This window comes from Diadema antillarum, unplaced genomic scaffold, assembly GCF_040938485.1.
Source record: "Diadema antillarum isolate AM-2024a unplaced genomic scaffold, OU_Dant_1.0 seq00000471_RagTag, whole genome shotgun sequence".
Lineage (NCBI taxonomy): Eukaryota > Metazoa > Echinodermata > Echinoidea > Diadematoida > Diadematidae > Diadema > Diadema antillarum.
Genome location: NW_027271439.1, coordinates 237,243 through 381,421, shown reverse-complemented (window position 1 = coordinate 381,421; position 144,179 = coordinate 237,243). Strand labels below are relative to the sequence as shown.

The 144,179-nt window shown below is 38.6% G+C and overlaps 3 protein-coding genes across 3 annotated transcripts in view; 2 read left to right on the top strand and 1 right to left on the bottom strand.

Moving 5' to 3' along the window:
- The window catches only part of LOC139733325 (putative ferric-chelate reductase 1), a 45,329-nt gene extending 1,164 nt beyond the window's left edge, over positions 1-44,165 (top strand). The window contains exons 2-14 of the mRNA XM_071644163.1: positions 851-1,033; positions 2,552-2,653; positions 3,980-4,139; positions 5,724-5,834; positions 7,096-7,211; positions 8,616-8,711; positions 10,410-10,513; positions 13,963-14,021; positions 15,239-15,394; positions 16,376-16,452; positions 30,554-30,595; positions 35,337-35,396; positions 41,242-44,165. Of these exons, the coding sequence (XP_071500264.1) occupies positions 851-1,033; positions 2,552-2,653; positions 3,980-4,139; positions 5,724-5,834; positions 7,096-7,211; positions 8,616-8,711; positions 10,410-10,513; positions 13,963-14,021; positions 15,239-15,394; positions 16,376-16,452; positions 30,554-30,595; positions 35,337-35,396; positions 41,242-41,334 (1,359 nt within the window). The 3' untranslated portion in view covers positions 41,335-44,165. The remainder of the gene's footprint in view (positions 1-850; positions 1,034-2,551; positions 2,654-3,979; positions 4,140-5,723; positions 5,835-7,095; positions 7,212-8,615; positions 8,712-10,409; positions 10,514-13,962; positions 14,022-15,238; positions 15,395-16,375; positions 16,453-30,553; positions 30,596-35,336; positions 35,397-41,241) is intronic.
- A 13,076-nt stretch (positions 44,166-57,241) lies between these two features.
- LOC139733324 (oxysterol-binding protein-related protein 9-like) lies at positions 57,242-113,429 on the bottom strand. Its single transcript, XM_071644162.1, has 18 exons — positions 113,293-113,429; positions 106,022-106,072; positions 98,893-98,971; positions 96,535-96,611; positions 84,248-84,427; positions 83,704-83,754; positions 70,560-70,659; positions 69,442-69,673; positions 68,313-68,407; positions 67,654-67,816; positions 66,513-66,690; positions 65,573-65,657; positions 64,278-64,388; positions 62,842-63,046; positions 61,828-61,906; positions 61,237-61,328; positions 59,355-59,490; positions 57,242-57,523 (listed from the first exon to the last, which is right to left on the bottom strand). Exons 1-18 carry the CDS (start codon positions 113,419-113,421, stop codon positions 57,242-57,244), a joined length of 2,325 nt encoding a protein of 774 aa, XP_071500263.1. The 5' UTR covers positions 113,422-113,429.
- Positions 113,430-118,986: 5,557 nt separating this feature from the next.
- LOC139733323 (leucine-rich repeat-containing protein 42-like) lies at positions 118,987-125,625 on the top strand. The gene is made up of 6 exons (XM_071644161.1): positions 118,987-119,382; positions 120,488-120,642; positions 122,018-122,136; positions 123,061-123,149; positions 124,051-124,261; positions 125,033-125,625. Exons 1-6 carry the CDS (start codon positions 118,987-118,989, stop codon positions 125,623-125,625), a joined length of 1,563 nt encoding a protein of 520 aa, XP_071500262.1.
- The last annotated feature ends 18,554 nt before the right edge of the window (positions 125,626-144,179 follow it).

Genomic DNA, 144,179 nt, shown 5'->3' with positions numbered 1-144,179 from the left:
ATGGGGGAGGCTGCCAGGTTCCCATAGAGAATGGGTTAACTTCTTTACAAGACTGTGAAATAATAGCAATTTTTTTATAACAGTGAGACAATGACCCTGTTTACATGAGCGAAAAGGCCGGCCCTTATTTCAGTATAAACGCGCAAAAGGCCAAATGCGGGGCCAAAATTGGGAGGTGGTCTTGGCCGCAGCCGAGCTGCGGCCGAGCCCGACCTTTACTCAGTGTAAACACAAACTGGGCCAAATACGGTGCCAAATTTAGTCTGGCTAAATGTCGAAAACTAGTATAGTTTAAGGTGGTTTTGTCCTGCAAAGGATTTTTCCTTTGGCGAAGGCCTTTGCCGAACGGCGACTTCGTCGCCACGGAATCCACTTGGCAAAGGGTCTGGAAACCAGACTATGCCAAATTGTGTTTGTTTACAAGCAGAGTGCCACTACAACAAAATATTGGGAGGTTTGAATTAAAAGCCTGGGCCGAGCCCGGCACTGTAAATGGACAGAATGGCGGGGCATGGCCCCGCAATTGAGGCCGGGCTCGGCCGCTGCTCGGCCCAGCCCCGCACTGTAAACGGGGTCAATGTCACTATACAACGTTCCTCTAGTTTCACACAATGTTTTTCTTTGAAATCTTTGGCTGAGATGTGCAGAAGCTGATTATTAACCCGTTTCAGACTAGTCTGGAGTGTATACTCAGGTTGGTGTTTATAATGGGAAATGCAGTTTGTAGCAAAATCAGTCCGTCCTCTACGGGTTATTAGAATCTGTGTAGAGTAAATTTGATGCATGTGAGTGTGAACTGTCTCTTTATGTCACTGTTTCTCTCAGCCCTTTGTTTTATCTCTTGTGATAGGATCCATTCAGTGATGAAGGCTGCAATGAAGTACGGGGCTGCTTCTTCTGTGACGGAGCAGCTGGAACGAGGGTATCCTGGATCCCCAATCCGGAAGAGAATGCCATCAATTTTACCCTTTGGGGGAGCGTGGAGGGCAATTCTGCTTATGTGGCCGTTGGCATCACTACTACTCAAAATATGGTGAGTATATTTGTACACCGTAGAGGTTTATTACTGTGCTTAAAGGGGATGGATAGTAACTGATCAGTGGGAATCAGTGGAAATGCCGGGGGATGATTGTTCCAGTTCTTGTGGGATTCATTTAAGAGAACATTATATATCTATTCTTGTGTGGTTATTGTATTTGCTTCAGAATGGTCTCATATTCAAGTAATGGGCAGTTTAATGGTTCCAGGCTGGCATGCCTGTACAGTGACGGGGCATTAAACTGCACATTACTTGAATATGAGACCGTTCTGAAGCAAATAATTTTCACACAATAGACATACAATGTACTCTTAAATGAATCCCACAAGAATTTGAACAATCATCCCCCAGCATTTCCACTGATTCCCACTGATCAGTTACTAGCCATCCCCTTTAAAGTGGTATTTTTCAGTGACAACTTCAGGCCAGGGATGTCCTGCCACTGTGTTGTTATTTGGTGATTAGGTTTGAAATGCACAAACAGATATACTGCATTCTTACCACATGCTGTCATGTCTATGCTCTGAAAAGGTCTCTGAAGCCCCATTTTAATGGGATCGTACAGTTTTGGTTGAGACCTAATTTCAGGTTTCTAACATTTTTTTGGTGAGATAATGAGAAACCTCTTATGAAATATGAAAGAGCATAATGATTCCATGAGGAATTCAACATTTATTTGATGAAAATTGGTTTTGAAATGGCTGAGATATCCAAAACAGAGCGATTCTAACAAGTGTGGGACCCACACTTTATTACGATCGCTTTGTTTTACTTTTTTTTTGGATGTTTCAGTCATTCCAAACCTGATTTTCATCAAATAAACTTTGAATTCCTCTTAAAATGGTATGCTCTGTACTATTTCATAAGTGTTTTCTTGGTATCTCGCAAAAAGTTAAACGCCCAATTCTCATCTCCACCAATACTGTACCATCCCTTTAACAGAGTCTGTCAAACTAGAGTTAGTGCGGCAACTTGAATTTTTGGTTTGATTTAAGACTTATCGATTCTCTTCATTATTATGTGCTAGTAATTCATGTCTTTATCATTTGGTGTATCACAACATTGTTATTTCTAGGACCCCTCTGGAAAACAGCTGTGTTATGACAAACATAGCTTAGTAGGGCTATCTTTCTGTTCATTTTATGTACTATTTTGTTTATGCAATGATTATATGTAATGTGACTTTTTAACTGAAAATAAATTCAAATCAAATCAAATCAAACGTCCGGGTAGCATCAGGGTAATCTTTTTTCACCCTGCCTGTTAAAACTGTCCCCTCAAATGTGGCTCTGACGTTGTCGCTGTAACTTTTGCCAAATTCTGCCCTAGCATTACCCGGACATTACCCCGTCACTACCCTGTCAACCTTGGCCAGTAATAAGTCCAGTAAAGCATCAACAGCTCTAGCAGAGAGATTGTGTTCACTCAGCTTTGATGGGGAGTTATTGATTCGTTTCTTTGGAATGGAAGGGTTCTCTTACTGTCTCTGTTCCCCTTTGTGACTTCATGTAGATGAGTGGCGACGTCTATGCATGCACCTTGGATGCAGGGACCGCATCCTTTGGGCGATACTGGACACCTGCTGTGGGAAGGGGTGCAGAACCACGTACATTGGTAAGACATATCTAGCATATGAGCAGCATTTCTGGCAGTATGCCGTTACCCGCCCTATTTTTGCCATCTTTTGTGAGACCAGACTTATTTTGCTAGGACTGGGCGTATCCAGTTCACATGGGCACGCCCTCTTTCTGAACCGAGTTGCTAAACCCTTGTTTACTAGCCTATGTACTTTGCAGCTCTGTCTGTGCTAGACCTCCACAGGTAGCCCTCTTCAGCCGTAAGTTGTGCTTAACCAGATCCACACTCAATTTTGAAATCCAAACTGAGAACCATTCTTTTCCAGATCTAGGAGTAGTACAAAAAAAGTCATATTTCGAAATGAATTTAAGTGTTGTTTTTTTTCTGAAGTTCAAGTTTTTGTGCTCTTTTGAAGCTTGAACTACAGCTGTAGTGTGCATAGGATTTGCACTTGTCAAGTTTTTAAATAAATTTCTGATTTTGCCATTTGATTTTATGTTCCTTTGTTTTTATGCTGAATGGCCCAGGGGAGGTATTGCAATCACTCACTCTCATCTTGTGTAAACTTTTGCATGTTTTCATCATCTTCTTGAAAACAGGGCCCTGTCTTATAAAACTTGTGATAGAAATCAATCAGTCACAAATCTTTAGAAAGCTGCAATCAGTCGCAACCTGTGATTGATTGATTGCAGTTCTCCGTCTTAATTTCAATCATAACTTTTTTTATAAGATGGATTTGCATTCAATTGTAAAGTTGTGATTGATTTGAATCAATCACAGGTCTTTATAAGACGGGGCCCTGGTCCCCTGGATTTTGATCAAACTTGACAGGAATCGTCAAAGGGAGAGAAAATGATAATGTGGGCAAATTGTGGTGGTGCCCAATTAGTTTGCAGGCGTAAACCCTTGTTGGTTGTAAAGGAGTCTGTGCCAAGACTACTATGTGCACCACTGGCACTGTCCCATACATAGGCCCTGTATTGTAGCTTCTTCCTGGGAAAGGCTACATTGCCAGTGCAGTGGTGCATGTAGTAGTCTTTGCACAGACTCCTTTATGACCAACAAGGGTTTGTGCCTGGATACTAGAGCCCAATAGAGAGTGCTGTAAAATGGGTCCCGTGGAGACCAAAATAAGCCAAATAAGCTGTTTAGAAATTGCTTTCAGTGTTCTTAGGTCTGTGCTGTAGATGTATTGTGATAATAACTTGGTGTGACTTGCAACTGAGATAAGAGGTATGAAATCCTTTGTAGCATCATTTTCATTTGGAAAATATAAAAGGTACTGTATGCTCTATTTTCTTACCATCTATTAAGATAATTCTTGAACCTCTTCCATGTTCCATCTCTTCTTTTGCCCGACAGAAAGGAGTTCCCGACTTTCAGGCAGAGGTCGTTGATGGGGAACTGAGATGCCAGTTTCGCCGCGTCATGTCTCTGAATGATGGGGATGCAGAATTTTACGATGTTAGCGGAAACGAAACCATATCCTATCTCATCATGGCTAAAGACGACGGGTTTGACGGTACGTCTGATCTTTGTAACTTTTGACCAACTTCAGAAACTGTGCGCCACATTCTTTCAGTGTACAGTGACTCTGCATGCTCCAATGTTAATAATGATGATGATGATGATATTGATTATGATAATGATAATGATAATAATAATAATAATAATATTAATAGTAATAGTAATAATAATAATAATAATAATAATGATAATGATAATGATAATGATAATGATAATAATAATAATAATGATAATAATAATAATGATAATAATAATAATGATAATAATAATAATGATAACAATAATAATAATAATAATAATAACGATAATGATAATGATTAAAAAAATAAATGATAATACATATTTATATGATGCCATCTGTCTAATCTCGTGCAAATTCACTAAAGGCTGTGTCACACCTTTCCGGGCAAGCCTTGCGTGCGACTTGTGAAGAACAATTTTTACTACGCAGAGGTCCCTGCAGATGACCCGCACATGACAGTACCTAGCACGTATCTCACCTGTAGTTGCCCGGAGGTGCACACGCAAATCTTTTTACCCGCAGCCTTGTTTAGGCCCTGTCACACCTTTCCAGGCAAGCTACGTGGGCTTGTTGTGTGTGGGGATACTCCAGCATACCGGACAATTTCTGAGGGCGAACAAGGATTTGGGCGAGTCAGTGCATGTGTCTTACTTGCTGGACGCGTCTACTTAAATTCTACTTGCGGGTATACTGTGTGACCTGTGTGCCAGGCACGTGGGGTTGACAACTCAGTGAAGGAATTCCTCTGAAGGAATGGCACAATTAAGTCCCTCAGAATGTCATTATCTTAGCCGCATACAGGGACCGCGAAGTACCTGCGTGGGAGTTGCCTGCAAGGTGCTGCCGCTAAGTAAGGGCCTCCTACTGGCGTTCTGCGTGGACCTCTGCGTGCAATCCCCGCACCTCACCTGGAAAAAGTTTTGGTCATGCTCAAAACTTGGCTGCAGGTAAATCGGACTTGCATGCGCACCTCCGGACAACTACGGGCGAGATACGCGCTTGGTACTGTCAGGTTTGGACCAGCTGCAGAGAGCTCCGGGTAGCAAATTTGTTTCCCCACAAGTCAAGCTGCAAAACTTCCCCAGATACGGTATGACAAGGCCTTGAGCATGCTCAAAACTTGTTCCGAGTGAACCTTGGGGGTTCGCTCGCAGAGTTACCCGCAGAACACCAGTAGGAGACCCTTACCGGCAGCACCTTGCAGGCAACTCCAACACAGGTACTTTGCAGTACCTGTAAGTCCCTTGTAACCGAAAAGTGGATCGGTTTCAAAGCTCTCACGCAGGTCACACGGAATACACGCAAGTAGAAGGTAAGTAGCATGCGTCTAGCAGGTAAGACAAAAGTGCGAAATTAGCAAGCATTCTTGTCCATCCGTGGAAAATTCTCCTGTGTGCTGGAAAATCCCTACTCACAACAAGCCTGCGTAGCTTGCCCGGAAAGTTGTGACACGGCCTTAAGTTTCACTTTATTGTGTGATATCCAGTATTGTATGACAGAACTTACATAATATTTTGGAGTAAAATTTCGTGTTATATTTTCCTTCTTGATGCACAGGGGGCCTTGGGTTCCATGGAAGTATGTTTTGTACTTCAGGAGAACTTGTCTTAGCCCAGACCTTCTCCGCCGAATCAGAGGAGGAAAGTCCAGTTCTGATGCAAGTCCACGGTAAGCAAGCTCCGTCAGGGGTCAAAGGTCAGAAGGAAACAGTTATGAGTTGCCAATCTATCCCCCATTCAGATGGTAGAGAAATCTCTCTTGTAGTCTTTATCATAATCCGTAGTACAGGTAATCATGATTGTAATCAAGATATTTCTTGCTTCTGAAAGCAAATTATTGTAGTCACGATATTAGAATGCTGATTCACAGATCGAGGTCCGGAGATGTTTTCATATTGAACCTGTCGTAAAGGACAACCTCCAAATCATGATTTTAGGAGATGGAGCTTATTGTGACCTTATTTTTATTTACGCCCGCAGAGCTCATGGAACATAATGCAATATGTCTGCCCTGCATGAGCTAGTGAGCGCTTTGTGAGTGTGATTGACAGGTCATGAAGCTTGTTCCTCCGAAGCGTAAATCAAGATAACAATCATGATTCATAAACATGATTACAACAGAGATATTTCTATCATTGGAAAGAGCTTTTTCTTTTTGCGTCCGAGCGTCTGAACATTCCATAACTCAAATCAAGAGTACAATCATGGTTTATAATATATGATTACAAGAGAGATGTTTCTAGTGTCTGAAAGAGCTCTCTTTCATTTGAACCCTATTCTGGTCACATACTATAGTGTAATTCTCTTGGAAAATTATAAATAACAGCTGATGTATGGCTGATCCTCAAAATGGCAACATAGATTAATAGATTTGGTATAGTGTTTCTGTCTCAAATTGGCAATGTAATTTTTCCCTGTTTTTGTGCACACTAAAATCTAATAAATTCCATCTAATCTTTCCCCAACAAAAATTATACAATGTAAATTTTAGAGTTACCAATTTGATATTAAAGGACAAAACAATCAATTAGGCAGCAAAAGTACCCCAGAAATTGATAGGTTGAATTTTTAATGGTGCTCAAACCAGTGCAGTACATGTATATAAAGAGAGTTTGGATGACTGCTAAATTGTGTAGTTAGTATATTACGTGTTAGAGGGTTAGCATGTAAGGTCAGACGTCATAAGGAAAGCAAGCCAAATTAAGGATAGTTAACAATGGGTACTGCGTGTGAGTGCACTTTGGTAATAACATGGCTCCCCGAAGATCACGGGACCAGTTTTGACCAATCACAGCCTTCAAAACTCATGAGCCGAAAACGAGTTGGCCAGACTCTCTTTATATACGGTACTGGCCCAGACCATCTGATGGTCGTAGAAGGACAAGTGTGTTATCTGAATTCTCATCTTGTTGAAACAATGTACAATGTAGGTTGCCTCATGATCATTGCCTGGATGGGGTTTGCCAGCATCGGCATCACGGTAGCTCGCTTCTTCAAGCCGATGTGGCCCAACAGCACACTCTGTGGAGAGAAGGTCTGGTTTTCGGTAAGATCCATGGACCCACTAGCCATAATTCCTTTGTACAGACATACACTGCATTGTCCTTGTTCTTGTTTTTGTTTGTTTGTTTTTTCCTTGTTAGAGTATCCTAATGCAATCTCAGTGTAAATGTTGTTGTACTATAGCAGCTTCTGTTATCATAAGACAGGCCCATTGAATAAGGCAGTGACTGTCCAGTGTGTTACCCGGCAACATGACATTGGCTCCTGCAGCAGTTGCTCCTGACTTATCATCTCCTTGGACTTAGGGTTAGGGTTGGGGTTGTGATAGGGTTTTAGGTTTAGTTTGATGTGATGATTAGGATTAGGGTCAGGGTTTTGTTCGTGGGTGGAATTCATGCTTGGCTTAATAGCATGCAGATCGATACTTCATGGGAGCAATTGTTGTGGGAGCAAATTTCATGGAACCAATTACCCCAAAGAGGTTACTGTAAAAGTGGATATTTGTGTGCTGCTAATATTTTGTGCTCGTTGAAGAAGAGTTTCATGTGCTTTTAATTCTGTGGAAGCAAGACATCTAGTCGTGGAACATAGGGCAAGCAAAAATGTTTGTGTGCTTTCATTTTTACGTTAGTTCCTGGTTGCGCGAAATGTGCAAAAATTACAACACCGGGAAAATTTCCCCTTTTACAGTGTAGGCAAGTTAAGTTCTAGACTGCTTACTTGCATACCCTGTACAATTGCTCTGGGAGTGCACATAATGAGCACTAGGTTTGCTCCTCGTGGCAAACAGCACTCCTTGCTAGCTTTACTAGCAGTCAAGGAGCAATCAAAGAGTGCAGACATCCAGTACTCCCTGTACAATTGTTTTGGGAGCGTGCAGAGCAAAGTCCGTCAGTGATTACTGTGTTGATATATGTATGTTTGTAAAGTCTTTGCTCTGATGAGTCTTGAGCATCATAGACACTCTCACAGCTTACATCGTCTCAACGATGTCTCCTCATTACCAAGCATTCTCACTCCTAATTAAAGGCATATTAATGCCAAGACAATTACAAGGGCACTTCTATGTCTCCTTATGATTACAGAAGTTGTACATAGTCCGCCCTCTATAGGTAGTGAGTATGTAACTTGCTCAGACAGCATCCTGTGGTTGTTTGTGCACTGCTGCCTGCATGGGGGATGTGGTTATCTTATGGTTAATTTGAAGATTAATGGAGATTAAAGAAGATTAAAAAGCTGCTGTCATATTACAGTTACCTAGAATGCACTGCAAACTAGCATAGTCAACCTGTGGCCTTGATGATAGTAGTGAGTGAGAGTTTAATTGTAGCATGAGTTTCACATTTACCTTCCTTGTCATTAACCCAATTTTGAGATGACTCTTTCAGAGGTTTGGGCGAGCTTGACTCTTTCCATTTCACAAATCTCAAAATATTTCTCATGACAGATACATCGGACCTGTATGGTGTCTGCATTTGTACTCTTCATTGCTGGCTTCATCATCATTTTTGTCCACGTGGGGGGTATCATAGGTCCAGATGAGGTGGGTAGACTCTATTCTTTTCTTCTTTTTCTTTTTTTATCATCAGTGCCGCAAGTTTTGTAAAATAAAATTCAGAGCAAGAAAATTGTTTAGTTTTTGGTAATCGTTCGTTTCCCCCAATATATTCCAATTAAAAATGCAATGCACCAATGGACTTAAATATGGATGTCTCCATATCCATGCCTGCTTTATTTCAAGTCCTCATACAGTTTGAAAGCAATCAGAAAAGAATTCTCTTGATAAAAGTTGAGTTGCAGTTATTGTTCGTAAATATTTATTAGTAGATTTTTAGCTCACCTTAAGTGAGCTATTGCGATCGCTCTTCGTCCGGCGTTCAGCGTCCGTCATCCGTCGTGCGTAAGCTTGTTACATTTCCATCTTCTTCTTGAGAACCCCATGACCGATTTTCACCAAATTTTGAAGGTAGTATCCCTAGGGCATAGGACCTCAGTTTGTTCAAATAGGCACCATGCCCCACCTGGGGGCCCCCAAGGGGTCCCAAACCCCCCAAAATTAAGGAATCTTAAAAAATCTTCTTTTCTAGAACCAGAAGTGATAGAGCTATATTAAAACTATGAGTTAGTACAGTGATGACTGTAGTTTTGAGCTTGTTAATGTCGGAATCAGGGGTGCCCCCCTTGGGACCCAGGGGAGGGGGTGGGGAGGGGTCCTAATGGGGCCTAAATTGTACATTTTCATCTTCTTCTTGAGATCCCCATTACCGATTTTTACCAAACTTGGCAGGTAGTAGCATCTCTAGGGGGATAGTATCTCAATTTGTTCAAATGGGCACCATGCCCTACCTGGGGGCCCCCAGCTCCCTCCCCCCCCCCCCCCCCCAAAAAAAAAAAAAAAAAAAACGAATCTTTAAAAATCTTCTTCTCTAGAACCAGAAGTGGTTCATCTTCATCTTCTTTCATCTTCTTGCTGAAAACAACATAATGGATTTTCACCAAACTTGGCAAGTAGCATTCCTTGAGGCATAGGATCTCAAAGTGTTTGAATGGGCAGCATGCTTTCCTTTGGGGCTTCAGGGGGCCCAAACCTCCTAAATTCAGGAATATTCAATAATGTTCTTCTCTAGAATCAGAAATGATTATGGAGCTTTAAGTATATATTTTTTTCAAACTACATAGTCCAACCTTCTATAAAGTACAATGTACTTGGCAGGTATCTTTACCAGAGTGATGGAATATGTAAATGGACACCATGCCTCCAGCTCTCAAAGCTGCCCCGGCCCCAAAGTTTCATACATTGTTCTCAGGTAATTTAGAGTCTGCAAGAATATCTGGAAGGTGAACTTGCGATACTCAGGTGAGCATGAGGCCCCTGGGTCTCTTGTTCTGTCATGTGATCATTAAAATGCAGACAAAAGAAGCCATTTCCATTACGTGATCGAATTTGTCAGACGCAGGGAAAACTATTTCCGTCTTGAAGTTGAATTGTAATTCTGAAGACAACTATTTATTTATTTTGGTCTTTTACTCCACAAATAATGGCAAAACGTACATTAAATGACTTATACTGAACATCAAATTGTATGTTTTGATCTAAATACAATGTATGCAGCATAAGGATTGATATGTATTGAATTGAATTGAAGTATTGTTATCATCTCAGCAAAGACTGTCTTTGGGGTCGTGCAATTCAACAACTTCTTGTCTTACCAATGTCTAATGCTTTCCATCTTGTCTTCAGCCCCCACGGAGATTCGCCCACACTATCTGCGGTATTCTGGCCACTGCCTTTGGTGTAATCAACCCCATCATGGCCATATTCAGACCCCACCCTGGCACTGAATAGTAAGTCAATCTCACAAGCACATAGTCATGCTTTAGAACATATTTAGGATGCCTGAATATTTGTGTTTTCATCTAGAGCACACTCTCCATGTACATGTACTTAGTATCAAGTATAGTCAGTAATAGCACAAACTGATTGAATGGTACTGCCAGGCAAGCCCTTATTCATAACCCTATTCTTACTGGGAGGGGGTCAAATTGACCCCCCCCCCCTCGACATTTCGCGCCATGATTCCGCAACGTGCAAAGATTTTGCTGTGTCATTTCATGACTTTTTTCTTTGAAGTCTCCTGCATTTTTTGAGACCAATTTTGCGATGTCCAGGTACACCGTTCTGAAGTTACGTAATGTTTTGCCTATGCATGTCAACCCGAAAACAGCTCAAATTTGTGATATCGTGTGCAAATCCAATGCAAATTGTGTTTTTTGTTAAATTGACATTAATTATATTATTTCAACTTAAAATCATTGAAATTAATCAATTCTAATGTTAGATAAACTTGAAAGAGTGCCTGCAACAAATTTTGGAAAAAAAAAACCCAATAGAAAACAAAAGGTGAAAAAGTTGTCAGTAAAATACATAAGAAATCAACAAACAATAAAAAATAAAAGAAATTGATTTTGATTGTGCTACATTTATCTTTTTACAAGAAATTTGTTTAATTTGTCTTGAGGACTTCTGACACAAAAATTCAGCAATCCTTCAGTCTTTTCAATGGAGTTACAGGTGAAAATATTATTTCATGCCTAAATTTGCTGAATTAATTTTCTAAAAATAGAAAATCAATATTTTTGTGTTTTATGATCGTGTAATTTTTTAGTTGACATCTGGCTCTATGTTCAGGCAAAATTTTGCAGCAATCGCGCCATCAGAAGCCGCGATCTGAAGGGGGGATCAAATTGACTCCCCCTCAGTAAAAACTTGGTCTCAAATAGCCCAGTTAAAATAGGGTTAATGTTTGGTATATATGACAGATAGACCATAAACAAACATCACAGTTACTTTCATCTCTAAAGTTCCTACTGCCTTTAACATTTGTACAGTCTTTTTACCTCCTTGATGCTCTGTAGTGATACATTACTCAATGAGTATCATTAAAACACAAGCACAGATGAAAGTCACACAAAAATGCATATCCTTGATAAATTCTGTGAACGCCATTAATCATTTCTTGGTTTTCTCTTCATAAAAATCATAGCCATGCTATAGATATTTCATTAACATGTGTGTTTAAAGTAGAAAGAGATGAATGAAAGCCTTCCATAGCTTACTCAAAAATGACAGTATCTTTGCCATGGCAGTTGACTGTAGTGTAAAGAATTTACATAGTGAGAACATTGGATTTTACATTCAAGTTCATATCATTCTGTCTTGCAATTTATGCGATTGATTAAAGTACATTGTAGACGAGTACACAAGAGCACTTGAGAGTACTTTGTATGAATGAAGATATCATGGAGATGCTTGGTGGTACAAAACTTCAAAATTGCGTTAAACAAATACATACTGCTACTGAACGTTTTCGACGTGCACTCTTCGGAGTAGAAACCGCACGTATGAAACAGGAAGCGCGAACATAACAATATAAGCAAAACGAGCAAACCATTCAAGTGAAACAGTGCGTACGCTGATTGGCTAAAGTAAACATGAGTCAGAATCAAAAGAGTGCCAATGTGCGTACAAACTCCTTTTGCCTGCATAGAATAGGACTGGTCAGCTGAATGAATGTAGCCTCAAGCATACGCAGGTGAGCGTCGCTCCGGGCTCTACTGTCTATGCGAAACTGTGACGAGGTGAAATGCTCAGCGCATGCGCGACTAGTCAGTAAGTGCTGAGCAATAGCAGATGAAGGGTTACCAGCGGTGACTGCACTGTCAGCGGGGCGTTTACACTGGCGCGAGGGCTGTGCGCGATCAACTAGCTGCTTGTTACGTATGTGTGCTGGCACATGTTGTTTGATGCGGTCCGCAAGTCGCTGTGATGTGCGCCCTATGTACCGTGCTTCACAACGGCACTTAAATTCATAAACAACGTTATTCATTTGTGTGACAGGGATAGCATCCTTGCGTACTGCGGAGAGCATGCGTCGAGTTGTAAAGACCACTCGTGGTTCAACAGCATAGTAAGTTGAACAAACAGCCTGCTTGAGTTGCTGCTCAAACTTTTGAGAGAGTTTACCTTTCCACGGAAGTTTAAGGTACACGGGACGTTTGTGGGGTCCAAATTGCTTGGGCGGAGCGTTGAGCTTGCGCAATATGTTTACCTCGATGACGTTATCAGGGTAACCATTCTCATGTAGGATCTGGCGTATGCGGTCAATTTCAGTAGAAAAATGACAAGGCGAGCAGATTCGCTTCGCATGGTCAACTAGCACGTTAATTAGACCAATCTTATACCGGGTGGGACTGAATGAATCCCAGCGCATGTATTGACCAGTGAACGTGGGTTTACGATAGATGGTAGTGGTAAAACAACTAGCACACATACGTAACAAGCAGCTAGTTGATCGCGCACAGCCCTCGCGCCAGTGGCGCCAGTGTAAATGCCCCGCTGACAGTGCAGTCACCGCTGGTAACCCTTCATCTGCTATCGCTCAGCACTTACTGACTAGTCGCGCATGCGCTGAGCATTTCACCTCGTCACAGTTTCGCATAGTCAGTAGCGCCCGGAGCGACGCTCACCTGCGTATGCTTGAGGCTACATTCATTCAGCTGACCAGTCCTATTCTATGCAGGCAAAAGGAGTTTGTATGCACATTGGCACTCTTTTGATTCTGACTCATGTTTACTTTAGCCAATCAGCGTACGCACTGTTTCGCTTGAATGGTTTGCTCGTTTTGCTATATTGTTATGTTCGCGCTTCCTGTTTCATACGTTCGGTTTCTACTCCGAAGAGCGTACGTCGAAAACGTTCAGTAGCAGTATGTATTTGTTTAACGCAATTTTGAAGATATCATGGTTACATTTACACAGCCAATGTATAGACTAGAAGTAGTTTCAACAGTCCTGTACCGAGTTTGGTCAGAGTTCGGATCAAGCAAGCAAGAAATCTAGAGCATTAGAGCAAATTGCAGATGATTAATGTCACCCAGAATATTGTATTGTCATTTGAACATTTTTTGTTGTTAAAGGTTTAGTGGCATCTTACGTCTCAAAATGATTACTTTTCCATTTGTCAATTTTCCAAGGTTTGCCTTCCTAATACCTCTTCTTGTGATCTCCAGAGATAGAGAGACAGACAGAGACAGACAGACAGACAGACTGACAGACAGACAGACAGACAGACAGACAGACAGACAGACAGACCGAAAGAAAGAAAGAAAGAAAGAGGTGTGAGAGAGAAAGAAAATGATAGAGGATAGGACAGAGAGGGGGAGAGAAATGAGAGAGAAATGCAGCAAAGTTTGATTGCTTTTAACATGAATAATTTGTGTTGTCTGCCCATACAGTCGACCAATCTTCAACTGGGCCCATTGGGCAGTAGGTCTACTGGGATACAGCCTTGCAAGTAAGTATGATTTACAAGTTTGAAAGGGATCCACTCTCTTGATACTAAAGATTAACAAACAAGCACACAATCTGGTAAAACTGTTTTCATAGGTTTTCTTTCTGTTTTCGTAACATTAAACAGAAAAATATTTTGATGTCTTAAATCCTTGTATTTCAATGATCATTCAATGTGACTTGGTAAGCCCAGGACACAAGTTTCATTGGCCGCAAAAGTGAGCAAAGTACTAATGACAAAACAACACACAGTTGACTTGAAGGTCAAAGGGCTATTGGTACAGTAATAGTTATTGAAATTAAAGTATCATATTTGAGCCCGTGCCCATTACTTTCGCTCTCAAAGTCTAATAGCAATAAAATGTTGTACAACGGATTGAAAAAAAAAAGAATATGCCAGACAATTATTTGAATAAAATGACAAGAGTGAGAGTGGAAAGTGAGGATCATCAAACGTCACTGAACTTTAGACCAAAACTTTGTTTTGCACCGTAAAGTCAGCTCGCAAAGTTCAATAGGAATATGATTTCATGTGCTGTAAAGAAAGATAGAAAAAAAAGGAGCAAAAACATACTCCCTGTCGTGAATGCAGTCTCCTAGCAACATTGATTGTAGTAAAGGACCTTTTGATTCTGGTTTGTTTGGTTGCTGGAGTGGGGAATCAACAGTGATCAAGTTTAGTTAAGTTATGCCCACGTGACATTACTTAACGAAAAGATAGGCTGAAAGTTTCAATCCTCTATGAATAGCCCATACAATGTAGTTTAACTCTGTGTAGGTGCTCTTGAAAGTTAGCACTCTAACAAGACATCTTAGGGTCTATGCTCTATTCACAAGGGGACGTCGCCACTTGTAGTGTAGCATCGTGTGGACATGATAATCAACAAACTAAAAGACAGCTTGATGCAACTGCATGGACTGTATCGCAGCACGTCATCGGGTTTATTGCTAGAGCTGCATGTATATATTTCTTCTAGTTCTGTGGTTTAATCATCGAGTGGGACGCTCTCTTGAAAATTCAGTCTTCAGGAGTCGTTCAAAACTACAAAATAATCAGCGAAAATTAACACTTCAAAGATTACAAATGTCTTGTGAATGTGATTATAGATAGCATTTTGAGAGCACTCTCTTCTATCACATCCCACAACACATGTGAAGAAAGAGATCACGGTGATCTTCCCCTGAAAACTTTATCATCCATCTATTGTTTGCCTTTTTCAGTCACAACGATTGGTCTGGCCTTGGCTCCTGTTGATGATTCGACCATCCTCCTGGGGCTGGAGACTTACACCTTCTGGATCCTCATTGGCTATATCGGCTTCTACACTCTCCTCTGGATCTTGTTTGAGATCCTTCGCTGTGTCTCTGACAGTGCAGGTATGTTCCTATTCTCTCTCTCTCACTTGATTACCCAGTTCATACTGGCAAAAGTTTTCTGTCTTCCTTGGCCTTAAAGGGATCGTACAGTTTTGGTTGAGACCTAATTTCAGGTTTCTAACACTTTTTTGTAAAATAATGAGAAACCTCTTATGAAATATGAAAGGGCACGTAATTCTATGAGGAATTCAACGTTTATTTGATGAAAATTGGCTTTGAAATGGCTGAGATATTCAAAAAAGAGCGATTCTAATAAAGTGTGGGACCCACAGTTCATTGCGATCACTTTGTTTTACTTTGTTTTTGGATGTCTCAGTCATTCCAAACCCGATTTTTATCAAATAAACTTTGAATTCCTCTTAAAATGGTATGCTCTGTACTATATCATAAGTGTTTTCTTGGTATTTCGCAAAAAGTTAAAAGCCCAATTCTCATCTCCACCAATACTGTACCATCCCTTTGAACTGTTTCAAGATTGTCTCATACTAATTGTGACTGAACTTAATTAGCAAAATAAGGCAGTCTGATTTGATTCTCATTGAAGGTGATTGGTTGTTTAGGTGATTCATGCTGTGTAAGGCTCAGTATAAAACATACTGCACATTCAAAGCTGATAAAAAGGGATATCCAAGGTCATGCTTTACGATGTAGTGCAGTTGCCCCATCATACACTGTGTGAACATCACATACAGTGCGTAGGTGAATTTCATTCATATGAAATGGTGTTTACGTGCTTCTGCTACAAGTGCAAAGACAGAATTTGTGGCTACAACATAGGCAGTATGAATGAACTAGCAGCCGTTAGTCTTTTCAGAATTGGTTGAAATAGTTCAAAGCAGGTTTAAATCAGTGTCCATTCATTATTTCTTTTTTTTTTTTTTAAGTTACACATTATGGTACATTGTATATAGTATCTAAAGAGTTGTGTTGTCATTGGTAATAAAAATGATTGTTATTACGCATTGTCTTCTGACCCTAAAGGTCGTTCAGATGACATTCCCCTGAGCGGTAAGGATGCTGGCCCCCCAGAGCCTGCCGACGCCTCTGAGAATCCTTCTGTAAGTGACCAGCTCTCTGTCCAACTCTTCTTTCAATTCTTACCTATGGCTACTGTGTCTTGGTGAATGATGGCTCTGTAGGGGAGTAGTTAGTCAATTGCATCACATTTTACCATTTGTGGGACTCTATGGGTGCAAGTAGTGGTAGAGTGGTTGTAGTCACTATGGCCCGAATTCATGAAGGTAGTACAATCTTTATTTGTCCGTGGTTTAAACCGTGGACAAAGACCGTAGTTTTGTATGGGGCGCCAAGTGTTGCATGGCCTATTTTGTCACGAAATCTGCCATTTCGTCGACGACATGGTCATGTCGATTGTACCATATTCGTGAATTCAGGCCTTTAGCTTGAATTGCTTTGATGTCATGTATTAAGGACTCCCTCTATAGTTGAAATGGAGGAAATAGTGTTAAAAGACACTAATCTGATGTTACACTGATTCATACATACTTCAACATGTTAATGGCTTTGGTGTCACTGGTATGTGCACTGTGGGTCTGTCTGGTTGATTAGTGCATGAGACATTAATTTTTACTGTTGTACCAGTGGAATATTGGGAATAAATTTCAGTCAGGATTTTTTTTTTCACACAAACATACAATGTACGTTAGCCTCTTTGTGCTAGTTCTCATTTTTGTGCATGTATGTGTAGCTTCCTGGTGATTGGTGGACATTAGTATATCTACAGTGTATGTATATCAATACAGGTTATGCATGTTTAGATTTTTAACAATTGTATAGCATCTTTCATTTCACGATAAGTTCCGTATCCCGTAGTGTGTACAGTATCTAGTAACACCACATGTCACCAGTATGATTTACACTGGATCTCTATCATAAACAAATTTCGGGGTACTTTTTGTCTGATACTTAGTTTCAGCTTTTCAGGTTCATTTCAGGCGACTTCTATCTGGTTATGTGTTCCTTATCTTATCTTCTCACGCATGATATCAGGGTCTGAATGATAGTCTAATTTCATGGTCTTAATGTATGGATTACATGTAATGTTTGATATTTTTTTCTACAGTTTTGTGAAATCCATTTATGTCACTTATGTCTCACAATATTTGGTTGATCATTTTCCGTGGGAATAAATTTCAACACTTCTTCATACTGTGGGATACATTACAGAAACAGTATCCCAAAACTCACATACATGTGAGAGTATAATATGAACGATGATGTTACACCAGCATACATCATTCCAATATATACAATGCACAATTCTAAATGTGGTCATGTCTGTTTTAACTTTCTTAATTCACCTAAACTCACCATTGACATTCTCTGCTAATAATAGCTTTTAAACACACATGCGTTGCATCACAGCAATAATATTTTTCTCCCTCCTCTTTCAGCCTGTGTGTAAGTCTTTTATGCCTAGGATTGCTGACTAATGCGCACATATGCACAATTATTAACCAGTCTACACGCCACATCCATCCAAGACTGATTTCAAACCGTGACTGATCAAAGGGAGTATATACATTTTGTAGTTGTTTTTGGTCTCAAGCCCCCACTCCCAATTTTTCAAACAGCAGTAGCCATGATGTAAATTTGTGATAAAGTTTTACATTTTTGTGATATGAAATAACGTATTGATAGAAATGCAAGCAAGTACATTGTGTACTGAGTAGGTTGTCTATGGGTAGATAGAAATTGTCAGTGTGTGGCATGACATGAAAAATCTTAAGTGTCATTCTTTATTCTTAGCTAGTATGTTAAAACATTGTGTGTTCGTGTGTGTGTGTGTGTGTGTGTGTGTTTGTGTGTGTGTGTGTGTAAATTATATAGTAGTAGTTCATAGTGGATATGTCAAAACTATAATCTCATGTCTCTAGTTGTTTGCCATGGCTAAAATCGTGTGTTTTGTTGAACTTGCAGATACCCTCCTCCCTATGATTGCTTGCAAATTCATTTTCAATGAACAACAGATGAGTGTCACATAAGAGGTTACTGCTATCAGAAACTGTAGTGTTCCATAGTCTGTGTTTTATGTTGTAACTCTCCTTACCTTGTGCACCCATTTTACTGCACAATCATTTGCTTGGCACTGAGCAGGAGAACAAGAATATGAATGCAGCCGTCCGACATTAGCTGTGTTCCAACTCATTGATATTCTATTTAGTCATAACTATCACAATATGTGTATGATGAATTGTTATCAATTTGTTATGTGCTACATGTTTCTTTTTTTCTTTTTTTTTAAAGATTTGGCTGCCTCAAGTGAAAATTTACCTCAGAGTAAAAATTGGCCACTAGAATTAAAGAATTGTAACATTGAAGTGGAAGTGCAGGGAAGCTTTGAATACATTTAGGATGACTGCGTAGCCAAACTACAAATACAGCCTATTTCCAGTTACGTAATGATGTACATCTAGTATGACAACATGAACTAAAACAAACAGTGACAACAAGAAAGAATGGCACAAACATCCAGATATACAAAGTCTTATTTTCCTATGAATGTCTGGACCAGGGGTGGTATTCTGAGACCGTTTTATCTCTGTTGTAAGTCTGTTGTAACAAATCGGTATTCTGAACACCGTTTTATCTCTGTTGTAACTTCTGTTGTAACTTCTGTAGTAACTTGTGTTTTATCTCGCACTCTCTTTGCCTGCGCATACCATTGTCTTTTGGTATGCGCACGCGCGTAACTTTGGGCGCAAACCTATGCACCCATTACAATACACGGTATTCTGAAAACTGTTTTATCTTCTGTTGTAACTCACACCACGCGCAAATTTAGGCTTCTGAGATAAAACAGGGTGGAAAGTGTTTTAACTCTGTTGTAACTTTCGTTTTAACTTCTGTTAGATAATTTATCAAGTAAATATTGTGGTATGCGAGTTCAAAATAAAAAGAAATACAAATATAAAAACAATGTATGTATGATGGCAAAAGATAAAGCAGTTTTCCAAATGTAAACTCATTCCACAATACAAAATTTAACAATAACCTTGGAAGTATACGCGTAGCAATTATGCACATGGGTAAAAACACAAACACATGAACAGAAAGGTTACCAGCACCGCCGGCAGTTTGTGTTAAGCAGTAAAACACAAACTCATAAATACAGAATTTCTTATACCCCCCTACCATGCCAACGATCTTTTTTAGAAAGTTTCCTCTGAATTATACTTAATTGTTATACATGTATAAAAGTAAAAGTCATTCTCTATTTTGGTACTGCATGTCTATATTATTCATCTTTCAAAATATTAAACTTTTTTTTACATGATTTCACTATCTTCACCAATATGCATTCATTTTCAGACCTTTGGGTGTTTCATAAATATTTCTAAAATGCTTGCTTTTCGAGAAATTTCAAAAATCAGACATTCGATACTATTTTTCCCAAATATCAAGAAGTCAATTAATCTTCTGAATACCGTGAGTGCCGTTAACAAACAATGAATAATTAACAAACACAATAAGTGTAATAATTTCTCATCCCTGTAATAGACAATCCCGTATAAATGGTAACAATATAAATAATGATAATGATAACAATGATAACATATATGGCATTGCAATGCCCTAGTTTGACAAAATAAAAACAAAAAGACTCAATTTAAGATAGCTTTTCGATTCCCCCTACTGCACCAACTATACGTCAAAACCGGTAAGGGCAATTCCGCGGTTAGTAACGTTACATTTGAACAAATTTAGATATTTGTTTTTACTACTAAATTACCATTTATTCATTTCAAGCCAAAATTATGTCAAAAACATGTTCATCATTCCCAGGTTTATGATACAGAAAAGAATGAATACAATCCAAGAAATAATAGCATTGCTATGGCAACTTAAAGGGCTGGTTAGTAACGTTACGAAAAAAGGACATGACAAAAAAAATCAATGTCTTGTAACAAAAAGTGTGCAAAAATTCAAGTTACTTCAAACAAAGTGTTGCATTAATTTCAATTATTGCATCATGACAAATGTTCACACAATGTTTTTTAGCAGTTCGACCAATAATTTTTTAGCTAGACCCCCAAAAGCATGGTTAGTAACGTTACGGTTAGTAACGTTACATTTGTCCGGAGTAATTCCGCAGGTCATTTCACCCTTTTGTAATTGACAAAATGTCACATGACTTCCGGAGTATTTAAATGTATTTATCTTTTACCCTTTAGCAAAACTTTGAGGAAAAAATTTCGAAGGAACCCACTGTAATTTGCATTTAAGTGAATTTCAGCATCCCCAGTCCCACATGTACATTTTAAATGATGGTTTTAGATCTTGCGAAATCAATCAATACGAAAGATAAAATCTACTGAATTTGAAAGACCTTAATGATTGGTGAACATCCATGGCATTAGTTGATACCTAGATTAAAGAGTAAGATAAAGAGGCACATTTCTTTTATCCATGTCATGTCCACCTAACTGCGGAATTGCCCGTAAGAAGGCATAATGATCAAGCTTCTGTTGTAACTTTATTTTATCTCTGGCTCTCTTTACCTGCGCATGCCATTGTCCTATTTGTACGCACGCCAGAGAGTGAGCGCTTGTTAAAACGCGCAAAGTTAAGCAAGGTGCATTTGCCCAAGGGAGCAATCTTATTGGTTAAAATGTCTTAGATGCTACTTCTAACAATATTTCCTATTGGATATGATTATTTGGGTGGGCGTGGCTTTCACGACTTACAACACCGCTAAAACAGTTCTCAGAATACCGATTTACAACTGTTTTAGCGGTGTTGTAAGTCACGGACTTACAACAGAAGTTACAACACAAGTTACAACAGAGATAAAACGGTGTTCAGAATACCACCCCAGTATATCACATGCACGGCACGTATGGCATGCATGCCGGTAGAATGGCTGGTGTTGCATGAGGAAAGGGAAGGTCTCCGGATTATCTCATCTACCTTGTATGAGAAATAAGATGATGCCCTGGTAGAGCACGTTCAAATTTCTTTCGTTTTAATCTAGAATGCGAGTACTTGGGCATAGCCGTAGAAGAACTGAAGTTAATGTTTGTTTGTTTTTTTCCCACTGTAATGTAGATGGGCTTGACTAAATTTATGTCATATTTTACCACATGCTCACAGTATTCCAGCTCAGTGCCTGTTAATTTTTAATGGATACACAAATTAACTGATATATTACTTTCCTGTGTATAACTTTATATTTTCTTATCTCCTCAAACTCTAATGTACAAATGGTATAGTTCGAAATAATCATGGAGAATCTACACTCTGATTTTAATTGTGATTAATTTAGTATTTAATGAAAAGAGTGATTGCAAATTTGTTAGTGTTCAAGTCATTCCACCGATAGCGCTATACTCATTTTTCTGCTTAAATATGTAGAAGGTCAAACAGCATAGAAAGGTGTACAGATGTGGTTTGTGCTCTGAAACCAAAATGAAAGTTGCAGTACAATTGCTGATTGTGTGGCATGGAATTTGTTCCCTCAAATTGATTTTAGCTATTTGTGAGTCCCCACCCCCCCCCCCCCCCATGAGTATGTGTGCGAGATATTATAGATAGAATGTTGCACTCTGCAGGGCCGGCGCAGCGTTTTCAAAAGTGTGGTGGTCCACTTCCGGGTTTCATGAGCTAACAAGCAAAAAAAAACAAACAAACAAACCACGTCGGCTCATCTCTTCTCCCCGTCCACTTCCGGGTTTCTTCAGCTGACAAGCAAAAAAAAAAAAGAAAAAAAAGGTCCTCAGCTCATCTCTCCCCGTCCACTTCCGGGTTTCTTCAGCTGACAAGCAAAAAAAAAAAAAAAGGTCCTCAGCTCATTCTCTCCCCTCCCATTTCCGGGTGTTACAAAAAAAAAAAAAGGTCTTCAGAAAAAAAAACACGTAACCTTACCGCCGCCATACTTCAAGATCTCTATCTATTTCTATTTTAGTGCCACTTACGTACTTCCAGGTTGCAAAAAGTGTGGGGGCCCAAAGTGATGACACCTTATGTATTCCTTTGTATGGTGCACAAAAAGTGTGGGGGCCCAAGCCCCCACTGCCCCCATGGCTGCGCCGGCCATGCTCTGGGATATTTTGTATATTGTGCCTAACTGTAATGTTCAGTGTACTTTAAATTCCCCAGGCATTCTGCAGGCTTTTGATTATCTTTGTTCTTTTTGTTTTGTGCTTTCTCTTGCTTTGCTTATTTTCCCTTCACCCCTCGTTCTTGTTCCTGTAGAGAAGTTTCTGCCACCCTGAATCACCCTTCCAGACCACACAAGAGGTGCAGTACCAACTCCAGCTCGAGTTCAGAATGGATCAAAACTCTCGGGCCGCTCTCAGTCAATTAAAATGATTCTTTCTGTCTTCGTCTAATCTGATATTTAACCACTTTTTGCACTTTGACCAGATACATTCTATTGGTACATTCTAATAATCATGTTGTCAACCATCTTGACATGAATTCTGGGGCTGAATGCACTTCTGTGGCTTGTTTTTTTTTTTCCTTCTTCTTCTTCTTCTTCCTTTTTCCCACCTTTTGTGCATTTGTTTCATTCTTTCTTGAAGCATTTTGCAAACTTGTTGTAAAGTTTCTGTTCACATTTTTTTTTTTTTTTTGGCGCATTGGCTCACAAATGTGTGATGTCTTAAATCTCAAAGTATTAAAGATCTGATTTTTTCTATCCACTAAGGCAGCATTACGGGTGTGAGATTTCAAAGTGCCCTTAGAAACCTAGTGTTGACCCATTCATTATGAATGCATATCTGTACCAATTTAGGTGCTATTGTTTGGTGAAATTTAAGGTCATACGTTGTGTCTCTGCACCAACATTAGGAGAACAGGATTTATTAAAATGAATATAAAGAAAGAAAAAAAAAAGACTGCAATTTCTGTTCAGGATTTAAAAAAAAACCAACAACAACATAGAGGAGATTTCATGATAGATTACAGCAAAGTTGATATATTCCAAAGTACAAGGGAGACCAAAGGGAAACACAAACTAAACTTTCATCGTTGTGTATTTTTTTTCTCTCACAGCACTATATCCTTGTTAATATTTTGTCAACATAATAGGATGCCTTCACTTAACGCAATGAACATTTGTATCTTGATATTAGAACAAAGAACTCGTGCCGTTTGCCTCTCTTTATCAAGAAGATACTTTGGGCCACAGATACACATCAAGCACTATGTATTCTCATATTTTAAAATACATATCTGTATAGTCATATAGACAAAAAATGAAAATAAAATTGCTCACTAGATAAACACTGATTTTATGAGATCAGGGCCCTGTTTTATCAAAAGATAAAATCGATTCTAAATTTCCTTACCACACAGGCTGCCATAGACTTACAGTTGAAATCGACCATATAATCAATTTTAACTCTTCATAAAACAGGGCCATGGTCAACCGGTCAGAAGTCATTGGGCATTGCTTTCCTCAATCTCTCGAGTGCAGGACTTTGGACTTTGTATTTATTCACAATCCATCATGATGCATTCACAGGTACTCATGCCATGAAAAAAGTGTGCTTGTTGAGCCTACTTGGGGGCAACTTTGCTTTGAGTACTTCCAGTGCTCAGTGAAGTACATGCCATGCAACTGCTGCTGAAGAAAACCGAGATGCCAACTCATATATATCACATCTTTCCATCAAACATTTTTTACCTGCAGTGGTGGGAGCTGATTATTGATTGATAATAAAATCATCCTCTCTATCTCTTCCGCATTGGAGTACCCAACCTGTCTTTCTATTACTTAATTCAAGCCAGGAATATTCAGTCTGTTCTAAACCCTTGTACCATTATTTATGTCAGAGACCATTTCTTTTGGCTGTGTGCACTATGTCTATCAAATAGGTGTTAATCAGGGATGGATGGATGTAATCGCAGGGATTTAGGTGCAACCATTTGATTGTATTTTTTCCCTTTATTTTATATTTTTAAACATTTGAATTTTTATTGTCTCTTCTTCCCCTGCGCTGCCCTCTTGCTGACCTCTAGATAAATTTTTTATTCCCCGATGTCCGGCAACACCAAACGACGAGAGAGGTGCAGTAACCCAGAACTCACTCTTACTATCAATATCCATGCAATGCTAACCCCATTTTACATGACTCCACTGTTTTTGTGACATTGGAAATGTTGAACATTTAACCCACCCTCTGCCGTTACTGCATCTGTCCGTTCTTTCTTTCTCCCTGTTTGGGGTCATTAAAGTGCTGTAGCTTTGCTCTCACTCTTTTTCGGCATCGTGAGATCGAGGCTATCGCCAAAATGTTACTGACCAAATGACCAGTACTGATGGTTGGTGTTAATTTCTACAGGGGTGTTTACAGGTTTTGATTTAATGGGGAAATTGTAGACCATATGTGAACGTGAACTTGGTCACATGCACATGCAAAAGAGAGCGCTGCATTACAAAAGAAAAGAAAAGACAAATTCATTCACCTCTTTTTGTGTTACCTGCTCAATTGAATAAAACACCCAACTTAGCATTGATTTACAAAGAAAAAAATGTATTACATGCTTCATTGTGTTTGAGTCGAAAAATTTGGGCATTTTAATTTTTCTTTTCTCACATGATTATGCACAAATCTTCACTTTAATTGTGTTCATGATATTTGCAAAAATAAGAAATGCATGTGTTCTTTATACAATGTACTGATTTTCATCTTTTGCACTTCACCAAAAGTTCAAAGCAGAGAAACACAAAACTTTGCAAAAAATAATTCATTTTGAACAAGTCACAAAATTAAGGATGCTCTTTTTTTTTTTGGCAGTAAATGCATTGCATAATTAGATAGTCAACAACAGCAGAGCATTTTGTAAAAAAAAAGAAAAGAAGCAATATTCAGTTTTATCATCTTATGTCAAATTTTGTTTGCCAGAGAGATAAATTGGGAGGCTAAAGCAGCACCATTCATTAGAATTTGTAACATCCAACTGCGTTTGATGAAGGCAAAAGGACTTGGCAGCTACAATATTTTGTAAATATTTGCAGCAATAGTATTAAATGCCATTTTGTATTTCCCACATTTCCATAGGTTTTCACAAGTCGCACAAGGCATTATGCAATCTGCATGCAAATGATCATGAAAACAGGAAACAACAGAAGCTTTTATTTTATGATTCTTATTAGTCGTATCCAGGATTTGGGAGTTCATGAAGTGAAAGAAGGCCTACGTGAAATATGCATGATATTGCAGCAGCATTTTGATTACAAACCTAATTTTGATTGAAGTGGATTCTACTTCCAAATTGAGATTTCCGCAATGGAGAGATGTGTGCATACCTCTAGATACAGCACCTAGAGAAAGAGAGAGTGTCAGAGATTAAGATCTGCGTACTTCATAGTATTAAGCTTTGATAGAAATACAAAGCGAACAAGATCACAAGAAATTACAGGTGCTGATTTGATTTGCTCTTCAAAAGCTGTTCCACTAGATACAGGGTTGCATAGAAACTTATTATGAGTGATCTTGTGTTCAATGTTTGAAAAAAAGGAGGATACTTCAAGCATTTTTGCTGTGCTTATTTAATGATATTCCTAAAGTATCTCACCTGCCTAAAGGGATTTTTTTTTTTTTTTGCAAAACATGCACTGTATATTTGAAAATCAGTGGTGCCACACATTTGTAGTACACATCATTAAATATTATTGTAAAGTGTTGATCATTCCCTTTAGAAACTGATATTTTGTAAGGGTTAGGTTACTTCCTTGTGCTGACCTGTTGAGAAAGGAATTCTAGATTATTTTGTGATGACACACCATAGTGTAAAACTATTAGGAAAGTACAGTGTGTGAAAAGAATTTCACAAAATTTCATTTTTTGAAAAGGCATTTGAAGAACATTTGACCTAGTTCTTTGTGAAACCCTGGTTAATGTTATTAGCCTTAAGTTTATATCTCAGTGATGAGTCAACAAAATGTGTACTTCTCACGGAATATTCAATTTTTCATTCTCTGAACTGCATCAATGTCTAGGAAATGGTATAAATTCTAAGTGTGAACGTTTTGCATTGTGCATTATAGCTTGGCCATGTTGCATAAAAGTCCAGATCAAATATATCAAAATAAAAAGATAAATCGTAAGTATATGAATACTCAATTCAGTTCTGATTGTCTGATACCAGACATATGTTAGGTTTTTCCTGACTTCCATTTGATCGCAAACATACACTGGGTATCAAAAGCATTCTCTACAGTGAGACTGCAGAGTTACAGCACTTATTTTGCCTGCATTTTACCATTCTGATTCCCCCTTTTTTAATCTCTTTTCTTGAATGCCTGGCTTTTCTCGTTGAACCCCCCTGTTGCCTTGAAGACCTTTGAGCAATTTTCAGAAACAGCAGTTACCATGGCAACCGGGAGAAACCTGTTGTTGTTGCTATGGTAGTTGTCATTTATATCAAGTTCCACAATCACAGTAGATCTGCATTGCCATTGGGTCATGGTTTAATGTTTGTTTTCTAGAGGACACCCAATGGCTCACTGTGTGTTGCTTACTGTAAGACAAGGAATTTTCGCATGCATGAAACTTTCATGAATTTCTTGAGGAGCCGAGATTTGCGAAATTACAGTGCACACGAAAATTTTAGTCTACCCAATGCATTCATCAGGTATGATGCTGTACACTGTACAAGTAAATTAATTTGTGATGCTGTTGTACTACATGTGTTTAGTAAAGTGCACATCCAGTATTGTATGTTTTCATCGACCAGCAGTGTGTGTTCAGCAAATCCCGTTTTACAAGTACATGAGGTATACTTGTAATTTTTTCGTGGTCGACAATTCACAGAAGTTTCATGCCGCAAAAAAGGCTGTCAGCTCCAAGTTTCATACTGTGAATGTTTCTGGTTTAACAGTACATTTGATTCTTTCCTTTCATTCAGTTCAAACATTTCACTCTTCGTCTTATTTTTCCCCTTTCTATCTCTCCGTAACCCATCATATTTTAACTGTATGTTCTCATGGATTGTGTGGGAGACAGGCTTGTAAACTCATAGCCCAGGCAGTGTGCCGAGGGCTAGCTTTTTGTCCAAATCCTGCCCCCCCCCCACCCCCTTTGTCCACCTTCAGCACGTGTGTCACAATGATGGGACAAATTTTTATTCTGTTCTAGGAAAGCTTTCTTGTGTTGCACGCGTGTTTGTCTGTACACACTCATACCCACATGAATAACTCAATAACTTTACTACAAATATTCTTTCATACATTTGTACAGATTCTGCACATGGATACACATATCATATACATGTACATACACACAAGTGTGCATATTCACATGATATGTGTGCATACAACTATAGACCTACACATGTACATTAACACATGCATATATACAACGTGTATGTTAAATTTTACAAACATTCACCCAACAAAATACATTTACTCCTACATACATATTACATACATTCATTGCTTCTCACATCCTGTAAGTATCTATCTAACTTAACTTTTTATTTGCTAGCCTGACTGACTTCTTACACATTCAAAATACTGTGACTGCATCCTGAATAAGCCATTATGTAGTATTTGCATGGTATTTAATCTACAGAATTACAGGAGGTTTTTGTGTACATTCCAGGGCATGCAACCACAAGAATTTTGTTTGTTGGGGTTATGTATTTCCTCCTTGATATTTGCTGTATTTTTTAGACACATTTTTTGTGAAGCAATAATAGTGTGTGGTGTTTCATGTTTGTCTGTGGAGGAGGAGGAAGAGGAGGAAGAGAATTATATTTTTTAGCCAGCTTCATTTCCTGTTCACTGAAGTGCTAATTCCCCAGTCACATCTAAAACACGGAAGCTCAAGGATTTACCAGGTGATCCAGGGAGATCCGGGGAGATCCGGGATAGTTTCGAACTCGATGGAGTGTCAGCGAGCATTGGCATGACTGTACACACGGTATCAACACGGCAGCTACACGGATAAGGCCGGAAGAGCATGGCATCTACAGGAACAAACACGGCATGTGCACGGATTAACACGGCAGCCACACGGACCACCCCGGATTGCTCTGCCAACACGGCAATCCCCGGATGACGCCGGATGTTTTTGACTTCCAAAAGTTGTGTTGGCCTCCCGGTTGTCCCCAGATCTACACCGATGTCCAAGGATGCCTAAGGCATCCACACGGATCTCTCCGCGGATCACCCTGGATCAGATCCGGGGTGGTCCGGGGTGATCCGGGATGTCTATTTGACTGGGGCATTAAAAGAGATTTGCTGGTGTGTTTACAGAATGGAGATAGTCACATATGCTGAAACATTGACACAATGTTTAGGCTGCAGAAAGATTTCTTTGTATTGTAGGCATTGAGGAATGGACTAGTCCTGATCTTATGCTCAATTCACAGAGTTACACTCAATAAATCAGCCATTAGATCAATTGTAACTCTTGATGAAAGTGGCCTCTATTCATCAGTGCCCATCAGCAGCAAAAGCTCACATACAAATACCACACTATAGTTGGTTAACCCTTTCTGTGCAGGGACCTCAGATAATGTCTATAATGCTAGGGTTTTTTTTTTGTTTTTTTTTTTGCTAAACGGCACTCAAAGCACAATGGCCCGATTTCAGGAAGGTAATACAAATGAAACCATGGTTTAAACCGTGGACAAAAACCATGGAGCGCCGAGTGTCGCACGGAATATTTTGATACAAAATTGGTCATTTCGTCGACAAAATGACCGTTTCGGTAATGAAATTATCATTTCGTGGACGAAATGTTCATTAGTTGCAAAATGTTGTCATTTCGTTACAAAATAATCATTTCATCGACGAAATGACTGATTTCATATCAAAATATTCCATGCGACACTTGACGCTCCGTGGTTTTTGTCCATGGTTTAAACCATGGTTTCATTTATACCACCTTCGTGGTATAAATGAGGATTAACAAGGTGTGACAGTGTGCGATCGGGGCCAATTGCAGTGACACCATGATCTTGGGATGTCACTGTTGCATTTGTGCAAGTTTCAGGTTTATTTCACAGCATAGGATACGTTTTAGAGGTGTTTGTGTGTGAATACGTAGTTTTTCCTTGAGAGTAGAACAAGCTCATAGAGTTATCATCCCAGGCTCTGTGTGTCATCAAACTAGAGTGCTTGATCAGGAAGAAATTGTCAGTATTTCTTGTTTTCTATGTATTTGAGGAATTATTTGTCAGTTAATTGTATGTGGTATAACTAAAGTCACTGTCACTGGGCCTCATTGCTTTCAGGAATGACAAAAAGTTCAGATTATGTTCTGGGTGATACAAGCGGTATCTTTTCGAGAAATATGAGGATCAGTTTGTGCATTTGATGTGCTCCATGTGCTTGACAACAATGGTCAAAGGGTGTGGTCAAATGCTGATGTTACTTCGAGATCAAGAAACACCTGAGCTGTACAATGATACAAGGTGATGCATAATTTATTCCATTGGATCTTAGGCTTGCTATCAAGGGAGGAATGAGGAATCTTGGGAATAAAAGGTCTATTACTGGGAGATTTCAGACAAAACATCAGTGGCTGGATGGGGAAAATGAAAACAGCAAATGAGACACAGGTTGAAAAGGAACAGGCTTTAGCATTGCTGTACCTTCAGACTTTCTGTTGATGTATTTTGACTGTTTCCCAGTTGAATGCATATCTTCTTTGATGTGTTGTATTAAAAGAATTCTGCAAATGTATACTCAAGATTCATGTTTAACATTGACTGAAGAATGTGCACTCATACTTCTCAATGTTTTATACTATGGACTTGTGTCAGGAGAAACTCTCTTGGACCAGTACAGTGACATCACTTGGTTACGTAAACATTTTTGATGCCAGGGTTTAAGAGACGATTGGATTCAAAGAAACTTTGAACTCGGGGGCAAGAGATGAAAATATAGTAAACTCCATGTTAAGTCGATCAGGCATTCATATTTGTGTGTCAAATAATTGCAAAGTCGTCAAAAGTAAAAGGGTCCCAATTTACATTCACAGACCTAAATGTGTTATTCCTCCATTCACTCAGAAATTAAATATTTCCTGAAAGTCATTTTTCCCCTCAGTCCTTTCACAATCAACTTCCACAGAGATGACTTTACTCTGTTAAATGTCAGTCTTCTTTCTACGGAGTCTGTTGTGTTTCAGTCTGTCAGTATGTTTGTCTGTCTGTCTCTCTTTCTCCTACATCTTGCAGGAATTCAATTATGATACCATTCCACACCAGATCACAAGACAGGTCTGAGAATTTGATTTCAATTCAGTGTCAAACTCCCCAAACTTCCCACATTGTGCTCAACTTGTCTACCCTCACAGGTTATAAAGGCTGACCCTGCCCACCGCTGGATTAACTCATTTCACCTCCTAATTCTTGTAGTCTTAATTGCTTGAATAGTAGTTGTAGCTTTCTCTGAAATTCTTCAAAAGTATCTCCTGTTTCTCACTCACTGTCCATCTCCATGTTGTCCTTTTTGTCTTATTTATGTATCTGTCTTTGTTTCTTTGCCCGTGACTCTTATTGTGATATTGAGGGGTTTCACACTCACAAAAAATCTTTATTGTGGTCATGTTTCTGAAACAGTGTTTCTAGACTTTAAAAAGGGATTACTTAGAAATGAGACTCTTCGCCGAATGCAAACAACATTCCATTCAATAAGGGTGCCACAAACACTATGGCTTGTCTAATCAAATGAGCAACTATCAAAATGCTTACATGCAGGAGTATGTACATGTACACAGTCACATACCATGGCAGATTTGAATGTAAAGCTAATCCAGGAACTTTACAATCCTGTCTCTGGCACCAGAGCATTCAGAATTAATTTTGAACCAGAATCTGCTTAATCTGACCACAATTGACGCCAAAGATTTGAGAGACCTGAGTCCAGGTTTACATTCCGGACCACCGTTGATTTCTTCCTAGACATGACACGTATCTAGGAATATGCTAACAAATACATTTTTGTTTAAGTGTGAAAGCCCCCATTGCCACATCTATCTCCCTCTTCACACGAGGATTCTATCATGGCCGTGTGTTTAGCTGATCCCTCGCCTATGCATCTTTAGCAAAGTTTGTTTAACTTGCAACTCTCAACATAAAGGAACCTCCTAGTGGTGAAATATTCTGTACACTTGGTCCCTGAAAGAAATAGAATGAATTTGAATTGCGTTTATCTAATACGCAATTACATAATTATACAGAACAGGTTCAATGAGGTTAAAAAAGGGGCAAAGCTTGTATGAAACGGGCAAGTATTCAATTTACAGGTGTAATATCAGCTCCTTTCTAAGATGATAGAGAAACATACAGAACTCTGTAGCAGTTTGGAAAAAAAGGTACCATGTTTCTTACAGCCAAACCCTTTTTGAGCCAGAGAGGATTATATTTTGTCATATTTTTAAAAGAACAGCAAGAGAAAAATTCAGTGAAGGCTGGGAGAGTTTGCAAAGAACATGGAGTAGTCCCATTCCCACTCTAGGTTGCTCTTTCTAGTATCAGTCCTGCATACCAGCACTCCCTTTAGCTGACATGAACCACTGACTTCCCAACCCTTCTCTGATTCTCTCTCTTTATACTGCTATCTCTTTCTTCCCCCACTCCTTTCTGTGTGTCAAAGTTTCCCTCCTCTGCTTCTATGTTGCCATGGAAACGAACCCAGCAGTCCCCAAACTGCAAGGAAAGTGACAGCGTAGGCCTATGATAAAAGTGCTCTAACCTTGCATGATTCAAACGTGATATGCGAAATTTTACTCTCTTTGCAATTTGATGTATGAGTATCTAGATGTTAACACACAATATGAAATGTATTTGCTTGAATATATCCCAAAGTACATGTACCCAATTTTCATGATTAACTTTATACTTTCATCAAGTTCTTGAAAACTTTTGACCAAACTTAGCAGGAATCATCAAGGGGAAGGGAATCATAGTTTGTCCAAAAGGTGGGGGGGGGGGGGGAGGGGCAAGATCCCAAATTAGGAGGGCGTCTCCCCCCTCCCCCCCCCCCCCCCCCCCCACAAAAAACCCCAAAACAAACAAACAAAAACTGAGAGTTTTGGAATAGTTTGCCTCAGTTTACATGAGGGTTAAGTCAAGTAGGGCCTATACTGCTCAATTGAGTGCTAGGCCATAATTCAGTCATTTGAATGACTGTATGATTATACAACTGTGAACATCGTGGAATTGGGCATCCTTTGGGAGAGCTCCCTAGCAGGCCAGTCAGATAAGATTACTGTTGCCTAGGAAATTAACATCTAGATGAATGACTTCTGAGTGGGAGATATGAAAATATTTTGTGAAAGAAACAGCCCACACAGAATGATGTCAAACGTTGCGACACCTCTTGGTACATTGTACATGTGTCTCCAAAAGCGCACATCTTGTTTCAAATATCTGACCAGGCAAACACGATTTGTGCAATTAATACCAAGTAAACCATCTTTCAACATGTCCGGAGTCTCTGATTAGTTTTATTAAAGATTAGGAGGCATAAAATGGAGAAGTTGTCACATAACTGATAAAGAATCTCATGCATGTCCCGTGTAGTAACTTTTTGCAGATGCATTTGATGTTTTATCTTTCCTGTAGCTAGTTCTCCTGCATGGAGTGAATGTGATGATTTGCTATGCAAATGGTGTTCAATCCTTCTGTCATGTGTTATATGCTATTGTCATAGAGAGATATCCCTAGCTGTGGTTTTATTTGTATGTATGCTTGCTATTTGTAGATATAATTTGGAGCATGATAGTATGAGAGAATTATGTATTGTGATGTTGCTGTCAGTCATGTCGAGCATTATTTGTGGGATTTCAGACACGATGTGATGTAAAGTCTACACAAATGAGTAACAGATATGAATTGCTAGAATGGGCAACTAGGGTATTAGGTGATTCTTACTTCAGTGATTCCTTTCAAACCAGCCTGATACAACCCTTGCAGTACATTCAGTATGAATAACAATGTAAAATGTGCTGTATTACTAGGAATCAAGTTATGTTTTAGCTTACCAGAGTCGAAGGCTCAAGGTAAAGAATAGAAATTATTCATGGCAGTGTTACTGGTGGCCCAGTTTGGCACTCACAGCAGTTTCAAGTTAGGACGGAACCAAAGATTAAAATTGACATTGCTAACTCATGCCGTCAAACCCCCGTTTGAGGCGAGACCCCATCGCCAAACGAAGCTGATGGGGTGCTATACCACCCTAACGATTCCTCGTTTGAGAGTGGGAGTAGATGTATTTGCCCACTGCAAAATAGCTTTCTACTCAGGCGTGGCAAACCTGGAGGCCAAGCCAGGGTTTAATGACTGCAACAGCTGTCATATAACGTAAGAGCATGATAAGGATATCTGCCTGTGGCAAACCATTCAAAGTGCACTCAATTTTCTGTATTCTTTCTAAAGTTTTAGATTTTATATTCTATTGAGAAATTCTATAGTCATCCGTTTTGAATTTCGAACGAAAAAATTTGACGCATAAATAACGAAAATACAGGAATAAGAAGGAGAGCATTGTAGAAGTTTGTCGACACACACACGCACCATGGAGCTACATAGCCCATGCCAAAACCAAAACAATCTCCTCCTCTCGCGGGTGCCCCCCTGTGGCGGTGACTGATGCTTAGATTAGGCCAGGGTCAAGAAACAGGTGTTTTATATCTTTGGTTTTTAAGTCCTTGATTGCCAAGATATACACTGGCATTGTCTACAGGGGTGTAGCTTCTTCAAACGAGAGATTTGCCTCATGTTGTACATGTGTCTCATATGTTGACCCTAAAGTGGGGCCGTCATCATAGATTTAAATCACTGATGGTAGATTTAACATATCAAGGTGAAGTAAGATACTCATTTGTTTGTGCTTACTGGTAGATGCATTCATTTAGAAGAGAAGCAACAATTAGATTGACAGTTCTGGGGATGAAATTTGATGAAATCAACCTTGATTATATTTCTTCAAAAACATTCTAATCAGACTTTGAAGGAATCATCCTCAGTAGGGAAAACAGAAGATATGCAAAAGGTTTTTTTTATATCCTTTTGTCTGCTTTTGGGCATTGCTACCTAATGCTGAAACACTCTTGATTTCAGTCATTGTTATCTTTTTATTCTACTCAGTAAAAAAATATAAAAAATGGGTAAAATTGTATGGGTAGTGACTTGTAACATGTTGTGTTATGCCCCTGAAGAGGTAGTTATACAGTGTAGTAAAGATACCGTACCAACCTACCATCACATGTCACCACAGGGTAGTTGTGTGAAGGTTGAAGTTGATTTGAAGGTAAGGTGAGTATAACCCCACCCAAAGCTCTTGGTCATTGAAAAAAGGAGAAAGCATTCAAGAATACAAAAACATACAATAGCAGAGCTACAAAGTCTCACGCATTGTGAGTGAGACTCAAGCATTTAGGGTCTGTCTCACGATCTCACGCATGGAACCCATTTTTCTCACGCATTGGGAGCATAGCTTGACGGATTAAAGTGAGAGTTGCAATTGAAGGCACATTTCCCTTTTGTCTTTCAAAATATGTAAAAGATAGTCACTTCTGCAAAGTACACACCACCTTGCACCATTAAGAGCTAAAAACTGAAAGAGCTCCCTAACTAAAGCTCCACACCCTCCCCTCGCTCACGCACATTATGCGCGCGTGCAGAGATGCTGAGTCATGAAAATCTCACTCATAAAATCTTTTTGAACTTGGCATCTATGCAATAGCCAAGGTGATCGTTTGCCAGTGATGCATGCAAAAGACTGCTGTGATGCACTGATCTGTATCTTTAGTCCCATGTATAAAAAGTTGAGCAGTGTCATGAAACTTGATATATCCCAAAGTGTGGTTTTTCCATTGCTTTTTATCATACTGTCATTTTCATAAGTGTTGATGACAGCCTGGTAGAGTTCTTGGTGTTCTTGACAAGCATGCAAACAGTGTCTTTCTTGCCCTCTCTGTGTCTATATTAATCCACTTTGTCCCCTTTTTTCCAGCTGAGTGTGGCTGTGGCCCGTTTCTTCCAAGAGAGGCACATCTTTTTGATGGAGAAGGAGGTTGGGAAACTGAGATTGTGACCATAGCTATCAAAACATCCCCTGCACATACCCATGCTGCATGTCAATTTTATGCTCAAGCAGAGGCTGCAATGGTCATATGGGTTTGATCATTTGGATACATATGTATATTTTTTTTCAGCACTTCTTTTTAAATTTTGTCTTTATTGCATTTTTTTTTTCATGGTACCCTCAACACCCTCACAACAAAGTGCATTCTGCAGCATCTCCTGATATCAGAGTCTTGTGACATATGCCATCATTGTCCCTTATTGGTCACATCTCATGTAAGCATCAACTGAAGAAGTTACTGGCTGTGCTGCAGTGGACTTTTAGGATTGATATCACTATAAGGAAGGCTGGACATTAGCAGTGTCCTAGGGCCGCCAGAAACAGATGTTGGGCCAACACTTCTTGAGAAATGGTCTGTTTTGATGGCCTGGTCTGGTCACCACAAACATATCTCATTTTGAAACATCATATTGGTCACAATATATTTGTAGTGACCACTTGGGGAAAATTGATGGGAAATGTTTCACACAGAGAGACAGAATTTTGAAACTTTGTATGGTCAAACATTATTTGGGAAAACATGGTGCCAATTGGGGGAAATAACTTCAATAGCAGAAAAAAAAAAGATAATTGGAATGCTTTCAAAACAAGCTGCAAACATAAATCCTAACCAAGCTGATTGTGTCAGAACTTTCCAATACAAATGCAATGCACTGAATGCAAAGCATGTTTTTTGCTATGAAATTAAAAGTCATTCCCCTGCTTATAGAGCATGCTTGTTTGATTGTGATTTCTTACTTTTTTCCATATCTGTTTGAAATATGAAAAGGCTTGTTTACTGCATATGCAGCTCTTCAAAATCCCATCAATGCTTGGAGCATTTGACTTTTTAACCATTGATATGAACATCGAGTAAAAACTCATTATATCTTAAAGGTCAGTCATAAGTTCTTGGTAACAAGGTGGAAAAGAAGCATGCTAATTTCCATACTGCAGGTCAAATGTGCACAAAAGAATATGTGTACATGTATGTAATTTCATATTCCATGCAGTATTTTCTTTTGAACAGATGCAAAGATATCTACAGTTATTGACTTCATTAAGTGCCTGCAAAAAATAAAATGATATGCTGGCATGAAATTGCAACCTAATTTTCTTACAAATACAGTGACATGAATGAAATTTATTCCATATAATTATATTGCATTGCTAATAATTTTGTATAGTATATAGAGCAATCACTGTATCAAGGGTCTACTAGCATTGCATTTATACTGCATGTTTGGGTGAATAAGATGCAACATCATGTGAATATTGCCAAATGAAAGTATAAAAATGTTTTACTTTTTAATCTATTTTTTTCAGCTTTATGCAACTAACAGATAGTGATCACTGGTGATTTACAACCAAACAAAAGTCACTGAGAGAATGTTTGTTGAAGAAAAAAAAGTATAGATGCTTTAATATGTATGCATGCATGTAATCCATACCAATACAAGTAATCCAAGTATGTGCATTTCACATGATTTTGTGTGTAAAGAAAAATGCAATTATGTTAAACAGCTTGTGATACAATTGTATAAAACTGCTTGATTGCTTGATTTTAAAGAGCAACACAAAGGGATGACATGACACAACCTCTTCACGCATTCACAATAATCACAAAGTCAGCACAGTTTCTTTCTCACATATTATTGGGTCTAGAGACATTATCTGTCATGACTCCATTTTTTTGTCTGCATCACTAGTGTGTACAGTAGGCTGGAACAGATGAATTTCCTCCAATTATCATCTCAGTTTTGTTATTGTTTTAAAAATGAACCTCGCAATCTGTATTGTGTGTTTTCATCTTCACTGATGTTGTCAAAAGTTGCAAGTATAATGTGGGGACTTCTGTTCGGGTCATTTTTGGGAATAGTGTTACACAAAACAGAGAGAATTTGTTTGCTGCATTGTCGACTACAGATGGGGACAGCATTGATCATGGCATCTTCCAACCCCCTTTGACACCCTCTGATGCTCTGTGATACCGTGTGATGGCATTTGACATCCGCTGAAGTCCTCTGATGGCATTTGATGACATTTTAGCCCTTTGGTACCATTTGACATCCTATGGGACTTTTCAAACCATCCGATGCTGTTTGATACTATTTGACACCATTGATGCCCTTTGATGCTTTTTGATGGATGACCTTTAATGCCCTTCAATACTTTTGATGGACTTTAATGCCATTTGATACCCTTTGATTCCCTTGGATGTCCTTTGATGGCATTTGATACCCTTTGATACCTTTGATGTCCTTAAATGCCCTTTGATGCCTTTTGATGCCATTTGGTGCCCTTGGATGCCCTTTGATACCATTTGATGCCCTTGGCTCTCTTTGATACTATTTGATGGCCTGTGATGTCCTTTGATACCCTTCAATGCCCCTTGATACCTTTGATGCCCTTTGAAGCTCTTTGACATAGACTGAAGTGCGTTGATGCCCTTTGATGCTGTATGATACTCACTGAAGTGCTTTGATTCCCTTCGATGCTATTTGATGCCTTGTGATACCTCTTGTTGCCCTTCATGCCATTTAATGCCCTTTGGTGCCCTCTGACACCCTCCGATACCTACTGAAGTCCCCTGATACCTTTTGAGGCCCTTTGGATGCCCTTTGATGCTCTTGAACACATTTGATGCAGCCATTTATCGCAATTTGATTCTCTTTGGCTGAGGCTCTCATGATTTGCTACTCACTTTGAAACAATCTTCTTCCAGAATGAGCAGTAGTCCATCAACGGACCTCTATTTGTACTCGTTTAATGTTACTGTCAGTATGTTCTGATTGTTGTCAGAATGAGTGAGCCCTTTTTAGGACTATTCACCCCAGAAAGGTTTTCAATAGGTCGTAAACTGCAAATAATCAATTCATAAACATACAATCTTCTATCACACAGTGTACCGAGGCCATTCATTGAAGTCAAGCATCAAAGCATCATCTATGCTGGTACCCTCTGAAAGCCAGTTAACATCTATACTCGGTGTACCCGAGAATTCTTTGGGAATCTTACATGTGTACTTGCCGCTAGAACTGTGGGGATAGATCATTCCAACATCCATTCTTACCTCAGACAGATCAAACCGAGTCAACATCATGTCATTTCAATTGATGAAGCCAATCATAGTGTGGAATCTCATCTTGACCACGTCATTCTGCTGGCACTCAAAGTTTGATGTCACACATTTTAGCATGGATTGAGAAGACATGCAAGATTGGCATCAAGCTGATACGAATTTCTTCTGTGGTTTTTTTTATTTTTTTTTGCGCATTTTTTCTTTTGCTCCTTCAGTCATTTTATGTCTTGAAATGTAAAGACAAAAGTTTGATCCATGTCGCACTCTGGTAAACTGCTCTTCATGATACCACATGGTAAATATTTGCATGTTGCTTGGGTAGTTTTTCATTGAAGCGTTGATTTCTTTTTTTTTCTTTTACAAGAATGTTGGGTTAATGCCCTCATTTTGCTTGGTGTTATAAAACCTTTTGATTTTCATCATATGCAATTATCCATTATCTTTCCTTTGATGTGGGAGACTTTTCAAGTTATTTTAGATTTTGTGTGATTCGTTTCAATCAGTTTCATTCTAGGCTGCATTTCTGGTTTACCATCCCGAAGACATTTTTATTTTTTTATTGGAATCAACATGATTCATTTTCGTGATTGAAATCATCTTTTTTTTTTTTGGGGGGGGGGGGGACAGAAATCCCTTGTAATGAAGCTGTGATGTCATCTAGTACTACAGCTTTACCTTTTTTCTGTTACCTTTTTTTTGTCTCCTTTTAAATTTCACATTTATCTTTCATCAAATTAGATTGTCATTCGTCTTTAATACAGATGAATTTATTTTGGCAAACATGTGTTAGCTCGCAATCTGTTAGCTTCTTTTCCAATTCATGCCTTTTCTTATTGTGTTGCAGTGAATGAATACTCGTCTTCATTTTTTTTTTTCATTTGGTATTCATATTTGTCTTGAATCCTTATTCAAGTTGATGTATAGCTATCTTTCAATAAGTTGTGAGCATTTGCAGAATCAATAATCGTGTGAAAGTTCTGAGTCAACAGCAGCTGCAATTTTCATGGAGCAAAGAATGCACACTTAAACAACAGCAGCTGATTAATATTAGCTCGGTATGCATTCAGAAACAGACAGCCATAGATCAGATTGATTCAAATCTTACAATTACCTGCAACTCTCTACAAATAGAATGAGGGCATTTCTCACCCCTGTTCTTGAAATTCTGGATGAATGGCTTTCTCTTTTAAGAATTTGATAAAATGAGATGATGGTTGTACCTCCTTTAATTCATCTCTCACCATCTCTTCCTCCCATTTCAGTTTGCTTTATCATCATCATCATCATCATCATCATTATCATCATCTTTCTTTTTCATCTCATATCTTTCATTGACTCAAAGGAGAATAAACCCCAGAGATACATTGGATTGAGTGAATGCAGCGATATTACTTACATTGTAGTAGTGCACACCAGTGAAAGCTTAAGGACAATCAGACAATCCGTTCAGATGATATTAATTGTTAAAGTTTTGTTGCAGCTATCCCTGGATTAGATGACTTCCACAGTTTGTGACATCACTTGTAAAGGCTGATATAAAGACAATAAATAAAAAGAAAATTTAATATGTTTTTTTACTTTTCTAGTATAATGAAAGAGCACTTGTCTTACCCTTTGAGAAAGCAGGGGAAATGATATTACCCTTAACATTACATCAGTAACAAGTCAAAGGAATGTGTACATAAAAAAAAATTCAGTCAATCCACATGTATATCTAGGTTTCACTCCCCTTTAAATCTTCACTTTTGTGGGGCTTTCATGCACGGCAATCTTTTTATTATTACCTCAGCTCTTAATTAAAGTTATTAAAATCCTTGGTTGATTTATTTTTGTCATGTTAAGATTGCTCTAGAGGAAATTTATTGAAAATATGTGAATTTGACCAGGGTGAAATTAGATACTTAAAACAAAGTGACATTAACCTAAAGTGGATTTATATGCTATCTGTTCCAAGATGGCAATCCAACAATTCATTTTACTACTAATCTCTCTGTTATTAAGCAAAATAGCGATTGAATTTAACACAACCCTTGTTACCAAACTTTTAATGGTTCACTGTATGTTGAAGAAGTGTGAAGTGAAGTCAAGTTAAACTCTTCCTCCCATCCAGCCTCTCCTTGCCTGACATCATGCACTTCATTTTCATGTTGTACAACAAATTAACCATCATGACATTACATCAGCACATTTTGTATTTGAATTTTTTTTCTTGTTTGTGTTTGTTATTTTGTTCATTTTGCTTTTGATGAATTAGTTAAGCTTTTATGCAATTTACTCAGTGAAGGCAAAACCTTGTATCTTTTTCTGTCTATTTGATATTGGAAACCCCTATTCAATCGCAGTCATTAAACCAACTTACTTTAACAACAAAAGTATAAATGCTTGCCTGCTTGCTTGAGAACACAAACACTTTGATAAAAAAAGAGTAATATTCATATGACATTGTCATACAAATATTATGCATGTAGTCTTTATTTAATTTTTTTTTTTTTGCAGTAACAGAAGGTCTGTGTGCAAATTCTGCATTATTTTTTTGACCAGTCACTGTAAACTTAACAAGGATGTTACCATTGCACCATGCTCAATAAATACCAACTGCTGATATAAGAACTATTAATAATAATGAAAGTAGCCACTACGTTTGCATTGTGGGTTGACCTGCCAATGCTCATACCCACGTTTTTCATTTTGATCTTTATCTGTGTTCCTCAGGGCGCCGCCATTAAATCCATCCTCCTCTTCATCTACACTTTTGGCACCATTTTCGTGGTCGCCTTCCTCATCATCGTCATAGCGATCCTCTGAGCAGCCACTGATGATGCCCAGGAGGAACGAGACAGGCATAGAGTCCCAACCAACAGTGAGCAGTACTCTAACAGTCATCCGTTTTTCACTATTTGGAGCAGTCTAATGTTACTTTGATTGCTTTTTCCTCTTAGCCCGGTCTGACTCCAAGTAATATAGCAAAGCAAGAAGTACAGATGCATGAAATAAAACTGGAAGTCACTTTTGTTTTTTGTTTTTATCTTAGAAAACAGACAGCAAGTTTGAAATCTCAGATGCAGATATTTTTTACAGGTTTATGTGTCATTTCATAGCATATTAAGTAAGGTAAGGTCATCAAGGTACTATACATAGCTCTTCCAGTTGCAAAAGCCAAGTGAAGACTTGCTTGCCAACTCCACAGGGAAATAAAAATCTCTCCATTCTGTGTTTGTTAACATTGATTAAGTCACATCAGTGAATGATATTAAGCATTTCTCTGGTTTTCGTAGAAATATCAAATGATGATGTAAGTCATTCCTCAGTATTTCAGAAGGAAAACAAACATGATCTGAGAGAAAATAGACCAGTGATGAAATCTTCTGTAAAATGATACAAATTTGTCTCCATCTTTTGGGAGAAATACCCAAACTGCCTTCTTCGTGTGCCTTACTTCTACATTCTGTCTAGATGCTCACATCCATTGCCTGTCTTTTTTTTCTTGATCATTACTGTCTCGAGCTTGTATTTCTTGGGGCTATTAACATTAGCATCAAAGAGGATTTAAAAACTCTGTAATGGAAACAAACGGTGATAGATATGAACAACAAATTGATCATATAAGATTTTAACTCTTATCTATTAGACGATGCTAACAATGAATGATTAAACCATCACCAAATGATACAAATTATACCAAACCACACTCCTTTGGTACAGCTATACGTAATGGATTAATGTGAAACAGAATGGAAAGATGCGTGTAAAAATGATACATTTTTCTACACGTTTATTCAAGTTACTTGTTTGAAGTTAAATAGGTCACAGCAAGGCATCTATATTTCATACGGTTTTGTGCATCGAAAGAGTACACTGTATCTGTTATGCACATAGTGCATAGTAATTGCTTGCATTTACACATGGTGCACATAATGGGGAAAAAAATTATAGAGAGCTATAGTGCTTTCAGTATTCTGAAATAAATATAAGGGTTTATTACAAAGTTAGTAAAAAGTTAAGTTAGGATGCAAGTAGAGATTTTTGAGGAGAATACTGATTCCATTGTAGGACTTCAAATCTTTTGTTGTGATTTAACATTAGTTTTGTTCATGTCATGGTAAAGTTGTCAAGTTTTCCTTTTTCTTAAACTGTTTATCATATGTATCTTACATACAAAGTCTGATATTCAAGATACGTCAATGATTACTTTGCATTTGTTCTACAAATATCAAATCGGATGTTCTCTTTTGTTCATGTCTTTGCATTGACTCCGTTGTTAAAGTATCTGTTTACTAATGGGTTTATACTTGTTTCCTCTTTACTTTTGGGATCAAATTTCTGGCCCTTTTTTCAAATTCGTTAAAATGAAAGACTGATTTATATAGATAAATGAATCATATTTTGCATGTGGTTACTTCTTTGTTGAAATTATTCTTGTTGTCATGATATGAGTAGAAAACATATAATAGAGTATTATAGTAGATACATGTATTTGTTATACATTTTAGTATGAGAATAATATACATGTACGTTGTATGCTGCCATTTTGTAGTGAAATGCTAGTTATATATCCAGATATATACAGAGTTTAAAACATGAATAGAATCTAAGTAAAGAGAATGTAATTTGGAATGCAAGGACTCAGTCTTTCTTGCATCCCTCAATTCATAATGAAAGTTGATGTACTATAGCTGCGTTCAGACGAAGGCAGTTTTGGTCGGAGTAACTTCGGAGGAGGGGTCGGAGGAAGCTTGGTCGGAGTAACTTCGGAGGATGGGTCGGAGTAGTGCCCGTCTGAACAAGGTCGTGGAAACTTCCTCCTGAGTTTTTTCAGGAGTATCTCGCTACCACGACTAGCCGGTCGGAGTAAATTGCCCTTGCGGACAAGCCCTCAGAGTATATATGACCTTACAAACCTTATACGACCTAGGTAAAACTTCCGGAGTCAAATGCAAGTACACGTGCACGTGCAGTACAATTCTAACCTAGTCGATCGCGACGGAGAAGCTAGCGCTCAGAAATTCTCATCAACAAGAATGGAGAAGATAAATGCTGCTGGAAAAAAAAATACCACAATGGTATGGTCGACGTGCGCGGCGCTACCACTTCCGGAAGTTACACCGACCCTTCGTGGTGATCCCCACGAAGGTTGTGGTAAATTGGTCGGAGTTTCTTCCCACAACCGTCGTGTGGACACAGGGTCGTGGCAAGATAAGCATAAATTTAAATTCTAATCGCTGCGCCATAACATTTTACTCCGACTAGAAATACGTCTGAACATGGCTACTCTCTCTCTCTCTGCACTAGACTTCATGAATATTCTCATGTAAATGTGTTTATATTTTTTCAATTCTTGCATGATATCATTGTGGAGTGGTGTTGAATGAACAGTGTTCTAATAGGTGCAGTCAGATTTCTAATGGTAACCAAAGTTCTTTCATTGTAACAACCAGAGATTAGTAGAAAAAACAAAGTTTCCTCGTATTTTTTCTTTTCTTTTCATTCTTCCACCAGATGATAGAGAAATATCGTAGATTTCAGATGTGAGTTCGAGCAAAGTAGTATATTTCCAAATTTCTGTCTTTTGCAGATTGTTAGAAGTAGAATTTATATGATTATATCACAAGTCTGGAATGAACATTTATGTGCAAGTAGTAATGATGGTATCACAGTGTTTTCACAATCATGTGATCCAAAGTGAATTCACAGTCGGAATTGTGAGTTGTAATCTGCTCGATGATTTAAACATGCCATTTCAGGGTTGTTGTTATGGGGGGGGGGGGTATATCAGTATTGATAAGAAATGTAGTTTACTATTTTGGACAAGGAAAATTATCCTCCATTCATATACACAAATTGAAAAGTATGTTTACTTGAATGATGACATGAATTTGTTTTCACCTATGAGTTTTGTTATGTATGTACAAGGAGAAAGTGAGTGGATCTCTGTACAGTCTTTTGCACAGAATGTTATGCACCTGGTAGGTAGAACTGCAGTCTCATTAGTATTGAACTGTTTGTGAAGCCTGAAATATATCATTTTCTTGTGGTTTGGGTATTTTTTTTTATTTTGTCAGTTGCTTTCTTAGCATAGTGTAATGCTTTTTAATTTCTTTTTTTTTTCCAATCACCCATGTGATTTGCCAAAAAATTGGCATTTGATCATTGCGTAAGACGGTGGAACTTGATCACAAGAAAAAAAAAGAATTTGTCTATGGACAGGGAAATGTATTTTTTTTTCTAATCTTCCAGATGGAATATTTTGATTACAAAATTACTACAACTGTAAAAGTGGATATTTTCTCATGACTAATTTTTCATGCTCGGTCGGATAAGAAGAGTTTCGCATGTTTTTAATTACGCGGAATCAAGACATCAACTAACAACATATGGCAAGCAAAAAGATTTGCGAGCTTTTATGTTAGTGCTAGCTTCTGGTTGCACAAAATGTGCAAAAATGTCAACAATGCAAAAATTTCCACTTTTACAGTATGTTACTGAAGTTTTTACCGATTGTGTTTGAAAGTATAAATATATAATGATTCCACGTTTTGTTCACCAATGTATTATGTCCTATGTAGTGCAATGCATGTTCATATTGTCTTTCTGTTTTCTACTCCTGAAGAGTTTGGCTGAAAACCTGTACATGCTGGAATATTTCCACGTAGGTGTAGAAGCTTTACTGTGACTTCGAATGATTGAATTTTGCATTCAAAATGTAGAAGTTTTTTTTTTTCTCTCCAACACTGAAGAGCTGTAGAAATGTCATCAACTGTAAAACATTGATAGGTGATACTCTAATAAAAGTAATGTGCTAATGGAATATGAAAAAGGTTTGAAACCTACAAAATGGACAGACAAGGTCCCAAGAACTTTTTTAGTAAGTTCTGTCCCAATAAAGATATGGTGCCATACTAGAGTGACTCTATAGCAGTTTGTTGAAAAAATATTAAATCACTAATTCATCAATATGCAGAAATACATAACCATCCCCTCAACCCCCTCCCACCCAGGTGGTCATCTTTACCACATGCGGGTTCTTGATTTGGAACAAACATATTATTTATGTGTGTATGGTTTATAACCTGAGTTGGGGGGGGGGGGGGGGGGGGGCTCCTCGACAATTCACTCAACTTATCCAAATGATTTCTAAAGATCTGTTAGTGAATTGCTGCTGCTATGCTGTAGCTGATGAGAAAGACTTGCACTGCCAGATATTCTATACTTGAACATTAGGATCGAAATTAAAAGTTGTGTACCTACACGATGGTCACATTCTGTTCAAATTTTTCCTTTGCAAAAACAATCTAACTTGATGTCAAAGGTATCGTTTACCATTTGCAGACGAAACAAAAACCCAGCTTTAGTGCTTCAAAATAGTTCCAAAATGTGAGTAAGGGATAGAAGCAATCAGTGTAAAAAAGTTGATCAATATGATCGATTTTACGTTTTGTAAAATATACAGAATGTGAACAATAGTTATATAAATAACATTATTTCTAGACTAAACTGTCAACAGTTATGGTTTAGTGAGAAAAATGGTGATATCTCCTTATATTTTAGGCTTTATTGCAAAAAAAACAACAACTAGTATATGGTAGGATGTTTTGTGACACAACTGACCTACACATACGTATGCATCAAATGTGATAACTCAAACATTTTTCAAATCACGGCACCCAAAGGTAAACAATACCTTTAATTTTGATGCTGCCCTATTAAGAGAAGAGATGAAATTTCATTCATATATATGCAAACTACTGTACATGCATTCATATGTGTGCTTAGTAGTGTAGAGTGTGTATTACAAAAGTTATGATACAAGAGAAAGAAATGTTTCAACTGAAATTCAAACATAACTGGGGATTGTGGAAGTATAGACATAGCAAAATCAATGTCCAGAATTTGGCATGTCATCGTAGCAACAGGGTTTTTTTTTTCTTTCTTGCTTTCTTCTGAACTGCGCAAATGAAATGCTGTGCTGCAATTATATGCTTCCTGGAATACCTGTGCTTGATTTATCTCAAAGCTTTTGGCAGAAAAGATTTGTTTTCTTACTCAGAAATGTGAATAACATTAGCAAACAATGTGGCAAAAGTCAGTTTATGCAGTTATTTTTGTTGTTATTTGCACAAATCAAAACATTTTTCCCTATTTGCAAGTTTGATCACAGTTGAAATATGCAGCAAGATACATTACTGTTTATGGTAGAAGCTTACATAAATGGCGAGTTTGGGAGTCATTCAACTTTTATACGTTGTATCACTTAATATACATAATTTACGTTTCGTAAAAAGAAAAAAAAAAGATTGTATCTTTACTGATGCAGATAGTTTAATCTTTATGAAATTTACATGATGAAACATGACTTGTCATGTTGTTTCATTGGGCATTATGTTAGCTTTCCTTGCAACTCATAGTTAGATTGTTTTGTTTTTGAGTGCATTTCAGTGTGTAGATTTGTTGTGTGACAAGTTTACTGGTACACTTCATGTTGTGAAGGTAGACTGTAGAGTATGAGTTGTCCTATTGGAGCAAGAAACTCTCAGAGTCAGTTGTAACCTTTTACCTCTTCTCACTCTACTGATGGAGATAGGATCGAGCGTGGTAATGTTTACACGTCTTGAAGGTCAGCTTAGCGTCATATGGGTCACAAATAAGCAAATTATTAACACCAGGTAGTAACACCTGGTAGTTTCGATCAAAAAAAAAAAACCCAAAAAACTAAATATTGCAACCAGCTGGGGATAGATACACCAACAACTCTCCACTTTGAAACATTTTTTTTTTGCTTAATTTTGTGTAATTTCCCCTTTATACTTGATCCTTGCATACGGGTTATCTCCACTATGAGCCAAGAGATATCAAAGGGATAAGAGATACGAGATAGAGACAAGGGGAGGACAATTATTCTAGACAAGGGTGGTACTTTACCCCTTGCAAACGTGTCATGCCTGTATGACATGTTTCTGTATGTGGTACAAGTTGGGTCACCATGGCCCCCTAACAACACGTCTGTGCCTACTGGGAGCCCTCTTGCATTTTGTTGTGTAGAATTTCCTCCTTTTTTTCGTCTTCTTGTAGTCTGTATAAAATTTTGGTTTTGTTATTCTTTGAAATGCAATGGGGCATGCAGCTCTGATTCATTTTATATTGAAAATGTGTTTACATTTAATTTGATCAAATCCCAGCTCAAGCAGAGTGAATGCATTTTTTGTAATAATGATCAGAAGCATGGCATGACCATTGTTTTTGAATGTATTAAAAAAAAGAAATGAATTTAAACAAAGAAGAAGAAATGAACATGTTTTGTATTCACTGGTACAATGTAGTCATAATTTCTCATATGGAATAAACTTTTCTCTGATACAAGATCTTTTTACCATGCGTGATGTGTTATTTCTGTGCAAGTCTCAGCTTCTATGTATGTTATGACTTATTATCAACATGGCATGTGGTTAGTGCAATGGAGTTTTTGAAAATTACCAAATGAAATAACCATGAAGTTACCCAGAAATAAATAATATCCAATTGAATACATTGAATTAAATTGAATCAAATTGAATTGAATTGAATTGAATTGTATTGAATAAAAAAAGACAGGAAAAGTGACAGATCAAGAGAAATCTATCAAGGAGCTTGTATTAAGAGATTCTCTGTGTAGTTGGTGGAAAATTACCTTCTATTTGTCAGTGGTTTAAGTGCCCTGAGATAATCATTACATGATAACCATTACACAATCGATTTTCTAACACGTACTGGTATATGCAAAATTTCAGTAAATATTGACAGGGTTTTGTAACTTTACCCTCCTTTTCTCATATACGTGTATTATGTCCCCATGATTAGCAATGATATGAATTTGAAAATTGAATCAGTCAGTAAAATATCTGGTCACTGTCGAAGCACATGTTTTGTTAATTCCACACTCAGAGTGTAAGGATAAACATTGTTTTTTAGTTTTAAGACACTAACCCTTTGTGAAATAGTCAAAATGGCTACATCATGCCCATTAGACCAAGACTAGAGGATACTGGTATGCATGAAGGAGTTTGTACAGTTTTGGTTGAGATGGGGGATTGAGATTTTAAAGTTATGTGTGATAATTAAAAAATACTTTGGAAATATCAATGAGCATATAATTCTTATAGAAATTCAAAGTTTAATTGATGAAAATTGGTTTTGAAGTAGCCGAGATATTCAACAACAAAGTAAAACAAAGTGGTCTTTATGAGATGTAGGTCCCACCGTTTTTTAGGATCTCTCTGTTTTGGGATATCTCGGCCATTTCAAAGCCAATTTTCATCTAACTTTTAATTCCTCTTAGAATTGTATGCTCTTTTATATTTCAGAAGTGGTTTCTCATTATCTTGCAAAAAAATTGAAACTTGAAGCCCCATCTCCACCAAAAGTATACCATCCCTTTAAGTCTTAGGTTTTTAGATTCTGGCATAGTTCTTGTCATTCTCTCCTACTACCCTCACTGTATCGATTCTGTTAATGAGAAAGAAGAAGCATGAATGTCCAGACATTATCATAAATTTCCTTTGAACTACACTAAACTCAAAGTTTATGCTAGTGTATCTCTATGATGTAGCAAGATGTTATGAAAAGTACAGTAAGTATGACAGACAAAATAGGGCACATTAAAACCATCAGTGTTGCTTTTACATGTAAATTCACATTTATTCATATATCTTTGATATCACTATTTGTAATATTTTGAATAGTCTTTTTTTTTCTGTCACATACAGTGTACACTCAGCCTGCTTGACATGAACTGACCACACACCTGAGTTGTCATTTATTTTCTCAGATTTCTGTCAGAATCCTCTCAAATTGTGATATTTTTCCATGTTTTTTGTCTTTACATGGATGAATCACTTCACTTAGCATAAAACACCATTGTTTGAAACATTGTACAATGCTTTATGAAACATACAAAATACATACATGGCTAGATCATTAGTATATAAAAGGACTCGGTGAATTGAGGAATAGATAAGAAATGTGAGTTCTATTTGCAGCTGGGAAAAACCACTTTCTGGGGTTAGGTCACTAGAGAGGTACAATGTATTACCATCAAAAAAACCAAAATGATTCCAGATACTTTTCTAAGCTCTGGAGTTATCTACTGTGGAAAGATACACTGTCTTAAAGCAAAAGATGGAACAAGATCTAGGATATCTCTTCTGAATGGGTTCCTTAAATAAGGTTAAATTGATTTGCCAAATAATTTGATGACCACATCCAAAAATTTGACACGTCCAAATAGTGCCATGTACAAGCCCAACTTGATAATCTATGTTTCCTTACATACTGCATACCTATAACAATACAGCATTCTTAAAATTTCATACGTGATTCCGATGACGAAGCGAAATGCCATACCTTAGTCCCATACTCCACAAAATATGTTGGGTCTTAAAAGTATCAGGTGGCTTGACAATGTATGCTACATTCCAGCAGGTCACAATTCAGGTATTAACAATGTATCCATTGTAGGAATGACAAATTTTGCAAGGACAGAATACATGGACATTCATTCTTAAAGACACAAGAAATGTTTGATTCAAATGGACTGACCAATCCTATGTTTTACAATCAACCTTCTAACAGAGCAATCCGACAGAAAACATCACTTACAATTAATACACCCTGTGGCGAAGGTATGCACATCGACAAATTCCATAGATCCAAATGACCCACTGCATGATACAAATGACCGCTGGGTGGAAAATTGCAAAATGAGGATGGTAACTCAAGCTTTTGATGAATGTTTTCATAGCAGCATATCTCCGTAAACCAACCCACCCTCATAATCATCAAACAAGTTATAATCTTTAATAGACTTTAATCGCTGTGAACATGCTCCCTGGCAAATTTCATCCACTGCCTATTTCCCTTCACAGCCTACCAGGTACACTCAACTTGGTGCCACCACTAGACACAGTTGCCCGGGCAACTAAAGCTACCTGTTTGACAAGGAAAGTGGATGGACATTTGTCTGTTCAAAGCATGGGGCAGTTGCCCAACACCTACATTATGTATTTCAGCAAGTGAGAGACATAAATTATGTAGGGATGCCAACCTAGCTTACAAACACCACTGCAGTATTCCCAGGCCTGAAAATGTGTATTTTTGGTGAAAAACAAAACAAAACAACAGTATTATTACCTTTCCTGCAATAGACATGTAGCATTACAATTTGCGAAAAACAGTATTTTCTATGAACCTGTAGTATTTTTGGCAACCCCCCCAAAAAAAAAAAAAACCAACCAAAATAACCGTACAAACAAATAGAACCAAAACAATACAAAATACTGCAGAAAAGTAAAAGTTGGCATCACTGTGTATAATTTGTAATGCCCTGCAGGGTGTATGCCATGTTACTTTGTTCATACACAGGAAATACCATTTTGCTGGTTGGTTCATTTGTCCTAATAAAAGTCCATTGACACTATCCATGATTCTGAAATGCTATTATCATATCATATTTATCAGCCTCACTATCAATCTGGCATTAAAAATATCTTTGAGATCTAAGGCCTGCCATGATACATCCTTCATGAATTAATTGCATTCATGTAACGCAGTGATGATTAATTGAATGTCGAGCATAACCTCCCAGGCCAGTTATCATTTCAAGCTAAAGACATGCTCATACCTCCCCGTTGACCCCTATAACATTTTGTATTTGAAGTGAGCCACCTTTATCGACAACACCCATTTTTTCTAAATAAAAGCACAAAGCACTTAAAAGTAAAATCCAGACAGAAGAATGGATATGATTGAAAAAGAAGTGAGGATAGCGCTGAAAATCGACTCACACTTAGAAAACTCAAGTTTGTATATTTCCCATCAATTCACAAAGGAACAAGCACGCTTGGCTTCTACTCGGTGATGAAGTCAGGCCAACCAAATATACACAAAAAAATATGTTTGTATACCATCTGTACTGTTTTAGGTCTTAGCCAATTAAACAAACACAACAATGGCACAAATCTTTGGTTATACATTTTCAATTCAAGTACACTAATTGCAGATTCATATAAAAGTAAGCAAATCCTATGCTATGCTTGACAAATAGCCCAATGTAGTTCAGATCTTATGAAATAAACAGCATATGACACAGATAATGGTATTGCTACCTCAGTCTTCTTTCTGCAATGTGAAGTTTGTACTCGATTATTGTAAACTTTCATCGGACACTCCAGTCTTCACCTTAGGATAACAAAAAAATAAAATGATAGAAATATAACACTGTTCATTGCTAAGCATGTGATTCTGCAATTGACTATTAAATGTTTATGGTAAGATGTTAATTGTAAGCACCAGTGCGCTTAGAAACACCAGTATCAACCACCATATAAATATAATCATTATTATTATTTGGAATATAAAATGTTAATTATGTGCATCCAATAGCAAGCATGATGTGTAATTGATAGCAGCCAGTTGCTGTTTCATCCTAGATGTATTTTCAGCTCTCTACCCATCTGTTTGATCATGAGCTATTAAGAATTTTCTAGTAACTGAACACACTCCAAAAGCTGAAATTTTATTCTAGATTGACTTCAAATCCAATGCACAAAAAGAACACAAAAATACTACTAATACTGCATCTGTGCTTATCCTGTTTGCTCATTATCTCTACCAGTCATAAAAGCTAGTCCAGACAGCCCAGGCCCATTGTCCAACTCCCTTGTCTGATAGCTGGACATTGGGTGTTCACAAGCCTAAACCCCCACACTTGCTTCTACAAATACTAGCATGTACTGTTTATCATACCAACATAAAAGACTCCCCCCAGAACACAATTTTGCTTTTGAAGGTTAGATGGGACACCTACTAAAATTTGTGAGAACGGATCACGGATGTCGTCTCTATTGATCACAGGATACCATCAGGCATGGATCATGTTGAAAGTTTTGAAACATCACGTAAAATATTTCTTCTACCACTTATGATATTGTGGATGATTTTCATGATTGCATTAGGAAAATAACATCACAACGCAAACAATTTTAGTAAGACTCCCTCTGAAGCCTACTTTGAATGGAGACGAAGAACTATGACAATACCAAGATGGGGCTCGAAAATTTGTTTGTTTGGAAAAACACACCATTAAACATCCAACTGCTTTCTTATACATATCAACCTGAGTACACCTCGGTCAAAGCATGCCTCAAACTATTTGAAAGTACTTCTAGCATCTATTGTCCATCAGCTCTGCAAAAAAGAGATTATTATAAAATCATTCTGCTATCTCAACAATGCCAACATACCTGCAACTGGAGTAAGATGGGGAAAACTGAGAAAATAAGCTCACTTTCTAATTGTTGGGCGATAACAAATGAGTATAGCCGAGTGAGTAAGCACCCGGTGATAGAGATGTACCCAAGCCACAAATTGTATCCTTCTCCTACTACTAATATTCCTACAGCATTCAAAGAAACAGCATGCTGAATAGATATCTCCTCAAGGATCCAGTGCAGACAAGTGGTAGAAAAAATGCAGCAAGAGGGTCTCACACCACCAAAGTATTCTTGCCAAACTTCTCTCTTCATGCGGTTTCATCTTCAGATGCATGCCTCTCTCTGAATGAATGGGTGAGAGGCAGTGATCGTCATGGAAACCAGCAAACGGCAAACTTTCCTGATACACAGCATAGAGGGCGCTATATGTCAGAGCTTCATTGTACCAAGTGTAACAATCAGATACCATTTGCAGCCAATTGTCATACAAGTGATTCTTGGGCCTGGTTTTCATCAGGGAGAAATTTCTGTAAAAAGTTTTCCTAGAAAGTTCATATGGTCAAGCTACAGCAATGTACTACGCTGCATGTTCATTTTGTTTACAGTGGTCTGCATGGTCAACCATAATTCTGTGTCTGCTCAGAGTGGGTTGGCATACACAGAGCTCACAGATATTGAAATGTCAGAACATGTGTTCTGTTAACGACACTGTCTGACAATATTTTCACTTTGAAAAATCAGGTAGGTGTCGGTCCCTCACGCACCCTGCATCTCTGATAGTATAAATGATGATGCTCTAAAAAAATTGCGTTTAGAAAATACTAATAGTGGCTTCTTATAGTGTGCATGTTCAGTCAAACAAAGATGCTCATGGCGTTACAGAGGAGATTGAACAATGACAGAGTGAAAGAGGACAATAATAATTACAGTCACAAACATTAACAGGCACAAACAAACTAATCATGAATAGAAAAGAAAATAATACATGTACATTGTAGTCAAAGGTCTTAAGGAAAAAAAAAAGTGAAAATTTAACTGCTAGTGACAGGACATTCTATACATATTTTGAAGAATAGGGACCACATCACTGTCTTTCCTTTCTTAACCACAGATATGAGAATTACATGTATGTAAATCAAATTAGGCTATGTTAAGTCTATTATATGCTTGAGTACCATATAAATAGGTGGAAGTAACATACAGCACGAATCAACTTATAATATCAAAGTATACAAATGAAATACCGTAGAATACATTTAGATATTAGAGTATAACACATAGCTAGGATAATTTGAGATTCATTCAAAAAATATCAGCTACAGTTCAAAATATCATGCCTACAGTTCAACTACAACACATCTGGAAGGAAAATAGGAAAAGGCTTCTCAAATTAACATGTCAGTGTTGCCCCTTATGAAAACACACAATGAAGGAAATGGTAAAAATGTTCATAAAAGCATGAGAGAATCACCAGGATATTCAGGATTGCACAATTGATTGGATGCTTCATCAAAAATCCTACAAAGAGAGTTTACTACACAGGAATCTCCCTATCCACCTCCCATGCCCCCCAAAACAAACAAACAAACAAACAAACAAACAAACAAACAAACAAACAAACAAACTATGAAACACATATAGGATTGTATCATGTGATTAATCCTCAGAAAACATCCAAGAATCCTATACCAAGTTTAATCCTCTGACATGCAGGTATTTCTACATTTCTAAAACCAAATATGGACATCATCTTTACAGGACACTACCAGCTTTGGGTGTACAATTATTGAGGTATTGTGAATTCTCTTCCCTTGCAAGCCACTCTTTCAACAAGTCTCCTGTTACTTTTCAAGCACACCAGACGAGAGAGAGAAAAATATACCAATGTGCGCTGTATACGGCATATATTTAGCGAGTCTAATTTTTCACGAATCGGGACTTCCCGACAAAGTCATGGCGTAGGACTATAATGAATGGAGAAATGTATGTTTGCATGTCACATTCATGCCTGGATGAGAGTCAACATTTTTGCGTATTGTTAAATTCGGGAATAGCATCCAACACACAAAATTCACGAAAGCAAAAACCTCGCTAAATATATGATGTATAGAGTAAGGTATTGTTTACGGAATAAAATCTCTGCGAGTCCGACCATACTGAATGCCCGCATTTCTGATATCAAACCACACTCTTCTCCACCACAACTTGTGTGTGCGTGATTCAAATGGCACGTCCTTTATGACTTAATAAATTAAGTTGACAAACTAAGAAAAAGAAGAAAATTATTCGACTGGAGGCCGAGCACATTGCTATTTTTTACAAATGAAATGCCGGCCCTGGCACGAATTTTTCCACATTATCTAATAACATTGTACATAGTACAATGTCAATCACATGCCTAAATATCAGATTTCTTCTTGAGATTTTTTGTGCACATTTGGATGTTATACATATTGAGGGCATTGATGAATCACAACAGTCCAAAAGTTTATCTAAATAATAATGATAATGGTTTTTGTCAAGTGAAGACTCGACAGAGTTCCTCCTTTTGGGGGCTAAACAAAATAGAAATACAGAAGTCCTGCAAATGGTCTGGGATATAATGGAATGAACTCCATTCTGACATCTACGTACATGTATGCCATGCAAATACTGGCCAGATAAATTTTCATCACTCATAGCTATCCACCATACACAATGCTGACATACATGATCAGTGGACTGCACTCAAACTGGGTCACTGTTCACCACACTCTCATCATCCTATTTCCAGAATGATTTATATGGACACGGTGGCTACTGAATTCATAATCAGCAGATGTGACATACTCAGAGAGAATTGTGATTACACTATCTGCATTGCTTCACTGACATTTCAAATATATATCTTTATTAAAAAAATTTGTACAGCTAAGTTATGATGAAAGATGGGGAAAGGAACTTCATGAGTATATGGGACATCATAAATTTGACAGATTTTTTTTCTTTTTGTTTGTGCATTTCTTGAATTACAGGAAAGAGTGATTATGCAAAAAGAGAATAATAATGCAGAGGTGTCTGTATGTATGGGTATGGGAGTGGGATTGGGACTGGGATTGGGAGTGGGGTGGGGAAAGGTTACAATATGGTGCTCCACTGGGGCTGTGAAAACCTTGCACTTAACATCAACTTACAGTCACTCTTGTCTTATTGTTGAAGGTATAGTGATAGCTGAAGCATAGAAGTCTGTGTTACTACCCATGTAGGTTTGGCTTTCCTTGTAACACAATCAATGAGAGTTGCATTAGAGTGATTTCTGGTCAAGCCTATATCTTGTACACAGACAATCTGCATACACCATCTGTTACCTCTCATCTAAACACACAATGTTTTGCTTAACTACCAAAATCAATACACTGTGTATAAGTCAATATGCGAGGTGTATCATGTTGGTACACACACAGTGTATCATGCCAAGATACACACTGTATCTTTTACAGTATGCAGTGTATCGTGTCTTCAAACACTGTGCATCATATCAACACATAATGTGTATCACATCCATAAACACAGCATATCATGTCAAATTACACAGTGTACCGAGTAAATTTGCCCAGCTGACACAGAAGCCAATACATTCTGGCTGCTCTAAACACCCTTGACAGTTAACTAAACTTGGCTCTAACACAAGACACATCTGTTTTTCTCTCACCCCACTACCTATTGCAACCTTTTCTTCATCCAATAGCCGGTCTGTGCATGCTAGGAATAAGTCATTGACATACATTTTATCATTATTTTTTACATGATTTGACTATCCATAATTATCTTGGGTATATCAAGGGAGCACATACAGGGACAATTTCTACCACTTGTAAAATTTTTTTCCTTGTGCAAACTCGAAGTGATCCATGATGGACGAACATATTCTTGGCTGTGGGATCCTTCATAAATGTGAATTCCTTGGAGACAGCAAGAGGTGTCATATGATTCCTGGGATAATACAATGTGCATCATCTCCTGCAGTACGCTGTGAAGGTCAATTCATTCTTTGAGGAGAACTGATACGTCAACTGCTCTAAACCCACGATACCTCCGTCGACGATTTCAGTCACGCTCAGTGGTGCAGCTGCGATCCGGAGTGACACGTTCACTTTACTGTCATTAGGAATGATCCATTATTGTCACAGGGGTGAAGCTGATATGATTAAACATACTAAACACATCACTGGGCAATATCACAGTTTATGTAGAATAAATCTCTGTTTCAAAGTCCATGCCACCTGACGTGATTTCATCTAACACACATACAGCTCTGGTGTGAATTATGCTCAATGTTGCAAACAGTCCATATATTCAAGTTTCTTCAATTTTTTTCATAATTATATTCTGGCAGGTTCCCACTCCAAGTGAAGATACAAAAAAAAAAAGCAATGACATCTAAAAAATGGTTTCTCAGATTCAAACAGTATGTTCCATTCTCTTCCATGATCTCACTGTAATAAGTCACTGAGCTCCTGAGCAGCTGTTCTCTGGGGGACGGAAGCGGGAGGTTGCGAGACGGGCGGGAGCTCCTGCCCCTGGCTGGTCTCCACCCCGTTCACGTGGGTCGGTCTGGATCCCGCTGCCTTCCCCTGGGGTGTGGGGATCTCCTGGAGGGGCGGGGTAGACCTGTGCTGGTTGGAGGAGGCTTTAACACTGGCCTCCTGGGCTTGCCTCTGCCTCTGTAGGAGGGGGCAGTCATAGATCCAACACTCCCCATCTTCATGGAACAACTGTATGAAGGCAAGATAAAGACATGGATGATAGCTACTTATCATGTCTACTATCTAAAACTACAAATTAAAGTACTCAGAGAGCACAGACCTCCACCAAGCCAGCAACTCATTTCCACCCTTGTTACACGCATGCAATTTCCCAAAATAGAAGCATTTTGTTTATGTCATTGCACGGCGCCTTGCCCGAAGAGAGCATTAAGCATAAAACACTCACTTTAGTGCTCGGATATAAACCTCCAGTACGCATAGCTTGAACTGCAAGTTTGTTTACCTTATATGCCAAGAGATTTTAAAAAACTTCAAAAATCCATAAAAATTCCGGGATCACTACCAAAATTGAATGAGGTGTTCCTTGTGTCAACATCGACTTTTTATGCAAGTTTCATTTTAATCCGTAAACAACTTTTTGATTATTTTGCAAGCAGACAAACCAACGCCGATGATCACTTAGCCTCCTCCTTCCTTGGCGGAGGTAACAATGAATACTCGGTGCTTATTAATGTCTATGAAGGACAATTTGTCATTCAGTTGCAATGGAGAAGATGGGTTTTAATATACTATAAAACATGATATATTCGCGGCATTAATTTTTCGCGAATTGGAGCCGATGGCCTTTTTTGCGGCATGAAATTTTCGCGAACTGCCACTGGCATTCAATGCATATAGTGTAGACAAGAACTTTCGCGTGCATTTTAATTTCGCGAATCTTGGCGCTCGCGAAATTCGCGAAATTAAAATGCACGGGAAAATTCCTCGTTTTACAGTACCTAGAGGCCAGGTAACAACTTTGACTGCCTGTTGACTAAAGATATAAACCTTCATTGAGGGTCTTAATGTGTAAGTGTGAAAACAGCTCTTATCTCACGTTATTTCACGCTTCATTTGGCGAAGCATTCATATATCATTATAACTCTGGTCTACTCTTTGACCAACACTCCATCTTCCCTATTCAATCCTGAATGGATGTAAAAATGAAATGGGCTACAAGTATAAACAAAGGGATATCAAGAAGACATGATAAGAGTTACAATAAACTGTTACATTTCTAACACTGAAGTGGATTTTTTTTCTTTAAAGCCCATATACTTGTTCAGTTCAACTACTTCCAAAGAACAATTAGGATGTAAATAATTCCCTACCAAGGTGAGTATCCTGCCTGACCTGTACAGCCCTCTACAAGACCTTTTTGACCTCTTACAGACCAAATATTACCCAAACTATGCACTAGATCCCTTTGGTAAACAGTAGCATACTTTATAAAATCATATAAAGTGAACTGGCAATTGAAATCACAGCCCACTCATTAGAAAGGGGAGAAATAGAGAGAGGGGTGGGTTACAGGGTCAGTTTCCCCCAAAACACACATGTATATTCACTGAATGCAAACAAACAGTGCTCCTTTGGTGTCCTAGAAAAGAAATGTTTGTCTATTCCTTCCAAGATTTTCTTATATTGATCTACCAAATTGAATACGATATCACAATTTGCTGGACAGCTGTCCCCTTAAAGAGGGTGGCACATGGACTTCACAAGAACTTTGAAGATTTCACAACCATTGCACAATCACTGCCATTTCAATAATTGTTCTACATTTCCCCACCTCCCGTCTAATGCAAAAGTGAATAAGAAGATGAACGGTGGGGGGGGGGGGGGGGGGGGCATTTCAAGAAGCGTGTTGTCTGATATTTTTTTCTGACAAACTGTTATAAGCTACTAAAATCATTGCATTTGATTGGCTGAAAGCAAATATGTCCAACAAATTTGTCGGACAAAACACTTCATGAAATGCTCCCAGGACTAGGAGATTACAAGGTTTCCTCCTCCCTACCTTAGTGTCCCACTTCCGGCCCTCTGCCAGCCTCTCCTTGGCCTCCCTCCTCTGCCTCTCCTCAAGGAAATGCTTGGCGTCTGTCGCTGCCTCAATGTCTTGGGTCTTGAGACTCTGGGTTACCTTGTGCCATAACCTGGAGAGAAGGGGTAGCAAGGGTAGGGATGTTGAGAAACGGAATGCAATGTTCAGTATGCAGTGGCATACACTTGACTGCATACTTACCATTCAACTATAAATCTCGTAGAACATATAACTGCAATGACTCAAGGCAATAAATTACAAATAAAGTGCCAAATATACACTTTGATTTGTTTGTCGCTCAAGTATATATCTGCACTACTCTTCAAGAGCCCTGTCATTTCATCACATAGTTTGAAATATGAACAGCTTTTTGATAGCAAATAACAGCATTGCCTTTCAACAAGGAACATTTAGCCAAGAAATAACTGCTTCTTCAAATATTTCCATCTTGAACTTTGGGTAAATTTGTGTGTAAAAATATTTGGCATGAATCAGCATGAAACAAGAATGGAAGGGATGGAGCATTCCATTTCATACTGAAATTACTACAGAATGTGCCTGTCCCATCTTGAGATACAGACATAAGAATTGCACAGAAGATGGAACAGAAATTCTCTTCTCACAGCACGAGACACATCATTGTTCTATTTCTTGTCTCAAATATCTAATGTCATTCAGTTAACAGCTCAAAATAATGTGGCTCAGTCAGAAGCACATCTGCCTCACAGTCCAAATGGCTCAGGTTCAATTTACACTGAATCTAGCTGAGAAATGTGACATCTTGCCATCCCCTCTATTAAAGGTGCATAGTCCCGGTAGTGTAGAGGGCGCTATTGATGATACTGCCGATCACCTTTAGCACTGATACAAAGATTACCAAAGTTGAGCTGTAATCAAGAGTAAAGTGCGTAGGTGTTGCTAAGTAACGTTGCCTTCGTTGTCTTCTCTGCACATCGCGCAGTCTGTAGTAATGCCAGGGTGCGTGGATATGTGCTAGTTATTATGACATCACAAAAGAAGTTTGCTAAAGCTGTCATCCCCCTCAGCCGAATCAAGAGCCAAACTGTGATCGGACCACTGGCTACAGTGAATCAGACTTCTTCGGACTCTGGGAGGTGGGCCACAGCGTAAGCGCTAAAGAGGAGTCGATAGCGTAGGTCTCTATAGGAAACTTGCGCCGTGCGCCCGCGTACGCATTTGACTAAAACACCGGGACCATGCACCTTTAAGAGGTAGAACACTCTGTCCCTCAAAGAGGGTATAAAATGGACGTCCTGTGTGAGTTAGCCATGACTAACACATGTAAAAGATTCCCCTTCATTCATTCATTGCAGAGAGCAGGGTGCAAACCCAGTGAAAGTAGTCCCCCTACCTACTCACACAAGAAAATGGGCAAATGATTCCGATCCCTCAAGGTTTGCCCATGTGACTAGCGACGGTCAGCAAACGGTATCAACCAGGCACATTGTGCCATATGAAGAAGAAGAAGAAGAAGAAGAAGAAGAAGAAGAAGAGGGGGAGGAGGAGGGGGAGGAGGAGGAGGAAGAAGAGGAAGAAGAGAAAGAGGAGGAGGAGGAGGGGGAGGAGGAGGGGGAGGAGGAGGAGGAAGAAGAAGAGGAAGAAGAAGAAGAAGAGAAAGAGGAGGAGCAGGAGGGGGAGGAGGAGGGGAGGAGGAGCAGGAAGAAGAAGAGGAAGAAGAAGAAGAAGAGAAAGAGGAGGAGGAGGAGGGGGAGGAGGAGGGGAGGAGGAGGAGGAAGAAGAAGAGGAAGAAGAAGAAGAAGAAGAAGAAGAGGAGGTGGAGGAGAGGGAGAGGGGGAGGGGGAGGAGATGGAGGAGGAAGAGACGTAGAAAGACTCACCTTCTTGACTCGTACTCATCCTGGCTCTCAATGGGACGCACTCTCTTCCGGTTCACCTTCATCTCCTTGGTATCTACAAACACTTCCGTCTCCTACAGGACAAAAGATGCATTCAGGCATCAAGTAACATCCAGTCTCAGTTCGCCATGAGAGGGTGCCAAAAGACTACAAAACACTCAGCCATGGTCAAATATGACAGATCAAAGAAACTTGTTCCAATAAGTGAGTAAAATCTGCACTTCTGCTTAAATTTTTGATGATAATAACACAATGGGGATGATGACATAACTGACAATAAATCAATAATGGAAAATGACATAAACAGCCATAAGAATCAAAGTTATGATCACTTCTTACATTGTAGCTAAACTCTTGCACATTTAGGTCTCATGTAGTGTAGGAACTTAAAAAGGAGGCATTCCATTCAACGAAAACAATATGCAGATGCTGCAATTGTCTACTTGTGTTAATGTTTGGTGGAATACAATTGCAGAACATTTATTCCTTCTGAAGAGAAACTGCAGCATGATGGTACAACAGGTACTTATTGAGACATTGTATGGAGGGAATGAAAAAATATTGGAATCTTACCCCAGAGGGCGTCCTTGAGGTCATGACCCCATTCCACTCTCCCTCAACTGTTACGAACGGCTTCCTGTCTGATACATGTCTACATGAGATGAAAGGGAAAGAAAGAGAAAGAAAGAGAGAGGGGAGATGTCAACACATCCACTGCAAACTGAATGACAGACAGCTCAGATAGAACACACTTTTGTCAGTATGACCAATTCTCAACTCTTTAGTTGCTTGTGCACAGCTATACTGTAAAACATGATATATTTGCGGCATGAATTTTTCGCAAACTGAAGCCGACGGCTTTTCTTGCGGCATGAAATTTTCGTGAACTGCCACTGGCATTCAGTGCATACAGTGTAGACAAGAACTTTCGCGTGCATTTTAATTTCGCGAATCTTGGCGCTCGCGAAATTCAAGAAATTAAAATGCACGCGAATATTCCTCGTTTTACAGTAATCATTTTATTAGCAGCGTGCTATAACTGCTACCATTCCCCTCAACTCAAAACAACAACAAATGAACAAACTATCAAAACAAAAACCTGAAACTTATCATAGCCAGAAAACCCACACATGTGCCACATTCTAGCAGCCCCATAGGAAGGTTATCATCCATGCTACAGGGACTGCAAAGATTACCGACTCCCTATTCATTGCTGGTAAATTCTAGGATGCCTCTCATATTTTGCAAAAAAGTGAAATCGAAGTAGTGGACATGACATTCAGAGAATGAAGCTTTCGCACTAGGGTTCATGTGAATACCATCGTGTCCGATGATTTCTTCCACTTAGCAGGAACATCAAAAGGTAATTTCTTGAAAAGCCACAGGTACAGCACAATCACAAATTTAATTTAGGGATCAGTACAAACTATCAAAATATATAGAATTTAGCACATGCCACAGCAGCAAAAAACTGCATAGGTGAGCCTGAATGATAGTTCTCACAAATCAACGAGGCTAAGTCAGGTTATGATTCTGGTCACTGTTATCTGAACACAGCAGAAAAAAAAGGAGGGTGCTGATACTCACTGCACTTCAGCAACGATGCGGTGCTTCTTGCCGCCGTAGAACGGCTTTGTCTGGAAAGTGACGAGGGCCGAGAAGCCCGTCTTGGCACACGTGATGGAGCACTTGCCGCCCAGCTCAAACCAGGGTATCGTCAGGATGGATCGGCCGTAGCCGTTGGGAAAGGTCATAATGTACTCCTCTTCATGCTTGAGATCAGAGCAGCAGGCTGGAGGCAGGGGGAAAGGAAAGATCAACTAACTCGATAGACTTATATAGTCAAACCTGTCTATAGCGGCCACCCAAGGGAGACGACAGTAGTGGCCATTATGGACAGGTGGCCGCTACAGACAGGTTCTTTAGCATGCTTTTTCTCTCGGAGGTAATTGTTTTTAGTGGTCGTATTCAGCAGGTGGCCTCTACAGACAGGTGGTCGCTAAGACAGGTTTGAATGTACAAACATTTAGGGCAGACTAAAGCATAAAGTTACAGAATGCAATTATGAGTCGCATATCAACAGTGAGGCTACCATTCACTGTAGAATTATTTGACATGCCTTGCAAGAAATACAAGTGGCTTCCATTATAACCAACTCCTCACGACTGGCAGTTTTCTTTTGTTATGTCAAAGTTGCGATACAGCTGAACAATATTCAAAAAGTATATAAAGATATACAGACAATAATTTGGGGACTGGAATTTTCACTTTGTTGTAACGAGAGTTTTGTTATAACTGGAGTGCAGTGTACTTGCTAATGAAGAGTCTGAAGGTACTACCACGCACTGTGTCATTACTAGTTAGTTGTGGAGTTGAATTGTGCAGTCAAACAGAAGGTAACCCAATATTGGTAAATGTATAGGTAAACATAGGAATGGTGGGAAAAGTCCATGTGTGCTAGAAAATGTAAGAAAAGATAGGCAAGATTGAAAGCCTGCAGATACGCTATTATGAGCCAAAGAATTTAGCGTTACTGATAGAAGGTCAAATTGCAGGTGAAGACTGCCAACATAAAACACACTGAAATCAAGGAGGTTCCAGATAGCTGATCAGATACATATGTTACATGTATTTCAAAAGGCAAAATTAAAACCAGAAGCAGGGAAGCTCTTAGCCTTCTATAGAGTACTGAAGTGATGACGTCACTTGTGTGCCTTTTGCTATAGTTTGGATTGGCACCAGGGGTGAGCGTGGTTAGCCACAATTGTGTTCACAAATATTCGGGCCAGGTGAGGTTGTTTAGAAGCAGTTTCCATGGCAAAGAATGGCTATGCCATCACACTTTGGTACTCTATCACATCACAGAGAAAGCTTTTTTTTTTTCCTTTTCTTTTTTTTCCAGGAAGCCTCCTGTAAGAATCATGGTGATATGGCAGCTCCATTCATAGTTTGAGTCACCACATGACACAGAGGCAGACCAGACTCAGCTGATGGCATTGCTGTCAGCCCTACCGGTCACTCACCTTGACCAACCATCTCCACACCTATTGACAGGCCCAGGAACTTGGACTTGGTCCAGATATGACCATTGATGGACATCTGTTTGTCCAGACACTCAGCATAGAAGGCAGAAACTGTGAACACAAAGAAAATAGCAAGTAGTGTAAACGCAGAAATTTTTGCAGTACATGTACATTAATTCTCGCATATTTTGTGCTACTTCTGGCTAGTGCAAATTCTAAAATCATGCAAATATCTTCACAATCTTTTTTTCACATTTTGAATGGGTGCACAATTGCATAGTGCAAATTCAAGAACCCGCAAATGTTTTGGAGCCACTCAGCGCGAAAAATCAATTGCGCAAAAATAATGTCTACAGCAACAGAATGGAGAGATATGTCACTATGTCACCAATGAAATCATAGATATGCAATAGATCAAGGTTTTCATCAATAGTGTGGGTATCAGCCTCACAGACCACTAAATCATACACGTATATGACTAGGATTAGAGTTAAAATGACATTTACAGCATCTGAATATGTTTCCATTATTTTTTCAAAGGTTTGTTTGAGGGATATGAAATAAAAATACATCCTGCACTGATTGCAGCCATGAGTGAAATCATAAATTCCTTGAAGACAGAAAACAGTGTTACTACAACCACCTCAGAATCCGTGTAGTTTACCAGAGCCTCCCAGTGCTTGGAATATTTATTTACTATACCATGCACAGTACCCATAGCACTCACAACTAGAGAAGCACTCTGAGAGCGCAGACCTCCGCCAAGCATGCAGCTCATTTCCACCACTGATCTTGTTCTTCCATAGAGATATCAGTGATTTCTACCCATACGTATAGCATTGTGTGTTGAAAGTCGCCCGATTTCCCAATATAGAAGCTTTTGTTATGTCATAAACCCTCAGCTGCACGGCGCGCCTCACCCTTGCAGAAACTAGAGCACGCACTTTAGTGCGCGCATGCAAACCTCAAAATAGGCGCAGCCTGAACTCCCAAATTCATTGACCCTACCTGCCAAAATATCAAAAATCCTTCATAAATTCCCCCCAAAATTCTGGGATCACTACCAAAAGTTAATCGTTTGTTACTTGTGTCATTCTCAACCTTTCCTGCAAGTTTCATCCCAATCCGTTAACTACTTTTTGAGTTATTTTGCACACGGACAAACTAACAAACTAACTAACAAACAAACAAACAGTAACGAAAACATATTAACCTCCTCCCTTGGCGGAGGTAACAAAGACTTCATATCACTTTCACTAGAGAGTGAATATGAGCGAGGAATACGAGAGACTCACTTGGCGGATGATGTGACACCTGCTCTGCTATGAAGGAGACCTGGTCAGACCCCGCCCAAGGCACTGGACCATCCCGCACTTCATTCTGAGGGACAGACACCAAACAGGGTGTGGAAATGAGACTAGTTACTACTATCAAGTGATGATTTAAGCTCCAAGCTTACTAAAAACAGAAAACAACTCATACCTTGAGCCACTGAACCAAGACGCCACACCTCTGGTGAATGATAGATATATCATTGAGAAAGAGAAGGGTGTGAACTGCTCATACTTTGCACAGCTACCACTTAGCTACACTTCTATTGAAGTATTATTTAGATAGCAGACTGCTGAAGAAAATTAGCAATTTTTTTCATTCTATAATTTATTCACAATGTTTTTTTTTTTTGGGGGGGGGGGCTGAGTGTTGCAAACAAATGAAATACAGTCTGAGGAGCCTTGAAACATTTCAAAAATGAGAGTAACTAGTGTGAACAAGAACCAAATATTAAAATAAAAACAAGGTGTAAGTAAACAAGGGACTGTTTAACCAAACATTACATTGCAAAACCATATGACCTTTGAACAGCAGGATATACAATGTAGTTGTCATGTGTGTCATGATTTCCGAAGTTGACGAACTTCCTTTGTAAATGACATGTCATCAGGCATTTATAAACGTGTTGCATAAAAGATAAAATCAGATGAGTTTGAAGTTAAAGGTACAAAGCATACATTTTCTACATTTACATTAGAGTAGATTGAACCTCAGGCAGATTTCGTTGTGTATTATGTTTTTACTGCTGCAACACAGCACAGCAATTCATTCATACCACTGACATGATCATGTCTACTAAAATACTGAAATACTGACAAACAAAGAGTCAGAGAAAGACACATGACAATATGAAGGAATCCCAATATGAGGCAGGGATGTCCTGTTGCCATGGAGATACCATACCTTGACAGCATCCTCCGCCCTCTCTCCCTTGATGTCCCAGTAACACTGGAAGGTCTCACCCAGGATGGGGTTATAAGGTTTCTTAGCCACGGAGCCCTTGCGACCAGCATGGAATGCTGAGAGATACCACCGTACTACCTGTACCATCCTCTCCTTGGGACTCTCAATGTCTGAGATACTGGTGGAAAAAGCACACAATGAGATTCAGAGATAACAGCACATCAGTATTACAGAAATATATCACAGAAATACACTTAATGTCGGCGATTTTGTAATATTACCAGTTTTGTGTTTTTGTGCATGCACAAGTATTTCATCTCCTTTAATATCATAGTGAGCATGCGAAATGACAACCCAAGATGAAATTAATCCCTGCTATCAAACTGAGCATATTTCGTGGTCTGCTTTTCCTCACAGAAAACACCAACTTGGTACAGCCTCATCCAGAGTACAAGCTACATGTAGATATTCCACTAATGAAAATCTTACTACATTGCACCAGCACACCACTGCTATATAACTTCGCATGAATGGAATGTCATTGCTTCCACTAATGAAAATCTTACTACATTGTACCAGCACACCACTGCTATATAACTTTGCATGAATGGAATGTCATTGCTAAATTTACTGCAGCACAAATTATAAACTTTTACTCACTGCTGGTACATTTTTAACTACTCACCAAAATCTTCTAATATGTGACCAATATATTGTTATTCAATCTCCCATCTAGCAGAATTTAGAAAGTTTTGTCACCATAAAAAAAAAATTACGTATCAATTTCTATACTTATATTTATATATATATATATATATATATTTTTTTTTTTTTTTTTTTTTGGGGGGGGGGGGAGGGAGGGGGGGCAGAGGGGAGGGGGAGGGGAGGAATGGAGCAGCCAGATCCAATTTAGCGAAGAACATTCTTTGACTGACATATGACCTGGTGTCACAGAAATGGAAGACCTCAATTTACTTCTCCATTGATCAGCATTAAAAATGTTATCATCTTGGCATTGTCCCATGTGATTCTCCATCACTAAATTTGGTTTCAGACTTGTCGTTTGTGTCTGATGGTTGTAAGATCAAACTCACTAAGTTGCTGATGTGAGTTCACCCACATGCTGAAGCATGATACTTACTTTGCGAAAAGTTCAGGATGAGCGAAGAAGTCGGCGTACATCTCCAGCAGCGAGCGCGTCTCTAGGATGAAAGTGGGAAGGACGACTTTGGTGAGGTCCATCCCCAGCCGCACTTGGGATAGTAGATGGGTGATGACGCTTCCATGCTTTTGACAATCCACAGCTGTGTGGGAAAATTCAACAGATGGGAGACAAAGTGTGAGTGAGGGCTGTGATAGACTTCTAAAAGAGTCATTATCTAAATTTCATTATGCAGGGTCTATTTTTGTACTGAATGACGTGTTATCATCATCAGTAACCATAGAATCAGCTTAAACAGGTACGGTACTCACAATAATATATGATTACCATCCATCTACCACAATCAACACAAGCAACATCACAACCACTACCATTACCACCACCACCACCACTATCAAACATTCACTTGAATTTCATCAGGGGCAATCTCAATTTTGCTTAGCAGCTAAATCAAAGCTACACTCTGTATGATCATATCTGGCAGCCTGCAATACAGTATAGTGAGTTACTAGATTCAGCATTGTTTGCTGGTAGTAAGACGCCCCTGTATTCAACAAATAGACATCTTAGTTCTCCGTCAATCATGAGTAGATATGAACTGAATCTCTCATCAGATAACCATGATATCATCTTCTTACCGTCCTCATCCACATCCTCCGGGCAGCTGTCTTGTCTTGGTCTGGACTCTTGGGTCAGTCTGTCCGCAACTCGCTCTGGATTTCTTTGGAATACTCTGATATAGTGTCAGAGAGAGATTGAGAGACAAGAAATGAAGATGAGTGATGGAAATTATGAAGAAAATGAACATTCAATATGCTGAAAAAGCCTTACTTTGAATGCAAGATCGATAAAAGGGTCAAACTATCATTTACTTTCTGTTACGAAAAATGTGCAATTTGTCTCCATGGTAGTAATCTGACTATACATTGACAACATATTCACTCTTTTATTTGACTTCTGAATAAAAATAAAAATCTGAGTAGTGGGATCCACATCGTCATCATTGCTTGGTCACATTTAGTCCTTTGCAACAATAAGAGTCCAAGGATCGAATACTGTCAACAACAGAGGAATCTTATCATCATTGCTATCGTGCCGTGGCAGGTGTCTCAGGATTAAGCTTAAGTGCCTTCACAACGTGATGACAAGGATACTAATGATGGTGAACAGCATCTCTATAGCGGCATTATTCTATAAAGAACATTTAAAGGCACCCAGTTTCCACAATGTGTCAAACATTACTCACAAAGTTGCTTGAAAACATGTTTTTAGTTCAAATTTGAAGGTATCAAGGATGCGTTACCCTACGTATTTCTAACTTCCTTACAAGTTACTGTAAAACATGATATATTCGCGGCATGAAATTTTCGCGAATTAGAGCTGACAGCCTTTTTTGTGGTGTGAAATTTTCGAAAATTGCTACTGGCATTCAGTGCATATAGTGTAGACAAGAACTTTCACATGTATTTTAATTTCGCGAAATTAAAATGCATGCGAACATTCCTCGTTTTACAGTAGTGGAAAAATGAGCAAAGAAAATGGGACGGGAACCCGAGACTTCCGGAATGCTAGCCAGGTGCTCTACCGACTGAGCTATAGAAAGCCCTAGTAAAGGATTTGTCTCAGAAACCCTTAATTCTCAATCATACATTTCAATTGGAATCTCCCTAATGCCCACTTTTACTGAAATTGTAGCCTGCTGGGCTTTAAAAAGAAGGGATGGGCTATCTGCTTTATACAAATATGGATGAATAGGCCCCTTTGTACTTGTCATTATCTGAGTCTTCCTGGTACTCGTCAGCATCAAAGAAGTCGTCCTCATCTGAGCTGGAGTAAGAGAGGGCGGGAATGTCCTGCCGAGGGCTCCTGGTCACCGCCATGGGGTCGGAAGACAGGGCGGAGCCCGGAGGAGCGGCCGCGGTGGGGCCCTGGAGGACGGGCTGGGGGACTGCCCCTTCTATCACCTCCTCGGCAGAGTCCAAGCTGGTGTTGGATGATCCTGGTTAGTACCGACAAAGGTTTGAAAAACGAAGAAAACAAAATATGTGATTGTTTAACGTACTTGTGATTGGGTATAAATTGATATAAGTCTTACAGTAAAGAGCAGAGTCCAAGCTGGTGTTGGATGATCCTGGTACATACCGACGGAGGTTTGAAAAATAAAGAAAACAAAATCTGTGACTGTTTATACTTGTGATAGGGTATAAATTGATATAAGTCTTACAGTACAGAGCAGAGTCCAAGCTGGTACTGTAAAAGTGGATATTTTCGCGCGACTAATTTTTCGCGCTCGGCGGGGTTAGAAGAGTTTCGCGTGTTTTTAATTCCACAGAATGAAGACACCAACTACTGGAATATATGGCAAGCAAAAATATTTGCGTAATTTTACTTTCGCGCTAGGTTCTGGTTGCGCGAAATACGTGAAAATTTCAACACCGCGAAAATTTCCACTTTTACAGTATTTGATGATCCTGATACCAACAAAGGTTTGAAAAATGAAGAAAATAAATGATGTGATTTACTTTACTTGTGATAAGGTATAAATTGATACAGTTCCTACAGGTTTGCATGCTACAGAGTGATATTTTCATTACAAATCAAAGAAATATGTAAGGTGGAAAAATGTTGTTATTCTCGCCAGATGTTTTGTCTGTCTTCAGACTTTGAGGTCTATGCTATCCTACACTGCTGAATTTCACTGATGGCATATAGTATTGTATAAATAATTGAGAATAAAACAGAAACAAGACCTACTATAAGATGTAGATTCTTCAGATCAGAAATACCTCACAAATAGCAATGTTTTCCCATCATAATAACCACATAAGACATGAAATGAATGTCTCTAGCATGAGGTCACAAAGCATGTGGACTTATCGAATCACCTTTCTTGTGTGGGGAAGGCACTGCGGCAGCGGTTGGGTCGTCTTCATCGTCTAGTAGCATCTCTGGCTGTAGGAAGCCGTTGACGGGATTCAATGTATTCTGTAGGACGAGGGAACGATAGTAGACACAAGATGGTAGGATTTTAAATAGAATGATCATCACTTCAAAATAAAATGTTGCGTATTTCTCATATATTCCTGTGTCATATGCGGCACTCGCATGTTCATACTCGGCATGCATGTATATAGTATAAAAAGTGAATACTACAGCTGTACACCAAAGAAGTCCAAAAACATGTACCGGTAGTCTGTATGGGCATGTGGTCCTTACAGACAGATTCATTCCCACTGCAAAATGCTGTGAAGGGAAATGATTACACTCGTTGGTCTTTATGGAAAGGCAGTTGTTATAGACAGGTAGACACTAAAGAAGGTTGTACTGTGCTAATGATATTTGTTTCGTGATGACAGTAATGCTACAGGTTTGCCAATATACTTCTGGAGTACAGCATGGCTCCAGCAATTTAGTGATAACCACATCTTTCCAGCAGATGCCAGAGGGTTATGTCATATTTGAGGCATGAATAGTGGTTTCACATGCAGCGAAGCAAACAACAAGCTTTAATTTACCTAAATATCTATTAATTAGAAGCATATCTCACTATTGTAAAAAAAAAAAAAAAAAAAAAAAAATATATATATATATATATATATATATACACATAATTATTATTATTATTGGTATTATCATTATTACTAATATTATTCACATTATTATTCATTATTACAATCATCATAAGCAGCAGCACTATTTCATCTGGTTTTGTACAATGTTAGTGATATAAATCATAATATTTCTAACCATATTTATATGCTTTTTCGACTGTCTGTATATGCAGGATTTGCTTGTGTCAACCATGACCTTTGAAAGGCCTCCATGCCCAGATATTCACGGCTATTCAAGTGAAAGTATGCAGAACAATGAGCGCAAATTGCTGATAGCAATAATGTCCTTCTCCTTCTTAAATTGATATCTATCTACCTGGTATTGAATATGCTTGTTGAGTTACACACACATAGGAAACATCCTGGGTATTATGTATCTACTAGACAGTTATGGGGAAAGATCATGCACAATCTACATACATTGTACTCTTAACAGCATTCCTTGTGCAATGCCACCATGTAGAAATACACTGTGAATAATTGTACAATATATGCTCGTAGGTAAAACTGTGTCCTGACAAAATATGCATGCCAGAAGGAAACTCTCCTTTCCAAGTCCTCTTAACATTGTAAACAGTGGAGCTGTGTCTTGACTGGTAAGAAAATTCTGTGCAGAGCTTTGAAGCAATACTATGCCCTTTAACTCCCTGGTTGTACTAATATATTGCAATATACAGAATTATGTTATGTATCATTAGTTTTAAACTGAACCACCCCAATCCAAGTGTGAAATGCAATAGCCAGTGAAAGATATCATATATTACCAAAATATTTTGCCTAGTTTCACTTGCAACATACAAACCATGCTACATAATGCATAATGTGTACATGGATTCAGCCTTGAAACCAGGCTTTACATAAAAATTCCCTTAAATGTTTGTTGTCATAGCTATATAACGTAAAGTCAGTCCATACCTGGGCAAGAACTGGAGTTAAATGCAGTATACTTGGCACGCAATCAGCTGCAATAATTATTATTTGAACTTTGCTCATAAAGAGTCAATAGAGCTTGGGCAGTATAGGAAAATTCTGACCATACATGGAAGGCCTGATGACTGAAAATCTTGTTTCCTTTTTGCATGTACAACAAATTCATTCATGAGTAATTCGCAATGACTTTTGTCATCTAAGCAGGGTGCCTTTGCAGAGCTCAGTTGATAATGGGGCTAAATTTCATGTACATCTTTATTCTTTGTATCTAAGTCATGTGCAGGAAATCTGACATCTCTGTATGATTCCTTTCATATTCATACAGCATAATAAAGTTTTTAAAAAGTCAACTTTGCAATATAATTATATTTGTACATAAAAAACAGAGACTATTACAAAGAGTTTGGGATTATCTCAAAAGAAGTAGTATTTTAAGGAGAATATTTATGCACAAGGTTTTACTTTCAACACATATGACCATATATATACTGCACTGAAAAAATGATTCTGTACCTATTAGGTTAAAATCAACATACAATGTACCTCTAATACTGAAAAATATCATGTTATTACAAAGTCAAAATAAACTGCCATGCAAACACGAAAAAGTGCAAATGCACAATATTTACAGAAACACTTTATAGCACAAAACCCCCAACCTTTACTCAATTATCATTTCAAACTTCCATTTTTAGTGATCATGAAAAGCATATGTCATCAACTGTCAAATGTGCACAGCTAACCGAGTGAACAGATACACTGTATTTTGAATGAAAATGATCAGAACACTGACTAAAACTGAGAGTGTGTGCACATAGCAGTGAAGGCTCCTGAAAGTGACTTTGTGATTTCATCTCCGTTCAATAAAACAGCAAAATGACAAAAGTGTTTTTTCTGCAAACATTCTCTTCTTTTGCCACAAAAATGATACACAAAAAAATCAACAAAAATACACCAATTGTTTATATGCAAATTTGCAACGAAATAATTGGCTATACAGTAGGTAAACTCTGATACAAAATACATTTAAAAGATTAATATGAAGTCCATGCGATTAAATATTTACAGCCAAAATAAATACACACAGCAAGAGAAGACAATGGATAAGTGTATATCGGATACATCATGCAAAAACTCAAGGAGAAAGGGACATTTAAATGCTCATATATTTTACTGTGGTTAATTTCAAGACATTGTCAATTTTTGTTTGCTTGCTTTAATTTTATATTTGATATTTAACTTTACCCAAAGAAGTTTTACAAAAAAAAAAACAAAAAAACATTTCTTCCATTTTTAATAATGACAGCCAACCCACAATCAAGATCATGGCATGATATACTATATAAAACAAATATTTTCAGGGTATTTTTATATATTATATATAATGTAAGACAATTTTGCACGTGATTAGATTTGTAATTTAGAGCATCAGTGATAAAACGAGAAAAAAATATTAGTCTTTTTCAAAAGGAAAACTAGTGATTTCCTGCCTTGCATTACGATATACAGTGCATTTGTGTTACAGGAGGCAATATTTTTGCAAGTTGATAATCTCATATATATTCTATCTGTCAGTTTAGAAATTTCATGAAAAATAAAAACATAATAAAATACACCTCATTTACAGTACCAATATAATGCCTCTTTAGGATCAGTAGACACAGAATTTCATGAAACATTTGTAGCTATTGTCATCCACAAAATGTTGCTGATGCTGCTGGATAAGGCGATACAACCCTTTTACAAGATATCCTGAGATACAACTTTATGTTATGTATAATCACGGAAGTATGCAGCACTTTCCAAGAAATACACCTCAATGATTACAATTGTACATAAGCATCTTGCAATATATATGCATTATGTTCCCTTTTTGTAGGGGGTGCTGCTTCAATCCATATACACACATACACAAACACATACACAAACAAACACGCACACACACAAATATATATATGTTGTATGTGTTTAATATACAAGGTTCACCATTAACTTTCCTTTTGATGGCCAAATATATGTTAAAATATATGTGATTTACAGAGAAGGAGGAGGGGCATTAAAACATTAGTTATACCAATGTTGCATTTTTCTATAAAAAGAGTGCAAAAGAGCACCTGTATGACAGCTAAGTGGAAGTTGCCCTCACCTGGTATGAATTACATCATAAGTTGCCAATTTGCCAGTAAAGATTACTTCCTATACTATAAAGCAACAACAGCATTAGATTTCTTGCCAGGCAGGATTAGAAGTAAAATGATAGCCTTATAAAATGTAGTGTGGGTATAATAAGAGGAATGCAATAGTCATCTCAATATGTGGTTGGGGGTCTTTGGGTTTTCTCCCACTATACACTATCAATAATAATAAGGCTATGTCATTCTATCATATACTGTAAAAGTGGTTATTTTCGTGCAAGTAATTATTCGCGCTCAGCTGGGTAATATGAATTATGCATGTTTTTAACTCCTTGGAATCAAAACATTTATTAGTGGAACATATGACATGCAAAAATATTTGTGTATTTTTATTTTGCACTGGTTTCTGGTTGCATGAAATGTGGGCAAATTTCCACATCGCAAAAATTTCCACTTTTACAGTAGATCAATCTAATTTGGCAGCACGATCCGCCATTACTGCGGTGTCCCATGCGTTAGGGTAAAAACATGATGGATATCCTAAGATGCAGCCAGCATGCAGGACACCGCAGTAATGATACACAAACAAATCCTTAGATCGGTATATTACAATGCAATCTGTCAAGTGCATTAAAGCAGAAGAAATTTTTGTAAACCATGGACTTAACTTTAATAAACCACTTTTGTGAATATGGGCCCGTATGTTCATACGTGTGTGTGTGTGTGTGTGTGTGTGTGTGTGTGTGTATGACCTACAAGGATATTTATGTACGTAAGGATACTTAAATGATTTGTTGTAGAGTTGAGAATGATTTCCTCATTGTCAGTCAAAGATACTGTAAAACACGCTATTTTTGCGGCATGAAATTTTCGCGAATTGGAGCCGACAGCCTTTTTCGCAGCATGAAATTTTCTCCAGTTGCCTTTGATATTCAATGCATATAGTGCAGACAAGAACTTTCAAGTGCATTTTACTTTCGCGAACTTTGGCTCTCGCGAACATTCCTCATTTTACAGTTTTCTCTACACCTGTCTCTGCATCATGACATGTTTGCATACCCTACATGTGTCTAGATAATTATACAGTACTCTAACTCCCAGCATCATGCCCCACAAAATCAAACCTAAAATCTTCGACAGAAAATGTCCACTCTACTGTGAAAGTGGCAATTTTCATGGTGTGGAAATTTTTGCACATCATGCGAGACCAGAAACCAGAGCGAAAATAAAAACACGAGAATATTTATGCAAGCCATATGTTCCAACTAATAAATGTCTTGATTCCGCGGAATTAAAAACACGCAAAATTCATCTCACCTAGCTGAGAGGGCCACTTTACAGTATATACACACTTTCCACATACCATGCATGCATATTTGAATGTTATCCCCAACTTTACCATAAAAACACTGCTTTATGATTGTAAAAGGTCAAAAGTAACAGTGGCTTTATATGCAGATTACACTATGTCTCTCCTAAAGGCTGCGGGTACATGCCAGCAACACTAATTCTCTTGCAAACATTCCTAACTCTCTCACTCACAGGCAAGATATATGATATTTCATATATCTTTGCAAGCAGTTTCTTCAAATGAGGGTACTTTATCATGTCCAAGGACGATGCAGCTGTATTATGGTTTATTATAATTGCCTTCACATTGTGTGCAGACATCAGTCATCAATCAATGGGACGGATGAAAATCCACTAGCATCTCAAAGGGAAAGTAACCTTAACCCGTTAAGGACCAGCTGATTTGCTATAACACACGTTTCCTGTAGGTAACTGTCCAAGTATACTCAGGACTGGTCTACAATGGGTTAATGCAGAAAGAGGTTTGTATAATACAAAGCATATAGCCAATATCAAGAAGCAAATGTAAAACAGTGGCCAAACTCAGACGAATGTTTGGACAGTGGTGACCACTTGTGAGTCACATTTTACTCTGAAGTGATTCATTTTGGCTGCATCAGTAATGAACAATTTCCAAGATAAGTCATAAAGGGCTGGTATAGTACTGGTTGAGGTGAGGATTCATCCATTAACTTTTCGCAAGATACTTAGAAACCACTTCATGAAATATCAAAGAGCATACAATTCTACGGGGAATTCAAAATTCATTTGATGAAAATCAGTTTTGAAATGGCCAAGATATCCAAAACAAAGTAAAACAAAGCAATTCTGATAAAAGGTGGGCCCCACCGGGTTTTATTAGGATTGCTCTGTTTTGGATGTCTCAGCCAATTTTCATCAAATAAACTTTGAACTCCTTTAAGAATTATATCCTTTTTCATATTTCACAAGAGGTTCCTCATTATCTCAAAGAATCGAAATAAAAAAATGTTGTAAACCTGCAGCCCCATCTCAGTGAAATTGTACCATAACTTTAACCCACGACAAAATGTGTCAATACAGTGTACTTACTACGCCCTTGAGCCTTGAGGGCCCCCCACTACCAGCTTTTTTGGTGAAAGTTGTTAATTGTCAAGGTAGTGTTACACCTCCAGAAGGAAGACAAAAATTGGGTCATTACAGCTTACCTCCTATACACCGTAACACTTATACCCCATATTCAGACGTATGCCATTTTATACCAAAACTCGATAACGAAACGACGTATAAAGAATCATCGTATAGCCAACAGACCGTTCAGACACTAATTTGACCGTTCTGGGAAATGTTGTATAGATGTGCAGTTTCCCACTGCGCATACTTATGTTACTTAAAGTCATGAGTGACAGCTGTGTGGTCACCTTTCATGCGCGCTCCCATTAAGCCCCGCCCATTTATACTGTTCTATATGGTCACTATACGTTCAGACGCACACGGAATGCTGATTCATTATCGAGTTCTAGTTTGAAACGATGCTCTGACCGTCGTTTCGCTATACCTTGTTTTGTTATACATTGTTTCATTAGTCAGCGTTCAGACGTATAAATTCATTGTACAGTTATACCATTTTGGTATAGCTACACCGTTTTAGTATAAATTTTTTGCATCTGAATGCCCTGATAGATACAGGGAGGTGTAAGCTCACACCTCCCTGGTAGATTGTATAGTCTTTTTGTATAGTAAAGTCTGATGAAACAGAATTTTGAGAATATGATCCTACCAAGTGGTAAGCAACTATTCTATAGGAGTAGTTTGAGATGAAACTTTCATGCTTCTATGACGGCAAATACCATCCTAAAATGACATAGAAAGAGTGTTCAAAAAGGGTTTGGTATAGTGAATGCCTTCAACTTTTAAACACTGCAGTTAACATTTGCTTGAGATTTCATGCAATGCAGTTTGTATGCCATTTATCTTCATTTGATTCACCAACATGCACATTATGCATATAAACACACATAAAACAAAAAAAAAGGTACCAGTATATTCAATATCCATAACTACTCTCTGTCATAGCAACAGGGTAGGCTTCATTAGCTTGCAAGAGAATAATGTTGCGATACAAAATCTCAAAGACTTGCCAGCATAGACCAATCTTGAGATATTGTCTCATATATCACAATTGAGATATCTTTAAAATGATCAGGATTAGATCAGGATAATTTGCCAGTGTAGAGTAACTTGTGATGATTCTATTGGGATAATACATCACATTGTGTTTTGCCCGCCCTGCAATGCAGCCGCAGTCACACGACACTACCATATGGTACATTTAGTACAACTAGTAGACATGCAATTTTTGTGTGGGCATATCAGTTGATGAGTGAGCAAGATCAAAATGTTCAGGATAATGTTGTGATAGACTAATTTGAGCGAGTGGAGAGCAGTGACGGTACCTGCTCTATCCTCCTATAAAGATATTCCCCGCGTTCACATTGTCCCCCGCGCCGCGGGGACAGCCTCAAGAGATCTTATCTTTTTTACGACTGACCGTTCACATTGGTATCTCATCTGTCCCCGAGCTGTGGGGGCAATTGGGGCTTGGGGCGAGCTCTGCCAGGCATAGCGCATGCGCACATTTGATGACCACAGCTGGACGCTATCAATTTCGCCCCAAGGTCACTCTCCCCTCCAAATCTTGTCCCCGTACCCGACTTGATTCGCGGGGACGAGGGGACAAGTCCCAGCGAGCGTTCACATTATGGTTTTGGAGGAGAAAGTCCCACAGCTCGGGACTTTCCCCGCGGCGCGGGGGACAATGTGAACGCAGTGATTGTCTCAAGCTAGGTCAACCTAAACCTAAAGTTTATATACACTCATGAATAAACAGGGCTCGACACTAACTTTTTTTTTCTCTGGTGGTCTGTACAGGCCACTAAAATCTTTAAATCTAAAACCAAAGTACGGTGGCCAAAAGAAGAAATGTAGTGGCCCAACATAAGCAGAAACATAACCATCCAATTTGAATTGTAAGTGTCCAATTGGGGCACCAAAAGATAGCCTTTTTGGAAATTTGGTGGCCCGACATCAACTTTTAGTGGCCCCGGGCCATCGGGCCACCGTTAATGTTGAGCCCTGATAAACCACACGGAACATGCGATAGACAGCAAACCACTGCAGTGTTCTAATGCATTCTATAGATGCTTGGATGATTAGGGGTATGTGAGCAAAGCTAACATTCATCTCATTCACTGAAGCCGAGAGTGGTTAAGTCCACCTGGCATAATTCCTCATTTTCTGGCACAGTTCCACATGTTCTCATGAAACGATAAAATTAGAGCTACAAATCATATAGGCTGATGACATCACTGACTCACAAACTTCCTATTGTTCTACAATCAAATCTTAAATGACGGTCATATTTGACTTAGAATAAGAAAGAACAATTTGTATGATTTACAGTGCTTTTTTTTTTTTTTGAGGGGGGGGCATTGTGAGAAATTTACAAAAGATGGGTCCTATGGGGAAGGGTTTTGCTAACTCAATCTATTACCTTAAAAATCTTGATTTCAATGAACTTTGTGCCCCAAAACCAATGGGAAAATGTGAGGTGAAAGCATTCAATTGAGATAATCTGCTTACATGTTTACAACCCCCCTTACTATTTTATGAACACCACATACTTCGCAAAAGTAGCATGTTTGTGAATTGTGACTTGCTCGACAATTTTCAGAGTGGACCTAAGAGACAATGGGATATATACATATTACACGTATTCAGGAGAAAAGTTAGTGACATCTCACCTTTATACAATGCATTTAATCTGTAGCAGAAATAACTTGGACAATGACGTCATTTAGAGAGCACTTTATAGCTTGTGAACTCTGACCTTATATCCCACAGACCCTTGCCTTGCTTCCTGTCACTATTATTTGGATTGGCATTCACTTTTGAAGTTTACAGCTAACCAACTAGGTCTATATCTAAGTGAGATCAAGCAATACCATATGTGTACCTACTTTACTGTAGTCCCATCCATAGGTTTACAAGTTAGAGAATACTAATACTATTCCACAGCTATATCAGTTTTCATTCAATAGTTTCTTACACTTGTAAGCATTATACCCTTTGAGTTATAAGTATCGTTAGAAAGTTTACATTCAAGGATTTCAAAATGAGGGGTTGTCTTACTGTATGAAGACTACACTTTTCATACACGTAAGTGGTTTCTTTTAAATAGCGATATGATATTCATAAATGCATATTTCATATGCAGATATTTGTATTGTGTCATGTCACATTATTCACATAAAGAGGACTTTGATTTACATCTTACATCAAATACCATTACTTTCTTTCTCAAATGGTATATAGTTTTTCATATTTTGTTCATATAAGTGTCAGTGACATCAATTTGAAGTTGAGAGAGCACAGTGGCATGAAAGTATGTGAAATAGCCTCCAGCACTAACAGCTCGTAAACTGCATCATAGGTGACTATGAGACCAGCGGATATGGGTTAATATCACGACTATCAGTTGACTACTGCAGTGTTAGAAGTATGTGACATATACTGTATGCATCTTCATGTAACTCGGATCTAGGAGAGATTTTAACATCACAATTGCAGAGGTCTACACTCAGTTAGTCTTGCGACTGTTTTGACTACAGGTATTTGTGAAAGCCACATGCTAATGCGAGGGGAAATTCAAATTGAAGAGGCAATAATATCTAGAAAAAGAAAATGGAAATCAAATCATTCACCAATCGATTCCAAGATCTTCGCACTCAGTCATCATCATACTTTAAAGAATGTTGCTTTCAAGAACGTTCTTTAAGGGACACTTGCAATAGCCATACTGCAGGCTCTCATAATAAAGATGAATGAGTAAAATCTAAATCTTATGGCAGTGTCAGGTGCTAAATGTAGCTCCAGGATTTACACCTAATATACTCTGGGAAAGTAAATAGGTTGATGGTAATCACTAACATTAACAATATTTTTATTTTCCATTTTTGTTATTTTCTACTGAAATCCCCAGCTGCAGATCAAGTGATCTGATAAAAACAGTGAAACACTTGGAAACTTTGTATCAGATGTGATGACATTAATGAGTATTGTGACATTTTAACCTAACAATTTACCTACTCCCATGGTGGAGTATTGTTTGTTCAGGCTCTCCCAACCCAATAAAAAGAAAAAGAAGACAAGCTTGTTTTATAGTTGGGGTGGGGTGGGGGATACTGCAATTGTAACTCAAGTACTTGATACCGAAACCTCCTGCCCCCCTTAAACACACACTCATCCTAGATTCCAATCTGTCAACACTGATGCAATACAGGAGTAGTACATGACATTGCTTGTATTAAATATAAAGTGCTTGCTAACACTCAGTACAGTGAAACATAAATAACTTATAATGTACGCAAAGAACTTGCTGGGAGAAAAAAAAAATGCCAAAGTTGAATCAAAGCAGCACAAGTCATGTTCATTCACTAGCCAGGTCAGGAATTTTTGAAAGTATAAAGACAGATACGTGTACATGCCGTTTGGAAAGGGATTGCATTAGTGGTTGGTAATGATGTCTGAGTTATTGACAACACGCCTTGATAGCAATCATCCCATATTAACTGTAAAAGCTGTTGTTTTCGCGAGGATTTAATTTTTGCAAATTTTGCAAGGGATTGATTTTTGCAAATTTTGTGAATCACTGTTGGGTCACAAATTTAACAACACACGAAAATACTGCCACATGCTAGGGTTGTGCATTTGCGATAGCCTCGGTGTCAAATCGCAAAAACAGCATCTCGCGAAAATGTCAGTGACCTCCTCATTCACGAAAATATCTGTATGGAAATATAACAGCTTTTAGAGTAATATAGAACTTTTTGCATTAGCACAGCACATTGCGTGTGTGCTACATAAATCTCTCCCTTTTCAGTCTACCACTTATACAGTAACGGGTATGTGAAATATACTTAATGGGATCGTACAGTTTTGGTTGAGACCTAATTTCAGGTTTCTAACATTTTTTTGGTGAGATAATGAGAAACCTCTTATGAAATATGAAAGAGCATGTAATTTTATGAGGAATTCAATGTTTATTTGATGAAAATTGGTTTTGAAATGGCTGAGATATCTAAAAAAGAACAATTCTAATAAAGTGTGGGACCCACACTTTATTACAATCGCTTTATTTTACTTTGTTTTTGGATGTTACAGCTATTCCAAACCCGATTTTCATCAAATAAATTTTGAATTCCTCTTAAAATGGTATGCTCTGTACTATATCATAAGTTAAAAGCCCAATTCTCATCTCCACCAATACTGTACTATCCCTTTAATTTCAGAGGCAATCATATAGAGAGTATTACACCAGAGATTAACAAATATTCCTCCTCATTCTTCAGAGGAAAGTACAAAGAGTATGCAGCAAAATCAGCAACGATGAAAGTAAAATCATTTCTCAAATCCAAGTCACCACACACACATAGTCACAAGCCATCACAGGTAAACAGTATTAATTAAATGTCATTCACTATTGAAAGGGAATGTAAAAACGAAGAGCATTCTTCTGTACTTACTTCAGTTTTAACTGGAAGAATTGTATACTGCACGAGTGAAACAGAAAAACCAAGACATGGCCGAAAAACTCTTGGCTTGTAATAAATTGAGACAAAAGAGCAGGTTTTTGTATGCTTATAAATACATATATCTGCACCTGCTTGAGTGAGCATGTTTAATGTGGAGCCTGTATTGCAGAGGCATTTTGTGATTGATGCCACTCCCAATACTGAAATGGACCTGTTACGTGTATGAAACATTGATGGACAAAGAGTAGCTGTGGGGGAAGTGGATTTATTGAGACAATTGAGACTGGGCAGGTTTAACTGCAATGGCAAAAATGCAAGAATAAATTTATTTCTCTCTTTTTATATAAATAAAAATCTGATTATTCTGATAATTTTTTTTTTTTACTTTTGTCAATTAGCATTTACAAACTACATAATGCAGTTAGGAATAATCTAAAAATGACATAATAGTTTATCTGTCTCACAATATATTATGTGAGCTTTCAATCCTGGACTACATCGATACTTTTGTTTGGTGGTTGCTCCTTTGTTGGGGTCTGTTTGTTGCTTTAAGCTCTATCTACTAGAAAATTGATAGATTGAATTTATCTTTTCATGTACAGGTATGTAGTAGGGACTAAGCTTATTAAAAATACACACACAAACAAAAAACATACACACATCTACAGGTTGTGAACTTACAACTGTATCCTTACTTTAATAATGCTATCACAACATTTGATAGCTGGGGCAAACATGCTGAAACTTTACTTCCTATAACATTCTCCACTTTCTTAGCCTTACCCAATGTCAGCAAATGCAAGTTAATATACAATTATTCAGTACAGTCAAGAGAGCAATTTGCATCATAATGAGCATGTCTAGTATAACAGTAGGCTCGCTGAAAATTTGTTTTGTGGCTTTCCGTCTGGAAGAAGGGTTTTCTATAAAAAAATTGCTGGCATTGAATATCCGCGCTCTGATGAGCATCCATAGCATATATACAATGGGACAGACATAAAGTCATCAAAAGAGTTCTGATTCACACTAAATTTCAAGGTTACATCATACACTCAAAAGGCTGTCTACTTTTATGTACAGCATGAATATGCTCCAGCATCAGGAAGGGCTAATAATGGAATAGAACATATTCAGTCACAGATGATGTGAACTGGAATCCCTTCACTGCTTGCACGCTAATATTCATTCTCATTTTGCATATATCTCATAATCTTAGTGACCCAAAACCATTTTGTGAGCATTATTACTACTCCTAACCACGTCAATGAACAGCCGCTATATGCTCCGGAAGAAATCTTTCAAAAATTTCGAGGTACACATAAAAAGAGAGGAAAACGAAACGAACAAAGCTTCATCTGGTTCGAATTCAAGCAGAACACAAACAAACAAACAAACAAACAAACAAACAGACAGACAGTTGACATCTCTTACCTTGGCAACTTGGAGGAGTACAATGGCCTGCTTGACAGACTCAATCATAGCCTAGAGGGGGAAATAAGAGGAGGTGGCAATATACTACAACAGCTGCATTTTACGCTGATGGTAAAGTACAGCAGTATTTCATGCAGTGTTTCACACAGTGAATGTAAACACACCTCATACAGTGAATGTAAACACACCATGAAATACAGTCAGCCTTGCTTTTAAAGTCAACTTAACATATTAAGTCAAATTCGCAAAGGTACAACGTAGCTTAAAATCCATGGTTTAAATTTTGCACATGGACTGAAACATGTAGAATATAGGCCTTACAAATTCATCTGTCACAGCTGCGTTAACGATTGGAATTAACTTATTGTTGGCTTACATAACATAACACCAGCAGTTAATATGTTGAGGGAGAATTTTCCTTTGTGGACAAGTTCTGAACTACCTTAGTGAGTTTGGATCTTTGCATAAATCTGTATTTTAGACTCCAGTCACTTCTTTAGCCCCATCTACCCTATCCCATCAGATCGGAATCTCCGGGACGTACCTTGGAATTCTCCCGCAGTGCTTCATGTCGCGCCTGCTCTTCCGGGCTCTCCAGCTTGCCGATGCGTTCGCCAAGATCGTCCACCTGTTCGATCAGGATCTGGAGGTAGGCGTCGGCCTCGTGGAGCTTGCGCTCAAAGTCGCGGACCGACGGGACGCCTTGAGGTGTGGCAAGACCATACTGTAATTTATATAAAAGACAGAAAAGCCCCACGATTACTCTCCCAGGGTGTCAGCAAACGTAACGAACACATCAACAGAGAACAATAAGCTACATAACGTCGCTGGGGTGATAAGACCTTGTATCTGCAATTTTGGTGAAAATGAGTTGTTTGGATTAATGGTCAAATAATGGGTTAAGTGATGTCCTGTCCAAATTCCAACTGTCTTACTCCAAAAATGAAGCCACCACAGCATGTCAAAGGAAAGGCTATCCCATTCGCCACAGTGCTTTGGCCGCCATGTTTTTTGGCTCTCCTGAACATTTGACATTTTGTAGATACGAGGTCTTATCGCCCCAGCGACGATAATGTATCCTCTACTTTGAGGGTATCTTCATCCTGTTGGCTTTCTTCTTCTTGTTTTGTTTGCTTTGCTTTTCTCTGAGCATCACTGCATATATAACAACAGACTAAACTGTGTGAAAAATACCACGAAAGGAATGACAAAATACCTTCAAATGTAATTATTTGATAATTGACTTCATAATTCTGTAAATGTGCAACAGCATTTACATGGAGATTAAACTTACACAAATTCTCAATTTTAGCATAGAACTTGATATTTCGAATGGATGGCATTGTGGCTCATGAAAAAGAAATAGAAATTCACAGAATAGAAGATAATATCAGAGGCTACTTCACATTGTTGAATACATGTATGTACATATAGCAGAGACCTAAATATTGCTGAAAAACTCCTCCCCTTATTCATTGTGCCAAGCTTGCAGTTGCTTATGCCAATTTAAGTCAAAAAGTTGTCAGTTTTCTCAATGTTTTGCCTCTTTGACACGTAATAGAATTTTGGAATACAGTCTATTGGGTGTAATGCACCATATCTTCATTTCTTTACAATGTTTGCAAAACACAACAAACAAATGGACAAACAAACAAATACACAAGCATGGCTTTATAGTACAGTAGGATACTTGTGCCATAGCCATGATTGTTATTTTCACCGAAGAGTACAAGCAGTTGGCTAAAACGACTCCACAGAATGGCCCTGATGTCAATCTCCCTTTATGCACACAGACATATGCTATAATCTCCTACTTCCACAAAGCCATGGACTGGCCATGTATCAAATCTCACTTGGTCTTTCTTTCTGGATATAATCCATTATATGACGCCATAACAGTGCTTGGCAACAGGGGCAGATGGCATATGACATTAGTACAGCACATTTCAAGGCTAATAGGGAGGAGCCCCTTTATACAGTCTCCCTAGTCTTTCACAGCTTTCACTACTGGCATCAGGATAACAATCATTCTAAATTTTCCCTTTAAATTCTGTGATTGTGAAAAATACCCAAATTCCTTAAATTTCTATCAGAGGGGAAGTTGTCTTTATCATACAAATTTGAACATTAAAAATATATGGGGTTGTCATGAAGGATTAAATAAACAGATATGCATGACCTTCCTTGAAGCAACCTCATACTCTTGAAAGAATTACCAATATGGACAAGGATACATGGGGCTATTAGCTCTGAGTACTGTAAAACACGATATTTCAAGGCATGAAATTTTCGCAAATTGGAGCCGACGGCCTTTATCATGGCATGAAATTTTCGCGAGTTGCCTCTAACATTCAATGCATTCAGCATTGACAAGAACTTTCACGTGCATTTTAATTTTGCGAATCTTGGCTCCAGCGAAATTTGCGAAATTAGAATACATGCGAACATTCCTCGTTTTACCGTATCCTCAATATTTCTGCTAGTTCATTTATCAATAGTTTGAATTACAAAACTTCATTCATAAGCAGAGCAGTGGCTCTATTATGTTTGGCTTGCTATCAAATGGCTCAGGTTCAAATCCTAGTTAGTCTTGCTGAATAGTGTTGCATCGTATCATGCTGCCCCCTTAACCCGCTGAGGGCGGTTTGATTTTGCTACAACATGCATTTCCCAGCATAGATGCTTGCCCGAGCATACTCGGGACTCATCCTCAATGGGTTAATAAGAGGCAAAATAATCTGCCTCTATGATAAAACATGAAGTGAATGACCTGTGTGTGAGAGTCACAACCCACATATTAAAGTAAAATATGCTATTTCCTTCCTCAAAAAGAGCAGCTAGTAACCTAGTTAAATGCCCCCCCCCCCCAAGAAAATGGATGAATAATGCAAGCTCCATGTGGTTTGCCCAGAATGACAAGCACTAGTACGCAAACAGCATCAACAAAGCATAATGGGCCACATTTAAGAAGAGGACCTGACATCGATCACAAAACTGCTTGCTTTTGATATGACCAACACAGCAGACTCTATTTTTATGCCATCCTTTTTGTGATTGTAATCAAAATGCAAAACTTTGCTACAAAGATAACAATCAGAAATCATACACTGTATATTTTCTCCAGGCTTCCCAATATCTACAAAAAATTCAAATGCTAATGTCGTTTCATGTTGCACAAAGATTGATCGATGGATTGTACTGTACGCCACAAATGGACATGACCTATTAAAGGAACTAATAGACCTTTAATTCAGGGAATCACAAAACTCTCAAGAAACCAAACAATCAGGCCACCTCTGTCGACCGCTCTCCCCTCCCAACAACTGTCCCAAGACAATGATGGCACTCTGTCATCCGCGTCATCTTACGCACATGGTTGCCGGGGGCAACAGCTGAATCATCTGAGGATTCGGCAGTGTGTATTATAGGGGGTAAAGGTGTTATGAACTGACCACATACTAAATGGGAGTAAATTGCATTCATGATGCCTTACCCCCACTTCCTGCCAAGTGTGCCTGCTGGCATTTTTTCCTCTCTCTCTCTCTTTTTTTTCATTTGGCTGCAAGACACAGCATCCATATTTGGCATGCCTGAGGTGCTTGAAAGCTGTGAATGCCATGTAAGCTGGCAGTGTACGTTGATAGTATCATGGTGCTTTTTTTCTTTGTAATGTATGATTATGACTTGATCAGGTTTAATATGGGGTATGTTTGCATGGTAAATGTTTGTTAACTTTTCAATCACCACAGCTGCCCAGCCAAATATGCTTGAGATTGACAATTACTTACATTTTTACTTTCTTTGGTCATCTGTATTTCCATTTAAAATTAAAGAGGTAAGTAATTAGACTTGCAAAATAGAATTGAATATGACATATCACGGTATACTAAGAAATCTTATCAAGATAAATTGCAATATTTGAACGAAAACCCTACAAAGATAAACAATTGAAACTCCTGGAGATGTCACAATCAGAAACAATGAATGATACATGAAAATTCCATACTTTTTAATACAGAGCTCCATAAGCATAATGTACAGTTGTATGCATTCATATTGTAAAGTCAATTACATCTGTAGCTTTGATGTTCACACATGGTAGTGGGATGATGAATTGGCTCAGTGGATAGTATTATGTTTTAAACCCAGGCTTATAAGGTTCTGGGTTCAATTTCAAGGAGGTATACAGTGCCCAACTTTTGTTCAAAATGTTGAAAATATATATCTATAAATGTCTCTTCAGCCTCTAAACTTGGCATCACAGTGCTATAAACACTATACTATGTTTATGGCAAGGGAGAGTACATTCCATAGGTTGTGTTAGCATAATGGCCACCACCCATGCATCTAATGAGCGGATTCACTTTATGCAAAGAGTTGAGTGGAAGGCTGGTGATGTGGACTGCTAGGAGGGTGGAATACAAAAACATGGAAGCGCAAACGTGTGATAGAAAGACAAATATTTTGTTGAAGACGACAAGGCAAGACAGTGATTTGCATCAACTACAGACAGTGCCCAGCATGCTAAGGATGTAAACTAGAGTGTTTACAATAGCTCCAATGCCATGAATTCATATGTTGGCACACTGTCTACACTGTGATGTGAATACTGTAAAAGTGGAAATTTTCGCAGTGTTCAAATTTTCGCGCATTTCGCGCAACCAGAAACTAGCGCGAAAATAAAAGCACGCGAATATTTTTGCTTGCCATATGTGCCTGTGCGTGATGTCTTGATTCCGCGGAATTAAAAACACGCGAAACTCTTCCGACCTGGAAGAGTCACGCGAAAATATCCACTTTCACAGTATTACATTTATAACTACACAGGGTACATACGTACATGGTAGCATTCACAGTCCTACGATATATTTGCAAGTATTGGCATCAATGTAACAATTAAAATCACCTAAATTAAGAGGAAATGCACCACAAATTCAAACAGGACACAATCATATGAAAATCTAATTAGATATTTTTATCATCTTCAGTCATGCAGTATGGGGAGAGTATTACACTATAATGGCCATTTTTGGCTCACATTATTGCATCTCTTTCCAGGTATCAAATTATGTACTTCAAAATCTGTAAAAGCTCTTATTTTTGCAAATGTGGAGGCCACAAACATTTTCATGAGATGTTGTTTTCAGGATTTGACTCCAAGGCTATCATAAGTGCACCGATGTCTATCCGTTCACTATGCCACTTAATGCAATCAATATTGGGTGGTGATATTTTCACATGGTGGTAAAATTCGCGACCCAACGATGATTCATGAAATTTGTGAAAACTAAACCCTTGTGAAAATAACAGCTTTAACAGTGTTATTTCTGGGCAAACCCTATTACCAAAGACAATATGTTACTGCATTATTGGTTGAAAGTATGTTGCCGATACTCATCTCTTTACAAAGCACATGATTAGTGTTTTGATTACAGTTGAACCTCTCTTATCCGGCCTCCCTTTATCCGGATCTCTCTATTATACGGACGCAATCTCGCCGTGATTTTTTTTTAAATAATCACGGGAGGAAAGGAGGATTCCCAACTCCTTGAGAACTCCTACACAAACACACACATGAATTACATATTACTTCCAACATGATTAACATGCATTACATCAAATTTCCTTCCAAATTGCTTACCTTCAGACATTTCATCCCCAAATGTAACAACGAAAAGGTTGCAGTATACACATTACTATAAACATGTGGTACTACAATGGGCTACATCAGTACATGTGTATGTATATGTACATGTATAAAGCATTGAGTCTCCCGTATCCGGCCAAATCCCTTATCCAGATGAGCCCCGGTCCCGACTTGTCCGGATACGAGAGGTTCAACTGTACTACTGCCGTCAAGAATACGTTAATAGGACAGCATAAGATGTGACACAAAATAAATTCACATAAATATAAAACACCATCTGATGGAATTAAAGCTAGTACGGGCCTGTATGCATCTGTTTACACTCACAGCAAGTGTAAGATGATGACTCAAGAACAAAATCTATGTGACATGATATCACTGCAGCTCAGATTGGTCTTGAGGAATGGGGGAAAAAAAACACCCATAAAGACAAGTACATACAACCATGGACTGCTACCATTAATGTGTAATTAAGCAGTGCCCTAAAAGGGTATCAGTACTGATAATGTCTCTATTACCTACAGGAGGGTGGTTCATCACAAGAAACCAACATACCTGCACTGGAAGAATGTACGTTCACAGTAGTGCATAGTATTAAAGAGCTTAAAGTGCAGCTACATCATGAATCAATATGGCATTCCAGTCTTACCAAATGGCAAAAGATGATTGTAGAACCGAGACTGAGAATATCATCCACACAATCTTGCCAATATTAATCCGTACGTCTGTCTCTTGCTTTAATGCACCGGCAAATCAGTCCGGCCCCAAAATAGCTGCTACAGACACTCTCTCCCGTCCACGTATACACGCCGAAGGTGAGAAACGAGCATTGAGCGAGTGGCGGCCTTGCTCCTACAGTGAAACACACTGATTCGATTCACTCACTCACTGGCTGGCTCTCTCTCACTCAACTCACACACACACACACAGGGGAAGGCCCATACCCCTCTCTTACACATCTGAATGGATCGTGTCATATGAGTCATCTCCAATGAGGCGGTTTCTTCCTTCTCTCCTCTCTCTCCTCTCCCTTCGTCCCTCCCTCTCTCCCTCCCTCCCTCTATCCTCACTCTGATTAAGCATGAGACTGTCCATGCCGAGCCACGTGAAATCGTTGTGCCGTTCTCCGTTGCAAATGTCACTGCAGTCTTGCTCGTTGCATGCAGTACTGCATAAAATCTGACATTTTCATTTCTCTGCGATTTCTTTTTAGTTTATGAAGGGGGAAGGGCAGGTTGTGGAATGTATGAGCATGATTCAAATTGATATAGTGATGACTAAGTTAACCAAAGTCCTATAAAAGTTCTCCCTATCGTATAGATGTAAAAACCCAAACGGAGGCAGCGGTATTCGATTTCCATACTACTGTGTTGACAATGCCATGCCAGTGTACAGTAGGTTTATTTGGTCTTACACAAAAAGTAGTGAGCACTATCTCTATCAAAAAACTACTATAGTTTTGTAGATTTTCTCAGCGATTGTTACACGTTGGGAAAAGTCCTAACATCAAATTATTAGCTCTGAAATGCATAAAAAGGAATCAATTTAGTTCTGTTCGGCTTAGTTTTAGTTCAATTAGATAAGCTCTGGAAATGCCTGCTGCATAAACTCGTAGTAACTCTACATTGCTGAAAGTGCAATCCCACTTGACATGTTGCCCATGTGGGTGCATAAGATCATCTCTTCATTTGCACATAGCATACTGCCAGTATACAAACTCGACCGCTAGAAACAAAGTGATTACATTTCTATGTGATGGGGAGAATTGACAAGATGGATTTCAAATCGACTCACTGGAATACAAAACTCCAAATAAGCATCATCTGTTTTATAGAATGGGGGACATCTGTTTTATAGAATGGGGACAACTGTTTCTTCAGAAATCCATTTTTTTTATAATGTAACCTGATGGCAAATTTACCGGATACATTTCTTTTTGGCTTGCCATAGACAAGAACCCATGCATCCAGTACTTCCAACCATGCATGTTGTAATTACTGGATGCACGTTAACATTACTGGATGCATGGTTCGCTAGCCAATAGGCATCTCTTACAGAGCACGCGAATGCTTGTTTAGTGCACAAACTCTTGCTACAAGTGCACAATAACACATTTATAGTGTGGCCATACATACTGTAGTCAGTGAGGCAACATGCGGCCGATGAAAATCAACAAAAAACTCTTGATCAATGAGATCGCAGGATTTTCTCTACCCATGGGTGTTCTATAATAGCAATTGATGAATTTCTACTTGCTTTTCATGCATTGCGATTGAGTGGAAGATTTGAAAGTTTACAGCAGCTCTACATAGTTTAGTACAGCCATTCAAAACACCTTGTACTAATATTTTGATGTACACTGTATCAGGAGGGAGGTATTTCATAAAGCTGTTCTTAGGCTAAGAACAACTTTAAGAACGACTGGTGATCAGTTATTGTGCTGAATTATTGAAATTCTGATTAGTATAGCACATCAGAACGTGTTCCAGTTGTTCTTAAGTCGTTTGTAACTTTAGGAACAGCTTTATCCCCCAGGATTGTGTACTGTATACGAATATTAAGAAGTAAAGAAGCATGTGCTGCAAACCCACAAACATTTGTGGCATGACTTAAATCGCAAATTGCCACTGGCATTTGATGCACTGTGTAGACAAACACTTTTCTGTTCATTTTACCTTCCAGTATTAAGTGAATCTTAGCTCCTCAAGAAATTTGCAAATGTTTCATGCACACAAATATTTTTGGCTATACAGTATAATATGAAAACTTGAGAAAGACATAAAATTCAAGAGTCAAAAGCAGTTCAATTATTTCTAAAATGTCTATGTATCTTCTAAAAGGGGCAATGGGATTTTTCCACTTGAAAAACCTTCATTTACCCCAAAACTGCCCACTGTATTTCCTTACCTCAAACCATAAATGACTGTTAAAGTTTAAACCACCCTTTATACAAAAGTAACTCTCTTCCTACACAGGGGAAAAATGAAGTCTAGCGCATTCACTGAAGTACTTCAGGCCCAACTATGTATAATACAGTAAGCACTACAATTCTACAAGGCCCTGCACTGTAAAATGCATGTTGTCTCCGCCATATGATAGGCACATACCGGTAGAAAGTAACTTTGAAAACAAGACTACAACAGTCAAAAAGAGTTCAGTATTGAAAGACTACTGAAGGTGGATTCACTGCTTACCTGCATGGCGATCAGAACAATTTTCTGAGGTTTCTAATTGTCAGCATGGATTGGTAAGGTGTATATTTCTGTCACAAAAAGCTAGAAATGATCGGTCTATGTACGCTGGAAGTGTGTTTGTGTGTGTGTGTTTGGTTCTTTTTTTCTCTCTCTCTTTCTCTTTCTCTCATACTGCTACAAAAAGAATGTTGACAAGGCAGCCCGATCAGCATGATTACAAAGCGCTATAAAGAGTCACCTTTGATGTCTAGTTCTGGCCCAGGTCCCCTTTGCAGTTTCTTAACATTTTCTTTACCCATTTCTTATGTAAAAGCGCAGATAACAAGGACGTTTCTGTTATGAAAATAATAAAGATTTGAAAGGCTGATTGTATTCAGTCTGCTCAAATCAGGGCTCTTTTTTCACTTCAATAAATTACAATGAATAATTTCTTTAGAAATATCAAATTATACATCTGTCTGAACTGCAGACTAGCTTCAGAATGGTTCAGAAGTCTACAGCCACATTGGTTAAGGTTGATTTGCTTTGATCCTGTAGTGTAAACACCTGAAGAGTGTATGAATACACTCTTTACACACTACTGCACTGAGATCCTCACACTATCAGAACACATGGGTATGTTGATAACATAAAAGAAGGAGGGGCCGACTCAAGGCCTCCAAACTTGACTCTGTAGTCACCTGACATGGATTCATACCTAAAACATCTCATTGTACTCTGTGTATACACGTACATGTAGGTCCTATTTTTCAAAATGGCCACACAGGCTTGGGTTTCTGTATGCAGAGTTTGATGTCAAAGAAGATTTTTGAAAGCATTGCAAGAGAAGGTTGAAATAGTTTAGATATAATTTACTGCATTGTATGTGTTTGACATGGCAACACAGTATAAAAGGATGAAACCATATGCTTTCAACCAAAATTGTGCTCTAAAGAAAAACTATTAAATAGTCTGGAAAATAATAATGTTAATCCTGACAACATAACTATTGAAAAGCAGTCTTTTTTTTTTCTTTTTTCTTTTTTTTTTGGGGGGGGGGGGCCTAAATGTTAAGTAAAGTGCTGTCACTGTTTTTTTTTTTCTTTTGCCCATGAGAAATCAGAAAATAACTGGATGAAGAAATTGAAGTTTAAATGTTGACTCTGGCATTATTGGTTGTCCAAATGGACATGTAGGCCACAGGGACAGCACAACGTTCACACCAATACTTATCACATTCCATGGGCCAAGTTGTTATGAGGACACAATGATCAAAATGTGCCCTATTAGTGGTATTGAATCACATATATGTAGCTAGCGAGCAGCATACAATTTACTCTTATGCCGTGGATGTTCGATACTGCTGTGGCACTGCTATGGAACAAAATAGATGTAATCGATTATAAAGCATCAAGTAGCAACCAAGTTCGAGATGGCAATACTTTAGGTGTACCTTTTTGGGTAATACATTTATTTCGCATTTTGTGTCATTCCCCAGTGCTGCAATTGTGTTCTTACTGCAATATTTTACACATTCTTAATGCATATTTATGCATTATAGAGGAAAATTTGACAGTCATGCAGGCATTGTATGGGAACTATGTTTTATCTTTTATCTCTGAAGACCAAAAGAACCAAAACGGGCATCTATCCTCTGATAGAGGCAACAAATGAGAAAACGTCTGATTCAACTTGCAACTTAATTACTCAGAAAATAAACAAGAGCACAGGTAGATGCCAACACAATCAACAAAATTACCTACAAGGCACAGTTAATAAACGGTCACATGAGGAAAACTGGGGGTGTTGTATCTATCACCTACCCATAAAGTTTGGCATTATCAGTGACTAGGTGGCTGGTCAGTAAATATTCAGTACAGCTACCCTTCCCATAACACTTGTGAGCGTACTGTCTTACGAATATATATCAAGAGAACACCGCAGTTTATACAGTTACATTTCTCTAGAAATCTACTCGGAATAACAAAACAATGATTGATAATAATGACAATAGCAACTATGATCATACTATTAGTAATAATCAAATCAAAATCATGATAGTATTCATCATCATCAAAAACATTATCATTACTATCAGCATCATATCAATACCAGGGGGCTACGGTGACAATAATTCATATCCACATCTAGATGCGAACACTATCACAGTATAATGAGGTATCTTGCTGAGAGACTGCTAATTTATGATCCCCTAGACATGATAAAATCAGTGTCCTCTTTTTACGACCTCTGGTAATAACTGCCTCTGTGATTTTCTTCCCTCCTCTTCATCTCTTTCTCTCTCTCTTTTATGTAAATATCGCCTGGCTGGCTGAGCACTAGAAGGGCGCTATAGCATTCTAAGATTTGAGCATAAATAAAAACAAAACAGTCCCTTTTCATGAGACAAAAAGTTTATCTCATTAAAAGTGGGTAGATTTATGAGCATTGTTCTGAATATTGAGTAAAATAGTGCCCTTGTGGTTTTGATTTTCAACATTTTACTGAAAACATGTATAATCTAAAATTGACACCACAGAGAAGAGGAGATTGAGCTCTACAATATAACACCAATAACTACCCCCCCCCCCCCCCATTGTAATAACAGCTTTCTGGTTCTCAGCTATATATGTGTGTGTGTGAGTGTGGGTGTGTGTGGGTGTGTGTGGGTGTGGGTGTGTGTGTATGTGTGTGTGTGTGGGTGTGTCTGTGTATCATCTAAATATCATGAGAGGGAGCTAGAGTAAGAATGAGAAAGAGAGAATCTTGCAAAGTTTAATTTGCAGTTTATAGTTTTCTCCACAGCGTGATTTAAATACAAAATATTCCTGTAGACTTCCTAATCAATTTTCAAATATTGGTCATATTTCTAGCTGTATAAAAAACAAAAAGAAAGAAATATTTCTTGTGAAGACAGGATTTTTTTTCTTCACTTGAAGTACTGGAGAAAAAATGGCCAATAGCCCCAAGATTATTTCAAGAATCTGATATATCATGTGATGGCCACTAAATGTCACTGAGTTATCAACCATGATGCATCCTTTGGGGAAGGAAGAGTTGTTGGGAGTCTTGTGCTTGTGACATCATTAGTACAAGACTCCATGGAATAATGCTAGTCTCACATTTCCACGAACGTTTTTGCCTCAACCTCGCGTGAGGTACAGCGTAGTATCAAGGATGTTTTGTTCTTACACATCATGTAAACATATTCTTCATAACCCAGTACGTCAGCTTATTTTGAGATCTCAAATTCAGTACTGTAAAATGAGGAATGTTTGTGTGCATTTTAATTTCGCGAATTTTGCGAGAGCCAAAACTCGCGAAATTAAAATGCATGCGAAAGTTCTTACCTACACTATATGCATTGAATGCCAGTGGCAATTCGCAAAAATTTCATGTCATGAAAAAGGCCGTCGGCTCCAATTCGCGAAAATTTCATGCCGCGAATATATCATGTTTTACAGTATTCAATTTGTGACCTTCCAAATTGATGAGGACTGGACTGGAAATGATGCAACTGCCACACTATTGTGACAGTTATTTTGATGTGACCGCAAGAAAGAGCCCATTGTTTGATATTGTAACAGCTCAATGCTGAAGTTCAATACATAAGCACTAATTTTGATCCCATAACACCCTTTAAGTGGCAGTCCTAGGGGGTAGCGCACCGGGAGCGCGCCCCACTTTATTTTTTGTCAAATTTTTTTTCAAAACAAAGAAATAAAAAAAAAAAATGGGGAGCGTGCACCCCCTCTTTCATTTTGTAAAGGCGCCCCCTCTTTACGGAAATCCTGGATCTGCCCCTGCCATTCCATTTAAATGAATACTGCCTTTGCATCTCTACCTTTCTTTACCTTTAAAACCGTCTTTGAGGCAATTTTATCTTCAAATACTTCTCATCCTTTTTTAATATCATACAAACAGGGGTTACAGAGCTGAAGGACTGTTTGACTTGGCAGACCAGGAGACTACTAAAAAGGGAGACTGACTTGAACTGAGACTAATAGATACCTTTGGCGCTTGCTTGTGTCGTAGGACCGTTTCTTCCAGGGCTGTCACCCACTGCTCTCTCTCCTCCGCACTCTGGGCTACAGGGAGCAAAGACAAGAGAATTGAAGTCATTCCATATAGCATTCACATTATCAGACAAGTTTCATCAATTACTGGATACGCCATTTATTTTGCAAGGTTTCTATTCTCGCAAATTTTGCAAGTCGGGTGCTATTCGCAAATGTAACTACAGGCAACAGTTTTAAGTCTGACCTCAACATAAATGCGACATGCATACATGTCCCCCGTTTATTACTATACTCTACGATCACATGAAATTGTTGGAAAGTTCCGATTTGGAAAAAAAAAATCAGACTCACTTTATGGTGTATAATGTAAACTGCACCAGAGAGCTATGTTAAGATTATGGAGTGCCAATATAGTCTAATGGAATGAAATACCTTGAGCTTTAAACAGAAATACAGCATATCATCATAGCAGAATATTACCAGAGGCCATGTCATTATGACATGCCCTCACCATTCCTACCATACGGTAACAAACACAACGCACGACATTTGCACCTACTTGTCATATAATCATTGAATATACTGTATATTTGACTCTGAAGGGTTCCTCCGCACATACACTTCTGTGTAATGCAACCCAACATGAACACATAAATCCTAAGCAAGATTTATAGATCCCCTCGCCCCCTTTACGTCTGGTAAAGAATGAGAGTAGTTGGTGAAAATTCTCAAATTATACAAAGTACATGTATTCTTTACTTCTCCAATCTCTAAACAGGATGAAAAACTAATTGATGAATGAATAATCAAATAGATAAAAGCACTGCATGACACATAACATATTGAGCAAAATCACCTGAAGACAGCATTTGCTGAATATTTGTTAAATCCCACAGTGCAGTTCAAACTCAACCTCTCTCCTTACACTCCAGATTGGGAGTATCAAGACAGTTACAAAAACAGGTCTTTTATACAACATTCTGTGAGAATACATTGTACACTTAACCCATTGAGGACGAGTCCCAAGTAAACTCAGGCAAGCGTCTATGGGAAATGTGTGTTGTAGCACAATCACACCATCCTCAATGGGTTAAGTAAGAGTATACCTGACATATTGAAGAATTCTGCTCATTTATTGAAGGTAAAAAATACCAGACTGTATAGCCTTTACAGAGGTAGATCTATGAATTGATGATAAAAGGGAGAAAATTGTCCTTGGATGTCTTGATTCAATTTTTTTTCTATTCCAGATGAAAGGCAAACTTCAATAGGGGTTGGGCAGCTACGGACAACAATTCTGATTTGAAAAACACCCTTGTGCACCTATACAGTCTGAATAGAACATTAGAACTGCCATCGCAGATGCTTCTGCAGCTCGACTTGTATGATAAAGTGTACATTGTAGCCCTATATACAATATGTAATTCACATGGGTGTATCACTGTGTTCCCTGCCAACATGGCAGTTTGCAGGGCAAGGCTTAGAATGGGCAAGTGTTTCAAACAGCACAATGCAGGATTCTGTAATGATGCTAATGCTTCGTTGTTGTAGATATCAAAGGTTTTGTTGCTGTTTTTTTCTATTCTTTTGTCCAAAGTCATCAAGACAGAGATCATTTTGATGGTAGAATAAAGAGGTAGTCAACATTTGTTTCATGTCTGCATGCCATCATCTGGTGGTATGTGTCAACTGGCAGAAAAAAATAGAAGCTCTCACAAGTCATTCTAAAAGACATTATATCTTTGATAACTTTTTAGTAATACCACAATAAATTTAGAAGCATTCTATAGCTATCAGAGCAGAAACAAGACACCTTGACAGCTTTGATGCCTCATGCTTTGGCAGCCACAATCATTCTTGGTGATACCCAAATAATTTTATGAACATGCCCTGATGCAAGAGTTTTTAAAAGCTGTTGCTCAACTTCCAAAAAGGCATAAACTCAAAAAAATTGTAAAAAAAGGAAAAAAAAAGAAAAAGATAGATCTATACATACTGTATTCAACGAGAACTAGTGCCGAGGTTAAACTCTCAGTGCAGCATACAAAGTGGGGGTAGTACTTTATATGCCGTATATTTTTTTAGGGTTTTATTTTTCATGAATTTCTCAAGTCAGGTGCTATTCTCAAATTTAAAAACATACTAATATTATTTACTCTGATCTTGACATCAATGCGTCGTGCACACATACGTTTCTCCATTCATGACTGTACTTCACAATCGCAAATGTAACCACTCGCGAAATTGTTGGGAAGTCCAGGATAGCGAAAACTTACACTTGCTAAAATAGATGGTGTTAATACAGTAATCTACATGTATGAGGGATATATAGGATTCTACAAGTGCTTACCCTGGAAGTGGAATGTCTTCTGGTCCACAGTGACTGTGAAGGTAGAGTCGTCCTCATCATCTATTCCTATGATAGCACCCTGCATGGGGACAGGAGAAATGACAGGTGTTTCTGAGATTGGCACATCTTTACATCAGTAATGACTACAAAATATCATAACTGCCCTACAATGAATTCTTTGAGAATGCCCAAATGTACGAAAATAGGCTTTGTGCAATATTATCTGAAATGCATTCACAACCCACAGAACAGACAAAAAAATGATATTGGCTACACCCGTTATAAATTCATACAATATGGCAAATGGGGATTATCGGTAGCTTCCCCCTCCCCCCCCCCCCCTCCCCCCTCCCCCCCTCCCCCCTCCCCCCTTTACAGGATGGTATAATATTGGTGGATACGAGGATTGGGCTTTTAACTTTTTGCAAGAAACCTTTATGAAATGGTACACAGCATACCATTCTAAGTGGAATTTAAAGTTTATTTGTTGAAAATTGGCTTTGGAATGGCCGAGACATTCAAAAACAAAGTAAGACAAAGTAAAACAAAGCAACTGTGATAGAAGGTGGGTCCCACCTTTCATTAGTATGGCTCTTTTTTTTTTTTTTTTGGATATCTGAGCCATTTCAAAACCAATTTGCAAATAAACATGGAACTCCTCTTGGAATTACATGCCCTGCCATATTTCATATAAAAGAGGTTTCTCATTATCTCACCAAAAAGTGTTAGAAGCTCAAAGTCAGGTCTTTAAACTAAAACTATACAACTCCTTTAAGGCAGCGAAAAAGAGTAAACAGAACTCAAGGTCAGATTTTTTGTCATAAATGCAAAATACACGTAGGATAACTATCCTGGTTTGGTTTGAATGCATTATCTTTCATTTGCATGAGCCATTGTGGATTTCTGTGAATGTAGTGTGCCTACACTACTTGATGTGTCAGTGTGTATGCATGTGCCCATGTGTTCATTCATTACAAACTATCCTTTCATGCCATACCTTTGTACAAGTGTATGTTCTGACATCTGTAGTGCCTTTGCACACAATTTAGTAAACTTCATATACAGTTGAACCTCTCTTATCCGGCCCCCCTTTATCCGGATCTCTCTATTATACGGACGCAAACTCGCCGTGCTTTTTTTTAAATAATTACGGGAGGAAAGGGGGATTCCCAACTCCTTGAGAACTCCTACACAAACACACATGAATTACATATTACTTCCAACATGATTAACATACATTACATCAAATTTCCTTCCAAACTGCTTACCTTCAGACATTTTAACATCCCCAAACATCCCCAAATGTAACAATGAAAAGGTTGCAGTATACACACTACTACATGTGGTACTACAATGGGCTACATCAGTACATGTGTATGTATATGTACATGTATAAAGTATTGAGTCTCCCGTATCCGGCCAAATCCCTTATCCGGATGAGCCCCGGTTCCGACTTGTCCGGATACGAGAGGTTCAACTGAAGATCTATAATCTATGGGGATCATTACAACACCAGTTGGAAGCCTCCTACCAATGAAATTCAGACACTCCTATTCCCCTTCCATATGTTGACATGAACTCCTTGACATGGATCAGGGATTTACCAAGGTCTACCTACTGTTTGGACAAGCATGCTAACTCTTACAGGTAGATGATTATGAATAAAACTGCCTTCATTCAGCGTCACGGGCTTAAAGGTCAACAAGCAAAAACAATGTCAATGAGATATTCAACTGCATGGCACAATTGTTAAAGATTGGATCAAAAACAGAAGTAACCTGCACAAATATAGAAAAAAGTTATTGCTGAAATTGATTTGAAGTTTTTAAATTTATATCTGACGAGATATTCAGTAGGCACTTGAAACTGGTTATGCTAATGAATGGGACATCTGTATTACTTCCATTATAGTTACCGGTATTGTTTATGTTACATTTGTACAGTACATATGTAAAACTGTCTTAATTCCACTTTCGTTCCATTTTGAAATACAACTTGCAAAATCAGGGGATTCTGTACTTGGAAAACAATCCTTTCCACATTTGTCACAATGATGACAAAAGTTTATGCTGCAGTATCTCTGGTGACTGCTGTACAATTCAATTCAATTCGTTTATTCATCTCATTTTCTCATAAAACAATACAACAGTATTGCATTTTACAATACAGAACACCAATCATTTACATATATATGGGTCTGTGAAAATGAAAAGAGAACTTGAATAAAGCCAAAAAGGCCTTGTAAAGTAAGTTCCCTTATGTACGAGTACACACAAAATAATTGAGTTTTAAGGTACAAAGTGTAGACATGGACAGAAAACCAACAAATACAACAAAACATAACATAACAAAACAAAACAAAATTATAAGACAAATGATATGATAGATTCACTATGTGTGATTTGCTAGAAGGTGTATTTTCAAAAATTTCTTAAAGAATGACAGGCTATTGCGTGAACAAATATCTCTAGGAATCGAATACCAGATTAATGGAAATTGGTGACGTACAGAGTTTGAAACCAGATTTGTTTTTACTACCCACATATGAAATCTATTGCAATTTCGTGTATTGTATTTATGAATTTCATTATTAGTGCAAAACATACATGAAATATTACGAGGTAACATATCTTTGAAATGATAAAATCCCAAAACAGCGGTATTATAAGTATACAAATCAAATATATTCAAAGTATTAAATTTATGAAAAAGAGGAGCAGAATGAGGAAGGTAATGACTACCAGTACATACGTACAGTAATGCTTTTTTCTGCAATTTATGTAACACTTCTCACTTTGTTGTACTCCCCTTTACAAACTGAAGATATTTTGCCCAGGTAGTGACAGACAATATGAAACAGATATTGCCTTTTACTGTGTAATTAACGTTTGACAACCCTGCTAGATTCTATTTTCTCCGAGAGATTAGATTTTCCCTGAAGTGTGCACCACTGGGGGGGGGGGGGGGGGGGGGGGGGATTGTCTTGAGGGTTAAAACATCCAATTTAAAAAGGACTGTCAAATGTTTCTAATATCATAATGATTGACAAGGCAATATGTATTTCTATAATGGTCTTACAATGTGCATTATTTCATTTCAGCCCTGTCGGGAGCTTGTCAAATTCTTGGAATTACCATAACCTGATGCGACCTCACTGCTTGAAATAACAATTTTAGATACTCACTGCATTAGTCACATGACTACATTATGACCAATCACTGACCAGTAGATCATTTGATACATGTGTATGTTGCAATAATGGCTAATATACTTCAAATCATTCATTTTCTCTTTGTCCTTCCTGTGATTCTAGTGAGCTTTTATTTGTTCCTCACGTGTGCTATGCCAGAAAGGCTACAAAGGTGTTCATGGAATTAAAGCAGAAAAAAAAAAAAAAATTTATAGCAACCTCTTTTCTAGCTTTTAGTTGATAAACCACCTGTTAGCAGGCCAGTTTTTGTCGGTTTCTTTCACATTCTTTTCCTAGATTTCCTAAAATTTCTTTATTCAGTTTCAGCTGTCCAACATTACTCTTGATTGCTACACAATGTCTGTCAGGCAAGGACACTTGAATTAGGTACATGTGTAACATGCAGATGAATCATATTCAACAGCATTGATTTCCACCACACATACAAAGTACCTATATTGCACCATATCAAAAATGCAGTCAGAGTATTAAAGAAAATATTTTAATTTTTTAGTAATCGGTGGAGTCATTGAAAGCTCAGGAGACTTATTTGCACGATGGTGATACTCACAGTCACACCTGGCACCCAATAAAGATCCATCCTGACAGATCATATTACGCAGGAAAGCCATTTGCTAAATACTGCACCATAAAGATTGCATTAATTTGCCGTGGAAAGGAGGGCACCCTACACTCCTGCTGGGTGTAATATCACTAGGAAGCACACACCAGCATAGACAAAACACTTGGCTCTCAAATCGAGCACACACAAACGCTCTTGTTACTGTCGCTGCTCCAGGATACTGGTAGGCACTTTCCTCTGCACGCATTCACAGACACCATGCGGTAAATTTCTAAAACTTTGAATAATTTTTCTTGATTGGTTGTTTTTCTAGAGTAAAAACCATAGATCATGGAACAATGCACTGACAAGCAGGCTGTGCGGTGCTCTGGTTCTGATAATAGGTGATGAACCCCAACAATGAAGATGAGTTTTCCAATCTAAAACAGTGCATCTGTCAAAGGGTTACACATTTAAAAACAAAGCACCCTGTTCACACTGAAGATGATACACTTTGAAAGTTCCATCCAGCCTCTAATAAGGCAAAAGAAGTCATTTTAAACTCCACTGCACAGGCTGTGAAGAGTAACTCCTCTGGAACACAGAAGTTGACCTCACAAAAATCCACACATCATCAGAGCGCAGATCCAAAGCAAGAATCCTTGAGGATGGCCATTCGGCCATTTCCCTCTTTACTGTCCCTACAGACCAACACTACATCACATTGTAGAAATCAAGCTGAAACGGCAGACAAAGATGACGGACGGCAGCTGTGCTGGTCTGACTGACTGACAAAGACTTGATGAGGTCTTCAATATTAAAGCATGCACACGTGGCTATCCATAGTATCACAAAGAGTGCAGGAGAATAGAACACATTGTCTTGCAACTTTTCACCAGCAGAAAAACATTTTTCAGAATATCCTTTTCCCAACGGATGTGGAAAGGAATCTCTCCCAACGGAAACAAGATGCCCCGAGCTATTAAAGGGGCTGACATCCAGCAATAAATGGGTCACTGCGGTATTAAACAGGATAGAAAGCACATGTCAGCTCTGTGCATTGATGAGGTCTACTGCTGGCTGCTATAGCTTCAAAGCTTTTTGTTGGAGCCTTCATGTATGACGACCTTTTACAAACAGCACTGCCAATACAGACTCCCATCACACCACGCCACAATGCACATGTAACATTACAGGCCCAATACAGGCTTTGTGCAAATCCCCCAATCCGATTTCCCCCAGTGTGAAAGCACAAATACACCGTCAACAGATTGAATACAAAATCAACTCAAATCAGAATATTGCTGCAGTAAACTTCTCTACCTAAAATGTACAGTAACTCACCCCTTATCTCCACCCTCCCCACCCCCTCTCTTACTTGTTTTTTCTCTCTCTTTCTCTTTACTTTACTCGGTAAGGCCAGCTCTTGGCAGCTAAGAGAAAAGTTACAGGGTCAACAAAATGAATGATTATGAGAGCCTAAAAATAAGTTTATAGACCAGAAACTACTAACTCTATTCTTCTACAGGTTGTAAAATATCAACCTCCCTCCGTTATTCTACATGTAATTGCCCGAGACAGAAAAAAAAAAATTATATATGAATATGAAATCAATGAAATAAAAATCCATTTATGCATCCCCCCCCCCCAAAAAAAATATAGTTATATATTTATGAAATTAACAAAATCCATTTGTGTATTTAATAGGTTGAAGGCCTCAAACACGATAATATGAAGCTGACTAATCAATGGCTGTATCACGGCTTTGTGTGTGTGTATGTGTGTGTGTGTGTCATAGTGTGCAGGTGTGTGAAAATACTGTTTCTGTGCTTGGCCTAGATGTATTTTACAACAAAAAAAATCATTCTTTATTCCTGTTATCACCTATTCTGTGAGTATAAATCAATAAAAAAAAAAAGAAGAATTACACTATCGGTTTTTTTTTCTATGATTAAACCCTATGCAAACAAAATAGCCAGAAATTTACTGTTTTCTTCACAATTCAGTAGAGGTTGATGCTGCCAGAACTTCTAAGTGATCTTATCCAAAATGTCTATATGTTTTAATGTAGTTGTTGTGTGTGGATATAAGGAGTTTGATTGCCACAAAAGGGGGAGGGGCTAGGTACCATTTTAAATCATGTTAAAGTCCATGATCAGATAGAGTAAAACAAAACCTTTCCAGTGATACCTCATCTGTAACAAAACAAAGAATTTTCTTGAAATTAGGATTTGAAGTACTAACATGTTTTATAATTTCTGTGTTCTTCAGCAGTTTGAATGGCAATATATCAAATTAACTTATTTTGAGACCAAACTCTTATGTTCCTTTACGGATTGTTAGGAACCTGTGAACTCATCACGTTCCTCATCAATTGAAATGACATACATTGTGGCATTGTCTATCTATTAAAGTGTCAAGGGAGGGCAGATGTGTGATTGTGTACATCCAATCAGATAGCATACCATGTACCGACATACATCACTATGGGGGAGGCAGCTCCATAGACACACTGTTTACAAGAAAGCACTATGCCGCCCTCTAGTGACCATAGCACGTACAATCTATGTCAAACATCCTCAATTTTCAGTATACAGCAAATGGCCTTTTTTTGTACATCAAATGCCATTGTCTGACTGTATGTGCATGTAGGCATCCTATACAAAACAATGTTTGTAATGTGTACATATGTAGCATAAAATGTACAGCATTACAATGTCTATAATTCCAGTGCAGTCTTCAAACAGAGACTTGACGTGAAATACCTCTTTTGCATTAATTTTGCACACACATCATGACCGTACAAATCATAAAAGTTGGTGGAATGGGTCAAAAATGTTCCTGCTGACTTCTTTGAACTTTTTTAGTTCTTAAAATACTATACTGTAGGCTTCTCTGACAGTTTTTGCATCCATGGATAACAAAATAAGATGTATAAAATGCTTCACAGCCATTATGGTCACATGAATGAGAACCAAACCAAATACACGATTAATGAGCAAAAAATAAATAACAGTTCATAATCTTGTTTCTCTTTGTATGATTATGCTTATATTTAAACTTGCCTGTTGTTTTAACTGCATTCATTTGGTTTCAGGGTGTTTTTTTTTCATCATCGCAATCAACTCTAAGAGGAAATCTTTTTACTTTTATTCATTATTTATTCATTTACTTATTTGTTTATTCGGTATCAACTGATCTCGGTAATCAAATCTAGCATTCAAGAGGGAAATAAAAAGTAAATGGAATATAAGACAACCTACTGACCTGTCTACTGAACTGCAAAATTCATCAAATACACAAGTTAGTTTGTTCAACTATTGCTCTACATCAGCGTTTAAAACAAAATATTAATAGAGAGAAAAGAATGAACTCACCCTGAGACGAACACAACCTCGTCTTGATCCTCTCATCATCTTGTCTTTGGACTGTGGAGAAAAGGAAACAAATGAAAGCCAATAACTGGTAAATGTACTTCATTGTCTCAAATCAAAAACAAGTCTTGCATGGCTGTGTAGTGTCTCCATGTCCATTTATAAATGATTTTTAATGCATCTCCTCATAGTCTAAATCCCTGGTTCCTTCTTGATATCGTTTGAATGCTCTATACATGAAATTGTAATTGGCATTTAGCGGCAAATTTCCGTCCATCTAAACAGCCGCAAAAAAACCCCACAAAACAAAACAAAACAAAACAACTTCAGCATCTGGATCCTGGTCGACATCCCGTTATTTTGCCCGTATGAATGACACTATCGCAACACATGAGGGGGCTTGCTGATCTACAACTAGGTAAAGTTTGGATGGCTTACTGAATGCTGATCAATTAACAAAACAACAACAATACAGAAGAAAATTCACGGCAAATTCAGCTAAATGACAATCAAGGGGTTAAATGTGTAGCTTTATAAATTTTCTTTCATTTGTCTTTACATTAAAATACTCCAGATAGCTGAAAGAAGTGCAATAACTATTAGCACTTTACAACTCAGATGGTGAAGACACCAGTTCTGCCTTCCTTCAAGTCTCTTTCTTCACACACTCAAGAAATTCATCTTGAGCTACTTGGAGCACCCAGCTTTGCAAGTTGACTTGCCTTCACAAGTCAAGTGCCATATGTTGTGTGGTTCACAACTGGAAGATATGTGATGAACAGTAAATATTTCATAACTTCGATACCAGTCTCCACTCCTTATGTCTGTCTACCCGTACAAATTCACTGCAAGTTCATCGAAATGCCCACTTTTGCCTAACGATTTGCATTGACAAGTGCCATATTGTGGCTAGATGCTCCACTTGTTGACTTGAAAAGTGATACCAGTCTGCAATTCTTCAAATGGTGTCTGTCTAAAAACTTTTGAAATTCACTGTACATATTCATAAGTAGAGTTCCTAAGAACACTTAGCTTTTCAAAGTTGATTCAACTCTACCTCGTGGTGTATTATGGATAACAACTGAAACACATGCAATGAACTTTGAACACTTGGCAAGGTGGTAGATTGGAGCCCTCTGGTAGAATGGGCGTAACTCGACACGTTTAGTGTTCAGTGTGAACTAGGATAAAGGCTTTCTAAAGCTGTTTTCATTTCAGGAATCAAACAGAAGCCTAAAATGAGGCTCAAGCCTGCACGCATGATATCATTTTCTCCTCCTAAGATACAAATGTACCTCTATCTCTCTCCTAGAGCTATTCATCAATGTTAACAATCGTTTTGATGACTATTTTACAGTCACCCTGAGAAAAAAACAGACAACAATTACTTGTACGGTCTCTTGATTTTGGAGAAAAAGGAGAACAACAACAACAGAAGAACTATAGAGTTTTAGATATGGGGAATTACATTCCAGAAATCCATTTAACATATTGTTGATGACTCCCCTAAATGAATCATCCAGAAAAAAGAAACACTGCATGAGAACATCACACATGGATCTTTGCACTGGTTGTGTATGCAAACAACATCCAGCAGTTTTGTCATGAACTTCGATATTGATTTTGACAGATAGTTATCAAATCATGATTACTCAAATACATTTCGTAGCTCATGGAAGAAATGTTTATTTTAACTTCAAATTATGTGATTATGTCTGGTACAGATAGCAACCCCCTGTACTTCACACTTTGGAACAGCGTGTGGTAAGGTGCGTACATATGCTCAATTCGTAAACATTATGAGACAGAATCAGCATTTTGAAATGCTGATCCATGGCGCGGTTAACGGCAGATGCTAATTTTTTAGCTAAAAAAACAGTTGATTTCACAAACACAAAAACGATAAACCCCAATTGAAGCAAGCTGTTCAGCACGTCTATTTCATGTGAACTGGAAAGGTGTTAAAAATGACGTCAGAAGAAATGCCTTGATGTTATTTTGTATTTACATGTATGCTTCCCCATTAGATATGAATACTGAGAATTGCCGGTCATAAATACACACTTCTGTGCATTTTGAACCAGTGTTTTGAAAAGCTGTTCATATCAAACTGAGACGGAATGCAACATGTTTTGAATGAAACTCATTTCAAAAGCCTGATTATGACCCCCAAAAAGTTCAGCCTAAATGCACACTTAGAAATCTTGAAATACCTTATCTCTGCTGCCACACACTTCACACTTTGGAATAGCCTGCCTTGGCAATCTCTATATCTCCTCTGATGTCATCTGCTATTGTTCACACAGCATCGTAGTACAATTGATACTTTACAACTTTAATGTAGCCTTTAAACAATCCATATTTACTACTGGACCATTTCTAATATTTCTTTTCATGATCAGACGATGATGTCATATGAACTGTAATCTCAACATCTAATGTCACTGTTTGCAGATGCCTTTACTTAGAAATATGGATATACGAAGCTTGGTCTACGTTCATTATGTATGGCACTCATTCTCAAATCTTCTTTTCAAATCTTTTTATCTTCTTCTTACCATTAACATCTTAACATAATGATAATGATAAAGATTTCTATCACTCCAGTATATCATCATTAATGTCATCACTATCATTATAATTTTTTAGACATAAAAATAGTACACACACATTTTACAGAATCATAACTGCACTTCAAATCTTTTGACAGACTTTAATGAGATTTTGATGTTCAGTATCAATCCAAATTTCCTATGTCTACGTCATTGCCTTGAAGGCAGGCCATCCTATTTGCAAACAACACTGCATCAATGTCAACGCTGTCCCCTGTTTCCACAAACATGGTTACTGCAAACACCTGCTCTCCATGCACAAGCATGAGAGGAACTGTCTTCTCAACTGTTCAGCTGTCGGAAGATGCAAACTGAAGGGATCACTGAAAAGCTAGACTACACAGTATAACTGCCCTCTGTTTGACTGTAATAGAATTATAAAATGTGATCCCTCACCACATCATCTGATTTAAAAGCTGATAATTAGAGGCGACTAAATTTGTGAAAACTGCAAAACGGACTTGGTTGTTAACCCATTACTAAAATTGCCCATCATATTACTCCCTATTAAAAGGCCTGAAACCACCCTACTGTTTCTTTTTAATAGTTGTATGCTTTACCATTTTTTTTATTTAAAAGAGAATATAAATAATTATAATTTGAAAGAGGTTAAACGTCCACAAAATGTCAGAATCACTTCTGTGATACATCACATTCCCTTGGCACAGTCTTATTATAGGCTTTCATAAACACAACTTATAGACAAAAAAATGATAATCACGTAATAAGCTATTTTACAATGTTGCACATCATTTAGAAAGTTGTCAAAATGAGAGCAATATATTGCTGTACCTTCCAGGGAATCATTGGCCGTTATGTACAGAATCTAGAGTTGCTGAAGGGTTAAGCAAGATTCCAGGCATTTGACAAAATATCCACAGGTTTGACATTGAAACTTACCTACAATGTGTATAATCCAATTTTCAAAGCCTAGGAATGGTTGGAATTTAAAACTTTTGAAAATCCTAATTACATTGGTAGATTTAAGATTTAAAAGAATGTCTTTATGCTGGTGTTTTGAATATGACCAAATCTGTTTCAATGTCTACTCTCCTGCAAGGATAAATCAAACCTTGACAGTATAACTGTTGATGTATCATTCTGACACAGAAAGTGAAACCTTGTGGAAAGAGCATTCACCATCTCTTCCTATGTTTAAACACAATGCACCACGTTCTATGTCCATTACAACATAATAAGCCAGTTCAGGGTTTAATAGCTCATGGGCACATGGGTAAAATTGACCTTTCTTCTTTCTCAATTGATTAGGCACTCCACTAGTTTCAAGCAACAGAAGGCATATGTGTACTGTAAGCTTGCCCAACGTAACAATTTATGGAATTCATCAGTCATGTTCAAATAAAAGATGAACTTGCGTAGACCAGGTGACCAGAATGATCCCTCCATTGGCATTTTGGAAAGCATCCACTTCATTACTTTGCACTGAATCACTGTATTAACAATCCCTTTCTAATCAGCGTTTTCACATCAGCCCGATAAAAATCCAAGCTCGAGATATTTTTTAATGTCCCAAGTCAGAAAAATAGCGTGCTATTTCGAAACATCGGGCTGATGTGAAAACGCCTATTGATATTGTCAGATACCGCTTTTGCTGTCAGGTGGATGTGCTTGCAAGCACCACTTATAACACAAGGATCACTTGCATAATCATTACATTACAGGTGCTTACAATGTATCTCAGTGAATTTAAAAACCAGCATGCTCTGCTATTACAGATGACCCTTTTCTGCTTATGCTCGAAGTGGAACCCCGAACTGGCTTATTGCTACACCGGTACCACCCTCATCACCCCTGCACCATACATTGGCAGACATGAACATGACCTCAGATATCAGAAGCCACAAATCAACCCATATAATTTCCTTTCCATCTACAGTCAATATGGTCTTGGAATCATCTATCCTACAATGCATGCTCTACCAAATCCTAACATTGCTACGTTTCACAAGTCTGTGACAGATGCATTCTCCCCCAACAGGAACTGAAATGCTATAACCATGGTATCATGGATTTTTACTTGCATAGTAATATTAACAATAATTGACAGTGCTTATACAATGTAGTGCATAACACAAAGTGATAATGTCCCTTTGCGCTCAAAAAATGGAAAGATTAAATTACAAAAACATACAATTCCAATTACAGTGATGGTACCGAGTATCATGTTTGCTTACACTGTAAACATACTACCCAACTCTTACATTCTGGCACTGTCATTCTTATTTCTATTCATACTAATGAATGTTACTGCACCTACTCTCCCACTTGAGGTTACTACATGTACATTGTATGAAAGCTGCTATTAAAGGGGATCATCTCTTCAAGATGAAGAATTAAGTTTACTTTGATTGAGCCACACAGATTGGAAAGATGTTATAATGCATTGAATATTTCAATAATTTACTGAACACAAGTCCTATACTAGTTCGGAAACAAATTCCTTCTAATAGTGTGTTGGGTAATACCTGTGGGGTTATCATTTCAAACAGTATTTTAAGCCCATATCATGCCATATGTGAGTATACCCTGAGAGAAAATTAATATTTCCAAAGCAGGAGTATAGTACACACTGTAATGAGCTTTGATAGCATGATACCATCCCCATCATACCCAAGGGCCCCAGCAGAGAGGGGTAAAAATAGGTTATGTTATACCTCAACAATGTTTGAATTTATCATTAAAGACAAAAGAAGAAATCAAACCTCACACATCCTTACGTATGATCATCCAATCCATACCTCAGCTCAGAATGTACAAGCTACATTCATATACCACATAGGCATGCAAATTTATGAGGTGGTGTCACATGACCTCATCTAGATAAAGGAGAGCACTATCACTCTTAATCAGTAAAATGATTAAAGTCTAATAATAACAATGATATCTAGATATTTATAATGCCAACATATCAATTCAAAGGTGCTCAAGGCGCTCATACTCACAATTTAATTAAGCCTAAAGACGTTTACATTTCATGTCTGACTGTGTGAAACTTCATCCAATCTGTTTGCTTTCACTTACATTGCTATGTAGAAATCAAAGTGAATCTGATGCATAACAAGCCAAGAGAAATCTAGCTGATTACAGCCTTCATGGAGTTTAGCAATGGGAAGGGGGGGGGGGGGGTGTGTGTGTGAGGAGATTTCAACATTGACTTTTGCAACATCACTCAAAACAACTCATTCTTTGCGAGCAATTGCGGCATTATATGCTTGCACAATCTGAAACTGAAGATAGCTGCCCAATATTATACATGTGACAACTCTATCAGAAATTAAAGTGACTGGGAGCAAAAATTACATGTACAAAATGACTTAGGACAAGTTCAATTATGTCAGATGAGAAATGCCATTCCTAGATTGCACAAGACTATGCATATATACAGACAGACACACAGACGCATGCATTTCTCCTCAATAACCGCGACTTGCCATAATCATTGCACATTGATTTTTAGTTTCCGCATTGAGTCCAGTCGCATAGTGTCAGACAGCTAACTTCAGCTTCAGATTGTGCTGGCAGTGTATAGCATGATCATTCACGAAGAACGATTCTGTTTTTGAGGAACGTCACGAAAGTTGACGTTGATTTTGACACTTTTCGATGACCAATTTGGTTTGAATTTAAGTGAGTGATTGGAAGAAATGAACCATGGCATTGAGTATATCCTACGATTTTGGTGCAATTTGGTTTGGTGGAACTTGAGATATATGCAAGTACATTAGCACCACAAAAATGTTTCACTGAATCAAATAGTGAAAGTACTCTACTAAAAAAAGCACTGTCAGCCAGTGTCGCCATCGCACAGTCCATCCAAGTTTAGTTTTCCACAAGCTGCTGCATGCTGCAGGGATTATCCAGTCAAGGTTCAATGTTTGTGACTTGACAACTGATTGAATTTCTCGTTCACTTTCTAGATCTGGAAAGAGTTCCTTATGTCCCCCCCCCCCCCCCCCCCCCCCCCCACCAACTTGCACAAAATAAACAAATCACCATTCCCCCTTACTAATAATAAACTGAATAAAGGTTATGGGAAGTCTTCCCATAAATGGCATAACCTTTATTTAGTCCATTATTAGTAAAAAAAAAATAGCAATCTATCCATTTTGCGCAAACTAGTTGGGGGGGGGGGGGGGGGGGGACATAAGGAACTCTTTCCCTAGATCCTAACGTTAGTTTTCATACCACACCACACTGGTATAATTTTGGACTCTCGACTGCTCGACATGCTCAAACTAACGTTAGATTAATTTTACTAATCCCAGTTTGGTTTAAATCTTCATTGCGTGTTCATTCTTCACAGTACCCACTCCACACCTTTGCACAAGCGTTCGTTTCTGACTTTGTATTGTAGTAAATTAGCATCACACACCTCACACTGGGGAATGTGGAATTACACTTTACAGTTTACAGGCTCACTTCGAGACACATTCTCACTGAGTTGTCTAGTCAGTGACTCCACTCACAACACTATACCGTATACGGTACAGGTTAGCAAGAAAGTGTCAGTAGATTTCTGATGTAAAAAGTGAATGCAACGATTGACTGGCGGCTGGGGTGCAACAGAACCCTCTCTTGCTGTTAGTAGTGTTAGTGTTATCGTTAACGAAACGACAAATTTACACTGCAGACTGAACTTACTGTGTAATATGACAAGAGGCCAGTTTGCTGGTCTAGGACAAACCAGCGATATTGCCATCCTTTCATGACGTTCGTCCATTTGCTCAGCGGGCCTTCGAGGCCGGTGGCGTTTGGTCTGGCCGACGACATGTTGGAAAGTGAAACGCAAATGGCTTCGGAGATCGGATCAGTATGCATCGCATGCTATCAATCGAGCCCTAGCTCGACTTGACTGTAACATCAAGTGCGCCATCTAGTGTCAGCATACACATTTAGTGCGGCAAATTTGGAAGGGAGATTCCCTCGCCGCGCGATCAAAAATAATGCTGACACTGACAGCACACAGCCCCACACACAGGTCGAATACGTGGGAGTACGACAGTGTACACTCACGAGTTGTGTTCACCTGCCTATGTTATTTATGGGCTTTCCCAATTCCGGTAAGTGGCATATTTTTTTAACCCACTTTCACACATATGGAAGTCTTTCCCATAGTGGATATGATAACATCGGCAATGATAACATCGGCAAGAAACCGAGGCGTACCAGCTAAGGTTAACTTCTTGTGGACTGTGCTGTAACGTTAGTGTGAACTAATCGAGTAAATTTAATCGTCTACTAACGTTCGTTAGTACAGTGGAAACTCGATATAACGAGATGGTCGGGACCGAGTGGTTTTCCTCGTTATAGCCGATATCTCGTTATATCAGTAGGCATAAGGCCAAGTAAAAAAAGAAACCAGTTTCTCGTCCTCGCGCGCATCGATTTTGGCCGCCGCATCGATTTTTTTACTATTTACTATTTTCAAAATGGCGTTGAAAATACCAAGAAATTCATAATTCTCGTCCCAACCCGCTCCCCGCCCGCATCGATTTTCAGTTGCCGCATCGACTTTTTTGATATTTACTATTGTTTCGGCCGCCGAAAAAAAAAAAAAGATCGACAATTCACCTACCAATCGTGACGTCTTATTTCTAATTTTTACGCCTTTGCGTCCTCTAATTGAAAATTAATTATGATAAAACTGTGAGTATGTTAATTGGTAATCGATATATGTTGAAAAGATATAATAGTTTGGATTTAAGTATAAAAGGATATGAAATTAATCAGGTTAAAAGTTTGAAGTATTTAGGATTGTACATTGATGATGAACTCAAATGGGACGTTCATGTAAATTATCTGTGTGAAAAAGTAGGCCGTATGATTTCCTTCTTTCGTCGTTTGACATATTTCATAAACAGAAATTTTTTGAATTTGATATATCGCAATGTTATTCTTCCTCATTTGGATTATGCAAATGTTATTTGGGAGTCTTCTTGTGAAAAACATATAAATCAATTGCAAAAACTGCAAAATAGAGCAGGAAGAATTATTCTGAAGGTCAATCCTAAATTACATTTTTCTGTCAGGTCAATACATGATATATTACAGTGGGAAACGTTAAAATCCCGTCAAAAATTTCATGTCGGAGTAATGATTTTCAAGATTTTGAATGATTTAACACCTACCTATTTACACGAAAATATATTTTATTCCCCCAAACCCTACCAATTTCGGTACTATAGCCTCAGCCTTCCAAAACCTCGGACAAACTTCTGCAAACGTGCATTTTTCTACAGGGGAGCCAAACTATATAACAGCCTTCCTCATGCTGTCCGTGACTGCAAGTCACTGAAGGATTTTAAACGGTCCCTTTTTGAATTGGTTTAATTTCATCTGCGTAAACATATATATATATATATATATATATATACTTTTGTCTGATACACGAGAAATGTATCTACACTTTTCAATAAAGCGTACTTTGCCCTGAGATTTTGTATGATTATTGCATTATAAGTTTTCATGAGACTACAAATGTATTATAATGTTGTATTTATATAATTATGTAATCTTCTACTCTTTTTTTTTCTTTTCCACAACCCTTTATAACTGGTCCCCATGGAAGACCAGCGGCACCAGAAAAGTGCAGCTGATTATGGGCTATCCAGCCGTTATCTCTCTATATAATCCTATATACTGTACATTCTATTTCCTCATTTTTTTTTTTTTTTGGTATATCGATGATGTTTCACATTATTCATTTGCTATGTATGTATGCTTCATTTCTATGCATGATGTATCATTTTCCCTGTACCTCATATGTTGTCTTTTATATCTGTATGTATGTTTATGACGGAAATAAAACAAACAAACAAACAAACAAACTCTACTTAGCTGTAGACTGTAGTACAGCTGTAGCTTCTGTGTGTAGTGCGTATGTAATAACGCATGCATTTCACACTGCGAGCTCGGCCGATCGGCAAGAAGGAATGACCCACAAAGCGTCGAACTGCACTGTAGTTGGACGATGGGCGGCGCGGCGGGCCGGCCTACAGGGCTGTGATGTACAGCGCACTCGGTACGTCGTGAACGCGATAGCGGCAACATTTTTGCGAACAATCGCTGATATTCCACGCATATTTCGCGCGTTGTTCGTATTTTTCCCCGTTTGTGATATTTTAAGCGGATGAATTGTACTGTACAAATGCTTGTTAGGATTGTACGGTATCGAGTTTGTATACATTTTCATGTCATTGTGACTATGTGCATGTGTGTGCAGTATCGGAAGGTACCGGTGCCAGCAGGGAGGTCCACACCTCCCTGGTGCCAGTGCAGTGGCCGTGCCGCACCGTATATCGGCAAAGTGTGCGTGTTTTGTAGCTGTCCAGGGTCCCCATCCCCTGGTCTGTCACGGCGATACATTCTCTTTGAAGAGAAAATGAATGCGCTTTTCCAGCAAATGTAGAATTATTAAATGGGTGTATCTACAAAATAAATAACTTTTCCACGGATTCTGGTTTGTCTCGTATTTCTGCGGGATACTTTTCTTCACGATGTAAATTCACGGACACAGCCGTGAGTGGTATCATCTGTATAGTGTACTGTTATACAATCATTCATCATCCGAATAATGAGTAATTATCAAATGTCTTTTTAGAACATGAAGAAACATCTTTAAACGTTTAATGCTAGAATGCCATATCAGTATCATTTTGACATCCATCTGCAATTGTACAAGCCAGTTTCCAGTTGAATGTGCTACAATTGTCCTGAAGAACTGCAGATATACATACCAGCTGTGTGGACACAAAAAGTCACAATCACCAATAAATAAAGCAGTGTTTTGAATATCATGGAATTTATTTCAGTCGTACATTTTGTTGAAAGACATGTTTCATACCTGTTTCAATTAATAGCACAATACATCAGAATTGCAAGTACAGTGGTATCAGAAAAGCCATTACAACACTAAATACCAGTATTGAGATGGTCATGTTCCCTTGACATCTGTAGTGGAAAGAAAAAGCAAATGGATTTCTGCATGCATGAAGTTTCATTTCAAGTATGGCACATATATCTATTTGTTTGAAAATGCACAGAGTGCAGGCAAGACGTACACTTTCATAACACAGCTACCAGAGTGATATTTCATTTCATAAATTGAATATAGAAAATTGTAAAGCCCTCTCTCGTTACCTTTCTCAGAATTACCGGACGAGAAACACATGTTACTTTCATTTTGACGATCCTTGAAAAAATAGTAAGATATCAAATAGTAAGGACCTCCCTCATCGCCTTGCTCAAAAAACCCGGACGAGAAACTACTTTCTTTTTTTACTTGGCCTAAAAGAAAGCATAACATAAAGACATTAATTTGCACTTGTGGGACTACCCATCATCTTTCAATCAATACTGATACATTGTAACTTGGTAATGTGTGTCAGTGTGAGGTAATTACTCACCTTTATGGGTAAGAAGATGTTTTTTCGCCAATGAAATCCGATATCAAGAATGTTTTTCTTATCAATTGTAGGTGTTTGAATTTGTAAATCTATATAGCTTGCAATTGTGTGAAGATCGTCTGTGGATTGGTTTGTGGTTACGGTATGGGTGTGTGTTGTGTGTGGAAAGCTTGAATATGGTCTGCACAATGCTGTGTGTGTGTGTGACACATTCTATATACATTATGACTGCGTGTGTGTGAAGATGGGGAATTCCCTACGTAGAAAGCCAATCACAGCATCAGATTGCCTCACACTTCCTAAACGTCATGATGATGTCATGTATGCGGCCATCCCACCACATTTTCTGCGTGTATCAGTGCGCCCACACACACATATACACGTACAACATGCGGTGCTAGCTGTAGAGTGATCTGAAGAAAATATGTGTGTACAAGACAGTTTTTGGCGCATCGAGCTTTACAATCTCGGAACATGATAGCACAGGCGAAGTAAAGCTATACCCGAAGACATTTTGCTTTACCTCGCTATATCAGGTTTGATTGGCTATGTTTTTCTTTGTTTGGAAATCACAAAATTTATCTCGTTATAGCAGTTATTTCGTTATAGCCGATCTCGCTATAAGAGTATCATTTTACATAGACTTGTGTGGAAGGAAATTTGGGACCGGGAAAATTTCCTCGTAATAACCGATATCTCGTTATATCAGTGTTCGTTATACCGAGTTTCCCCTGTATGTAGATCCTGGACCTGGTACTGCGTACTAACTACAGTAGTGATTAGTGTATAGTGGGTCTCACAGTCACACACAGAGTGGAGTGTGTTGGATATTTAGAGTGCGTTTGTGCATGTTGTGAAAGGGTGTGTACAGTTCTGGTCGAGGTGAGGATTTAGCTTTTAACGTTTTGCGAGATATTCAGAAACCACTCTATGAGATGTCAAAGAGCATGCAGTTCTAAGGGGTATCAAAAGTTTATTCGATGAAAATCGGTTTTGAAATGGCTGAGATATCCAAAAACAAAGTGAAACAAAGAGATCCTAATAAAGTTGTGGCATGTCGCCTTTTATCATTAGCACTTTTTTGGACATCTCGGCCATTTGAAAACCAATTTTCATCAAATAAACATTGAAACCTTCTTAAAATTACATGCTCTTTCATATTTCATAAGAGGCTTTTCATTATCTCACTTAGGAATGTTCAAAACATAAATCCCCACCTCAACCAGTACTGTACAGTCCCTTTAAGACTATGAGTTAATAAAAGATCATACCGGGTAATTATGTCAAGGAGGTGAGAAAGTACACTAGTGTCACTAGTCACTAGCGCCAATCCCATCACTTATAATATTCTTGAAAGAAAGGGAAAGAGTTCCATATGTAACCCTCCCCCCCCCCCCCCCCCCCCCCCACTGCGACCAGCCCGAACGCGAATTACTGTGTACTTCAGGAGTGCCCCGGGGTTACCCCCCCCCCCCCCCCCCCATAAGTTGGTTGTAGAACTCCAGGGGCAGGGTCAGCGTTACCCTAGGACACTGACATCAATGTTGCTCTAACTCTAACCCTATGCTATACCGGTAATCCTAAACTCTCACCCTATAACCCTAAAGCACCTAAATTTAATCATATTAATATGCATATGACTTGATTATTTACTTTTTCAATTTTAGCAGGGGGTGCATTTTAATTTTATGGAATTCTTGCCAGAATTATTTTTATTATGGGAATATGAGCATCAACCCAGCATAAAATCAGTAGATCATTCTTTAGTAGCTCCAAATATGTGCTATCTTCTACTTAAGTGCAATTATTTGATCCTCATGAACTAATTTTCATTCTTTTATCTGTCTTATGTTTCTTGCTCCATATACTTTTGGTCTGACAGAGATGGCAAGTGAAGAAAACGAAGTGAGCACAAGATAGACTGTCCAAGATGGCCTTTGAACCCTTTCCGTCGGAGGCTGTCGAAGCCTTCAATGAACCAGGTATCTTTTATGTCCATGAGAATGGCAAGTTGCGATCTCCTCCTGGGCTTGATGGTTCATCCCGCTACGGTCATGGAGACCTTGATTCAATGCTGCCACAAATATCTCCATTTGTACTTGTCGAGAGCTACGCTGTTGGTCAAACCTGCTTTAGTCCCCGGTCACTCTTTGAGCAGACCATCAACTTTGTGGCCCGACGTCTGGAAAGAGTGGAGTCACTGGTCGGTTTTCCAGACATTGTTGGCAAGCAGCTCTTTCAAGCCGCAGAAGAGCAGGCCATCTTCCTCAGCAAGCACCACCGACTGCAGGGTCTGAAGCTGTTTGTGGAAGCTTATGGTTGTGAGGTAAGTTTGAAACTGGGATTGGCTATTGGACCCTCGATTAGATTATGTCTGTATGTTAAAGTCTTTATCTGGGATGACCCTTTGGTAGAGCCTTTGGTAGTGCAGTCATTTCTGAAACTAGATTGGTAGATCAAATACTTTGCATGATATTTGCTAGTCAGAAGGCTTATAGATAAAAAAGGAGAATTTTAATTAATTGATTTGAACTTTGTATACGTACAGAATCATTTGTGGCCCTTTTTTCTGCACTCGTTTGTCCTTCATATTGCTTCTGAAGTTGTCTGGCGTTTGTCATATTTGTTGCCAAATTTAATGAATCCTGACAGTAATATGAATGACTCCATTCTATTATAGGGTTAAAGGTCATATTGTTGATGGATGGTTTGTGCGTACTCCATAGGCTACATTTGTTAATGGATTTTGTTCAAATATGGTATGGAGGTTTATCATGATCGTATACCTCAAGCCTATAGATTTTGAATGTGCTGCTCCCAGTGTTCCGTCTTTTGTAGGGTCAAAAAATTACACTTTTTACGATGCAACACCAGAGGCAGAGCATTGTGTGAGCAACTATAGTGTGACTGGAGCATTAGCGGCTATCCTGTAGCCACTCTGCATGCGGGTGACATATCTTCAGATAGTACATTGTACTTTTGAATTTTGTATACAAATGCATTATACTCTAATCTATGCATAAATATTGTTTTGTGAAGCTGTGCCTAGTCTTCACAATATTCAACATTAGAGGGGATCTTTGTCCCTCGCTCAAACATGAAGATGGAGCAAAAGCTGCTGCTAGTGCCGGGGGATACAATCACATTGCACTGCAATGGACATTTCTAGTTGTGAACTGAAAATTTATTGCAATAAAGTTGTATTTTCATTTTAAAGAAAAGAGCGATTGCACTTTCAGTATCATGTAGTAGGACAGTGGCACCAAGGCAGAATTACCTTAGCGTGAAGCCTAATGTTCAATGTCCATCAGAAGTTCTTATCTACCGGTATGTAGTTGGAAGAAAAATCCTTCTGAACACCAAAATGGCAGTATTAAGTGAAACTCCAATGCCTTTAACCTTGGCAGAAAATATTGATGTTGTTCATGAAGGTGTTGTCATCCATGACGATGGAGGGAAGTCATCTGATGCTGGAGGAATACCTGGAGGAGGTGATGGTCTTCTCCCACCTGACCGAGATGGAGCTGGCGGGATGCGGTCTTGGAGAGGAGCATGAAATATGGCCTCATCTAGGGAACATGCCTAGGTAGAATTAAAGGACAAGTCCACCTTCATATACACAAGGATTGAGAGAGTGCAGCAATATCAGTAGAACGCATCAGTGAAAGTTTGAGGAAAATTGGACAATCTGTTCAAAAGTTATGAATTTTTGAAGTCTCTGGACAGTCACTGCTGGAAGAGAAGACTACTGCAGTGTATGAAGTCACATGAATAGAATGGTGAAGATAAGGAAAATATAAAGAGAATTTCACAAAATTTCTTCTTTTTTTTTAAAATACACATTCCCTCAACTCGCTACTGACTTATGTTAAGGGTAATATTATTCCTCCTGCCTTCTGAAAGAGGCAAGTCAAATGCTCTATTATTATGCGAGAAAAGTGAAAATATGTTGAACTGTCTTTATTCTTTAATTCCATATCATCGTTTACGCATGTGACATCACAAGCTGGAGTGGTCTTCTCATTCAACGATTGCGGCCCTGAAACTTCACCAAATCGTAACTTTTGAACAGATTGTTCAATTTTCCTCAAACTTTCACTGATGTATGATACTGATATTGCTGCATTCTCTCAATCCTCATGTATATGAAGGTGGACTTGTCCTTGAACATCTACAGGAGGCTTCCATCCCATGTTGATATGTTTTATGTCAATGTTAGAAATGGTGGTATGAGACCCACTGTATCCATGAAACCCAATTCCCATTATCTGATTTCAAAATGTAGTCAGTTGAATCAGCCTATCATAAGCTGGCATTCCAGAAAGTAAAAGACTATTTACAAAGCCATCATTTCAGGCCTATTTCAACTTTGCATTGACTTTATGTTCAAACAAGGAGCAATCCAAACAGTAGGGCAAACACCCAAGCCACAGATTACTACAGAATGCAGTGCCCTCCTGTTATAATAAACACTGTTATAACGAAATTTCTATAACAACAAAGTAAACATTCAGATGGCAAAATCATCTACTTTATGTTTTTATCGTTTATTTGCTCAGGTATAACGAAATTTCAATATAACAGCCAGTCCTGAGGACTTCATGTTAACGGGAGCCCACAGTATGTGATAGTGTGTGAGAAATACACAAATGAGGTGACTCTCACAGTGCCACATTATCTGTTCAGGCATTGTGGTGTATTTTGAAAACAAAAACAAAACAAAATAACAACAGCAACAACAACAAAACATTTTTTTTTTTTACACCATACGTCAGTGCTTTGCATATCACCAGTAATGTGCTAATAATAGTATGAGAATTATGAGGTAAATTCTCCAATATTGGCAAGCTAATTAACATGAAAGTACATGGTATGACACAATTCAAGACAAGCCATGAGAGTGGCTCATCTGGTTGTATTTCAGTTCTTGCCCTGAATGTGCATTTATTTTCATCACGTAGTCTGCAGAGACTTGGACTCAGTAGGAATGGAATGAGTGATCATGTGATGCAGAAAATGACCACGCCCCTCCGTCTCATGAACAATGGACCAAGAGAACTTCAAGTCCTTGACCTCTCAGGTATGGTAGGTGTATATCTGTTGCAAAGGAACAACTTGACTTTGTATGGATGGTTTATCTGTCATTCTACTTAACCGTGTAATTAAACTCTGAAGTTGAAAAATATGTTTTGGAGAATCATCATATTGGCAGAAAATGTATCCATTATGCATTTATTAGATTTTGCTGATTTTTAGGTTATAGTGTTTTGGGTTTTTTCTTTTCTTTTTTGTGGGGGGAGGGGGGCAATGCCCTTGTTTGTGTGTAGTTATGGTTTGTGGTGTCATTAACTTTTAAAGAGATGTTAAATAGAATAGAATAGAATTGAATTGAATTGAATTGAATGGAGTTGAGTTGATACTGTTTAAAGCACATTTGCTTAAATTGCAAAACTGCAGAATCTTGTGCAAAGCCTGTGTAAGTTATAGAATCATGCAGTGAATAAGTGTTCATCATATGTTTTAGATAAATATATATACAGTTTAAAACTTGTTGTGTCCCGAAAGTTTCCGTAACCTGTCAAACTTGTTCATCAGCATTCAATAATCCATTCAACTTGACCTAGTTGAAGGTTTGCAAGCCAACTCATGTGTAGCAATGTGCCTCAGTCTGACACGAAGGCCAAAGTTACATAATGGGGATTTGGGTAATATTAGGTAATCTCTGTTCATTGACAATTATTTCCCAGACATCTGCCAGTCTGTAATGAAAAAAATGCCAGTGTGTATGCCATCCAGCGAACAATCACACTAAGGCTTAAACACCTTTTATTTCCAAATGTAAACTGTGTTGGAGAAATTTGTGCAGAGTCTCAATCCCAAAACTGCCAACAATCATGCCCTTCATGTTGCATGTTGTACTTCTCATACCCAAATATGTTCAAAGGGGTTTCCTAACCCCCTGTGATTCTTTCTTTGAAATCATGAATCTCTCTTGTGCCTTCAGGTAATCCGGCCGTCACAGAACGCATCATACGCTACCTCAGGGTGTTTACCAACCTCCGTGCGTTGGATGTAACTGGATGCTGCTTCTCTGTATGTTGTCATCCGTTTCCCACCTCATGGTTTGCCCGTTTCATCCCTTCCCTTGATAAAGGCACCGTTTTAACATTGTAATGGCTGATAAGATCTTTGGACTTTGCGCACTGAACTACATGATAATGTTGAAATGGAGGAAAAAGCCCTAAGAATATGAAAGAATTTGATATTTTGCTCTCACTATCAAGATGTACATTGAGTAAAGCAACATCATACAAATATGGCATGCTGTAAAAGTGGATATTTTCGCGCGACTAATCTTTAGCGCTCGGCGGGGTAAGAAGAGTTTCGCATGTTTTTTATTCCGCGGGATCAAGACATCAACTACTGGAACATATGGCAAGCAAAAATATTTGCTTGCTTTTATTTTCGCGCTAGTTTCGGGTTGCGAGAAAATTTCCACTTTTACAGTTACGGTACCAAAATGGTTTATTCTGATGTTGATTTCTTCTGGGATATGTGATATGATAAATGTTTTGTTTAGAAAAGAAACAAGGAATATGTAGTAGCCACATCAATTGTCATATGTATATATCTTGATGTCTAATTTAGACTGCAATGACAAGTTGCCCTTTGAGAATATTTTCTGGATATTTCTTGAGCTTATTTAAACTTCACTAAACACATTCAAACTTCCATAGATACATTTATGTTGATACACTTGTCCCAATAACTTTCCCTTTCAAACAATTCTGACCTTCAAACTCTTGCTTTAGATTGACACTGCATTATCATTCTGCCATTAAGAGTATTCTTCAAAATGAAAAGTTATTTTTGTTGTCTTCTCTGCCATCACAAGTCTGGTAGTTCTTGTGATAAACCTTCAATCGACCTAATGATCTTAAACACAACACAATTTTCTGCCAAGTCTGACAACCTTTACTCTACATTTCCACAGAAGCACGGCATCAGGGAACTGAACCGTGACATGGGGCTGTCTCAACTAGACGATGGTGAGGCCAAAGTGCAGGGCGTTGATGTCTTCTCCCATCCTGTAGAAAATGTTGGATGGGCTTCTGGGATAATCCAGAGCTGGATCAAGGAGAAAAGTACGAGGATCAGGCAGGGATTTCGGCTCCCTCAGAGGAACCCACGGACAAGCAAGTTCTGTAAGCCATATTGACATTCAATGGATTTTGGAATGTTGTGAAGTCTTTATTCGTACATTCTCATTCAAGTATTTATTCATCTCATTAGTCCATGCAAAGAGTCATTAACCCATCTGCCTCCAGTACCTTGTAGTTCCATGGATACCTCTGCCAGTATCGTTGGCAGTGGCTTCTTATTCATCCAGTCTCACCAGTTGGTGTAACCCTACAGCCATTCTTGGCAAATGGTTCTGCCCCACTTGCATATAGCTGGTATTCAAACCGGTTTCTTCTTTTGCTGTTTCGATGCACTTCTGGCTTGAAGAGTATTCTCCAAAATGAAAAGTTATTTACGTTGTTATTTTTGTCTTCTCTGCCATCACTGTTCTTGTGATATAAACCTGTAATCGACTTTATGTCGTCAAACAAAATACAAACCTTTAATCCTATTCTCTCATTTCAGTTTGATAGGATGTAAGTTATAAAGGATAAACCAGCACAAAATTTCCATAACACAAGTAGCAATAGCATTGTTTGTGATGTTTAAAATGATGCCCTATGCTTGAGTGACTTCGTTCATTTGGCACAATTATTTTTGTCTCCTTAGATGAGTACATCAGTTTGCATCTAACATGTCTTCAGTTTGCTGTTATATTCACGCAATTGTTCTCAGTAATTACTTTCACTATAGGTAGAGAGTAATTACTGTATGTGTGCATGACAATGTTGTACTGCTCCTGACCAATTGTCTCTATTTTCTGTGTATCTGACCCTTTGACCCTGTTCTCTCAGATTCATCCACTGGTAACCAGCTCGGATTTTTAGATGTGGCACCAAAAGCAGTCATATCAGCCGTCTCCTTTCCAGCAATCCGCCTCTATCATGATGAAGATAGTGAAAGAAGACGAGCGAGCTCATGCATGGATGATAGTCCCATATCTTCAGTAGATAGTGCCTTGACCCCGACACTACTATCCCATGGAAGAGGGAAACCTGCGAAGGAATCTGGGGCAGTCACTTCAGGGGTGAGCCAAAGAATGACGTCTGACTCAATGCCACGCCTAAGTCGACATTTCAGGGGACACTCTCCAATGGTTGGCACCACACCTTCTGAAGATAATTCGCAAAGGTCGCTTGACCTGGAAGCAGACGGTTGGAAGTCTCAGATGCTTCAGCGCAAAGGGTCAAAGGTCAAGTTGAGGAAGAAACGGAAGAGACAGGGAAGTACTCGTGAGGAGACTGACAATAGGCCCCCTCTGGGACCTGAAGACCAGGACCTGTTACAGGGTTATCTCGATGCTCGTGTCAGGGACAAACAATTCAACAGAGAACATGGGAGAGCTGGCTCAAAGCTTATTAGGGCCATGGACATGGACAAATGGTAGCCATAGCATGTCAAAAAAAGAAAACTTGTGTGCGGCTGAGCAGACAATTGTAAACATTGACTGACATTACTGTTATGGATGTAAGAAAAATTATCAGATTCCTCCAGTTCATATTGATGATATCAATCAATAATGTAATTTATATTATAATCAATAATATTTCTTATATATTACTGAATCCCCCCCCCCCCCCCAGGGGTGGGGTATTGAATTATTGGTATCATGTTGTAGATATACTCTACATATGGTGTCAATTTCAATTTTTTTTTCTTCAGTAAAATGCTGAAGATTTAAACCACAAGGGCTCTGTTTTACCCTATATTTGGAACAATGCTGATAAATCTAACTACTTTTGATTAAATAAACTTTTTATTTCATGAAATCTTATTGTTTCATTTTGATTTAGGCTCGAATCTTAGAACAGGATTGCTCCCTTCGGGTTCTCAGCTGACCATAATCCACTTCTTTCCATACTTTACTGTTCGTCTATAGCAACATTACATTGTAACAAAAGATAACTGATGGTGCAAAGGACTTCGTTACCTTGTTCAGTGTGTCCCAGAAAAAAAATTAAACTGAGTTTCACTGCAACTTTTTGCTATCAAAATCATATATTTGCTTCGAGAGATGCACATCAATGGAAAGATACATGTCTCTTCTTTCATTTGTTGCCTAACTCAGTGTTCATAGTTGACATATGACTGAGTTAGAACAATGAACAGCGGTGCAACCAAATTTTTCTTTGCACATGCAAATTACAAATTTTAATGAGTTTTTCAGACTTTTATCATTATCTTTTTGAACACAAAAAAATTAATAACTATAATATCCATACTTTATTATTTGATATGAGACCTTATGCATAAAATATGAATGACATATGCTCAAGAAAAAGTTGCATGAAAGCATGCTTCCATTTCAACCTATTTGACAGATACATATTTAAAAAACAAGCATTCAGCTTTCACCCCCACTCTCATGTAAATTCACCGAAGCATGAAGGCATTGTCTGCCAAGTCAGAAGAGCTGAATGGCTCCTTGTTTATCACACTGTCCATCTATCTGGGTAAATTTGGAGCATTTTTTTCGAATTATGTTTTCTCTAGCACCTGATACTGTAATCATTTTTTATGCATGAGCTGTCATATACAAGGAAATTTCTAAGCTGATAATCAGTTTTAACGCATGAGCTGTCATATACATGGAAATTTCTTTTTTTGCAAAAGATTGCCGAAACGGTCTTGAAAACTCACTTAAAGAACTTGCAATTTGTGCATGCAAATTAAAATTTGATAGTGCCACTGTCCTTTATTTTAACTCAATCATGCATGACTTGTGAACATTGAGTTGTGCATCAAATGAAAGAAGAGAAGCTTAGCTTTCCATTCATTTTTATATCATAAAGCATATTTATGATTTTTGTAGCAAAAAGTTGCAATGAATCATGGCTTCATTTCTTTTTTCTGGGACACACTGTATAAGAGGAGTCACCTATACATTATATGTACATGTATGTATGTAGGCCTATGTATGTACAGTATGTATACAGTATACATATTTATATAAATGCATTGTATAATTGCTTCTTTACTGAGAATCACTTGTTTCTTTATCTGATTTTCAACCAATGTAGCGCCTTGTTCAGACTTGATGAGTTCATTCCGAACCATGAAATTGTATTAAAGCCAAGATCAATGATATGATTGGAAATGCTGGAATACATGTATATTCATTCTTAATCTCGCAGTCATAATGTCATAAACTTGTTATAATGAAGTTCCATGGTAAAATTCAGGTCCCTAAATATTAATACATTATGTGTGTATATATATATATATATATATATATATACATTTGTATATACATGTATGTACAGTTGTATATATATATATATATATATATATATATATACACACACAGAGGTGTAATATATATATATATACATACACTGTACAACAAAACAAAACAAAACTGACTATTTGTGGGCCTATATAGTTCTATCTTTCTGTACAGTTGACTCCAGTTATAATGATGTCCTCTGGACGGGCAGTGTCTGTTTTTGTTCTTGCTTTTTTCATTCTAAACGTCAATTTGTTTCAGAGTCAAACAGCAATATATATAATATATATATACATGTATATATATTGCTGTTTGACTGTGAAACAAATTGACGTTTAGATATAGCAATATATATCTTTGTTCTTGCTTTTTCCATTCTAAACGTCAATTTGTTTCATAGTCAAACAGCAATATATATAATATAAGAAGAGTTTGTTTGCAAAAACCGATAAGTCCATATTTGCCAAATGGAGATATTTGCGATTAAAGGACAAGAAAAATATAGAGAATTATAAGAAAATTGTTGTTTCTTTTGACCATAACATCAAAAATGTACCTTTGTATGTAGTGACCAATGTATCATTCAAAAGGTATTATTTTGTACTTTATGACAGAGACCGTACTTCAAAATCTTCAAAAACGGACTTATCGGTTTTTTGCAAACAAACTCTTCATATATATATATATATATATATATATATATTGCTGTTTGACTAGGAAACAAATTGGTGTTTAGAATGGAAAAAGCAAGAACAAATATATATATTGCTGTTTGACTATGAAACAAATTGACGTTTAGAATGAAAAAAGCAAGAAAAAAAAAAACAGAAACTGCCTGTCCAGAGGACATCATTATAACTGGAGTCACCTGTACAGAAAGATAGAACTATAGGCCTATACAAATAGTCAGTTTTGTTTTGTTTTGTTTTGATTTTTTCATTTTGATGGGACTTTTAAACAAGCAATATTAACAGAAATCAAAATTTACTCTCATAAAGACATACATATATTCTCAGTGAAAGGATGAAATAATGGCAGCAGATCTAAAAGGATGTAGAAACTAGAAATATCGCTACGGTGACTGATATGCCTCCGCCATAATGCATGGTTCTCCTAATAGGTCTATAGTACAATGTCTTGACAATGTGTGATGACAGTTTCACACAATTGGCAAAATATTAAAATGACAGGTTTGCCACAAAATGTGCTGAATGTTCACTTTCCTAGAACTAGGTTGAATTGGATGAATGATTAAAACGTCAGAGTGCAGGTATTTGGGGAACTGATGATTTTTACTTGACTTTTGACCCTTTTATAAGTTTATGCATTGAGTAATTTTCTAGGTATTGAGAAAAAGTATAATTTCAGTATCAAATGGTAAAATAGCATTATCTAAACCTGGCCTTTGACCTTTAATTGACTTCACAGTTCCAAAGAGAATCACTGTTAGGTTGAACATGCATAAATATGTAAGTTTCATGATGATACCTCGAGTTACTGTTGAGATATGGAGGAAAAAGTGCAAGTTAGCACTTTCACTTGACCTTTGACCTTTTGACCTTTGACCTTTTGGCAAGAAACTTCCCACAGAATATGATTATATTGGGTAATACATGCATACATCAAGGAAAAAAACCTTCAGGCATTGCATAAATATAAGGAAAGTAGTGATATTTTGATGAGTTGACCTTGACCTTTGACCCCCTGACCTTTGAACCATGACCCCTAACTTCCCTAGATAATCACTGCCCATTGGAACAAGCATATTATACTAAGTTCCATGAAGATACCTTGAACCATTATTGCGATATACATGTATAGAGAAAAACATGAATTTTCAACCTTTCTTTTTCACAAAATAACCTTTGACCTTTGACCCCGTGACCCTAAAATCCAAACAAAGTATTATCCCCCCAGGATATACCCTCATACCAAGTTTGATGTAAAACCACCACACGGTTTTTGAGATATCAACAAAAACAAAACGGGACGGTCGTACGGACGGACGGACGGACGGACGGACGGATGACCCAAAAACATAATGCCTCCGGCCACTTCGTTGGCGGAGGCATAAAAAAAAAACAAAACACCGGATGTCTAGACAGACACAAGCATGAGAATGACATTATGTTGTCCTCTATTGTCAAAAAAAAAAACAAGCCATCTGCATTACTTGACTGTTTCATCGCTTGCTGTAAGCTTTTCATTCACATCATAAACAAAGAAATAAAAATTACCAAGAGATACAAACATATTATATTCTTCATCTCTTATTCAAGGATCTGTTAGCATTTGGGTGCATGTATTTGCGTTTCATCTCCTAAAGGCTTGCTTATATGCCTATGGAAAGTACCATACCCCTTTCATTATAACAAGCACAGTTGTGACAAAATTTTATTACAACATAGTGGAATTTCAGGTAGCAAAAATCTAAATTATATCTAAAGGGAATTTAAATTACTTCTTTGGCCCTAATAACATGGCAGCTTCACCAAAAGATCAGTGTGTGAACTATCATAGTTGGAAGCTCAAGAAAGTAAAACAAAGCAGCAAAGCACTTTCAATGGGTTATGCAAAGTGGCGAGCTCATTGCATATAGCCCTATTGAAATTAAGTGATTTTGTTCTTCTTTGAAGCCCCCAGTACTAGTTAGGGCGGTCATAATTCACCTACACTGTACAGATTTGTGGATCAGCTAGCGCACATAGGCGCCGGAAGTGGGGGGGGGGGGGGGGGGGGGGGGGGGGGGCGGCCCCCCCCCCCCAATCCAAAAAGTGGGGGGGGGGGGGGAAACGCATTTTTGCCCCCCAAAAAGCCCCCCCCCCCAAAAAAAAAAAAAAAAAAAAATGATAATAATAATAATAATAATGATAATAAAAAGAAGTGAATAAACAAAGAAAATAAAATAAAAATGTATATATATAAAAAAAGGGAAAAAATGTGGCTACAAACGGCAGCTTTTGGACTGTAAAATGTCAAAATTTTCAAGCTCACTCGCTTCGCTCGCTCGCATCCAGCAGTTGAGCCCGGTGCGCCTCCCCCGTAATTTCAAAAGCGAAAAAAATAGCTACGACGGCAGTTGTTGGACTGTAAAATGTCAAAATTTTCAAGCTCGCTCGCTTCGCTCGCTCGCATTGAATCGTTATGCCACTCTCCTAATGTTGCTGCCAGTAATTGCCAGCAGTTGCGTCCGATGCCCCCCCCTTAATTTCCAAAGCGAAAGATATAGCCACAAACGGGAGTTTTTGGACTGTAAAATGTCAAAATTCTCAAGCTCCCTCGCTTTGCTCGCTCGCATTGAATCGTTATGCCATTCTCCTAATGTTGCTGCCAGTAATTGCCAGCAGTTGCGTCCGATGCCCCCCCCCTAATTTCCAAAACGAAAGATATAGCTACAAACGGGAGTTTTTGGACTTTAAAATGTCAAAATTTTCAAGCTTGCTCGCTTCGCTCGCTCGCGTTGAATCGTTATGCCATTCTCCTAATGTTGCTGCCAATAATTGCCAGCAGTTGCCCCCGATGCGCCCCCATTTATTTCAAAGCGAAATATGTAGCTACAATTAAAACTCCCGTTTTGGAAGTGTAGAATATCAAAATTTTCAAGCTCGCTCGCTTCGCTCGCTCGCATTTTATTGTTATGCCATTCACCTTATGTTGCTGACAGTATATAATTTGTCGATCGTTTCACACCGTCATTCCATAATCCATGTAAGGAAAACTTACAATGTTCCTCAATGACTGAGTTGTTGAATGTATCACATTCCGTAATGTATTGTAGTCCCGTTATTGCTCACGCACACACGTAAGCATACAGACCGTCAAAATTACTTTATGGTTCCCCCCATGTTTCGACCCACCGTACGCCACTTTACATATATATATCATATTGAAAACTTTCGCCAGCAGACGCTGGAGAAAGTGAGTGCCTGTGGGGCGAGTGGCTAGTCGACACGTTAATGGGGGTGGCCTGCAGCACCGTGCGTGGAGGGACATCATGTTCACATAATTTCGCGCGTAGTGTGTTGTGTGTAGGCGGCAGAAATCGGGTTAAATCTACAGTTGAGATATAATCTAGGACCTTATCATTCCTTTACAACATTATTTCAGTTGATTACCTGTGCACAACACGTGTATATAAGCACCCGATTGCAGACAGCAGGTGGCAAGCAACCGTTGCAACTACTTACATTATTACCACCTCCGAAGAAAATGCACCAGTCCGACTAGAGCCATCATCGAAAAATGAGAAGGAATGTGAAATATATTTGGTTGTTTTTGCTCCCAAACTTAGCAGTTATGTTGCTCATAAGGCTGCTACGTATCTAGATAATGTCTCACATACAACAATGTATCTTGATATTGCATTGAAAATGATATTTGGCGAGAAACAAAAGCTTGAAATCACAGGAATTCACACTGCTGACGACGGCAGACAGTGAAGGTCAACGGCTCAAATTTTCGTTGGCAGTCTCGTCACGTGATAGCTCTGTGTGGATTGTACACGTTCCCTATGACAGCAATTGTGACTGGGTAGTCTAGCTTTACTGCTTATTTGCGTCAGGACTGCTCAACCAATGAACAAGATTCTTATATCACAAAAAATGGGCAGAATCTCTACTTTCTAAAACCGTGCGCCCCCAAGTTCGTGCGACTTTCCGTTCTCGAGATATCCCGTGTGGAAGAATTGCAAGACGGCAAAATGTGCTCAAATTCGTCAAATTTGGACTGTTCGCCATAGACAAATCTACTCATAAGGTACTTTTCTGATCAAATTTGCGTCACGACTACAAATGTTACAATAATGATATATACACATAAATAATCCCTAAAGTGTCTACATTCAGAATCCGGGCGCCCCAAGTTTGCTTCTTAAATAGTTTAAAAGTTATGGCAGATTTTGTGGAAAAATGCGTCGATTTTTGACCCGTTTTACGTGTTGTAGCGTTCGCGCGGAAGCGCGGCTTCGCAGATGACCGAAAGTTTTCAATATGATATATATATATATATATATATATATATATATATATATATAATAAGATGTGTGTGCGTGTGTGTGTGTGTGTGTGTGTATGTGTATATTGTGTAACATATGCATGGTCTAATCTTGAGCCCCCTCCAATGTTTGCCCCCCCCCCCCCCCCCAATCCAAAACTGCTTCCGGCGCGCCTGCTAGCGCATAAATTGTCTCTTATTCTAGGCATATTGGAAGCCCCGAGTTAGAAATCACCCCACCCCCCCCCCCCCAAAAAAAAAAAAAAAAAAAAAACACACACACACACACAAACACACACACACACAACGAAAACAAAAACAAAACACCCATCCCAAAGTGTGAAAATCGGTGTGGGTGGGTGGATGGGGGGGGGGGGGGGGGGGGGGCACTGGGGGTCTTGCAGATACAGACTGACTGCACTGTACTCCATTCTGCGCCGCCCACGTTCATTGTGTTGATAATTATCAATTACCAATCAATCAATTATAATTGTAAGCACTATCTGGGCACCCGACCCGCTTCATCATGAATATTCATCATCTACATGTATCGGTAATACCGTGGAAATACATAATTTTTTTTATTTCCCGGCAGCGTTTTTACATTTCTCGGTAAAACTGAACATTTTTCCATCTCCCGGCGAGACGTTTTAACATTCCCCGTTGATGCAATTTTTCGAGATTTTTACATTTCCCGGCGATACGTTTTGCGCGTATCCAGCGTTCTGCCATTTACTAGTACAGTATCTTACTGCCTGATGAATATTCATGATGAAGCGGGACGGGTGCCGAAATAGTGCTTACCGTAATGCAAGTGCGATGTGATATCTGGGGCCAGAGAGCCAGAGAGGGAGAGGTGGCACGCCGCGGCGCGCCGCGCCGCCGCAGCGCTGTTTGGCGGGCGCGCGCGGCGGGTCATGAAACGAACAATAAAGCAGACTGGCCTGTTCATTGCAGCTCGACGAAAACTCTGGATCTTTGGTTGGTACATAGAGACTGGCGAAGATGTCGACTCTGGAGGACGCGGGATTGGAATACGGTGAGTAGCTACATGTAACTGCGTTTTTTTCTTTTTCCAGCAGTCCAGTCATTGATACCAGCAGCTTGTATCAAAATTCCCAGGTCAGGAAGGTATCACACACACTGACTGCGTGGTCCCACCCATGCACGTACACGTAAGATTCTCGACTCTAGTTAACTTTACCTACCAAAACTAAGATAAGCTAGTCTAGGCTATAAACTAAATAAGAACTCTGTCTCTTTGTTTCAAAGCTGCGTACCTTCAGGTGCTATAGCCAACAATGAACACGGTATCTGCAGGTTGAAAGAGAAGGGCAGATGTACTGATTAATGATATAATCCTCTAACGGCTCTATCTCCCCCCAAATCTTTGGCGCGAAGAAAATGTCAAGAATCCAAAACGTGACAAAGACTGATCCAGTAAAATACAGCAGTGTGGTATTAGTGTAACGCTGGGAATAGGTCCATAAAGTTCCATAGGCAAAAGAGTAAAATCCATAATAACAACGCTGAACGTAGCGTAGGAACGTGAAAACAAACCAAAGACGCAGGAACACAACAATAGTTTCAAGGGAACTGCATGGCTGAAATCACATGGAGTAATCCAAGTGCCAAGCAGGCTGTCTGGTGCGACGGGTAGAGCAACGGGGTGCAGCAGGGGTGCCAGGCGAGGGGGAAGCGACGAGTGCAGGAGCTGGAACCGGGTCAGGAGGCGCGGGAGGTGTCTCGCATGGCGTCCCTGGGTAGTCCGCGGGGGGGGGATGGCCATATGGAGAGGACGCCGTCTAGGAGAAGCATCACTGACCGTCATCTGAGGTGGAGGATCACTGGGAACTGGTTCAGGGTTGCAGTGGGGAACATCAGCGGACAGCAGCGCTGGTGGGGTGTGGTGAAGGTGGTACGCATCTCGCAGGGCTGGAGAGGGGTATGGGTGCTGGCCGGCGAGGAGCAGAGATGTCGACCTCCATAGTCAGTGGGGGTGGGCGCTGTTGAACAGGGACATACTTCCGAAGAAATTTCCTGTTACGGAGGGTGACCCTCCCAGCACCGTCAACCCGAATGACGTATTGGTCATACTGCCGGACCTCAACTACAGTCCCGGTCCTGTCCCACTTAAGTGGATGTGGTCCCGTCTGATCCTGAATGCGGACATGGTCTCGAACAGCAAGGGGGAGGAGTCGTTTGGTATGCTCAGCCCAACGTTCCGCATCTCTCATGTGGCGGGTGCGAAGTGCCTCTTCGCGAGCTACCAGGGTTTCACGCCATGCCTTGTGCGGTAAGTATTTGCCAGGAGCAACGGGGATGAAGTCTTGGATGGCATGGCCAAAGACACACATAGCCGGAGACAGCTTGGTGTCCCTATCGGGCGTGTTTCGGTACTGTTGGTAGCATGGCACGTTGGAAGGCGTCAGTGTCCAGGGCACCTGTAGGGCTGGTGTTGGACATGATAAGGCGCTTCACAGATTTGACGGCTACCTCAGCCCGACAGTTGCTATGTGGATATGCGACAGAGGAAAGTCTGTGATGAACACCCCAGTCCTTGAGGAAGCAGCGTGTGGTAACTGCCGTGAATTCAGGTCCACCATCTGATGCTAGTTCGTCTGGAATCCCAAAGGTGGGAATGTCCGTCGCAGGCAAGAAATGAGTCCAGGTGCCCCCCCGGAGCGGAGGGCATTTCAAATTCATGAAGCATTTTTGGTCGGATATTTTTCTGACAAACTGTTACAAGCTATTAAAATCCTTGTACCTGATTGGCTGAGAGCAAATTTGTTCGCCAACTTCATCGGACAAACAGCTTCATGAAATGCCCTCCTGACCTGATCTCACTCAGACAGAGACGGCTGATTGAGTACAGCGTAGAGCAGCCTACGACCAATTCCAGTTCGAACATATTAGTAGAGGCTATGGCTGCACCTACTACTAGACTTCTTAATGGTCCAGTTTATGGAATCCACAATATTGTACTAGTAACATAGAAATTCAGTTCTTCTAAGACTAAATTTTAACTTAGCAATATTAATAACTACATAATAACGCTAGGGTCTAGTAAATAGTATTACATGTAGTATTAGCTGAGACTGACTGGACAAGTCTACGGATAGACTTAGATGGTTTCTAGACAGATTCTCAACACCATAAAAAATAAGATTGGGGAAATTAACAGTTTAATGATAGATGGAGATTGTTTTTTCTTATACATATTAAATGTAACATAAATTTATATGCTGTACCTCTGTTGTCCCCTGTCTCCACAACCCTATAATTTGGGACAGGGTGCCTATTTCTGACAGGGCAGCTTGGCACTTGGCAGGGACACTTTCATTCATAAATCAATAAAACAACTAATTAGTAATAATATGAACATCATGTGTGTGTAGAACTCTACATACATTTACCTACCTGAGATGGAAGATTCTGAACCCAGGCTAAACCTCTATACAGTCAAACCTGCCTTAGCGGCCACCTGTATATAGCGGCCACCTGTCTATAGCGGCCACTGAAAAATCCCCCCGAGAGAGAAGCCCTGTTAAAGACCCTGTGTATAGCGGCCACCTGTCTAACGCGGCCAGCGGCCACAAATTTTGTTTCCCGCAGTAGCTTTTAACCTGTCTATAGCGGCCAAAGAGATGATAATTCAGCGCGTTTTTCTGCTTTTAGTAGCCGTGCCAGTGATTCATGGGCAACTTTCAGTGATCGCCATCGCTGCATTCATCGCTCATTTAGTATCAAGCTTTCTTCACGACTGTACACATGCTACTGTGCAACAATGATTATTTCAAGAACACCGGCATCGTTCAATGCATGGAACATGTGCCTATACGTACACACATACATGAACATGTACGTACCCGGTACTCATAGATGTATACAACGATGATACATGTACATTTGTAAGCATTGCACACAAAGTTGGATAACGTGCCTATAGCGGCCACCTGTCTATAACGGTCACTTTTTCGTTTCCCTTGGATGGCCGCTATAGACAGGTTTGACTGTATTCAGATCCAGGTTTGGTCCTTCAGATGAGCTGGGTCATGGCCAGGTGGAGTGGTGTTAAACTTACATTTTATGGGTTCATTGTCCCAGAATTTGTCCAAACCAACTTCAAAACTGAAGACACTGGGTGCGTGCATCTATTGAATTTCTTGACATTAACTATTCCATGGTTTCCTGATACGCATGTAAAATGTCACACTCCCACTTTGGAACACTGCCACTTTGGGACACAAGCACGAAGCAGGGCCAGGAGTTACTTACAAGTGGTATGGGAAGGAATACCTTACCAATTGGGCCTTTTCATTATCAATGAATGAAACGGGGTCATCCCACTAGACCGACATCCACGAGTTATACAGCCCACAAGTTCGACATTGAAAGCCGGTCCATGAGTCATACAGCTCACGAGTCATACAGCCCACGAGTTTGACACTAGGCAAATAAAGCCCATGACTTCGACACTAGGTGAAAACAGCCCATGAGTTCGACAGATACAACACGGCGCGTAATGTGTCGGTCTCGTGGGCCTTGTTGGCTTAGTGTCGAATTAATGGGCTGTATGACTCGTGAGCTGTATAACTCATGGGCTGTATGACTTGTGAGCTGTATGACTCGTGGGCTGTATGACTCGTGGGTGTCGGTCTCGTGATGTGTACCCAATGAAATGGCCCTGCCACAAACAGGGCTGTCATAAAAGATTATTCATTACAGTTCAAGAGATGACGTTATTAATAAAACTCCTTTTTTTTTTTCTATGAGTGATTACCCCTTGATCCCTCTACAGCTACCCCTGTAGATGTATTAAGCATAAAGCTAATCGTGTTATTACTACACATGACCCTGTTGATGTGACATAAGTTGCAAAGAGACTAACCCCGGGGCGCTCCTTGTACACAGTTATGGGAGCCCCAATGCATAACGTTGGGGCTGGTCGCAGTTACAAAGAGCCATTTGTGTCATTGGGTCTGGTCAGGCTAATTATATGATATTGCTGATCCAAAGTAAACATGTATGTTATGTTCTTTTTTACCTATGTGTAATCTGTATTTATGACATGTTTATTCATTTTTCCTTTCCTTTCCTTTCATCTCCCCCCCCCCCCTTGTGCTTAGAATCATCGTATTAAGCGTGTTACAAATAAGGATGCACACATGTTATTATCATTGATTTAGTTGGTGAGTACCTCCATGGCTTGGGATAATTTGATTAAATCTTAAAATTAGATATCAACTTTCTCATCTACCAAGGACCAGACCGTTTCATGAAAGTTTTTGTCAGTGATTTACACTGACAACTGTTAAAAGCTACTGAAATCCTTGTGTCTGATTGGCTGGTAGCAAATTTGTCAGTGAAAACCTCCGACGAACTCGTTGATGAAACGCCCCCCAGGATGCTATTGCAAGTCATCAGCATGGCCAGGGGGGCATTTCATCAACGAGTTCGTCGGAGTTTTCACCGACAAATTTGCTATCAGCCAATCAGACACAAGGATTTCATTAGCTTTTAACAGTTGTCAGTGTAAATCCTTGCATCTGATTGGCTGATACCAGGGATCTCGCCAGCGTATATCACCCTTGTCAGCGCCGACAAGCGTGCGGTTTGAAGAAACAATTGCCGACAAGGGTAAAACTTGCCGACAAGGGTAACACCACGCGTGAACTTGCCGACAAGGGTAACACCAAGCGTGAACTTGCTTGACGAGCTAAGTTCAGACCTCCGACGAACTTGTTGATGAAACGCCCCCCTGAGTCGATTCATCCCTTTTACCAGTCAGAAACGTTAGGAGGTCTGCCATTATAATTGTTGACTGAAGATCCCTCACTGATTAGCTTTGTGTTATGTTTACTTTTTAGAAAATTTCAGATGTTCAGAACTTGATTCCTTAATCCTATTCCTGCAGTTATTTTATTTACATATGTTAACTTTCTCTATTTATCGCAGAGGCAGGAGCCCCAAATATCTGGGAACTCGTACTCAGGAATGCCGGTCACAACTCCATTCCAGGACTGTTCATGTCAGAGAGCAAGGCAGTGGGTGAGAGGTTGCTGGCCCATAATGCATCTGACAAAGGTGAATCTGACTTTGTCATGGCAGATCTGGGATGAGGCATGAACAAATCAGGGCCAAATTTTCTCAGTTTTAGCTTCTGTAAAACACTGTCATGGATGTTCACCAAACATTTTGCCCTTTTGTCAAGGTCACCAATGTAATGTCCTGTGTTTCAGAAATGAATAAAGAATATTGCCATAGCCATGTTTGAGGTAACAGTAACACCCTGTATAAGTTGTGTCACTCTTGTGTTTCACCCCCTGATGTGTCACACACCATTTCTGAGAACTTGCATTAATCCAAGATGAAATAAGATTCCTTGTTACGAAACACACAAATTCTGAACCTTTATGAATGTTTGTTCGGAAAAAATGAATATTATATGGATCATCCATTGAGTTTTTCAATAGCAACTACAAGTACACCTGTAGCACTATTCTGAAGAGTCATTGTTCATAAGGTCAAAGATAATATAAAGTTTTGATACCTCAAAAGTTTCCCTGAGTTTCCTTGTCTTAGTTTGTGTTTCAGGTTTAAGTACCTTTCATATAACTAACACTGTGAGACTTACTCCCCCCAAAGTGCTCTCATGTCTTAGTAATCATGCAATAATGGTTTCGTACAATACGTGTATATTGATTGTCGCGGTACCACGTCGAGTCAAACTAACAGCTCGTTCGAATTTTTCAGAGCCTGCTCTGCTCTGGTACGAAACCATTATTGCACGAAGACATGAGAGCATTTGGGGATGAGTAAGTTTCACAGTGTTAGTTATATGAAAGGTACTTTAACCTGAAACACAAACTAAGACAAGGAAACTCAGGGAAACTTTTGAGGTACTAAAACTTTATATTATCTTTAAGCAATCTAAACTTGAAATAAGGTTCATTTTTACAAAGGTTCATCAGTCTTAAAATGGTTAGAAATTTTCTAGTCCTAGAGGATTGTTTAAAAGAAAATGAATAAGGCTCGTTTACCAGAAAGTTAAAAAAAAAAATGTGGCTAATTACAAACCTTATCATTTTTAAATAAACGAACCTTCAGAGTACCTAACCTTTTTCATTTTTTCAGATTGATGAAGCGTTATGATGAACCTTGTTTAGTTTTCATATTTAAAGCAGACAGTGGGAATGATGAACCTTATTTACTCTCCAAATAATGAACTTTGGTATTAAAGAACAATTCTTTGGATGCACGCACCTTCAGATTAACAAATCTTTGGAATGTTGAATTGCAGCAGAATTCTAAACCATCTTTTTTCATACATCTTTAAAAACTAATACTATGTAGTATAAGTAAAAATGATATTATGCTATTATGCCAATTCCTAAATCATCTCTTTTTATACATTTGGTAGAGTAATAGTAAAAGTAGAAACAACATTATGCTGTTTCTTGAAATAATGTAACATATTCATAAACAAATTTAATGAGATTGCATCACATGTAGCATTGCTTTAAAGTGTGCGATATGAGATTGCAATATTGTGCTGAATATGCACATACTTTTAGTGTTTTCATCATAAAAAATAATTTCTCTATTTTGTTAGGTTATAAAATAACAAATTGAGAATATCTACATAGCAAACAAAACGGTCCTGAGGACTTGGTTATCTTATGGCGCAAGTGCACTGTGCACAGTAGTCTCAGCAAAGTGTTTGTGATTCTGATTCTAATGCAATTTGTACTATTGTAATATCCATGTGTATACTGGTGCAGTCACCACCCGACATCATGAAATTATCACAGAAATGAGAAATTAATGTATGCTCCCCCCTTGCTATCTTTACTTCTAATAGACAAATTGGCCGTTGCCCATTTCCTGTACCACACTGGAGTTGTGAGTATTCAAGTGCAGCCAGCAGTGGAAGAGAACAAGTGTAAAGTCACAGGTCAGTAACTGTAATGCTGTCATCTCCACAATATTCATTTTTTGTCAAGCCCACCGGAAGTGCAAGGAGACTAAGGGGTCCCCTGTGGCGTGTGTCTGTCCGTCATCCGTCTGTAATGCTACAAAAACTTGAATAACTCTCTACTGAGGACTAAAAGGGAGGCAGTCCTGAGATTTTCACTGTAATGATAATTAAGAAGAGTAAAAAACATAACCTTTCACCCAGTTTATACGCGTGGAAATGAAAAACTGTCTCCGTACGTACGCAATTTTTGAAAAATAATTCCTGCAAGCGATCATGTAAGAGCCGGCAAAAAGATGCTATGTCATGCATTCTCTACTCACCAAGTTAACAGCTGTGCCTCTAAAAACCAATTTAAGTGTTCAAATGATCAGTTATAATTTTATCATAAAATGTGAAGGTACCGGTATGTGATTTTGTTATTTCACACAAAATATTTCATGCTTAGTTATATATAATTCATGAAAAATTGATATTGTTAGTTCATAAATTTATATTTATTTTTAAATCAAATATATACCATGAACTTCACATCAAATAGGCACGGTCCTTTTCTAGCTTCCGTCCGTGTTACATACTTCTTAGCATACAAAACACTCGCGCGCGAATTCTTACCATACTGTAATGTACACAGTTCTCCGTTTAGCAGAGTTTGGTGTTCAAATCGAAGATAACCTGTGCATAAGAGAGTCGAATTCTTCAAAGAAAATATTGTTTGTATCTCGATATTTCTGTAAGTACTCGGATATTGCCTTTCCATAAAAAAAAAAATATATATGACGTCTGCCGGGCAGGGTAAACACAGGGGGTCGTAGGGATGTGATTTCGCTCCACTTTGCCGTGCATGTCCAGTCGGCACTGGCAGCTGCTAACTCAGTGGCACTGTACTGCAGTCCAACCCCGGCTGCAGCCCCACCGTAAATGAAACATAGCTAGCCACTTTTCTTACCTCTCTACGATTTTTTTCCTCGGTTCTCTTCGAAGTCGATGCTCGAGGTGTTTCTGTTTTATAACTCATCTGAGCAAATGGTCGGGATTGCATCTGGCTTCAGGAGTTTTCTCGGTTTAAAACCGAGGGCCACAGCCTGCCGGTCCACGTAAAAACATTGCTTCTCAAATGGTCCACGCACAGGTACATAGGTCACAACACGATATCGAAATTTTGTAGGCCTTAAGTTTCTTATATTCGACTTCGTTGTACCGAGATTTCCCAGCCATACAGCTCACCTTTCACGATACTTTTGTGGTTCTGGACGGAAAAAAAGATTTTCCTGGCAAATTTTCTGCACGATTCGAGCAAAACTGCTGATGTAAGATAGCCTGACCAGACGACGCTGAATGCAATCGCCCCTCTAGTGTACTAGTACAGTTGGTCTGTGTAGAACCATTTCTACCTACAATCTGTACGCATAGAACAGGCATGCGCAGCTACAGGGCGGCAGCTGCGCTTGTGATAGACTGGAATAGTGCGAAGGGCAAACCGCGTACGGGTATCTACTGTAGTTCTAGTTGTACTGTTCACACATGTACTGTGCGAATATACAATACACGATACACACTGTACACACACACACACACACACACACACACACACACACACAGTACGTAGAAACAATGTCAAATACTAGTAGCCACCGTCTTCTTCATACATCCGGGTAACTAGGGAGCGTACGGATAACGAGCAGACCACGGCTGGGAAGAGTTGTGCCTCGGTGACGTCTGACTCTCCGACAGGATTTGCTCATTTTATATTCACCATGCAGATTCACACTTTTTCAACCAAAATTTACGAGCTTATTTGGTGATTTGAAAGTTTGTTTTTGGTGAAAGTAGTTCATTGGAGGTACCAACAACAACATGTTTTTTTTCAAATTTGTGAGGACTGCCTCACTTAAAATTTCTGTCAAACTTGGAGGGAAGAATGGCTATACAAAGGTACACATTTTACTAAACATGAAGGTCACCTCAAGGTCAAAGGTCACAGGCAGGGATCAATGAACTTTAGGGCCCTATGTTCAGTTTTTACACCGCATTTTGATTATGTTTCATAAATTTTGATGTATATGTCCGTTTGTTACCAAACTTGGATGGTAGATGTCCCTTGGGGAGTTGAAGGTCATTACAAGGTCAAAGGTCACACAAGTGTCAACAGACCTTTATGGCCCAATGTTAAGTTTTTACGGCACATTTCAATTATGGTTCATAACTTTTGATGTATATGTCCACTTGTTACCAAACTCTCTCTCTCTCTCTCTCTCTTGTGCAGTTCTGTCTTGTTAATTGTCCAAATTTAATGAAGTCAAAATGAAATGCTGTGAGGAATGGTTTACATGGAAACTTCAAATTTATGCATTGTGTGTTAACTTTATAAATTTAAAGTGAGTCAGGTTTTGATGTCTGTAGCCATTTAAGAGTTGACAAACATAATATGCCTAGGTATTGATTATATTTTTTACTTAGTTTTGCTTAGAAAATGACGCTCTGATATTTGAATGGAATAAGAAAGATTGGTAGTTACACATATCTTAAATTGACATTTACAAAAGGTACAGTTGTTTTTGTTTTTGTTGTTGTTTTAATGTATGCCTCTTAATGAAATTTGTATTTTTCATATTGTAAACTGACTGTTTTGGGTGCACCAGGTGGGTTAGGGAGGATGGCCTGAGGGCCCAAGTCATTCAGTTTGGCTCTTTCCAGACCCGGGCTGCCCAACCTGGTGCACCCTTACCACTCCAGTGTATGTTCTGATTTTGAAATATGTACTATGATATTTGGGAATGAAAGCCGAATAAATGATAATAATAATGATAATGATAATAATAATAACTTGGATGGTAGATGTCCCTTGGGGAGTTGAAGGGCATTACAAGGTCAAAGGTCACACAGGTGTCAACGAACCTTTAAGGCCCAATGTTAAGTTTTTACGGCACGTTTCAATTATGGTTCATAACTTTTGAAGTATATGTCTGCTTGTTGCCAAACTTGGATGGTAGATGTCCCTTGGGGAGTTGAAAGGTCATAGCTGGGGTCAATGAACTTCCGGGATTTAGAAAAACATAATTTCTTCTACGCGAATGGGCGAGGACACATTTTGGCCCTTTGCCTTCTTTCTACTCAATTTACCCAGTGTCTCCAATCATCATCATATCCAAAGGGTGGATCCAGGAATTCTGTAAAGGGTAGGAGGGAGCGCTTTTATAAAATCAAAGGGAGGGGCATACACCCCCTCCATTTTTTTTCTTTTTGTTTCATTTGTTTTAACAAATATAAAGGGTGGGCTTGCACCCAGTGTGCCCCAGCCTCGATCTCACCACTGATTTCCATCAGGTCAAACTTGTAATTGTCTATGTCTATTTAAAGTGACTCATTTATTTTGCCATACTCATACATTGTACCTCCATAGGGTCCCAGAGGCATTATGCTTTAGGGGTCCAATTGTTTTTTTTCCTTGATTGATGATCATAGCTTAAAAAAAAAAAAAAACAAATGATAATAAATATTCTCACATGATTTTCTTGGCACCTGGCCTATAAATACTTCACTGCAACTGGAGGTAAAGATTTAATTGACACAGCCAAAACTTAACCAAATTTGAAATCATCTTCACTGTGAAATGAAAACTTTTATACCTTTGTTACACAGTGTTGTTGACCCATCCTGATTTATGTATTTTATGCTGCAGTACATGACAGTGGATTAATGTATCATTATATATTCTTTGTATAATATTATAAATAAGCTTTCT

What these genes read in the sequence shown, in the direction of transcription:
- LOC139733324 (XM_071644162.1), bottom strand. Translation starts at nt 113,421, where the DNA reads ATGTCGTCGGCCAGACCAAACGCCACCGGCCTCGAAGGCCCGCTGAGC. An exon ending in CACTGCGGGAGAATTCCAAG is followed by an intron (nt 83,755 to 84,247) that starts GTACGTCCCGGA and finishes TTCCCCCTCTAG; the next exon opens with GCTATGATTGAGTCTGTCAA. An exon ending in CATCCTGAACTTTTCGCAAA is followed by an intron (nt 66,691 to 67,653) that starts GTAAGTATCATG and finishes TTTTTCCACCAG; the next exon opens with TATCTCAGACATTGAGAGTC.
- LOC139733323 (XM_071644161.1), top strand. Translation starts at nt 118,987, where the DNA reads ATGGCCTTTGAACCCTTTCCGTCGGAGGCTGTCGAAGCCTTCAATGAA. An exon ending in TGGAAGCTTATGGTTGTGAG is followed by an intron (nt 119,383 to 120,487) that starts GTAAGTTTGAAA and finishes TTGTTCATGAAG; the next exon opens with GTGTTGTCATCCATGACGAT. An exon ending in TCAAGTCCTTGACCTCTCAG is followed by an intron (nt 122,137 to 123,060) that starts GTATGGTAGGTG and finishes TTGTGCCTTCAG; the next exon opens with GTAATCCGGCCGTCACAGAA.